The following is a 143,550-nucleotide window of genomic DNA, read 5'->3' as shown; positions in this document are numbered from 1 at the left end:
TATCATTTGGATACAAAAATGTACCAGAAACTCCCCATACCAAAAAGTAAGCAGTATCGTTTTATAGGATACATATCTATGGCAAAATGAGAAACTATCCAAGTCATGTGCCAGTAGTTTTATATTCTTTGGAGAGTGGTAGAGCATAGCACATTGAATACATTCCACTCTATCAACTCCACTACAGAATTGAGGAGCGACTGTCCTGAAGAGGTAGAATAGGTTCTGGAGAAGTGGGGTTAACAGAGGGATCTGGCTGGGAGAGTGAGTAACCTCATCTGCTTGGAAGTCAGTTTCATCTATACTCAAACATATTAAGTGTCTGCTGAATACAGGTACCGTAATAATCTCAAGGCAGCTTCACCTTCACCAAAAAGAGACTTCTAGAAATTGAAATCTTACAATATCTTACAGTGGGAACACATCTAATTTACCCAGTTTAAGGTGCAAACTGTTACACAGAATTGTTCTAGTTGAATCACCAATCTTTTGGCAACTTTTGAATAGCTGATCCTTAATTCAACACTCTTTAGGCTATTCCATGGTGGACTCTGGGGTTAGGACCAGGGGCACAGTGCCGTGCCTATACAAAGTAGACAATAAGTTCTGAATATAGATGAGAGTGTCTTCCAAGAGGATGAGGTGACTTGTCTTCCAATAAGTCCCCTGTATTCATCCACTGCTCCAGAATCTTTACCTCCTCTTTGGGACAGTTTCTCATGACATTTATCCCCTTATCCATCAGAGGCAAGGCTGAAGCATCTATTTTCCTCTTTCTCTGAGGCAGAGGTTCAATTAGCCTCAGTTTGAAAGGTAGAGGTTGACTCTTGGGGGGAGCTACAAAAAATTGTTTAATGGTGAACATAATATATAATGGTATTAGTTTACTTTGCTATGAATTTATATGCTTGATATACTGGAAAAATATAAGTTAAACAGAAAATCCTTCTGTTCATAGTGGTTTTTCCCAGTGTCTACCTCCCTTGCGGCTGCTTTGGTCTCAGTCTGACACTCAGGAAAACTCACTGTGAAATATGGAACACATGAGGAAGGACCCTCTGTTCTCAAAGGTTGGCAAGCAAGCCTGTGAACTTGGAAAGAGAATAAAGCTTTTCCGTATGATAAATAAAGAAAACAGAGCCTTGAAAACTCTGGTTTCCTCTTTTTGCATCAGCACATACCAGAGTGAGACACCACTGAATAATCTTCTCACTGAAAGGCAGATCCTTATTATTAAAGCATTAATGATACGCATTATGAAAGCATTTCTAAAAATATATTTTAATCATCCGTGAAATTTCCACAAATGAAATGAAAAAAAGTGAACTCTTTACATTTAGAATTCCCCACCCCACCCCATCCCACCCCACCCAACCCCTTGTAATTCCACCCTCTTTAATGGTCTCTGAAACCAAGCCAGTTGGCTGATAGCCAGGTAAACTCAAAAAGGAAAAGGGAAAGCAAAGTCTAACCGGCAGGGCGGGCATGGCAACTGGGAGAGGTCATGGTGAAGGAGAAGGAAAGAGCCGCTACTCAAGGGGAAGCAGATAATGCACTGGATTCAAGGACTAAAAGGAAATGGCTGGATTGTAGCACACTCATGCGGCACCTGATGGCAGCTTCCCCAGCCAAGAGCCTGACCTTAGGTTTCTTCAAAAAAAAAATTTAGACACCTTGATTTACTATCTTTAATGATAGGGTGTCATGCCTGCAATGTTTTAACACCACACCCTCCACCAGGGTGCTCCCTCAGCAACCCCACCCTACCCACCCTTGGCTCCCACCATACTAAGCTCAGTTCCACAGGCCAACTCTCAGATTCTATTGACTTTGGGTATTTGTTATTTCCTTACTATGTTTCTTTATATCCCACACATGAGAGATACCATTCTCTCTCATTCTGAATTACTTCACTCAATACTTTCCAGGTCTATCCATGTTACAGCAAATTCCAAGACTTTATCTTTTCTCATATCCAAGTAGTATTCTGTTGTGTATATAGTCCATCACTTCTTTACTCAGCCATCTGTTCTTGGACATTTAGGCTGTGTCAAGATTTTGGCTATTGTGAATTGTATTATAATGAACATAGGGGCACAAATGTCTTTTATGAATAGAGTTTTTGGACCATTGGGAGAATCCAGGAAGTGGAATTGCTGGATCTTACAGAAACTCAATTCTTAGGTTTTTTTGAGAAGCATCCATGTAGTTCGTCCACTGCTGGTGGGAAAGCCGTCTGCTTCAGTCTTTTTTGGGATACAATCTGTACACTTCCTTAGGTCCTTTTGTTTAGCCCTGGCTCCCAAACAAAGCAAACCGTGATACCAACGCTAATATAAGGCTGTGACGCTTCCTTCCTTTGGGAAAAGCCAGTAAAAGCATCTATGTCTTTTTCTAGCAAAAGGGGCCTGCTTTCTCCTGAAATTTCTGTTGGGAGAGAAGACTCACGAGGGTGGTGATGGTAGAATAGTCTGGATTTTTAAAATTTAAGAGTAGATTTAAAAATACAACACAAAATAGTATGGATTTAATAACATATTCTTATTTAGTTCACTCTTTAACAAGAAGGATCTTGTGCTATCCAACTCTGTGGGACTCATTTTTTTTATTTGTAAAATATTGCAGAATTAGAAAAGAAAGGTGATCCTAAATGTCTGGTGACTTTTCTTCCTCTCGCTCCCTCTTTACTGCTTCCTTCCCATTAAAAAAGTTTAAATTCTAAAGTCATAATCCAGTGTTTCTGTTTTCCATATTCCTGAATTTAGTTCACTGAGAAACATGGTAACACCGTCATTAGACACACACACACACACACACACACACACACACACACACACACACACCCTTCAGGGGGAAGGGGCAAGAGCACAGTCAGCACCCTGACTCTGTGTAGCACTGCCAGCACCACCACCCCCTCTACCAGTGGGTGTTTCCTCAGGAGCCAATAATCTTACTCCCCAGACTGTTTATTCTTTGTGCTGAACAATGATGAGTGTATGGACAGGGCCTCACTTGACCTATTAACTGAACAATTGGCTTCTTAGGTTATTTCTCCAAAGTAATATGAACTCCTCTAATTATGCGTCAAGTCTATCAGGCATGTCACTGCATTAAGAAGGAGGAAGATATTGCTCAACTCTGGCCTAAATATCCTGGAGTATCTTATAGTAGCATCGTTTCTAGGGTGCCTGGGACATAACAGTTGCAATCAATCAGCCACCATGAAACCTGTTGGGTACCACCCCTCAGCAGGCACATTCTTAGGCATCTGCTGATGAATCACAATCCGAGTTTGTCAGCAAGTTCACTTGGTTCCAGCTATTAGCACAGAGGAGACTCAGATTCGTGCTTCACGCACAAGGCTGCCAACACGTTTCAAAGCATTTCATACTCACAAGTCACATCTTGTCATTTGGCAGATCCACGGGAGCCCAGGCCCTGTTTCACTTTTTAGATTTTATTGTTCTTATTAGTAAATAAACCAACAGAAACAGGGCAACAAAGGGACATATTCAGAATAACCTCATGAATTAAATCGTATGCACACACACACACACACACACACACACACACACACACATCCTCTTCCTGTGTTATCTCACCACCCCGCCCCTCGCACCACACACACACACATATTCTGTCTGACTGGACAATTACACAAAGGAGTCCACAAAGTCATATGAGCAGAATCCCCAGTGGGGGATGTCCAGACTGATTCTGGGCCTAGATGACCAGTTTCTCCACGCTAAGGGTACTCGTGGTTTCATCCTCTTCATTGGATCCAAAATACCCAGGGAGGTCCAGCATCCTCTGCTCAGACTCGGTCAGTCCAAATGATGTGTTGTCATAGAAGGCGAACTCGGGGTGGGTGGGGAAGCTCTGACGCCTGTCGTTTCGACACTGGGAGGGGCTCAGGGAGCTGATCCCCGGGTAGCTCTCTTTGAGGGTGATGGGGGAAGGCTGCTTCCTTGAGGAACTCCTGTGGCTGAGGGATGGTCCTCTCCGAGCTCGGTGAGTCTCTGTTCTCTCCCCCGCCTCCAAGCCCACCTGGCGGTCCCCCAGATCCTGTTTCCTGCTGGGCTGCCCCGAGGTGTAGGATTTCGGGAGCGGGCTTAGCAGGCCACTGGTGCCACCCATCCCTTGGAGAGCATCTGGTTTCTCAGGAAACGGGATGGCGCCTCGGCTCTGTGGCCTGGCTCTGTCCTCGGCCGGGTCCCAGGTCCATGTTCTGGCACTGTAGGCCGGGGCCTGCTGGGGACTCAGCGTGGACATGCTCCGCTCCCGGTACGGCCGGGCCTGCTTGCTCTCATGGAAGCTGGCCGTCCTCCGGAAATGGGCACTCCGGGAGTGGCTGCGCTCCGACAGGCCCCCTCTGCTGCCCAGCTGTCTGAGCTGGGACTTTCGGATCAGGGTCTGGCTGGGGCTCACGGCACAGCTGGCTGGGGAGACGGCCCCGTCCAGGCGGGAGGGAGGCCTCTCCCCGCCACCCACCCCAGGCGGGTCCAGAAACGGGGACTTGATGCGGAACTTGTTGGCCACAGCTTCTGGGCCTTCCGGCTCTATGGGAGGCGTGTTGGCCGCGTCGATGGCCGTGTCCGTCAGGGGGTTCTGGGACACATGGTACACCTTGGTGGTTTCTGTCAGGCCCTTCTTCTTCATCTCCTTCAACTGCTGTTGGGCCAGGCGGTAGCTGAACAGCGGGGGGATGATCTTCTGGGCACTGGACTGGAAGCTCTCGCTGCCTGACGTGTCGTCCTCAGGAGATGCTGGCCCATTCCGCCGGTAGGTCAGAGGGATGCCCATGTCCTCGGGGCCCCCCGCAGGCCCGTCACCCCCGTCTGAGAAGCTCCCCCGAGGCTCGCTCAGCCCACAGATGTTCTCCTCGTCGGAGTTCTTCCGGAAGCTGGGGGAGTGCAGGGAGTTGTGGCGGGCTGGGGTGCCGCACTTGGGGGCCCGGCCGAACCTCCTCCACAGTGTGATGAGCACGGTGGCCACGATGATGAACAGGCATAGGGAGATGCCGGTAACCGTCACGATGTTGTTGGACTTTCCTGGGACCTCGGGCTGAAGAGGCGTCGGGCTGGAAGGCCGGAACGCTAGACACAGAGAGGGGGACAAGGAAAAACAGATGGGGGTCTCTGGTTCTGTCTACTCTGAGGAAGAGCACAGTACACAGAGGATGGGGACTTCTGGGATTCCTGGGGGCAGCTCAGGCCAGACTAACAAAGAGAGGCTCTGAGTCGGGAGGAATGAGGGCTGTCCTTGTCTGTGACTCTGGGGCCCAGCACATCCACTGAAATGGGTCTCAAATGTGTCTTCACAGTAAGAGCATGAGGAAAATTTCAAGGGAGGAAAAAAAATCAGTTTTTTTTGTACCTCTGAGATATCTGGGCATCTGTTGCCAAATAAACCTTTGAGACACACCGTGGGACATTCTTCATAAGGATCAGTCTTGAGAGGCCATGATATTTTAGAGGGGGTTGTCCTCAATCTGCACATCTCAGGAAGAATTCAAGGGTGAAAGGAGACATCTGAAAATTCTGAATTCCACTCTAGCATCCAGAACACCATCACAACCGTCACTGTCCGCCCAGCTCAACTGTCCAGGCCGCTCCTTGGCCCTGCCTTCCTCCCTCCCTGCCCTCAAGGCTGCTTGCACTTACCTAGCTTCATCCGCCTCCGGAGCCTGTACCGCCTGTACTGCCACAGAAATGCCTAGTCTGAGGTCGCCTAATGCCACTCCAAATCTTACTCCTTTCTTCCCTGAGCCCCCGCACTCAGGCATTTCTGGTCCTGGCCAGCAGTGTGTCACCTCCTTCCCCTTCCCCCTTCCCCTACCCCTCTCCTTTCTTCTCTGCCCTGAGGCTCCTCCACGCAGAGAGCTGCCCCCCCCCCCCCCCCACCAAAACACCTCTTGCACGTCCTGGCTTTATCCAAGGGCCAGGAGGGTGCCATGACACAGCCTTGACCAGCAAATGGGGCCAGCAACAGGATTTTATTTAGCTTCTTCAGTCCTGACAGCCACTTGCCCTTTGTTCTTTGGCCACCATATAAAAACTCTTTTCTTCTCTTGTCCCTGGGCTGGAGCGATGATAGCAAAGTGGGTAGGGCGTTTGCCTTGCACACAGCCAACATGGCCGACCCGAGTTCGATTCCTCTGCCCCTCTTGGAGAGCCCGGCAAGCTACCGAGAGTATCTCGCTCGGGCAGCAAAGCCTGGCAAACTACCCATGATGTATTCGATATGCCAAACACAGTAACAAGTCTCACAATGTTACTGGGCCCGCTCAAGCAAATCGATGAACAACGGGAGGACCGTGACCATGACCCCGTCTTCTCTTGTCCCTGGCACCCACCCAGACTGCCCCTACTCTCCACCCCTACTCTGTGGCAGCCACTGGTCACCAGGGCGCAGGTCCCAGCTTCCCTCACACCGAGTAACCTCCATGTCCACTCACCGTGCCAGCTCCCCTGGTCTGCGCCTGCTCCTGTTCCTGCTGCAGTCACATGCTGTCACCACCTGCAGGCTGCGTCCTCCCCTCGCCCATGTGCTTTAGGCCCTCACTGACCCTCTGGTTACACTGCAGCTTCTCCCAGCCTTGCAGATCCCATGCCCACCGCCACAACCACCTTCCCTCCGGTCATCTGAACTCTCCTGACCTTTTCTTTCTTTCTTTCTCTTTCTTTCTTTCTTCATTTCTTTCTTTCCTTCCTTCCTTCCTTCCTTCCTTCCTTCCTTCCTTCCTTCCTTCCTTTCTTTTTTTGCTTTTTGGGTTATACCTGGTGATGCTAAGGGGTTACTCTTGGCTCTGCACTCCTGCACTCAGGAATCACTCCTGGCGGTGCTCAAGAGACCATACGCGATGCTGGGAATCGAACCCAGGTCGGCTGCATACAAGGCAAACGCCCTACCCACTATGCTATCGCTTTAGCCCTCTCTCCTGACCTTTGATGCTGAGCTTTAACTCTGGCATCACCCAGCAAAATGCCAACCTAGACAGGTGAAGTCTAAGATGCTAGCACCTGGGCCCTGAAAACCAGCAAAGAAAATCACACACCCATGTAGGCCAGCATGGGGATTCCCCAAGCTGCCCCCACACACCCTCCCGGGGGTTTCTCTTTCCCCTAATACTATTTCCCAGTGCCTCTCTTTCCTCACACAGCCAGCTTTCTACACCACAGACACAGCAGCCATGCTCTATTTGCCTCTTCCTCTATGCTGCTAGCAAGAAAAAGTCCTCCTAGGAAAGACTGTCTTGGCCCAGTGCTCTGTTGGCCATCCTTCCCCAAACGACTGTCTACCAACACCAGATTTCTCCATCTTGGAGCGATAGCACAGCGGGTAGGGTGTTTGCCTTGCACACGGCTGACACGGGTTCGATTCCTCCGCCCCTCTTGGAGAGTCTGGCAAGCTGCTGAGAGTATCCTGCCCACAAGGCAAAGCTTTGCAAGCTCCCCATGATGTATTCGATATGCCAAAAACAGTAACAAGTCTCACAATTTGTTGTGAGACATTACTGGTGCCCTCTTGAGCAAATCAATGAACAGTGCTCCTCTACACAGATTCTTAACCTCATCTGGGAAATTTGCTTGAGCTCATCTTGCTTTAAAGAGGCCTTTCTCCACATACCTCAAGAAATTTGTATTCTCTGAAATCATTTATAGCCCCAGGGCTTCATAAATGTTGCAGTTAGATTGAGTGACAAAATATGAATGGATGGATGGATAGATAGATAGACAGATATTATAACTAAGTTAATAGGAAAAATTTGGGGAATTTTTATATGCTCAACCATTTATTATCTGCTCAAATTCAAATACTACGTCTACCATCATTTACAGATTCATTTAAATGAGGACTGGCTTTTTGTTTTTTTCTGATAAAATGTCATTAATATGGATTTCAATTTTGACACATATCTGTAGCAATTTAAGAGGTCTAAACTGAGGGGTTGGAGAGATAATACAGCAAGTAAGGTGCTTGTCTTGCAAGCGACTGACCAAGTTTAATCCCTGGTATCTCATATGGTCCCCTGAACCCTATGAGGAATGATCCCTGAGCACTGCCAAGTGTGAACCCCTCCCCACCCCTACAAACAGCTCTGATCAATCTAAGCCAAAAGAGCTGTCACTTCAGTTTTACTATCTTTCTTCACAAAAAGTAATTTTCTAATCAGCTCGTCTCTATTACTTTTTAATGCTTTGAAAGTTTACTCAAGTCACTAAGTATTTTCAAGTGATCCGCTTTACTGTTTTCCTGACTCTAAATTTCTTAATTCCAAGAATTAAGATTTCCTTGAATGGTGGTTTTGGCAATAAATTATTTTCTTGGGAAAAAAAATAAAATAAAGAGGCCTTTCTAGTACTGGAGAGATAGTACAGTGGGTAGGGTACTTGTGTTGCACATGGCCTCACCTGGTTCAATCCCCAGCCCTGAGCACAGAATCAGGAGTAAGTCCTCAGCACCACAAGGTGTGGCCCCCAAACACAACTGAGACCTTTCTGGAACCTTCTCCCCACTGCCATAGCCTGATCTTTCTCCTGTGTGGATCTCGTGATGGGCACTGGAGCAGGTAAGACCCGACCTTGCAAAGTGGCCCAGAAGCGAAGCCTCGCAAGAGGGAGAACCTGGGCAAAGTTGGCAAGAACAGGGTGTTAGCAGTGGGTGTTCGGCCTTGAGCCTCACTCAACCTCCTACTCACATGCGCCAAAGACACAGAAATTGTCAAGTACACTCAGCAGGTCATCCCACCTGCAACATCTAACCTTGATTGGGATTGGACCAGGGCAAAGCAGAGAAGAAAAGCTGATGGGCCAATAATGCTAAACTTCATGTGATTGGACCTTCTTGTAAGCCAAGACCCTCTATAAAATATGTGTGTATTTGGCAATAAAGTGAACAGCTATCAGCTGCTCCCGGAGGGTGTTTCTCTGCATGCCCGTCATCCTTTGCCCCACGTCTGCCCAGACCCGGTGTGCAATGTGTCCGGGCACGTTGGAGAAAAACTGTTCCCCAACACTTCTAGAACTCCCACCTATGTTACTGAAAGTTCATCCACATAGGCTGACATACTGCATCCACAATGATGACCTGCAGCTTTGGCCACTGAGACCCCATGAAATGGTTCCTGGTGGGTCATTAAGGAGCTAAGAACCCAACTGAAAGGGAGTTTGTCCTTTTCTTCCAATCTGTCGAACTCACTCGGAGAGAACATAAACTCAGGAATGAGCAGATCCAGACCCCACCTGACCCCACCAGCCTCGCTGTTGCCAACCACAACACACTCTCATGTCCACACCCCAACTCCATGCCCAAACTCCTCCTCCTCCTCTCCTGGGACCTCCCACACACACAACCTGAAGGAACAGGCTCTGAATCTGGTTCTATCCCGAGACCTCTCTCCTTCTCTCCCACTTGCCACATCAGGAACCTTTAAATCCATCTCTCTTATGCAGCTGCATGGCTGAACGTCATTATTCACTGGGATGGGTGAAAACCTCTTATCAGGCCCAGCTATATCCATGTCAACCCCTTCTGACCTATGTACTCCCATGTTACGGGAGAGAGGAGGGGAGAGGAGAAGGGAGGAGGGAGGGGAGGATGGGGACGGGAGAGAGGAGAAGGGAGAGGAAAGAGGGGGGGGGCAGGCCTGCCATAGAGTCAGACTCTGTACACTGCTGCAGTCTCTGTGCTCAGTGGGGATCGAAACAGGGTCTGCTACAAGTCAGGCAAGCACCCTACCCTGTACCTCTCCAGCCCAACATGTTGTTGTTGTTTTAATTGGGCCACCATTAAAAGAAAATGTGCTCATCTGTGCTCAGGGACAATCCAAGGCCTTGAACATACCAGGCAAGTGATCGATCACGAGACAATCCCCCTGCTCAGGACCCTTAAAGATACATATTCATATGATTTATTTAGACATTTTGCACCTACTTGGGCCTGATTAAAAAAATACAGTTTTGATTAGACCATTTGCTGGATTTTCTATATTTTCTCATAGATCCAAAGAAGGAGAAGCCACCAAAAAAAAAAAAGTATTCTGGGGAAAAATGATCACCCTTTCCATTTAAAAAAAGAAAAACTAATAAAGGGTTTCCAAAAACAATAATAAAACTAAGAAAATGTTTTCTGTGCCTCAATCTTTCATTTAGATAGATTTCCTGGCATTTCCCTATTTTCCACAATGCTGAATCCCTGTCTTTTCACCTGCAAGCTATCCTGAGCTGCAGAGCCAGACCCTCTGGCCAGGTGTGTGTGTGTGTGTGTGTGTGTGTGTGTGTGTGTGTGTGTGTGTGTGTGTGTGTGTGTGCACGCTGGGGAAGAAGGGGACAGCAGGGAAGGGTGTCAGGGGGCTGGGGGGGTTCCCTACAGGTTTCTTGTTCAGCAACCCCTCTGAAGAGGTGACACCCTGGAAGAGGAAGAACCTACCAGCGCAGTCCTCCAGGGAGCACAGTGATGTCTCGGAGGCCACTCCGGGGCAGCCAGACCTGGACAGGGAGGAGGTGAGACACACGCGGTGGCGCTCCCGTGCTCCGTCTCCGCATGTGGCACTGCACGGGCTCCAGGGCTGCCACAGCCCCCACGTCTCTGCAAGGACACCGGCCAGGCTGTTAGCGCCATCTGAGGATCAGCTGCACCCACAGCTCTGTCAAACCACACTCAAAGCGCAGGCCCAGGAAAGTCAGTAATGAGAAGGGCTGGAAAGATATTGCTGGGGTTAAGGATCTCACCTGGCATGCATCCCAGTTTGACTTGATGCCCGGCACCTTATGGTCCTGTATGCACAACCAGGGGTCACTTCAAGGTATAGAGCCAATAATGGCCCCTGAGCACTGCTCGGTGTGACCCCCAGGTCCCTACCTCACCCAAAACAAAAATACAAAAACCCTGAGACACCCCCAGGTGATAGGTTGGGAGTTTCTGCATGTGGACGCCCTGGGTTCCCCCAATCTTGTTTTCCCTCCCTCCCAGCACCACATGGAGTAGCCTCCCCAGCAACGGTAACAAAAAAAATCCCCCAAGATATAGAAAGCTGGAAGGAAGGAATGTTGCACAACCCTTAAAACAAAGAAAGGCTGCAGAATTTGCAAAGCATGAACCATTCTGAGCACTCCAAGGTCTGGGGTCAGGGCCAGCATGGACCCGGAACATCAAGAAACACAGGCTCCCGGGGTTCTGGGGGCAACTAAAACCTCATGGGAAGGGGGGCGTTCCGGTCTGTCCTTCACGCCCTACCGAGGTCACCAGTTGCCCCCCACGAGGGGCTCTCCGGCACGGCCACAACTCCAGAGCACAGAAACCAATCTCTTAATTATCTGACTTTCAGTAGAAATACTTCCAGGGTTAATAAGTAAAATAGCGGAAATCTAAAACCAACATTTAATTCTTGAACCCAGCTGTAGAAAGCAAATCATTTCACAATGCTTTTTCAGCATATCTGATTTGGTGGGGGGGGGGGGGGGACTCTAAATAATAGTGGTGAATCTTTTATTGAAACAATGAATCTAATCAAAGCAGATAGAGTGTTAACTAGAATTCATCTGCCTCGCAGGCATTGGGAGGGGTGGAGGGTGGGGTTTTATTGGGGTTCTTCGTGGTAAAAAATAAGTACTGGTAAAGGGAAATGTGTTTGATATTTGCATGACTGAGACCTAAACCTGAAAGCTTTGTAACTTTTCCCACAGTGGTTCAATAAATAAATAAATTTAAAAAAAATTAATAAGGTAAAAAGAAAAAAACACAGGCTCCTTTAGGATGTGCGGGATGTAGGCGCCGCTCCCCTGGCACTATGCCAGGCCTCAGGGGGTGAGAATTCTTCTCAGTAGGCGAGGAGCTGCCCAGAGGCCTAGTGAGGGCAACATGAAAATACAGAAGCCCAAGGAGCCACACAGGAGTGAGTGGAGTTTCTCCCTTTGTGCAGGCTCCCCTACGAGGACTCCACTGCAGACTCAGAGGATGGCGGCAGACACAGGCCAGAGGTGGAGGAGGGAAGGAACCACAGTTTCCACGAAGTTCGCCCACTTCGGCTCCTTACCCGCTAGGGACACAAGGGTCTGGGTCACAGGACTCAAGGGAGCAGGCTCTGGTGGGGGGTCACTGCTGCTACGAATGAGGATGGGAAAGCCATTAATGCCTGGGGTGAAGCAGTAAGTTCTACCACTGGACCAGGATATCAAGAAATCCTATCCCTGAGATTCAGGGAATATGACCCTTGATTAAGACTGAAGTTGAACCGGAAGAAAAGCATGTTCTCCCAGCCTGCTCCCATGCACCATGTTGGCAAGAATTAAGTTTCAGGGGCTGGAGTGATAGCACAGCGAATAGGGTGTTTGCCTTGCACACGGCCGACCTGGGTTCAATTCCCAGCATCCCATATGGTCCCCCAAGCACCGCCAGGAGTAATTCCTGAGTGCAAAGCCAGGAGCATCCCCTATGCATCGCTGGTATGACCCCCCCAAAAAAAATCAAGTTTCAAAAGACAGGAGCAGGTGACTGAGAGAGAGGAGAGTGTTGGCTGTGGCAGCAAACCCTCTCCATACGCACGCTCCAGCCTAGAACTCAGGCAGCGTCTGCAGTGGGAGCTAAAGCTTTTGGCAAACTGGCTCCTGCCTGAAGCACAAAGCAACACTGGGAAACTCAAGTCTGCCATTCACTGAGGGCACCATAGCAACAGCAAAATCCCAAACACAGCTCCATTCCTCACCACGCTGACCCAGTCTCATGCTGGTGTTCTAGCCAAAACAGGGTAAATCCATTTCCAGGCATAAGTGGAATCTCCAGTTCTAAGTTCATCACTCAACCAAAATTTATGAGATACACAAAAAGTGAGATAGAAAAAAGATGCTAGCAAGAGAGAAAGTGACCAACGGAACCAGATTCAGATGTGATGACCATGTAACAATAATTACATAATAATAATATAATAATAGTAATAAAATATTAGTGAGGGAATGGAAAGCTCCCATGATTGAGAGGTTAAAGATAGTAGTGGAAAAGATGAACAAACACCTGAAGGGATGGAAAATCTCATCAGAAAGTTGTAAAATAAAAGAAGGCAAATAAGTGCTAGAAGTGAACAAATATAAACAATATCTTTTGAGGCTCAACAGGAAACTCCAAACAATTAAGGAAAGGAAACAGAGACTCTGAAGACCAAAAGAATTGACCCAAACGGGGCTGGGAGAGACAGTACAGTGGGCAGGGCATTTGCCTTGCACAAGGCTAACCCGGATTCAATCCCTGCTACCACATATAGTATCTTGAACCTACCAGGAGTAATTCCTGAGCACAGAGCCAGGAGTAAGACTTGAACATAGCTGAATGTGGTAAAAAAAATTAAGTTTGTTTTTTTTTAAAAAAAAGGACAAGAATTCATCTGAACTAAACTATAAGAGTATGAAATAAAGAGGAAAATAGAACATTCAAGATTGGTATGGCAGCACTGTAAGTATAAAACAATCACTTCAACAAATTTTAAACTATGATAACTCAGCTGAAAAATAAACAGAATAGACAAGAGCTGTGGGACAACATCATACAGTTTCACATATGTAATTTTAATTACGAAAGAGAAAAGGGAAAAAGAACATAGTCCAAGAATGATTCAAAATCAATTAAAGACCTCAAACCACACCTGAGATGCTCAGAAAACACAAAGAAGGGGAACACAAACAAAACAGTTACATTATATTTGAAGTGGTAAAAATAAAATGAGAATGAAAACTGTGAAGTCTGTGGGGAAAGAGAGGGCGAGGTGAAACCCGTCACACCCAGAAGAGAAGGTGAGGATGATGGGAACTTCCATGCAAGCTAGGTCCAAGAATAATGGCTCTGAAGAGATGTTTTTCACCCCTTTTCTGACTGCAGCCCCCTTCCAATCTCTCTCCTTCCTATAGACTCCCTGTCCTACCCTTGGCCCCCAAGTATTATGCCACAGACACCCACTTAAGTGATTTTCACCTGTAGCCCCTTGAAATATCCTGGGAGCCATGTGGACCCCAGTTGTGAAGTGCTGATATAAAGCACTAGAAGAGAAGTGGTCAACCCCCAGAATCTCATTTCCAGAGAGCATATCTATCACAAATAGACGGTTTTAAATAAATGAGACAAAGAGAATGAATCCAAGATGACCTTTGCTGTAAGAAATGTTCAAGGAAAACCCTGTGGGGATGGCAGTAAAGTTCCAGGGTAGCATGATTTGCATATGTGTGACCCTGGGTTTGATCCCTAACATCTGCTCCCCCGTGTCCTTCTATAAGAAGTCATGTACTACCAGACAAAACCTCTATCTATATAGAGACATGACTAGTGCTAACATGGACTAATAAAGGTACAATAAAATTCATTTTTATTTTTAAAATCTCTAAAATATCATGTATTATGTGTTTCTAGCATATATAAAGTCAAACATATACTAAATCACAAAAAATGAATTGGGACCATACTATTAGAAGGTCTTTATACCATACAGGAAGTAATATATTATTATCTGAAGATAGATCAAGAGTAATTAAAGATATTCAAGACAACTGCTAAAATCACTTTAGGATATGAATAAGAAAATAGAATTGTAATTAAAGTAAATCATAAAGATAGTAATTATTCTAAAGGCAGAAAAGAGAAAAAAGGAACAAAGAACAGATGGAAGAAATATAAACTACCAAGATGGTAGGTCCTAATCAACTATATAATGATTACACTAAATATAAGTAAACACACCAATAAAGACTAGTATATTAGATTTCAAAAAGCTTGGCTCAACTAACTTCTGTTTAAAAGAAATGTCCTTTAACTATAAAAACATAATAGATTAAAAATAACATTGGGATCATTAAGCAAAAGAAAACTGGAATGACTGTTAATGTCATACCAAAAAAACTGCAGAATTTGTAATATAATCAGAGATCAAGAAAGACATTATGTCAACCATTTAACTTCTTGGTTATCTATCCCCAAGACACAAAAAATTTTTGTACAAAAGGACACATGCCTACTATTATTCATTGTAACACTTAGCACGATAGCTAAGATAATGAGTCAATCCAGTTATCCAACAACAGATAAATGGATAATGAAGTTGTGGTGCATATACACTATTGGAATACTATACAGCTGCAAGGAATGATGAAATCAGGTGATTCACTGCAACTTGAAAGTGGAGTATATCATTTCAGTAATGTCAGAAGGAAGACAAATACCATCTGATCTCACTTATCACAGAACAAGAGACTGCAAGGAATCAAAGTAGGGGTACCAAGCTTACTCTGGAGCCTTGATTCTGAAAAGGAAAAGGACAGAGAAGGGGAAAAATCAAGGGGGCAAGCAAGAAGAGGTAGATGGGCAACAATTGGTGCAGTGTCTGAGGCCCCGAGCACACCGGTGCCACAGAGGCATATGTATCTGTCTACACCATGGAACCAACAGCACTGCCGGAGGAGACCCAAACTGCAATTACTGAACTTGAAAAATGTGCCTACCAAGGAGGAAAGTGGGAAGTGGGGTGGGGAGGGAACCCGGACACACTGATGGAGGGATGCTGGCTTTGAGAGCTGAATCAGTATGGGAACACTGAATACATGAAACTCTATTACAAATAAGTTTATAAATCATGATGCCTTTATATATGTGTGTGTCCTTTATATATATACATATATATACATGTATATATATACATATATATATACACACACACGTATAAATACACACACACACAAAAGAAGGGAATTACATAATGGGTTATTCTTTATTTGAGGGTCAATTAATCATGGAGAGCCTTAACAGCACTAAATGACAATGAATCTAAAACCAAAGCTTCAAAACAGATGTATGTCACCTCAAAACAGACATCACTGATGGACAAATCTAAGTTTCTCTTCTGACTACATATCTATTGTTAACACCAGAGAAAGTAACTGAATAGGCCCCTCTAAGGGGAGGTCAAATGTTAGGTCCTGATTTTGATTCCTGGGACTGCAAAAACTTTTTTTTTTAATTTGCTTAAAAAAAAAAAAACTGAGAACACTCTTTGACAGCTCTGCTCTCGGTAATCTCAGCTCCACAAGCAACCTCCAGGCCAGTGACTGTGAGCGTCCCAGCAAGGGAGGCAACACCTAGTGAGCACCACAACAGAAAGAAAAGTGTGAGTGTAGCATGATCAGAAAGTATGACCCTCCTGGGCAGGTATGTGAGTGCTGAGGCAACCAGCAGTAAGCACCACAACAGCTAAGGGTGCAACCCGGGCAAATAACACAACTAAAGGAACACAAATCTTGCCAAGTGTCACAGCATCACAGCCTGGTGTGCAATGCCCTGGGTGAGCACCACGACTCCAGGAGCATATCCAGTTGTGTGTCCAAGCAACCCCTCATCATCTCAACAACAACACTGAAGGGGAGGAGGGGGGATTATCTTAAACCTTTTCTTTATCAGCATTCATCAAGCCCCAAACCTATGGGGTCATACTAACGTTAAGCAACAAAGCAGTCACCACATGAAAGTCTGCCTTCAACTTACGTGGGCAAAAACTGCCAGTGCAGTCAACGGTATAGCAAGCATTAGGAAAACAAAAGGAGAACATGCAGTGAGGTACATTCTCAAGGAAGCCAAATGGTGCAATCTTGGGAGTGAGTCATGGAATGAGTTCTCTACAGCAATTAAAACTCTCTGGGATTTTCACAAGGGTGGGATCCTTTACAAACTAGTATCCTGGATCGACATCAACTGAGGTGTGGTAATTATGTTCCATCCAGAGGTCCAACTCAATACAATATTGGTTCTGTGTGCCTGAATCTCACTGCTGGAGTTTCCAGTGGCAGAACAATGAACTGGCTTTGTCCTCAACCTCTGCTGTTCTGATTCTAAGCCCCAATGCTTGCAAAGCTTTGGGAATCTTATAGTAAAGTTTCTGAGCTCAAGTATTGTAATTCCTTTATTGAAACATCTACTGGGAATACCACTTTGAAGAAGTTCAATTTGAAAATCAACATATGACTTATACTTCCTTCTCTTGTGCTCACATTAAAACCACAAGAGATAGAATTATGAAAGGTACGAATCCTTTTGTTATTCTTTCTAAACTCTCATTTTACTTTACATAAATACAATTAACGTAACTACATAAAGTCATCTGTCAAACTAAAAACAGTAATTCCATTAGTAGGGAGTCTCTCAAATTTGGCTTTAATAAAAGCATGATTCTCAATGTTAGAAGTCTCACTTTGAAATGCATTGTTTCAAGAGCAAAATTATGGAATATCAGATAATGAGAAATAGGAAATAAACATTTAGGCTAAGAATAATGTCTTTTTTATTTCTAAACCAAATTAATCAAACAGGAAACACAGGAAATCACTCAAATAAAGCAATGGACAAATTTAGTTTAGGGCAAAATGCTTTTAAATGCCTGCCATCTTATCTGTTCCCTGAAGATTCCTGCTAATAGTTTTGAGGAAAATACTTGGTAAAACAGGACTACAGGAGATTGCTGTAGCTCAAGTACCAGAAATGAAGAGCAAAATGACAACTATTCCAACTTTATGCATAAAAGGCTGTTTTGCTTTGTTCTGTTCGGCCATTCACACATGTGCTCTCAGCACCAAACCTGTTTAGCCAGAATAAAATGCCTGTCCGGCTGATCCAGAGGGTGTTAATTCTGAAAGAGCAGAATTGATCGGAATATGAAGAGCAACATCAAAAGGATTCCAGCCTCTGTCACGTTCCCATCAACAGAGATTTCTGAACCAAATTAATCAAACAGGAAACACAGGAAGTCACTCAAGTAAAGCAATGGACAAATTGCTTTTTGTTGAGGACACCACAGCATCTAAACAAAACACGCTTATAAGCGCATTCCATAAGCAGAAGTGAGTAGCTACAAGCATCTGCTGCAGCAAAGGCAATGGGTGGGCAGTTCAGATTTTCAGTGCACAGAACAAGGCTCTTATTTTGGGCAAAGCATGCTTTTGCCCAGACTTCAACGTGGGTTGCTCATCTTTCAAGAATGGGAGGTAACATGAACCAGTGAGACGAGGAGGAAAGTAATTTTTTTCTCTCTAAAATATTTATGTTGTTTAAGACATGTAAAGGCAACTGACTGCATGGGAGGCAGAAAGGCAGAGTGGGAGAAGCAACTTCGCAAGCCAGTCTAACCACCAGTGGGGTGAAGTCACTCAAGCACCATGCACGTTGGGCAAGTGACTTAACCTTTCTATGACCCTCTCTTTCTTCACAAAACTGCCAACATCGTAAATCTAACAGAAAGGGCTATTCACAAAGCCCTTAAAACAGTGAAGCAGTACTTGGTGCAAAATAATCACTATGAAAACGTTAGTTTATTATGTTAGACGGTCACAAAAAGGACGTCAGATATTCCTAAGGAATCAGGAAGGAAGAGAGGGTGTTCCATTAGACTTTACTGGCTCACCCACTTTCAGAGAATTGTTAAGTCTTCCTGAATAAATACAGCATCTGTGGATCTGCTCCAATACGACTCATTTAATTCTCTTTTCTAGTCTTGGCAAAGCAACGCACAAAGTAGACAGGCCACTTAAAAAAAAGATTGCAGCAAAGAAGTATAGATAACCCTACTGCAAGCAACAAAGAAGAAAATGACAGGGTGCAGGAGCCAGAGCAGAAGTACAGCAGGCAAGGCACTTGCCTTGCATGCAGTCAACCCAGATTCAATCCCTGGCACCTCATATGGTTCCCTGAGCAAGCACCACCTGGAGTGATCCCTGAGCACAGAGTGAGGAGTAAGCCTTGCACACCACCAGATGTGGTCCCAAAACAACAACATCAAAATGACAGAGTAAGAGCCTGGAATGGCTCCTTCCTTGCAAGTCTGTGTTTATGTGTTCAAGCCCCCAGAGTTCCACAAGCACCAAGTGTGATCCTGGCAGCTCTATTCCCTGTGATACCCAGCCCTGCAGGCCATTTCTCCCTGTACCACAGCAACTGTGGTATGCCCCACAGGAAAAGGGTGTGCCCCCACAAATAAAATTGAAAAAAAAAAACAAAAACAAAAACAAAAAGCTTAAAAACAGCACAAACCTTGCTGAGCACCATGGCCAAGTGGGCAAGTACCACACCTTGGTGCAAGACCAACCTTAACAGTATGGCTGTCTTTTGGAAAACAGTATGGACGATTCTCAAAAAATTAGAAATTGAGCTCCCATTTGACCCAGCAATACCACTCCTGGGAATATATCCCAGAGAGGCAAAAATGTATAGTCGAAGTGACATCTGCACTTGTTTGTTCATTGCAGCACTCTTTACAATAGCCAGAATCTGGAAAAAACCTGAGTGCCCAAGAACAGACGACTGATTAAAGAAACTTTGGTACATCTACACAACAGAGTGCTATGTAGCTGTTAGAAAAGATGAAGTCATGAAATTTACATACAAGTGGTACCACACTGAAAGTATCATGCTAAGCAAAATTACTCAGAAAGAGAGGGATAGACATAAAAAGATTGCATTCATCTGGGGGATATAAAGTAACAAAATAGGAGATTAATACCCAAGAATAGCCGAGGTCAGTACCAGGAGGATTACTCCATAGCTTAGAGATCAGTGGGGCATTCTAGGGGAAAGGGCAGCTCAGATAGAGAAGGGAGCACCAAATAAAGGGTGTTTGGAGGATCCTCCCAGGATGGGAGATGTTTGTTGAAAGTAGACTAAGGACCAAACATGATTGCCACTCAATGCCTCTTTTGCAGACCACAACACCCAAAAGGAGAGAGAGAACAAAAGGGAATGCCCTGCCACAGAGGCAGGGTGGGATAGGGGGGACAGGGGGGTGGGAGGGATAGTGGGACCCATGGTGGTGGAGAATGGGCACTGGTGGAGGGATGGGTGTTTGATCATTGTATAATCGAAACCCAAGTCTACAACTGTACCTCATGGTGTTTCACTAATAAAAATTAATTAAAAAAAAAAAAGAGTATGGCTGCCAGAGGTGTACGAGCACCCCAGCCATGTGCATGCAATCTCCAGTTACCCCAACAACACTATTAGCAATGGATTAGCAATGAGGAAGGGAAGGATGGAGGCGGGAGTGAAACAAACATGAAACAACAGGGGTCAGTGCTGCTCAGTTATCCAGGCTTCCCCTTGCAGGAGGGAGGCTGCGCATCTCATCCTGCACTGCCCACAGGAGTCCAGAGCAGTGCCAAGGACAGCTTTGCAATCTGGGTCTTCGAGCACCACTAAAGTGAGTCACCCCTCCCCCTCACAGCAGCTACAGGCGTGAGCAGTGGGGCCAAGTCAGCACTTCCTGGTGAAAGTCCCAGCATGAAAAATGGGCTCAACCCCCAGCAAATAAATGTACAACCACAGCAGCTGGAGTGTGTCACCCCCAGCAAGCATCACAGCCACGTGTGTGCAGCCTTCAGCATTGCAACAGGGAGAGAGTGAGGGGAGTTGGTGCATGTGCTCTGTCTGCACCAGCCCTGATCTGATGGCCAGAACCACACAGCCACACACACCTCCACCCCCTCCACCAGGCGTAGCCCAGAAACCCTGGCCTGACAGGGCCACATTAGTATAACTGACCTGGCTGGTCAAGTAGAACCAAGAGGCGTTCTCAGATCCTCTGAACGTTAATTCTGGGGGGGGCTTTCCCATAAGTGTCACCAAATGAGTTTTCCCCACCTAAGGGAGGATGGTGCTGAGGAGGAAACTGCCCCCCGACCGGGTAACAACATGGAAGAAGGAAGCAGGGGTACGGTGACCATTCCCCTACAGGGGACACTACTGTATGAGGTTGAGGACAGCTGAGTGGAGATTTGGGGGGGAAGTGAATGCTGACTAGTGAAGGTGGGAGAGGCATCCAGGGGATGTGCACATCTGGCCCCGGATTCCCAATGGAGTCCTAGCCTCATGCCAGCCAAGAAGGCTGACAGGCTGGAAGCTTGCAATCACCATGGCTCACCTGAGTTTGGAACAATCTCTCTGGGGGGGCAGAGAGAGGGAAAGCGGATGGTGGATGGGGACAGGTGGAGGAGAAGCAATTCTGTTCTCTCTCTCTCTCTCTCTCTCTCTCTGGTTTTGGGGTACACTCTATGGTTCTCAGGGCTTAATCCTGCTTCTGTGCTCAGGCATCACTCCTGATGGTGCTCAGGGGACCATGTGTGGTACTGGGGACGTGGAACAGGAGTCAAGTGCATGCATAGCAAATGCCTTAACCCTGTAACTATCACTCACTCCAGCCCATAGAGACCTGTTGTCAGAGTCTAGGGAATGAGGGAAGGTTGAACCAAAACGATGCTGTGGAACTGGGGTGATGTGGAGAGATTAGAACGGGTAGGAGACAAAATCCAGAAAACCTGATAACTTGTTATTGGTAGAGGAGGGCATGGAGTGTGAGTGACAGGGAGCCTGTAGGTTTAAGGGGGGAAATGAGACCAAATTCAAACCAAACGTCGCTTTGGAGGTGCTAAGGAGACATGAGAGAAGCCTGAGCCATGCAGCAGCACTGGGGTGTGGGGGGAGAGAAGTGGGGTCTGGGGATGTGTGTCAAGGCTTTGAGGAACAAGGGGAGATGGCAGAGTGTTATGAAGCCACAGTTGGCAGGGGGGAAGGTATACAAGGAGAGCGTGGTGGCTCCGAACCAAGGCCAGAGAAGGCACCGCTGGGGCGAGTTCCTGGATTTGGGGACTTGGAAGTCATTCGTGGGTTGCTCTAAGTGAGAGCATGTCAGGGTGTTGGGAAGTGACTGTGAGGTGAGGAAATCAATCCCTAAATGTAGCTGGCTTAGCAAGAGCCAGACTATAAAAGGAAGGAAAGGAGGAGAGGGTGTTAGCTGAGGAAGAGCCTTGGGGTAGCTCTTATTATTATTTTTTTTTTAAGAAAAGAATGAAGGGCATTCATAGCTGATGGGAACGGATCAGTCAAGAACAGATCAGAGAGTGCAAACAATGGGGAACAGAAGCCAGCAGGGGGACCAGGTGGTGGGGACAGTGACCTTGGACTGAAGGAAAGACACTTCACCCTGACAGCCAAGAAGAAGGTGGGGAACCCTGCCTGCAGGCTGAGGAATTCGGTGGACGTGAGTGAGCTTGGGGACTTCAGTGGCTGTGAGGTTGGAGGCAAGGGAGGAGGAGTCAGCATTACCAGAGCGCAGCATGGGGAGGTCCGAGAGAGGTACTGTCATGGAGGGAGCCAGCCACGATGCACCTCACGGAGGACGGAGGCATCGCCACCCCCACCCCGCTGTAGAATGGCCCCTGGTCCACCTGACCGTGACCTTCTTCTGCAATGCGAGTGCAGGGGGCAGCTGGCTATGCCCCAGGGTCCAGGGTGCCCAGCAGGTACACTGCAAGAACAACTGTCTCAGGGCATGGGAGGGGGAGGGGCTCAAGCAGGGGCCACGGAATCTAGGCTGGACAGAGAGGTCACTGCAGGGAACTGCCCAGTGGGAGGAGAGTGAATGAAAGGGCCTGACAGAGGGGAGGAGGGGGTGAGGCTGGAGCCAGGCCCACCCGGGTTATAAAGGTCAGCAGCGCGGCTGCCACGAGGTCCAGCACTCACGGCGGAAGCAATGAACACAGATGAGAATGGGTTATAAAGTCACCAAGCAAAGCGCTTGCCACGGCCAGATCTGTACCCAGGAAAAGGGAAATCCACGCGGAGAGGAGGAGGAGGGCTCAGTGGTGATGGAGGCCCCAGGTGTTTGGGATTTAAGCAGCGCATAAGCCAAAGACCTTTGGAGTGTGAGGTTTCTGGAAATCTCACTAAAGCAGCTTCATTCCTCCAACGAATGGGGCTATGGAGGAGACCCACTCGGCCGGAGAGAGGCAGAAGTGACCAAGCACAGCTTGGGATTCAGCCACACCTGCCCTGGCCTTAACATACCATGTCAACTGGGACGTCACAGTAGCTAGTGTGTATGGCTGCTCCCTAGTGCTGTCTGCATGGCATGATACTAACACACCTGTTTGCCATGATTCCACTCAACTCTCCCAATTCTGAGGTAGATCGTCTGGTTACCTGCGCTGCACTGGGAAAGAACCAAGACACACAGAGGGTGAGCAAGCAGAAAGGCAGGTTGGATCCCCAGGGCTCCTGCATTTTCAAGGGGCTGGAAAGTCAGGAATGGGAGTGAGGGAGCTCAACTTACAGACGCCAAACCGACTGGATCCCCGAGCACCACTGGACATGACCCAAGCCCACCCCTAATATTTTTTTCAGTTGAGACGATACTATTCAGTGCAATGAATGAATGAATGAATAAATGAACTGGAGAAATGACGGCACTGGATCTGAGAAGTGGCTCCAGAGACAGAACACAGGATGCCTCACTTGGGGTTCCCGAGCTCCCCTTTCACCCGTGTGGCCTCTATAATAATAATAATAATAATAATAAAAGGGTCCAAGCAATAGTACAGTGGGTAGGGTATTTGCCTTGCATGCGGCTGACCCAGGTTCGATCCCTGACATCCCATGTAGTGCCCTGACCACCTCCAGGAAGAATTCCCGATTACAGAATCAGGAGTAACCCTGAGAACCAAGAGGCATGACCTGAACCCCTCCACCGCACCAAAAGATAACGGGAAAAAAAAATGGGTCCAAGCAATAGTAGAGTGGGTAGGGCATTCACCTTGCATACAGCCAACCCAGGTTCAAACCCTGGCATCCCACATGATCCTCTGAGTACCACCAGGAGTAATTCCTAAGCACAGAGCCAGGAGTAACCCCGAGCAATGCTGGATGTGACCCAACCCCCGCCCCCAAATTCCCCTCCCCGCAAAGGCCCAGTGCCAAGAAAATCATGTTCCCCTAAACTTGACACAAGACTCTTGCTTGCACAGAGGAACCCCAAGACCTGGGACCCACCTATATTTCTCTGAATGAGCATGCATTCCTTCTCCTTAGTGGAAAAATGGTTTCCGCCTGAGACGCCAAACTCAAAGCAGTATTTATTCCTCCCCATGTCGAACAGAGTGCAGTTGAAAGCTGTTCTCCTCTCCCCCAGGGCCAGGCTGTTTGTGGCCAGCCGAGGGGTCCTTTCCCCGGGGCGTCCAGGGGCTTCCAGGGACACGCTGACCACTCCCTGGACAAAGGTGCAGGGCGGGGGCAGGACCGTCACCTCCACCTCGGCCTCACACATGAGTTCAGGCACCATCACTAGTTTGTATCCAAACTTCCGCGCCAGGTCGATGGGCCCCACGGCGGTGATGACGGAGTCTCGGCCAAGCAGCTTCAAAATCACAGTGACATAGGCCTCCGGGCCCACGGGCGCACAGCCGAACTCCAGCCACTGCATCGGACACAGCTCTGTGCGCTGGCGGCTCCGGATCTCCAGGGGCGGCCCCCGGCCCACTCTGGCCTCAGGGAGGCTGTTGGTGAAGACCACGTCCACCAGGATCTCGGGCTGGCCGCCGGGGAAGGCGCACAGTGGCTGACTGGTGGCCAGGCCCACCTGGAAGGTGCCTTCGGCGGCCTGTGACGTCCGGTTCAAGTCCACGTGGAAGACAGGCCACTCCACCCTGAGGGCGGCGCCGCTCTCCCACCAGGGCTCGGCTGTGCTGTTGTCCCCACCGTCCGGGGACATCACGAACCAGTAGTCGCCAGCCTCCTGGAAGAGGAAGCATTCAAACTCCAGCCTGCCCTGGGAGGCGTTGGTCTCCAGGTATCTGGTGGCCACCGTCTGGTTGGTGTTGGCCTCCAGTAACAGGACAGACACATTCCGTAAGGTTCCGTTGGCACCGTCCAGGGATTGGAAATCCACAGACACGCTGCTGTTGCTCAGCGCTACATGGTCCGGCTTCACCAAGAAGAGGTAGTCAGCTTCCCCGAGCACTGCAATGCAATGGCAGAGCTGGTTACACGGAGGCCAGGTCTGACCCCCGACTCACACAACACAGCCACAGAAACGGCCTCTCACACACAGCACAGGCTTCTGTCTCCGGTTCTCCAGAGACAAGGGATTCGTCCGGGCTATGTCTTTGCTAAACAGGCTCTGCTCTTCCCTCTTCATCTAACATGGTGACTTTCTTTTTTTTAATTTTTATTAGTGAAACACCAAGAGGTACAGTTGTAGACTTACAAATTTTTGTGCTTGGGTTTCGATTATACAATGATCAAATACCCATCCCTCCACCAGTGCCCATTTCCCACCATCACGGGAAATATCCCTCCCACCTCCCATCCCCCCCATCTCACCCTGCCTCTGTGGTAGGGCATTCCCTTTTGTTCTCTCTCTCCTTTGGGTGCTGTGGTTTGCAAAAGAGGCATTGAGTGGCAATCATGTTTGGTCTATAGTCTACTTTCAGCATGCCTCTCCCATCCTGGGAGGATCCTCCCAACACCCTTTACTTGGTGCTCCCTTCTCTATCTGAGCTCCCTTTTCCCCTAGCATGTGTGGCTGGCCTTCAAGTAACATGGTGATTTTAAATAACGCTTGCACTGATTTCAAATATGGTGACAAATATAACACTCATCAAAAGAATGTAACAGCAAAAGGAATGGACAATTCTTGAGAGACAAACCCAGTTCCCAGTGTCAGTCAGATACTGGAGTTTAGGTATTGAGGGAAAATAAATCTACCCTGATAAATCTGATCTGAGTGATACCATATAAGATACTCTAGAGCCAAGCGTCTTAAGTTGTGGGTGTGGGCCCTAGAAGATCATGGAATTGAGCACGGTGTGGGAAGGCTGGCAATGGTACAAGGTGCCTGAATACACAAGCGCCAAAAAGGAATTCAAACTCAAATACATAATGAATCCCAAGTGTTTCTGCCAGCACTTGCCTGCATTGTATTTCTCAGGTGCAAAGGCGTGGACAGGTGGAAAAAAGTTTAAAAAAACACTTGCTCTAGTCTGGAGAGCTTATAATGGACGATCCTAAATATAATTCAATATGCCTCTTCTCCAATAGCCAAGTCTAGCACTTTTGTTTTGGGGCCACGTGCAGCGGTGCTCAGCGGTTACTCCTAGCTTTGCACTCAGGGATCACTCCTGGCGGTGCTCTGGGGATCATATGGGATGCTGGGGATTGAATCCAGGTTGGTCGCATGCAAGGCAGACACCCTATCCACTGTACTATTGTTCTGCTCTAGCCGCTAAGTCTAGCACTTCTCACCAGTAATGAAACTAGTGCCCTTGGTCAATAGGAGGCAGACATTTTGAGATGAGTCAAGTATGCTGTATTTTATTTTACATGGGTCATCTAAGGTGTGGAGCAAGCCTTTGTGACGTCACAGTGACTGCTTTGGGGACTCAGAAACAGTCCCCCAAGGCCACAGTAATTGACCTAGAGAGGACAGACAGCCACACGTACCATTCCACTAGGATCAATCATCTCTTCTTTTCAAAAAGACCCAGCAGAGCAGCTGAAGACTGGAAAGAACAGACACACAGGAACCCTTGTTCCTATTTTGAACTTTATCCAAATATACTTAAAAGGAGATGGAGCTGGGCAAAGCAACCATCAACAGGCCCATGGCTGGCTCATATAAGAGAATTCTAGATTTAGGGACTGCAGGGCCCTTTGAGTTTTAAAAACAACATGTGTGGTAAGCATAGCTTTACTGATCTCATAGCACGTAGCTCAAAGTATGTGCTCACAGTCTATGCAAAATTTGGGCTGGAAGTTTTTAAATATATCCTAATGTATAATCAATTGATGATTATTAGAACCAGCATAAGAAGATAATGGTGCGTAAAGGTATTGTGTTGGGCCGGAGTGATAGTACAGCAGGGAGAGCATTTGCCTTGCACACAACCAACCTGGATTCAACCCCCAGCATCCCATATGGTCCCCTGAGCACCACCAGGAGTAATTCATGAGCACAGAGCCAGGAGTAACCCCTGAGCATTGCTGGGTGCAACCCAAAAAGCAAAAAACAAACAAACAAACAAACAAAACCCCAGTAATTTGCTTTTAACTGGTTTAGGACTTCTGCCATTCCCCATCTAAATTTAAAAAAATGCAGAGCTGGGGGACCAGGATGGAGCTCCCTGAGAATCTCTAGGAATGATTCCTGGATGCAGAGCCAAGAGTAACCCCTGAGCATTGCCAGGTATGGCCCCCAAACTGAAGAAACAAACAGAAAAAAATACCATCCCCTACAAATTTTACTAGGGGATAGTATTTCCTGGTTACTATAGTTTTCTCCATTAGTAGCTGTGCACTAAACTTCTATGCTGTGTCCTAATTTATGTTCACTTAACTTTTATCCATACATTCCAATAAGGTATTTTGTTTTCAACAATATACAACTTTGTAGGCTTTGTTTAAATGGAATATTCTGATGTCCATATTAACCGTTATGAAACTAAGGACACATACAATTTTTTGGGAATGAATATGTTTTATAATTTCTTGAAAAATATGTTAATCAATATGTTTTTGAGTAGGAATAGATGAATTAAAAAGAAATTAGTCACAGCTTGGATTCTCCCTCAAATTGTGTTTAAATGTTGAATAATGATTTACCAGGAAATAAAAGAGAACTCAAGGTAATGTGCTTGCCTGCAAGTTGTTAAAATCAAAGTCAGCAGTTTTAAAAATATTTTTAAGGACTTAAAATATCTGTAAAGTGAAATCTGAATCAATAATGCAGAATCTGAAGATGGGGCTGGATGGAATAATAGTACAGCAGGTTGGGTGTTTGCCTTGCACGGGTTCAGTCCCCAGCATCTCATAAGGTTCTGTTAATCACTGCCAGGAATAATCCCTGAGCACCAACAGGTATGTCTCCCACCCTCAAGAAAAAAAAAAAAACTGAAGAGAATCCAGTTGTACAGACCATGATTTAAAATGTACTTTGCTAGGCTGAGCATGTGGCTCAGTGGTAGAGTGGTCTCCTGGCCTGTGTCAGGTTCGATTCCCCAGTCTTGAAAACAAAATGCACTGCACTGTGGTATCTTCTCTCCCTCAGACAGGGTGTCAAACCCCCAGAGCTTTATGAAGCCTCACACATGCTTCCTCAATACCAACACAGCACTTAGCACCTTCCCCATACTCACCACAGTCACAGAGAACCATCAACAATAGATTTGAAAAGTCTTTCAACATTTGTTTCATTCTGATCAGCAAAATCCCAGGTCTTTGGTCTCCTCATGTCCTTTCTCACATCCAATTTGTGAAAAGATTTGCCCCAAAGCACCTGAAATAAAAAACCTAAAAAAAAAAACACATACTTCTGTTCAGTAAGATTAATAAAATAGTAAACATGAAATGTCAAAGCAGTCTAAGAATTTACACCTTCCTGGTGGCATTGAAAACAGGACGCTGATGTTCTCTGGGAAATGATCTTCGCTACAAGGCTCCCTTAGAGCTCCCCTGTTAGGACCAATCAAGGGTGCCTGCACCAAGATTCACACCAAGATCATCAAGTCTCATCATCATCTGTAGAACATCAAGTCTCTCGTCTTATGTCTTATGGCACATCGTTTAAAATGTGCCTAATTTCATCAAAGCGAATAGCCAATCTGCATAATATATTTTCACATATCTGCTTGGCATTTCATACTGATTTCTTGGGGGCTTTTTTGTTTTGTTTTTTTTTTTTTTGCTTTTTAGGTCACACCCGGTGTTGCACAGGGGTTACTCCTGGCTCTGCACTCAGGAATTACTCGTGGCGGTGCTCGTGGCGGTGCTCAGGGGACATATGGGATGCTGGGAATCGAACCCGGGTCGACCGCGTGCAAGGCAAATGCCCTACCTGCTGTGCTATCTCCCCTTGTTTGTTTTTTTTTGTTTTTTTTGGGCCCAACTTTCATTCCACATTACTCAAACCTGCCTTGTTCCCACAAGTAGGCTTATTAACACTATCTTTCTTGCATAATTAACATATCTTGTACAGATAACACATTTTTCTCTTTTCTCTCACACAATCTGCCTTATCTAGATGGCTTCATTTTTCTTTTCTTTTCTTCTTCTTCTTTTTTTTTTTTTTTGATGGGGAAGAAGCATACCTGGCCATGCTCAGAGATCACATCCTGCTCTATGGCCAGGGGTCATACTTAGCAAGGCGCTTAGGGGACCATATGTGGTGCTGAGATACAATCACTGTCATGGCCACTGCAGGGCAAGTGCCTTAACCTCTGCTATCTCACAGGCCCAAGCCTCATTTTTAACATTCATGAGCTTAGAAAAATTATCAAACCTTTAAAATTAAAAAAAAAAAAGATAGGCAGAGCATTACAATGAAACAGGAACTCCAGACAGCTCCGATTTCCCTTGCTGAGGGCACTGGGAAGAGAGATAATTAACAATTTGCTCTTGTGTCCATCCTCCTATACTTGTTGCTGCGGGTACTCGTGGAGAGAGAGTGATGATTTCATGCAGCAATCTTCACAGACCAGCTGGGAGGGTGGAAAAATTCAAGCTGGCCCATGGCTTGACAGGATGCATGGGCGAGGGCACAGACTTTGATACAAACACAACTGCCAGGCCAGAGAATAAGATGCAGAGCATTTAAAGTAATCAGGGGGACCACCTGGGGCCCGGGATGGAACCCCCACCCACCCCAGGACCTCACACATGCAGGACAAGTGCATGGCCACCGAGCCACACCAAGATACACATTTTCTTAATATTCTAATTTCCCTTTTTGTCCATATACTTTAGTGACCATGTTCAGTATGACATATATTTTTGGATGAATCAGACATTAACATAATTTAAAAGGATTGATGGAAGTAACGGAAAAAATATTCAGGGGAAAAGAAACTGGTGTTTTCTTTCAATAGGAGTTGGTGGAAGAAATACCACATTTCTCCAGAAGAATCCAAGATTTGAAGTGCAGTTATGCAGATGAACCATGGCTCCCTCCCACTGCCCATAACAAAAAAGGAAAGAAAATTCCACTTGGCTGGGATTTGGCACAGATTGGACCTGTCCTGGAACCTGAGCTGGGAACCTGGCCAAAGACAGCAGGTGACCCTCCTCTTATCTCTGAGGAAGTGAAGGCTGGGAGGCAATGAAATCCCTTCCCTGGGTCACTGACTCTCCTACCCAGTTGAGAAGACAGGCCCAGCTCCCAAAGCTGAGCTGACTTGCCCCCAATTGCTGGCTTCCCTCTTACCTTAAAAAAAACAAAAAAACAAACAATGGGCTGGAGTACAGTGGGGAGGGCGGTTGCCTTGCACATGGCTAACCCGGGTTCGACATCCCACATGGTCCTCTCCCCCACAAAAGAAGCCAAAACCAAAAAAACCCAACAAAACCAAAAAACCCTAAAACAGAAAAAACACTAATCACAATTTTATGATTATCACATAATTTCCTCTTTATGAAAAGGATTCATGAAACACAGAATACGGTGTTAATCTATGCTTAGAGTTAAATGGAAATAGAATTAGAAAATAAACCAGGCTTCTTGAAAAATCATAATAGGATTTTAAAAAATAGCCTCAAGCTTTTGAACATGCTGGATTTTTACCGGCTCAACCACTTATTTGAGGAAGTTAACACAACATCCAGGATGGACTGATGGACAGGAGTGCTGGATTATAAATACTAGCTTTATTTTTTAAAGACAATAGCTTGTTTCTTTAATTTCTTTTAAAAAAAATTTCTTCAAGCCACCTCGTTGCTTGCTTGATTTTCTTCCCAACATATTGTTCCCAGAACTGCAACAGTCTACTTAGAAAAGTCTACTAAAGGCTTGAAATTCATTGAAATAAAAATAGGTATATTTTATGTGGATTTAAAACCACATTTACATGCATAAACATTCACAGACAAATTCTCTATGTGGCAGCTAGCAGTAAAGGTGTGAATGCTTCTCCACGTTCAACACCATCACACCAACCTGAAATCCAGAGAAGTTCGCAGAAGAAAACGGATTATGAAGTCCAGGGGGGAAATGATTATCAAAGAATAAAAGGGGAAGAAAACCCAGGCAATGTGATGCTGTCCTTGGCGGTCCACCTGCTCTTGTTGTGTGTATGCCAACAATAAGGAAACCCCAGTTCCGAGGCTGCTAAGGTTTGGAACCCGGGCTTGCAAACGGCTTCTGATTTCTGTCCTCAACTGGACAGATGTGCCCTGGCCCCGCGCCGCTCACGTCTAGCTGCCCTGGGGACCCCGCACACCGCCCGCGCCCCGCACGCACTCGGCTTCCCAGAGCCGCGACATCAACCCCAATCAAGGTCATTCCTGGAAATCGAGTCGTCCTGCCCTCGCCGGGAGCCCAGCGTCCTCTTAAAACGAGGACCGTTGGGAAATGCCCATTCTCTAGCTCGGAATGAATTTATTTCTTTGGGGAGGGTGGGAAGAAGCAAACGGGCTCTGAAGGCTCAGTAATTCAAGACCCTCTTCCCCCGCCCCCCGGAGCGTTCCCGTTATTGGGATTCAACTCCGCGTCCACCTACACCTGCGGCCGGGGAAAGAAGTCTGCAGGCTGGACACTAGCTGGAGCGCGTACCCCGGGGGCTGCGCACCACGCGGCGCGGGGAGGGCGCGGGGGGCCGCGGAGGGCGCCCCGGGGGGCTGGGCGGGCCCCTCTTACCTCTCGGACCGGCGGCCGGGGCGGGCGAGGCGGCTCGCAAAGCCTCGGGCCGGGAGCAGCGCGCACAGCATCCCGCGGCCCGGGACTGCCCGGCCGGCAGCGCAGCGCCCGGCAGCCCCACCCCAGCCCGCCCCGACGGCGCCCGGAGGGGCGGAGCCCGCCCGCTCCCACCCGCCCCGGCCGCGCGTCCTTCCCCGGCCGAGCCGGGCAGGAAAAGCGGCAGGAAAGGGGCGGCGGGGAGCGGAGCGGGGGGCCCGGCGCGCACGGCGGAGGGGCCGCGGGGAACTTCCCGGCTCAGGGCCCGCCGGCGCCCTCGCCGCTCCCAACGCCTGCCCGCCCTGCTCCCCGGGCGCCTGCATCCCCAGGGCGTCGCCCGAGGCCAGCGGTGGGCTGGGCTTCCCCAAGGCCCTGAAGACTTGCAAGAGTTCGGGCAAAAGTGCAAGTTAGTTTGCTTTCTCGGGGGCCTGATTATTTAACAGAATTAAAAACTTTTTTTTTTAATCGAACCCGCTAGTGCCAACTTTAAAAAAAGAAGAGACCAGAGTGCCACCGGATTGAACAGCCTCGCTCGGCTTTCGACTACTATGTAACGGGCAATCCTTTTTTTTTTTTTTTTTTTTTTTTTTTGGCTTTTTGGGTCACACCCAGCGATGCTCAGGAGTTACTCCTAGCTCTGCACTCAGGAATCACTCCTGGCGGCGCTCAGGGGACCCTATGGGATGCTGGGACTCGAATCCCGGTTGGCCGCGTGCAAGGCAAACGCCCTACCCGCTGTGCTATTGCTCCAGCCCCACGGGCAATCGTTTTTTTTGCCAGTGCTTTTCTCATGCAGAAGATGTCACTGAACAGACAAAAACTAGTGTTTTGTCGAATAGATATCCGAAGAGGAACAAATTATTGGGAAAAGGTGGTAGGGAAACTTTTGGAAAATGTTTGCCCGGTTAAGGGTGAATGATTTCGGGGCCAAAAGGGTGGGGCGTTTGACTTGCACGCGGCAGACCTGGATTGGATCTCGACAACCCCACATGTGTGCGCCACGACCCCCTCCCCGCCTCCAGGCCGGCAGGAGTAATCCCTGAGCCCTGCTAGGTGTAAACCCTGAGCACAAAGCTAGGAGTAAGTCCTGAGCATAGCAAGGTGTGTCTCACCCGCCCCACCCTCCAAGAAAAGGTCGCGTTTGTCAAAACTCATTTAGACTAAGATTGATCTGTGTGTCTCATTGTAGATTCCATCTCAAATTTCAGAACTGAAAAAATAAAACATTGCAGATCCTTGACCCTTTTATTCATTTATTTATTGGGGTTTTTTGGGCCACACCCGTCGGTAATCAAGGTCTTAATTCCTGGCTCTATGCTCAGGCATTACTCCTGGCGGTGCTCAGGGGACCATCTGTGGTGGTAGGGACAGATACTTGCTGTACTGCTGAACCAGCTCCTCTTTTACTCTTTTTAAATGTAGACGTTATGCACTTACTAGAGATACCAAATTTGTTAAATATAACCCCACTTTGCCAAGTATTTCATTGTAACAATACTTAAAAAAAAAAAGGCTTTAAATTCAGGATCCAAGTTCACTACCAGTGAATTATCTAGTCTGATGTCGTCCATCAATTCAAGTTGATATTCCCACTATTATTTTAGTTTTGTTTTGGGGGTCCTACTGGGTGATGTTCTGGGTGTACTACTGCTCTGTGCTCAGGATCACTCCACTACACCGAGTGCAAGCCCAATACCTGAATAATCTTAGTTTTGAAAATCAAAAATCAATGGAAAGGGATTTGAAACATCTTTCTGTGTCAAATCTTGACACGATCTCCCCAGAAATTCACACTTGTTTGGAGAGTGGACCTGAACCAGGCACAGATGGCTGGACTGGCCATGGTTTTTATTTGTTTGGTTGGGGGGTCACACCAGGCCGTGCACAGGCTTACTCATGGCTCTGCACTCAGGAATCATTCTCGAAGGATTCAGGGACTGAATACCGGGTTCTGGGAAAGAGACTCGGGTTGGCCACATGCAAAGCAAGCACCCTCCTAGCTGTACCAGCCTGATGCGTGGTTCTTTTTTGCCTCAGTTACAATTCTTGCCAAACCCTGATCTTGTGTATATTTAATAATATTTCTCTGCAATCTCCAGAGGATCCTTTATTTGGAGTGAGTTCTTATTTCCCTAGGTAATATGCTTTGAAAGGAAAGCTCTGACTCTTGATTATCACGGTACAAAGAATACAAATGACCTAATTTTCATGCTGTAATGTAACAAGTGTGTGTTGACCTGGCATTTCTGGGAAGCTTCCCACATTGGGGATATAGTCCATGTCATGGGATTTGAATCAAAAGAGCAGATCCCAGACAGGCTGAACCCTGACAAGTCTGGCTCAAAAGTCTCTCTGAAAAAGGGTAAGGTACACAGATTGAGATCTGCGAGTGAATTCATGATATTAAAAAAAAAATCACATTGTCAGTTAATATTAAGAATTTTCTTTGTACAATTACAGAATGGGGCCAGAGGAAATTCAAGTTGATATGACATTCTTTTTTTCTTCTTTTTTATTTATTTTTTTGCTTTTTAACTCATACCCAGAGATGCTTAGGGGTTACTCCTGGCTTTGCACTCAGGAATTACTCCTGGCGGTGTCTTGGGGACCATATGGGATTTCGGGGATTGAACCAAGGTCGGCCGCGTGCAAGACAAAAGTCCTACATGCTGTACTGTCGCTCCGGCCCTGTATGATATTCTTAAACTTAAAATAAACCAAAATTTTCTATTCTGACATAAAAACACTAATTATTGAACAGTATAAAATACAGTCATGTGCAGTGACTAACAATAATCCTTAGGAAATTTGTAAATTGTTGAGTACTAGAAACGGAATTTTCTAATGTAAATTAAACTGCACAAAGTATGATTTTTGGTTACTGGGAATGAGACTGAATAAGGAAGGAAGAAGTAATGAAAGGAAGTCTGTGCAGACCAGGGAAACATGCCCTCAAACTGGGAGGAGCATTCCTCAGGCTGCCAGTAGCTCCACCTACTGACGCCTTAGGTCTTTGGTTCGCCTAGTTTCTAACTTCTCTCCTCACAGACAGACCTTCCCATAGCCTCTCTCCTGAACTAAAGGGCCCTTCCGAGGTCTCCCACAAGACGCTGAGCCCCTTCATCATACACTCATTCTTCTTCACTTGAGGTTGCTTGTATGTCTATTTTTCCCCAACTAGGTCATCTTCATCAACGCAAGGATTGTATCTTAATCTTTTTTTTTTTAAATCCGTTCAATGGTCCACAGAGTTTCTCACACAAGGTTGATTTGTATGAAAATCAGGTGTTTTTTTAATTGAATTAAATGGCAGATAAAGCAGGACCAAATGGACCCATATTATACATATACATATCAGAGTTCATTTATTCTGCAAATATTTCTTGAATGCTCACTGTGTGCCAGGTCCTAATCTAGGTTCTGAAGGTACATCCAGATGAAAATGGCAGACTTTGTCACAGAGTTTACAATCCATTAGATCTATCATAAGGAACGGGATTAGCAATAAATTTCTATAAACATAATCATACGCATTGGCAAAGATAAATTTAAATAGTTTATTGGTATAGAAAAGCCTGCTCTTAACATTCAGGTTTTTGTATTATACCTATTATAGTCGTACAAAATTCATGACCATGGATAATTCTTTAGGGATTCTAATCCTAACTAAATAGAGAGCTTCATTGGCAATTAAGAGATGTTTATCATTTTAAATATGCTCATCTGCAGTCCCTAAAACCTAAACACTTTGTAAACAGGGACTCTGCTAAACCAAAAGTGTGAAATTGCCGGGCAACGGGGAACCGTCTAAAGCACGTGAACATGAGAAGCACCTGGTCAGTCTGATGAACAGGGAACAAGAGACGGTACAGACAAGTGAACACAGCTGGTAAATCAACACTGGAACTCACATCTGGAACTAGACACAAACCAAACACAGCAAAAGAACTACAGTACTGAAAGTTTGCAGTCATAAAAATTATAACCAACTCTAGATTATAAAATCTAAAAGAGAAAATGAGTGAATTGTCTTATACTGAGGTTTATCATTTCCACACAGCTTTCAACAGTCTTTTAAAAGAACAACTTGTGTAAAAACATGTTTTAATTTTGTAATAATTTTACCCTATACACATTTATCCCAGAAAACAATCGTCATTTACACAATGTAAATCAATTTTGACGGTATGTGGTTAGAAATATCCCATTATCCCAAAGTTACAGATTTATGCTAAGAACAAAGTTAGGGAAAATAAAAATAATACTAGTGAAAAGCACCAAGAGAGGATGTTTTTGCACGCAGGGCCTGATTGGTTCTATATATTTAAATGTATATAACCTTTATTCAAAGAGAACCAAAACATTATTTGACCAAAAAAAAAAAGGATAAAAATATGCATATGAAGAGGTCTGAAAAAAGCCAAAATGCCCATTAAAAATAAAATTGGTATTATCTATTTTTTTAAATGTGACATTTGCAGAACATAGTCATGTCACTCCCCCCCCCCCCCCCCCCCATTCATTCTAGAGGGGAACCATCCTCCTGACTGATTTTCACTTGCTCCTGTGTCCATGTGGAGTTTACTGATGCTTACTGTCAGACAAAAAAAGGAGCTTCTGCACTGGAAAGAGGATCAGAGGAAACCAAACGGGAATAAACATGCGGGAGATGTGAACATGCGACTCTAATGCTCAGAAAGAAGCCATTCCAGTCCTTTCATGACTTCCAGAATCCTGTTTCTAAAAGACAAGAAGTAAATCTGATGCAAAGAGAAGAGCCAGGAAGAGGGTGTGGGTATGAGTGTGTGTGTGTGTGTGTGTGTGTGTGTGTGCGCGCGCGCATGTGTATGCATGTGTGTGCACGCGCATGCCTGCCTACCTGGAGCATAACAAGACAAGATGCAACCCTGCTAGCTCCCAGGTGAGTGACCCAATGCACTAGGCAGCCAGCAGAGGCAATCTGCCTCCCAAAATAAGAGAACCACCATTCAGGTCTCCCAGAGTCAGTATGTGGTATTTCCCCTCCATAATACACAGCAAGCACAGCTGTAGTCTGAGAGTAAACTTAAGGCCTGTAACAGTGCAATAAAAAAGCAGCTCAGACTCCCACAACACCTAGTGAGGGAAGAGTGGAGCCCTTAAGACTCAACCAACCCTTATCAGCTCAGGGCCAGAGTGACAGTACGGTGGGTAGGGTGCTTGCCTTGCACAGGGCCAATCTGGATTTGATCCCCAGCATCCCGTATGGTCCCCTGAGCACCACCAGGAGTAATTCCTGAGTGCAGAGCCAGGACTAACCACTGAGCATCACTGACTGTGACCCAAAAAGACAAAAACACCAAAAACAAAACAAAAAACAAAAACAAAAACAAACCCAACCCCAAAACAACACAACCTACTTACCAGCTCTTAGACCTCTTGGATAAGGAATTGAAGAGAGGAAAGGTTGAGTATGTTTAATGAACTCAAGAACAATGGTACAGACAGCCAATTATACACAAAATGACAGCAAAAATGAGAAAACTACAAGGAGAAATGACAGAACTCAAGACTTTGGTAGTTGAAATGAAAAAGATACTGGAAGGCCCCAGCAACAGAGTAACAGCAGCTGACAAAATCAGTGAGCTCCAAGACTAGATGCAACAAACCTCAAGACAACAGCTGAAGATGGGAAAAATGCTGAAAAACAAATGAACAGCAGATGAGAGAACTTTAGGATGAATGCAAGAAGAACAACATAAGAAACACCAGGATCCCAGACGATCAGGAGGTGGCTCTGTAGAAGTAAAAGTCAAATCATGGCTGAGAAGTTCTCAGAGCTGAAGAGCACATGCACCCGGATTCAAGAGGCCAGCGGGAAACCAGCTAGAAGAGACTCTTCATTCCATATTCTACCACTGAGAGTGCACTATTTTTTGCTAATCTATTACCACACTACTATGAATGAATGCTAAAGTATGTGGAGGTTTTCTGTAATGATCTCAGCCATGAAATCTAGGTACAGTATTCAAGCAATCTTAGTTGCAACTAGATAAAAATGGAAAAAGAAAAAGTTTATAATTTTTCTCTGTAATTTTTTAAAAACTCAGTCACAAGAGACTGTGTGTATGTGTGTGTGTGTGTGTGTGTGTGCGCGCACGTGCGCGCGCGCACGTGCGCGCAGCACACATTGGCCAGAGCAAACTTAGGAGCAAGTGAGCAGAACCTGGAGAGAATTGTGACACAGGCACGTTTACACAATGGCCTGGAAGACCTGATCAGTCAGAAATGGAACTTGCACCCAAATAAACCTGAGGCTGAACACTGGGGGGACGAGGGGTGTGTTACCATGATACTGAATCAGTGACAGGTTCGAATAGAAAGACTAAAGCAAAATGCTTCATCCACAGCATCCCCATGACCCAGGAGGAGGATCTGCTGACAGTCACTTTCCCCTGAGCTGACAGAGATCAAGGACTGGCTCTTGCTGCATCCCTGGGTCTGTAACAGAGGATACCTGCCACTTGCCCAAAGGGATGTCTGTAGTGTAGCCCTTGCCACCTAGCTCCGTGGGAGTGCCAGAATGATCCACACAGGAGTCTGGGCATCCCCTCTTGCTGGGGCCAACGGTCCTTTCAACACAGATTCTATCTCTTGGATGCTGGGCCCCAAACCATCACTACCGTCTTCTAACTCAACCTCAGGAAAAGAATCTCCCTTCTCTACGAGGTACCCAAGTTTGAGGTAATGGCAACATATTGCACACAGTATCACGGTAATAGATAAAATCAGTCTATCTATCCACTTTCCTGCAAACGATCTAAATTCGTTATCAGCCAGGTTTTGTTACCTCAGCAAAACTTTTCAATAAGACAATTCCTCCACACAGCTTCTTAATATGTGGGGCAAAGGGGAAAAGTATTGCTGAAATACGACATAAAGAATTACTTTTTAAAAAATGTTTAATTTTGATACTCCTTAAGAGGAAGAAAAGGATTTCCACTTTCTACTTTTCCATCTGTGGCTTTAAGATAAAAAGAGCACCAAGAATCTTGTTAAGTCAGCAGGAGATTCTCCTGAACCTTCCACCCACACAACAATCGTTGGGAATTCCTACCTTCCAATCTGCATTCCCATTTCTGGGCATGTCTATACAGCTCTTTAATTAATTCCCCAAATCCAAAGCATTTTTAAAAAACAAAATGACATAGCTGCATTCTTTAAACACCAGCCACAAAACATCACTACAAAGACATGAGACTGTATATATATATATATATACGAGTCAAAAATGTTTCCTTTTTTTAAGACACTTTTTTTAAGGTGCTTTATTTGGTCTGTTGTAGACATGCCGATGACTAACCGCACAGGCCTGCAGGAGGCACCTCCAGGCACAGAGGTTCCATGTTCTGTTTCAATGTTCTTAAACTACTACTCCAGGTACTGCTTGCTTTACGAAAACCCTCTGAAATGGAAACATTACATGCAGAAGACAGTTTTATAATTCAATGAATCTTAGTCACACCAAAATCAGGATTGAATCTGTCAAAGCATGCATTTTTTTCTCCTTACCCCCCTTCTGTACAAAACGGTCAGATTTCGGGGTTAACTTAAAATCCATATTTCAAGCTGACCTCCTAAAGATCTTATTCAACTCTAGTGTGATTTAAAATTCACATAGGCATTCACTTTTCTGTAATTTCCTATATTTGTCCCTAATAAGCTTCCTATTTAGGGGGAAATGAAAAGTTTTATAGTGCAATGGTGCAATGTTCCATTAAATTCTCAGTTCATCAGGGTTTACTCTTAGCTCAATGTCATCTAACTTCTACATGATACAAGTAGATGGGCAAGAAATATTTCAAATACAAAACCATTAACTCTGTGTCATAAATAAATTTGGATAAAACCGCAAGCCTTCCACAGAATCATCTCGGCAAAGATGGCCCATCTTCTCTGCAAGAAGTAACCTGGGGATTGAGAGGGAAAGCCACAATCATATGTCCATCCAGAAACATAAATATAAATGAAACAAAAGAGCAAGGGCCATACTTACCTTTCTTTAGCAAGGAGGACAGACATTCCTACAAGCTTAGCAAACTCTTCTGAGGTTAGTGATCCTTTTTCTGAAACCTAACAAGCATATAGCAGAAGAAAATATAAATATAACTGTAGCACTGCTCTGTCCTCCCGTTGTTCATCAATTTGCTCGACTGGCCCAGTAACGTCTCCATCATGAGACTTGTTGTTACTGTGTTTGGCATATTGAATACATCACAGGTAGCTTGCCAGGCTTTGCTGTGTGGGCGAGATACTCTCGGTAGCTTGCTGGGCTCTCCGAGAGGGGTGGAGGAATCGAACCCGGCTCGGCGGGCCAGCTGCATGCAAGGCAAACACCCTACCGCTGTGCTATTGCTATATAAATATAACACCTATGTATAAATCTAGGGAGAACCCAGATATTCAAGAAATATCTGAATATCTGTCAAACACTTGGAGCCTAAAAATCAAAGACTGGGAGAACACAGTCGTGAATGCCCAGGATCTCCAGCTACGGGAGGAGGTACACATATTATTTCTACTTTCTTTTATGCCAAGGACAAGGGCAAGAGAGATACAGAACATTTCAAACATAAGGACCACAAGGAACCATAGCATTACTTGAAAATGTCTTCTACTACAACACAAAGAATTTTTACTACAGGACTAAATCCTCTTTACTAACGTGTAATTTTACAAAGGCTGATGACTTCAACATAAAAACAATAATTTGGTTCCATTGTTTGTTTTAGGCCACATCTGGCAGTGCGCAGGAATCACTCTTGACGGGACTTGGGCGACCCTAAGAGGTACCAGTGATATCAGCTGTGTGCAAGGTAAGTGCCTGACCCAATGTACCCCAGTCCCAAAATACTAATTTCTTAAATGGAATTAAGAAACTCTATGTTCCATTTGGAACATAGAGTTCCCACGCAGGAACTCTATGTGTGTGTTGTATGTGTATGTATTGTTTAAAATATGTGGGAGAAGCTGGGCACCCGGACCTGAACTCCTCCCAGCATCCTGCGGACGTACATCCTGCCCCCAGCACCACCCCTCCAGAGCCGCACCGCCACCTTCCTCTCCCAGGTGTGTGGACCCCTATCATTTCCCCCTCATTTACTCATCCCGAACACCTTCTAAACCCCTAACCACAAAACCGCACGAATGCTCACCTGTCCGCGCGAAGAACTTATTTTCTCTGCACCCCACATTTGAGGCACTAGTTATCCCAGGCCTCATACATACCTATCAATAAGCCATGGCCACTCACAAAGATAGCCCGATTGTAGGGGCCATAATATACAACAACATTAGATAAAACTCCAAAACACAAAGCTCACTATGGTAAAACAATGCAGATCCTTACCAAGCCTAATGATTGAAGTTGCTAGGCCAGATGAATCAAACAGTAGCAATGAACTCTATAACTTCTCAGATAAGGAATTTCAAATAGAACTTTGAAGGATGTATAAGGAGCTCAAAGAAGCAATGGAACACACTGCTGATAAAATACAAGAGGATATGAAAGTGGAGGTGAGGAAAATGCAAACAAAAATGTAAGCAGAAATGACAGACCTAAAAAAATTGGTATGTGAAATGAAAAACTCAGTGGAAGGCCTCAGCACCAGAGTAACAGCTGCTGAGGATAGAATCAGTGAGCTCCAAGATGAGGTGCAGAGAGTCTCCAAACAACAGCAGAAAATGGACAAGAACCTCAAAATAAATCAACAGATGCCAAGAGAAAATCAGGATGAAGCCAAGAGGAATAACACAAGAATCACTGGAGTCCCGAAGAAACAGGAAGAAAACCCTGATGAAGAAGAAACTGTCAAAGACATCATTGCTAAGACATTCAGAGCTGAAGACCACGTGCGATCAGATCCAGGAGGCCAAAAGGGCTCCAGCTAAAAGAAATCCAAATAAAAATACTCCAAGACACATCCTGATCAGAATGATGAAAACTACAGACAGAAATAAAATTCTGAAAACAGCAAGATCAAAAAAAGAAATTTCTTATAAGGGGCATCCTTAAGATTCACAGCAGACCTACCCAATAAAATGCTAAGGGCCTGAAGACGGTGGTAGGATATAGTGAACAAACTCAGTGAAATAAATGCCTCACGTAGAATACTTTACCTAGCTAGACTTTCATTCATATCAGAAGGAACAACACATAGCTTCACAGACAAACAACAACTCAGGAACTTCATAGCCTCAAAAACCATGGCTATGAGCAACTAAACGGGCTACCTTAAGAGAAGACAAGCCCCTCAAATACTCCAAACTTTGGCAGAAAGATGGGACAAACCCCTATATCAATAATCTCTCTCAATGTCAATGGACTAAATGCACCAATTAAAAGATACAGAGAAGCAGGATGGATCCGAAAACTGAACCCAGCATTCTGCTGCCTGCAAGAAACACATCTGAACAGGTAGAGCAAACACAGACTCAAAATGAAAGGATGGAAAACAATCCTACAAGCAAACAGCTCCCTCAAAAAAAAGTGGGAGTGGCCATACTAATATTAGACCACATAGCCTTCAGATTGAAGACGGTTACAAGAGACAATGAAGGTCATTTCTTAATGACCAAAGGATCTGTACAGTCGGAGAACTCACTCTCCTAAACGTATATGCACCTAATAAGAAACCAACAAAATACTTAAAACGACTCCTCATAGACTTGAAGAAAGACACTGAAAACAACACAATAATAGTTGGAGACATCAACACTGATTTATCACTTCTCAACAGATCAACAAGTCTCAAGCCCAGCAAGGATATACTGTATCTGAAGGAAGAAATGGAAGATAGGGGTCTAGTAGACATATATAGGGCATCTCACCCCCCAAAAGCTGAATACGCATTCTTCTCAAGTGCACATGGGACATTCTCCAAAACAGACCACATACTGGGCCATAAAACATACCTCTGTAAAATTAAGAGGATAGAAATTGTATCAACAATCTTTTCAGATCATGATGCACTGAAAATCGAAGTAAATCACACCCAGAAACAGAAATTCAAACCAAACACCTGGAAATTAAACACCTCCAAATCAATAACAAGTAGCTTAGAAAGGAAATCAAAGAGGAAATCAAAAAATTCTTGGAAATGAATGAGAATGAAGACATTAACTACCAGAACTTATGGGATACAGCAAAAGCAGTGTTAAGAGGAAAGTTCATAGCTCTATAAGTATTCCTCAGGAAGGAAGATTTGGGCCCACATAAATAATCTAAACTCACAGTTTAAGATCTTGAAGAATGACCAATAAAAGGAGCCCAAACCAGAAAGAAATAATAAAACTTAGAGAAGAAATTAATCACACGGAAACTCAAAAAAAAAAAAAATCCAAAAGATCAGTGAAGTCAAGAACTGGTTCTTTGAGAAAATAAACGAGATTGATAAACCACAAGCAAGACTCAGAGGAACAAGAAATAGAGACCCCTAATAAACAGAAACAAATGAAAACGGAGACATCACAACAGAACCCACAGAAATTCAAAGGAGAATCAGTGATTACTTTGAAAAGCTTTATGCTACGCAACTAGACAACTAGACATGGATAAATTCCTGGACTCCTATAATCTCCCAAAGCTGACCCAAGAAGACTTGGAATACCTGAACAGACCTATCTCTATCAAGGAAATTAAACTAGTTACCAAAAGTCTCCCAAAAAACAAAATGCCCTGGCCCAGATGGATTCACTAGGGAATTCTTCCAAACCTTCAAAGAGGACCTACTCCCAATCCTGTTCAAGCTTTTCTAAGAAATTGAAAAAACAGAAACACTTCCAAACAGTTTCTATGAGGCAAATATCAGCCTCATATCAAAAGCAGAAAAAAGAGAATTACGGACCAATATCCCTGATGAATACAGATGCAAAGATCCTCAACAAAATACCAGCACATAGAACCCAATGACTCATCAAAAAAGATCATACACCATGACCAAGCAGGATTCATCCTGGATATGCAAGGATGGTTTAAAATTCGCAAATCAATCAACATAATACACCATATCAATAAAAGGAAAGATAAAAACCATATGATCATATCAATAGATGCAGAGAAGGCATTTGACAAGATCCAGCACCCATTTATGATAAAAACTCTCAGCAAAATGGGAGTCAAAGGAACTTTCCTCAATATAAGTCCACAGCCAGCATTATTCTCAATGGGGAAAAGCTGAGAACCTTCCCTCTAAGATCAGGTACAAGACAAGGTTGCCTAACCTCACCACTTCTATTCAATATGGTGCTGGCAGTACTTGCCGTAGCACTTAGGCAAGAAAAGGATATCAAAGGCATCCATATAGGAAAGGAAGAAGTCAAGCTATCACTATTTGCAGAAGACATGATACTATACTTAGAAAACCCTAAAGGCTCTGCAGAAAAGTTCCTAGAAATAATAGGATTGTTATAGTAGAGTGGCAGGTGACAAAATACCCAAAAATCCATGGCCTTCCTATACACAAATAATGAAAAAGAAGAGATTATTTAAAAAACAATCCTGTTCACAGTAGTGCCCCAGAAAATTAAGTATCTTGGAATCAGTTTAACTAAAGAGGTAAAGGACCTATACAAAGAAAACTACAAAACACTATTTCAAGAAATAAAAGGATTGTACCTGCCTTAGAGGTAGGGAGCAGAGTAGGGTGGGGGTGGTGGGAGGGACAGTGGGAACACTGGTGGTAGAAAATGGGCACTGGTGGAGAGATGGGTGCGCGAGCATTGTTCAAAGGAAACGCAACCATACAAGTTTGTAAGTATCTTACAGTAATCCAATAAAACTTGTTTAAAATAAATAAATTAGGGCTGGAGCGATAGCACAGCGGGTAGGGCATTTGCCTTGCACACAGCCAACCCGGGTTCGATTCCCAGCATCCCATATGGTCCCCTGAGCAGCACCAGGAGTAACTCCTGGGTGCAGAGCCAGGAGTAACCCCTGTGCATCGGCAGGTGTGACCCAAAACGCAAAAAAAAAAAAAAAAAACAAAAAAAGATAGTAAAATAAATTAAAAAATATATGAGAGATATCTCTGGTATTAGAGGTTTTCATATAATTTAAAATAATGAATTTAATTTATGTGAGTTACTCAAATTATATAGGCTTCATCACTAAGGGCACTAATGCTTCAAGTATACTAATGAGTAATATCAGCACTTTGGTCAATAAAATCTGTCTACAACAGTGGTTCAACCACTGAATCATGGATCAGTAGAGTCTGTGTGTTACTGTAATAAAGGCTGAAAATCACTGCTTCAAACTACTGCTGCTTTGCATACTTTTGCTTGTTCATTTGGGGCCACATCTAGCAACGTTCAGGGGCTACTCCTGGCTCTGCACTCAGGAATCACTCTTGATGGTGCCTGGGGGATCATATGGGATACCGAGAATCAAACTTGGGTCAGTCTCATACAAACCAACTACCCTATACGCTGTACATTGTTCCGGCCCTGCTTTATATATTTTCGAAGCAAACTACTGCATAAAACAACTGGTAATGTTTATAATGCTGCCAAAGAGTTTCTGAAAGAAGTTCAATGATGGGCAACCTTCTGATCAACAATGTTAAAAATCTGTTCTTGACATTAGTAGTCACACACATACACACACACAAAATCAAGCACTTTCCTAATTCTATTTCCTCTGATAAATGTTATTATGAGTGGTGTCACTACCTTGCAAAAAGCTTCCAAAGCATAACTATCATTTTTTGCTAATAGCGAATGGTTTTAACTTAGGTCTGAGCATTACTTCTTCTTCGCCAAGTGAAATTCAAAAGGAAATCCTGTTTCTCAAGTTGCTAAGCATTCGGGTCTTCACAGAAAACCCTACTAGTGGGAGGAAGCCAGGCTCACGTACCGTCTCCAAGGCTGAGGCCACCATTTCCTCTTCCTTGTGGGACTGAAGCTCAATTACCATGACGCCACTATCGAAAACCCGCAGCCTAAAAACCAGACGGGAGAACACAGCCATGAACATCCAGGATCTCAGCTGCGGCAGGAGGTGCAGATATTATTTTTACCTTCTTTTATGTCCAAGGACAAGGGCAAGAGAGAGACAGAATAGTTCAAACCGAAGGACCGCAAGGAAACATAGCATTACTTGAAAAATCATTTGATCTCTAGGTGTCCACATGGCGGCTGGACAGGACAACACTAGGCCTGCTGAGCAGAGCCTCTGCCCTGCCCCAACAAACTGACCAGGCAGGGTTGCAGGACCGTACAGTTTATTTTTGTACTTTGTACTCGGCTGTGCCTGGGCCTGCATATGCCAGTCCCAAGGGCGAAGACCCAGCAAGCAGGATCCCACTGGTCACTCAACGGAGCCTAGCCAGTCCTGGACGCCCACCTATACCTGGTCCCCCCCGCCCCCCCCGACACACACACACTTGGCCACTAAGAAGTTTGCACTGAGTGTCATTTGTTTCCAATAAGTTTGTGACTTGCAAAAAAAAAATCATTTGAAGACAGTTCATAAACGAACTCTAGCCCAACATGCCAAGTAACACATGTCTGGCTTTTGTTTTAAACTTTATACTTTAAACCCGGGGAATGTGAGATTCATGGCTGAACATTTGCAGGTGCTGAGTCTCACAAGATGTTTACAGGATGAGGGGCTGGTTATTCTGCCCTCGTGAGGGAGCCTACACTCCCATCTCCTGCCCCAGCTCGACGAGAGCGGTCTACTGGCTCTCAGCAGGAAGCCAGGATGAAAGGAGCAGGGTCCACGCGGTTCTGTTCCTGACAAAGGCTCTCCAAGAGGGCGGTGTTGCACGCGGGCTGGCAGACCTGGCAGGGCTCTCCCAGCTGCTCTTTCCCGACATGCTGACAGTTGGCAAATGCCCAGCAGAGGCTCTTTTACCTGAGGGGCAGCTTCAGTGCGTCCAGCATCTTGCACGCATTCACTAAGTCTTCAGGTGAGAGCAGCTAATGGGGGGAAAAGGGAATTCAGTTACACTGCAAGTTAACAGAGTGATGCCATATTATAAGGCTCACTACAACAGATGAGAACATTTACAGGTTATCAGTCATCAAGGATTTGAAGTAGCTTAATCATTAAGGCAAAAAGGATTAACAGAGAAGCAAAAGCTTTATTCACCGAGCCAGCCTATCCCATAGAGACATATCATAATTCGTCATAGATGCAATCATTTTCTAGTAGCAACATTTTCAAAGCCAACTTTAACATAAACTTTTTATGACTTAATAAATAAAAAATACATAATCAACACCAAAAAGAATCTCCTGCCGTCCACCCCCCTTTTGGTGGTGCTTAGGACTTACTTCAGGCTCTGTGCTGCGGGATCACTCCTGGTGGTGCTCCCTGGACCATATGGGATGCCAGGGACTGAACCCCAGCTGGCTGTGTGCAAGACAAATGTCCTACCCAATACTAGCCCTGTGGTCCCATATAAAAAGAATTCTTACTGATATTGATAACATTCCTTTACTTGGTAAAAGATCTTCTTGGTCTGGGTGTCACTTCTGTTTGCAGACCTCTCAGTATGGCGCAGTGGCACATCAGAGGCACGGGTGTACTGGGGTGGCTGGCGGCGACCCTTAGGCCATGATCCAAAAAGAGCCTTCCTGGTTTAGGAGCGATTTACCGGGCTGTGACTCACACAGCAGAGCTCCAAGCAGGGCGGTTGCGGGTGCTGAGCCCTGTCAAATCCCCCTGCCTGCAGAGTGTCGCCTCGTCATTGCGCTTAATCGCAGCAAGCCTCAGTTTCCTCACCCCCAGGTAACTCTGGGATGGACTAGTGATCCCGAGAGGGGAAAGAGGGTGGCCTGGCTGAGAGCGAGTCCTGGCTCCTGTCAGCAGGATCTGAGTACAAACAGCAGCGCTTCACCCCGAGCCTGCGGGGGTGGGGATGGTTGCCGAGACCACGTGAGTCACCCACACAGAGGAGACTGCTCACACCTTAGAACCGCATCTGACTACTGAGGGCACAGGATCTAGGCGCCCGCAGGCTCAGGGGACAGAGGCCCATGACAGTGGGGTGCAGGGGGCCAGAAGGGCAGGGCAGCGCTTCTCTGGAGCCCGTGGGAGCAAGAGGAGGTCAGCCCAGTCACACGTGGCACCACCTTACCAGCACCATGCACAAAAAGGTACCATCTGCCCCCAGCGACACCTGCTCCCAAGCAGAACCGCTGTTCTGTTGGTCACTGTTTGTTGGTCAAAGAAGGGCTGATGGGGGCCCTGGGCACTGCTAGGGAGGCCCTGAAACAAACTAAAAGGGTTCACTAAGTCCACGCCCACATTTTAAAGTTTTGATAGGCTGGAGCCATAGCACAGCCGTAGGGCGTTTGCCTTGTGCACAGCCAGCCTGGACCGAGCCGGGTTCGATTCCTCTGCCCCTCTCGGAGAGCCTGGCAAGCTACCAAGAGTATCTCGCCTGCCCGTGATGTATTCAATATGCCAAACACAGTAACAACAAGTCTCACGATGGAGACGTTATTGGGCCCGCTTGAGCAAAATCGATGAACAACGGGAGGACAGTGTTTGGACAGTTTGTTTGATTTGATTAAAAAAAATTTTTTTTTTTCTTTTTTATGGGGCTGGACCTCCACCTCTCTCGGAGAGTCCAGCAAGCTACCGAGAGTATCTCGCCCGCACGGCAAAGCCTGGCAAGCTACCCATGATGTATTCGATATGCCAAACACAGTAACAAGTCTCACAATGTTACTGGGCCCGCTCGAGCAAATCGATGAACAATGGGAGGACAGTGACAGTGAAGTGATGGGGCTGGAGCAATAGCACAGTGGGTAGGGCGTTTGCCTTGTATGCGGTTGACCCAGGTTTGATTCCTGGCATCCCATATGGTCCCCTGAGCAACTCCAGGAGTAATTCCTAAGTGCATGAGCCAGAAGTAACCCCTGTGCATTGATGGGTGTGACCCAAAAAGCCCAAAAAGAAAAAAAAAATTTTTTTTTTTTTAAGAACAGGATCAGTGGGGTCATAGCAACAGTGCAGGGGGCTATAGTGATAGCACAGCCGTTTGCCTTGCACACAGCTGGCTGATCTGAGTTCAATCCCTGCCATCCCATATCGTCCCCAGCACACTGCTAGGAATAATTCCTGGGTGCAGAGCCAGGAGTAACCCTGAGCACTGCTGGACTGACCCAAAAAAGAAAAAAAAAAAGGATTAGTCCTAGAGAGGTTGCCATCAGAACACTGCCAGGCCAGTGGCCCTCACTGTCCTCTGCTCTCCCCAGCTCTTCTGGCCCCAACCCCCTTCCCAGGGCAGTCTTGGTTACAGTATAGGAAACTTGACTATATTTTATTTGTTTGGAGGCCTGAGTGTACTCAGGGCTTACTCCTGGCTCTGCACTTAGAAATCACTCCAGGCGGTACTCAGGGGACCATATGGGGTGCTGGGAATCAAACCCAGGTTGGCATTGTGCAGATAAGTACCCGACCCACTGTTGTCTCTCTCCGGCCCACAGAACTTTACTGTATTAAGAGATTACAGTTGCTTAAACTATCACCGAACTACTAAATCTTACTTCCATTCCTCGGGCGCGGTTGACTAAGCAGTACACCTCGGTGAGTGACATTATGCCCCCTCGCTCCTGTTAAAATAGAAAACAAAACCAAGTACTGTTACCATTAGCACCAGTTGGCAATGAAATGAAATCAGCAGCAGAGTGAAATGACAACTCATAAAATCTCTACATATCCTCTTGAAAATGGGATTCTGATACAGATGAGAGAACCTATAAAATCCAGTTTTAGAACTGATTATTTCTCTCTTAACATTCATCTAAATGAAAACAGGGGGTCAATACAGCATTTCAAAATGAGTAACGTAATGTTCAGGTTTCCCATGTTAAAAAAAAAATAGTGACAGCATCAAATAAGGTCATCACCCTTTACAACCTGAAATGAAACAACAATCTAGATGCTGACTGACAACTACTGCTAACACCACACACACACACACACACACACACACACACACACACACAGACAGAGCTGAACAGCTGGCGCTGAGCTCTGGAAGGACATGTAGAGCGCCCTCCATGAAAGGTTCGGTCAGGGACAGGAAGACTTTCCAGATGCAGCTACCAGATTACAGGAAGGCATGTTACCATTCTAGTTCATACAATACGAACTCTGGTGACACTCTAAACTCTAAGTGGGAGAAGGAAAACAGCTAGAAGGGAAACCAATGGAATTTAAAAAAAAAATGCAACAAAACTTCATAGACAAATTCATTGTAATGTCTGTTGACTTGAAGCAACCAACTCTAAGAGAACAATAGGAGGACCAGGGAGACAACCCAAAGGGCTGGAGCACATCCTTTGCATGCTGGAGCCCAGGGTTCAATCCCTGACACCACAGGAGCTGAGCACCAACCCTCCTCCCCTAACCCAGCTGGGAGCACCTCCGACCCAATCCCTTTGAGTGTGACCTCCCCCAAAAGGAGAGAAAATGTGAACATCATTTCATATTTTAAAACTGATTTTAAATGTTTTAGAGTGAAATGGGAATATGAATAAAGGTATCATTATCAAAGTTACTTACTAAAATATTAACATGTAAAGTGACTTCTGAAATTGGTCTTAAAATAATTTTTAGGGGGGCTGGTTTTCAAGTGAAATTGATAGAAAGAAAAGAAACTGAATGACAATTAGGTACTGGTGATATGTTTTGTCATATGTCAACTATTCCTTCACAAAAGTGCTTCAATAATATTTTGATTATCCAAATGTTAAGATACTACAATAAATCGATATTATAAAACTATAGGGAAATTAACATTCGTATCAAAACTAACTGTATGACAATGCATTTAAATACAAAGACCACATACTTTTAAAAACAGGAGTTTAAACCAGACCTGCTCGGGTTTCACGTCTTACCTCCAAAGGCGCCTGCAGGATGCCAACCAGCTGCCTGGCCAGCTGCATGTGGTACTGTGTGCCCGAGCCGTAGGTCTCCCTGGTCACTGGGTTCGCTATGCCCATGCTCAGCAAATAGGATTTGAACCTGATAGTCTACAGTGAAAAGAGAAAAGACATGAGAAGAAACTTTGCAGACTCAGTCATTCCACGCCAACATTTCCAGTCCTTCATTCATAAATTCAATTCTACTCAATTATTCCTCTATCTGCCCACTTCCTCCTCCTGTGTGTCTCTCTACTGTGACCTAGCAGCAGGCTTCCGGGAGCTCCCTGCGGGCGAAGTCTCATTACTACTATTCCTCCTCCTATCTTGATGATCTCATACTCCATTTACCCCACTGGTTTGGTATGAGAAGAGACTTAGATAACTATGATACCATGTCTAATGTCAACAAATGACAGGACAGGAAGCTCAGAAAGGAAAATGACTGTGACCAGGATGTCGATGAGTCTTGTTAGACACATATCAAACTTAGGAGTATGAACAAAACAGCCACTCCATATGCATTTTAATCCATTTCTACACTCTGAGAAACAGTACTGAAGTATTCTTTAGTCCTGCTGGAAATAACAAAGTGTTTACGGTAGACTTTTTTTTTAACCACTTTGATGTATCTTTAAGTCCTAAAAGAAATTAAATAACCACACCAAGAAAGCACAATGATTAACTACCAAAACATCATCACGTTATCTGTAAGTCATGCTATCTGTTTGTAAATACTTAAAAAAAAAACCAACCTACTGGGGCTGGGGATATGGTTCAGTGCTGCAAAATCAACTATTTAATTTAAAAATAAGAAGCAACCTATTTACCTCATCTTCTGTGATGTCACCTTGTTTGTCTTTAATCTTATTAGCAATTGATTTTGATAACTCCACCATTTCCTTAGCCTGTCAAGAAGATAATGAAATATAAAAGAGAATGTCACCAAAGTATCTGCTAACAAATACAGTTTTAAATCTATCACAATTGGTTTGAATTTTATAAGTATGACGTTTACCTTGACCATTAACTTGCTGAGATCTTCAAAGGCCTGAAACAGAAAATGAGTTTTTGGTGAAGTTGATAGAATCAAAAGCTTTAAGGCAACAAAGTACTTTCTTTCTTATGACACAGTTAAAATTTTTTCTTATAAATGTCAAGATAAAATTCAAGGAATAAGTTCATCTACTTCAACAAGTTTTAAGAGCCCAGATTTTTTCCCAAAACAAACTGTCCTTGTAAAACTGTTCTATTTTTTTCAGCAAGTCATATCAATAAAGCAAGAGATAAAGCAAGAAAGAGTTAAGAAAAGATTTACAGTTACAAATTCACAAAATAAGAAAATTTACCATTGCAGTTATCCAAAAACCTTTTATCATATGTCAAATATTCCTTCATAAAAATGCTTTAATAATGTTTTGATTATCCAGATGCTAAGTCAATAAAATAAATCTATAATATAAAACTATATGATAATTAACATTTGTATCAAAACTAGCTATGTGACAAGTTTTACCCAAAACCTTTTCCTGTCAAGACTCAAACACATGCAAAGCTTTCCTGGTTCAATATGGCAAAGGCCACAGTTTTAGGCTGTGCTTCTTTAGGGACAAAATCATGGCTTTAATGTCAGGTGTGATTCTCACTGTTAAACCTCAGCCTGACACTAAACCAGTACACTGATATCTTTGGCTACAGTGGATGCCACAAGAGGAAAACTCTCAAACGCCACTAAACTGCACCTATATAAAACCCATCAGAAGTTTTATATGCAACAGTGAAGGTCTACTTGAAGAATCTCAAACATGGACGTACTTATTAAAAACACACTTCAAAGTTACTAGAAAGATACCTTTTCAGTGCAGATGAACTGATGGCTAACTGATGTGCAAAAATGCTATTTTAAGAAAATATTAATGAAGTGTATCATTAATTGAAAAATCTTTCAGCCAGTGAGTTGTGGTCAGCAGGCTCTGATTCATGCCCATCTTAATTACATGCAGGAAAAGGGCCCCCATCTGCAAAAGGATTTTGTTAGAAGAATAGAGTGTTGTGTCACATTCTATAGCCGACCCACCAAGGCTAATACTGAAAACAAAGGGGAATGTGCACACACCTAACAGGAATTTCCTCAGATAAACAAAAAGCTTAAACCCCGAATTCTTATCAGTAATGGTCAGCAAATGCAGGAAATCTTTTGTGGGAAACTTTGGGCACCAGGCTCTGAAATCAAGTCAAATTTTCTGACATTCAGGGCTTGAAGGGTATATCACACACCAACCTGGTTTTCAAAAATAAAGCACACTCTCCAAATTTAGATCCTCACTCTTGAATATACAAATAGGTTACTTTTGTAGATAGTAAGATAAGCAATTTTATATGGTTAAATCACTTTATTTACTGCGTTAATACTTTCACAGTAAAAAAAATATATAAGTTGATGTGATTCCACACGAGGTCTTGTTGCTTAGAGTCAATGAAAATTTTTAAAATCCCTTAAAAAATTAGTCTATAGGGCTAGGGAGCAAGTATGGCAGGTACGGCAGGTTTAGTCCCCAGCTCCCCATTCCTTCCCCTGAGCCTTGTCAGACCTGATCCCCGAGAGCAAAGCCAGGGCTAAGCCCTGAGCATTGCTGGGTGTGGCCTCAATTTTTAAAAAAGATTGACCTGGGATGGGTACTCGATCACTGAATAACTGAAACCCAAGCACAAAAATTTGTAAGACTACAACTGTACCTCATGGTGTTTCACTAATAAAAATTTAAAAAAAAAAAAAGATTGACCTATAAAATGTTTTAAGTAATTCTAAAACTCAAACACTCAAAAACATCCTCAGTTTTATTTCTACTTTTTTTTATAAAATATGGAAGAAACTAACTGTCTAAAACATAGGGGTAGAAATGATTTATAAATAGGACACCTATAAATAGAAGTGACCTATAAACAAAAATCACAGGAATGTATGACACACAATTCCATTCTGTCCTTTATCTGCCAGTTCATAGGGCCATCTACATCTCTTTGCACAGGCAATATTCTCCACTTCAATTCTGAGGAAAAGAGCATCTGCTTTAAAATGATGGGGTAAAGGTTAGAGCAATATTCCAACGGCAGGGTGCCTCTCTTGCACACGGAGACATGGGGTTAGTACCCAACACCACATATGGTCCCAGCGCCCCGCCTGAGTAATTCCTGAGTGCAGGCAGAGTCAGGTGTGGCCCAAGCCACACCCCACAAAAAAAAAGACATGATGGAGTGTCCTCTTTTCAATATTTTACAAGGTAGTTCAGGATTGGGTTTCAGTCATATAATGTTCCAATGGGCTGGAGCGATAGCACAGCGGTAGGGCGTTTGCCTTGCACTCAGCCAATATGACTGACCCGAGTTCGATTCCTCCGTCCCTCTCGGAGAGCCTGGCAAGCTCCCCGTGACGTATCTCACCCGCACGGCAAAGCCTGGCAAGCTCCCCGTGACATATTCGATATGCCAAACACAGTAACAAGTCTCACAATGTTACTGGGCCCGCTCGAGCAAATCGATGAACAACAGGAGGACCGACCGTGACCGAATGTTCCAACACCCATCCCTTCACCAGTGTACAGTGTCCCTAGTTTCTCTCCAGCTCCCCTCCACCTCTCCTCCTCTCTCTGCTACCTCTCCACGCCTCCCCCCCAACCCCATTAAGCTAATTCATAGCACTATTTCTGATGGATTCTCAGTCATTACTTTGGCTATTAGCTTCAACAGTAACTATCTCTCTCTTCACACACACACACACACACACACACACACACACACACACACACACACACACTTTTTTGGGGGCCATACCTGGCAATGCTAAGGGGCTTGTTCCTGGTTCTGCGCTCAGGGGTCACTTCTGGTGATGTGCTCGGGGGACCATACGGGGTGCTGAAGATTGAACCTAGGTCGGCTGTGTGCAAGACAAGTGCCCTACTTGCTGCATTATGTCTCTAGCCCTTAAGTACCATGTTCCTGAATGCCCGTTGTTCTTGCACATGGCTGCCCCAGTGTCCAGATCCTGTTCCAACATTCTTTGCGTCTCTCTACCTGGAGTCCTGTGAGGCCTGGGTGGGGAGCCCCTGCTCCTCTTTAGGCTTTGGCATCCATCTCTCTGCTAACTAGCCCTCCCCGGCCCCAACAGAGAGCCTATCTTATATACTTCCCTGGTGGCCTTGATGTTCTCCATTAGCCCGTGGCCTGTTTAAGCAGCAGCAGTGTCCACTGATGCACCGATGCTGGACTCTCACAGGGCGGGAAGTGAGGTCTGTGTGCCGAATAACCCCGTGACCTGCACGAGGGAGCAGGGTACGTGTACAACGGCCCACAAATGCAGGAAATCGAGTCAGACACACTCAGGAAAGGAAATGCTAACAATGCCACATCAGCCCCATGCCATCTCCACAGTGTCACACAGAAAGGGTAACAATAAAAGTCACTGAGAGAAGGGCTGGAGGGATACACAGAGGCCAAGGCACTTGTCCTGCAGGTTGGTGGCCTGGGTTTTACATATGGTCACCGGAGTAACTCTCTGAACACAGACACAGGAGTAGCCTCCGAGTACTGTCAGGCATGACCCAAAATACTGCCCCCCCCATGGGGAAAAAAGTCATTGAAAGGCGAGTGACAGCACCCCCAGGCAGCAGAGTGTCGTGGCGCAGCAAATGACACCTAGCCCATGAGTCAGGAGCCCCACGCTCGGTGTCTGCAGATGACCTCTGTGGAGAAAAGCCCTGCTACTGCTCACATGCTGAAAGTGAACAGGAACCGAAGGTGGTTTGTAATCTCCCTCAATCCCAGTGTACACCAGACACAGAGGCCAAGGCACTTGTCCTGCAGGCAACTCGATCTCCAAAGCAAAATCCAAGGTCAGAATGTGGGACAAAGCTAAGTAAAAAGATAACCACAAAGACCCCAAGACTCACCCTGGGCCACAAGACCTGTACGACCTCGGTCTCTAAGCAAGAGAACGGGGAAGCAACAGCTCCGAGAGTCAGAGAACGCCCCCGTGAGCCAGGAGGTGTTCATGCAGAAGCGGACAGACTCACAGACACAGGGCAAGCGCCAGCACAGGGAGGGGCTGCCCAGGCCGAGAATGGGTGAGCAGGAGGAGACCCCAGTGAGGTGCAGGCGGCCTTGAGACGGAGTCACCTGCATGATGGGGGGCAGAGACTACTGAGGAATCAAAATGTGAATAAGGAAGGAGAAAGTAGATGAAACCAGGGGCTAAGAAGGGGTGCAGGATAAAGAAAGCAACACGTGCCCTCCTGACACATGGAAACACCAGGAGGCGGGGCTGTGGGCCAAGTCAACTCTCCTCAAAAAAGGTCAGGAACATGAATTTCCCAGAAAAATTTGCAAATGACTCAAGTGGTATAGAGAGACCCTGGGTTCAACCCCTGGGACCACAAAAACCAGTGACAGTATATATTTTTCAATTAGCTAGAGCAAATTATCAATCAAATCCCACAGCAAATTATAAGAAAACAAAGAGCAGAATAACATAGACACGCAAGAAGCATGTCAGAAATCAACTGGGGGGGGGGGGGCTGGAATATTAGCACACAACTGGTAGGGCATTTGCCTTGCAGGGGGCCAACCGGGGTTCAATTCCCAGCATCCCATAGGGTCCCCTGAGCACTGCCAGGAGTAATTCCTGAGTGCAGAGCCAGGAGTAACCCCTGTGCATAGCTGGGTGTGACCCAAAAAGAAAAAAAAAACTCAGGCTCATCGGTCTTATTTTAAAACGAGCTGGAAAATGTGACTAAAATGATTCAAGTCAACTGGTGAAGGGAAATGTGTTTGATGATTGCATGACCGAGACTTAGACAAAAAATGACCACACACAGTACATCTACAACACACAGCTAATGGGAAATCTCAAAGGAAAAAATATCAGCCATGATTGGAAATGGTAATACAGAAAACTCACCTAATTTTTTAGAAGCTCTTAAAACTAGACACTGAAAGCACATTGTGTATCTGTAAATAAATATACACAAGTAGGTTCTAGTACAATTACTAGACTTTATAGAAAAAGAAAAAAAAGAAAAAACCAACACAAAAAAAATCCTTTGGCCATCTGGGGGAAAAAAAAAAGTAAGTCATTTTTAAAGGGGGAAAACTTAAGGCATCATCACTCGTTGACAGTAGCACTTCGTCCCAAACAAACAAACTCGAAGTTACATATTGAAGTCACCAAGGAAAGAAAAGGTGAACCAAGGAGTTCACTTCTTTTCTTTTTTAAAAGGGACAACTGCCAACGGGGCCCAGGGTGCTTCCCAGTGATACTAGGTCTGGGGTGTGCGAGCGGGGGACCAGTGCTGGCACCAAGCAAAGCAGTCCCGTTGAGGCCGGCAGCTCTGGGTGCCAGCAGAGCCACTCCCAGCTAGAGAACTATCCCTAGTGGCGCTGGAGGCTGGGCACAGCACGGATGGGCCTCAGGGCCTTGGGCATGCCAGCCTACGCTCTACCGGTCGAGCCAGCTCCCTAGTTCTGGACCTGAGATCCGACAAAACTGATTTTCATGTCTAAGAAATCATGTGAATATACCAGAACTCAGGAAATTACTCTCTGAGCACATTTGGGAAAATCTACCGGGAAATAAGCTTCAGAGAACCAAAGTGTACCGAAAAATATTAACATAAGAATTGCCGAAAATGACAAAAACACTTAATAAACCTGAAACCCAAGGAGAACTAGGCGAGTGTAAAGTCCGAGTACTTACATAGTAGAGAAAAAATATGTCCATTACTTAAATGTGGAAGGGACACATAAAAATCATTCTTTTGTAACTTTTCAAAATTATTTGACAGACCGGTCCTGAATTTTATGAGGAGCTATAAGCATGACCTCGGCGAGCACTGAAGAGGCAGCTGAGCGCGTGCTCTGCATGTTCCCGGAGGCCCAGGGTCCAGCTCCAGCACATCATGCTCCCACAAGTGCTACCAGGAGTAAACCCCAAGAATAGAGCACTGAGTCCTTCCGGAACCACACTGGGAATAGCCCCCCAAAGAAACTTTTCCCACAGAAAAGAATATGACTTAACGGTTAAGAGAACAACAGATCAAGAAGCACTAATTCTAATACAACATTTATGCATCAAATAAGGGGTCATGAAGTTCATAAAACTTCTCAGGAACCTAGAGAAACGCACTGAGACACAGTAATAGTGGGAGACTTCAATATCCCACTTTTACCAGATAGATCAACCAGACTGAATACCAGTAACGAGATGAGCACTAAATGAGGAGCTGTAAGGACTAGATTATTAAATATAAATAGGAATCTCCACCTGCTAAAAGCAGAATACATATCCTTCTCCAGTGCACATGAAATGCTCTCCAGGACAGATCAAATACAAAGGCATAACTCAAACAACATAAATTTATATATACAGAAATCATACTATGTAACCTCACAATGCCATGAAAGAAATTAACCACAAAAAGAAGGGGAAATGTACTAATACGTGAAAGCTAAACAAATCACTGTTAAACAACTGTATTAAAGAAAAAAATCAAAGAAGAAATAAAAAGATTCCTTGAAATTAATGATAATGAAGATACAAACTATCAGAAACTATGGAACACAATAACAGCTATATTAAGGAGAATGCAAGTCAACATTAAGAAAGAAGAGAAAGCCCATAATCAACAACTGAAACAGCTCAAAAATCTGGAGAAGGAACAAATGAGCCCAAACAGTGGGATAAAGAAGGAAATGGTAAAAACTAGAGCAGAAATAGGTAACATCGAAACTAAGATAGCATTACAAGGAATCAATTAATCCAGGGACTGGTACTTCAGAAAAATAAATAAGACAAACTTTTAGCTAGACTCATGAGGTAAAAAGAGAAAATGTTCAAATAAATTGGATCAGAGACTAAAGGGGAGAAATTACAACAGATTCCTCAGAAATTCAAAGTATTACGAGAGGTCACTATGAACAACTTTATGCTTTTTTTACTTTTTTACTATGGGGGGGGGTTGGGGAATCATACTTGGCAATGCACAGGGGTTACTCCTGGCTCTTGCACTCAGGAATTACTCCTGGCAGTGCTTCGAGGACTATACAGGATGCTGAGAATCGAACCCGGGTCGTCCATGTACAAGGCAAATACCCCACTCGCTATACTATTGCTCCAGTCCCAACTTTACGCTTTTAAGTTGGAAAACCTATAAGAAATGGACAGATTCTTAGAATCCTATAATCTCCCAAATCTGAACAAGGAGAAAGCAGAAAATCTGAACAGGCCAATCACAAGCAAGGAAATCAAAACAATAATTAAGAATCTCCCCAACAACAAAAGACCCAGTCCTGATGGGTTCACTGATGAGTTCTATCAAACCTTCAAAGAAGATTTACCCTTTGCTCCTTAAGCTCTTCCAAAATATCAAAGACAAAGGAATCTTTCCTAGCACCTTCTAGAAAGCCAACATTACACTAATATTCACAGCTGACACACTTCTAGAAAAGAAAATTTCATATCAATCTTCCTGATGAACTCTGACACAAAAATCCTTAACAAAGTATTAACAAACCGAATCTAACAGTACATCCAAAACATCATGGACAATCAAGAGGAATTCAACCCAGGGATGCGAGGATGGTTCAACATACGCAAATCAATTAATGTAATACACCACATCAGTAAAATTAAATACAAGAATAATATGATCAGTAAAAGTAAAGAATCATATGATCATATAGTCGATGCAGAAAAAGCTTTCAAAAAGATTCATCATCCATTCATATAAAAACTCTCAATGAAACAGGGCGCAAGGAACCTTGCTCAAGATAGTTGTAGCCATCTAAACAAGCCCACAGTCAGTATCAATTTTAATAGTGAAAAACTGAAAGCAGTTCATCTGAGATTACTTATAAGGCAAGGATGTTCAATGTCTCCACTTTTATACAACATAATATTAGGAGACCTAGCTACAGCAACCAGGCAAGAAAAAGAAATCAAAGAGATCCAAATTGTTAAGGAAGAAATCAAATCATAACTACATGAAGATGATATAATACATATATAAAAGACTGTAGAGTCCACTCCAAAAAAAAAAATCTCCTAGAAACAATAAAGCAACAGGGTAAAGTGGCAAGCTACAAAGTCAATATGCAAAAATTGGCTACATTCTTAGATGCAAATAATGAATGCACAGAGAAAGTGATCAAACAGTCTATCCCATTCAAAATAATGTTGATAAGCATCAAGTATCTAGGAATCAACAAAAGAGGTGGGAAATCTGTACCAGGAAAACTTTAAATCACCTAAGAGAGAGAAGAACTTAGGAAAAAAAAATCTATTTCATGCTTACGGACTGGAAGAATCAATATTGTCAAATGACCTTGCTATCTAAACTAGTATATGAATTTAACACAATCCCCATCCAAATTCAGACAATATTCTTCAAGAACTTGTGGTCAATAATAAAGCTTATATCGAATCATAACAAACTTCGAATAGCCAAAAATAAGAAACTGGGAGGCATCGCATTACTTAACTTCAAAATATACTATAAAACTACAGTGATCCAAACCAGCATGGCATTGAAATAAGGATAGATTCTGACTCAGTTCTGAAAATTGAGTATCCAAGGCAAATCCCCATATTTATCAGCTAATTTTCAACCAAGAAGCTAAGAACATGAAATAAAAATAGCTTCTCTTCAACAAATGGTGCTGAAAAAACTGTATAAGCTTGTGTGAAATATTAAAGATGTATACTACATAAAAGTCAATTCAAAGTGGCTCAAATACCTTATTTTAGACCAAAAAACTATAAAGTACACTGAAGAAAATATGGGCAGAACTCTCCAATATGTGGGCCTCAAAGATGTCTGTATTGATACAATGGTCTGTCTGTCCTCCCGTTGTTCATCGATTTGCTTGAGCAGGCCCAGTAACATCTCCATTGTGAGACTTCTTGTTACTGTGTTTGGCATACTGAATACTCTCGGTAGCTTGCCAGGCTGTCCGAGAGGGGCGGAGGAATCGAACCTGGCTCAGCCAGGCTGGCTGCGCGCAAGGCAAACGCCCTACCGCTGTGCTATCTATCACTAACAATAGCAAACAACAAACAAACTGTCCTCCCATGGTTCATTGATTTTTGCTCGAGTGGGCCCAGTAACATCTCCATTTTGAGACTTCTTGTTACTGTGTTTGGCATATTGAATACGTCACGGGGAGCTTGCTAGGCTTTGCCGTGCAGGCAAGATACTCTTGGTAGCAACAGAATTAAAAAAAACCAAATAGGTCATCAAATTAAAGAGTTTCTGCATGACAAGAGAAAGCCAGGCTAAACTAAAAGACAACTAACTGAATGGGAGAAAATATTTGCACTCAGCAAATCAGGTTAAGGGTTGATATGTGAGGTACATAAAGTACTTGCAAAGATCAAGCAACAACAAAAAAATAAAAAAATATTAAAAAAATCAGGGAGAGGAAACAAACTGCCATTTTTCTGAAGAAGACAGACAGATAGCCAATAGGCACATGAAAAAGTGCTCCATCAGGATGACAATGAAATACCATCTCACACCAAAGAGAATAAACTATCAGAAATACTGTAGCAATCTGTGTTGAAGGGGATGTGGTGAAAAGGGAACTCTCATCCACTGCTGGTGAGACTGCTGCTTGACTCAACCCCTAAGGAAAATAGTTTGGAGAGTTCTTGGCAAACTAACACCTGAGCTGCCGTAATGACCCAGCAATTCCACTTCTGGGTATCTACTACCTCCAGAACTCAAAAACATTCATCAAAAGGACAAAGACATTATTATTTATTGCAGCACTCAGTACAATCGCTAAGATTTGGAATCAACCCAGGTATCCAGCAACAGATGAATGGATGAGAGGATGTGGTATAGATACATAACGGAATACTAAGCAGCTACAAGGAAAGACAGAATCATGCAACTTGCTGCAACTTGGCCGGACTGGAGGAGAACATGTTAAGTGAAGTAAGCCCAAAACAGAAGGACAAACACAGGATGATCTCACTTATCTGTGGTAGGTGGAATAGCTGGATAAGGTATGAAAGGAGGGATATAACTCCATCACCCCTAGCTCCCCAGAATGTAGACAGCAGAAGAATAGAGGTAAAGAAATGAAGGCATGGTGGAAAAGAAGCTAGGGACACTGGTGAAGGGAAGCTGACATAAAAATTCAAAAAAAAATGTTTTTTTAAATAACAACAACAAAACCCACCATAAACACATGTTCAGGTGAGGTTGATATAACAAAGTGATGGGCTGGATGGAGACATACCTACTGTCTGTGTCTGGCCCCTAACCATTAAGAAAAATTGTACAACATCTGGCCAGGGTTAATGGCCACAGAATACCATTTTTCTCTGAACAAGTATCCAAAATATCCAAATATCCAAAATAATTATTCAATAGTCTGTCATCAATTCCAGCTAGTCTTTAAGATTCACATACACTGGGTTGAAGAGACAGTACAGCAGTTGAGGTGCTTTCCTTACAGCTGACCCAAGTTCAATCCCCAGCACCCCTTATAGTCCCCTGCACCTACCAGGAGTGATCCCTGAGCACAGAGACAGGAGTAATCCCTAAGTAAAGCCGGGTATGGCCCAATCCCACCCCCAAAAATAAAATTCACACATACAAATCCATAATGCTCCTAATATAAGAAGAAACAAACGTATAGTTCTATTTCATTCTTGTTCAGAAAGAAAAAAAAAACTTTTATACATGTTCTGACTAAATTATGCCTTCTTAGTTACACAGAATCAGGGGCTATGTAGCTTCAGGCAAACTATATACAATCCAACATACAGACAGAAATGCATCTAAAAATATACGGAGAACATAAATTTGGACAAGAATGAATCCCAGAATGAAGAGGAATGACTAAGAAACACAGCTAATGAGAACTATTGTGTAAGAATTACCTCAGAAATGTTTTTGTCGGTTTCTTTCCTCTTTTCTTCCAGTTTCCTTTCAATACCCACAATTCCTACAGCCCTTATTCTTCCTGGCTGAAAGACAAAAGAAGAAAGTAAAACATACAAAAAATGAACAGCATAATCTTTTAAACTACCACATAATGTTCTCAGGGGTGGAAGAAACCCACAAACACCCATAGAAACATCACATACAATTAGATCTGGTTTCTTTTCAAAACATGTTTGCTTTGGGCCGTGACATATTCGATATGCCAAACACAGCAACAAGTCTCACAATGTTACTGGACCCGCTCAAGCAAATCGATGAACAATGGGAGGACAGTGACAGTGAGTCTGCTTTGGGCCAACATAATTATCTTCAAGTCCTCATATAGAAAAACTGAATATACAGTAATTGGCATTTTTTAAATATGAACTAAATTTTTCATTCACTTTTGTTCTTTGAGAGGCTATCCTGCATATGTGAGTTATTTAATAAGGTCTCAAATGTGCAAAATGTTGAGGCTAAAATTATGGTTCTTGACAATTGTTATACAAGCCATTTTTACACATCTGAGTTTCTGTCCATAGCACTGATTAATGCTGTCTGACCGAGAAACAGTACCCAGTGGTGTTTTCTGTTCTCTTAAATGCTACATTGACGAAGTGAATGAAAATGAACTTCTACTGACCCTGGAACTACTCTCGTTAGCAGTCATCTATTTTGTTATTCAAATAAATGTCATTTATTTTCGCTACCATCCGCAAAACACTAAATTGGGTTCCAGAAATTTTTTTATCCTAATATTATTTTGTTTTTTTTTAATAGTCCATAATTAAGTATTTTCTGTAATAAAGATTCAAGTACAGAGCTGAAAATACTGGACTAAGGGACAGTTTAAGGGGCTCAGGGATGGATCAGGAGCTAAAAGCACCTGAATTGCACAACTGAGGTGAAGTGTTAAAAGCTGAGTTCCCAGGGGCTTTGTTGAGGGACACCCCAGGGGCCCCAACAATGCATAATGGGTGCACAGACAAGAATGTCAAAGTCCCGAAACTAAAGTGCGTCACTGCAGTCACAGATCCCACAGGGCCCTGCAGCCAAGCAAGCGCGACCTGCTTAAATCATGGGCTGCAAGAACGGAGGGAAAAAGGGAGTGGGGGGAAAAAAAGAAGCAGTTTTTGAAATACCTGGGAGCCTCCTCTTGTTTGTAGTGACTGGGAAACCGGCATATTCTCCCACCTTCTCTGGGTCATCTCCTCTGATAAACGCCTGTAGAACTGTTAGGCACATATGTGAACTTTAAATGAATTGGTCAGGCTGCAGCATCCTCAGGCAAATCACTGTTTAGCTCTTTAGCAGAAAGATCTGTGTGGTTCATTACAACTGATGTCTAGGATCCAGAGACATCAAAGGAAACCGACGGAAGTTCTTTTCTTAGATCAACTTCAAGCACAAAAGAAGAATACAGAAGGAACTGACCTATGTTAAGTGAACTATTTTCAACAAAAGGTAAGTGACAATGACATAAATAGACTTACTTTAAACAATCCTGTGTGTGTGTGTGTGTGTGTGTGTGTGTGTGTGTGTATTTTGTTTTCAGTCTATGGGGAAATCGACACAGTGCCAAGAAAAATATACAGTTATTACCCATGAAGGAAGTACAGAAAAAACAGGTCTAGCTAAAATTTGAAGGCAGAAATCAAAGGACCAAAACATGGCTGTATTAAAAAAAAAATCAACTATATTTTCAAATTAAAGAGAATATAATTCAATTAGTCGTTTATAAATAGTCGTTTTAAGATCAACTGTGTGAGGAACACTTATGGTGATGTTAAAAAATAATTTATAATACGGATAAGGAGATAATTGCATACTTATTAATGTCTTAAAGAGAGACATACAGGGCTGGACAGACAGCTCAATAGGCTACATGCACGCAGGAGGCCTAAGCTTGGTCCTGGCACCACAAATGGCCTCCTGAGCACTGCCAGAAGTAACTCCAAAATATCACTGGGTGTGGCCCCAACCCTCCCCTTACCAATAATAATAATTTAAAAAAGCACAACAACTTAATTCAAGTGTATAACTATATGCTACTGACTACTGAAGTGATTAGGGTTCCAAGAAATGAATCAAGTTAGACAGATTGAAAGCTGGTGAGTTTTCAGATATGAAGTAGTTGGATAAATTACTGCACTAAGCTTTCTGTCCACTAGGCCGAACTATATATCACTGTCAACTTTACTAGTAGTCTGTTAATATTATTAGTAGGTTAAGTAGATTTCCGGCCTCTGTTCTTTCCTTATAACCACACCATTCTGCTTTCTGTTCTATGGAAATCTAAATTTCATATTCTCTATTAATCAGCCTTAAATTCCATAAAGTTTCGAATGCAAAAATAAGAGTAAAGAGCCAGAGCCATAGTAAAGTGGTAAGGGCGTTAGCCTTGCATGTGTCCTACTGGGGTTTGATCCCCAGCAGCCCATAAGTCCACCAAGCCCAGCAGGAGTAATTCCTGAGTGCGGAGACAGGACTAATCCCTGAGCACCATCAACTGTGGCCCAAAAACCAAAAGCGAAAACAAAATGAACCAAAAAGAGTGAAACCCAAAATGCTGTACAATACTGACTTTACTATATCTATCTATCTTTGTTTTTAGGCCACATCCAGCAGTGCTCAGGGCTTACTCCTGGCTCTGTGCTCAGAGATCACTCCTGGCAGGCTCAGGGGATCTATAGGATGCAAGGGATAGAACCCCGGTCTGCCCCATGCAAGGCAAAATACCTTACCCACTGTACTGTCTCTATGGCCCCAATTATACTAATAAATGGCAATAAACGTACACACATACACTTTTTTTTCCAGTTCAATTTGATTCATGTGGAAATTTACCTCAATCTGGCCATGTTCTTTGAAGGAGAGTTTGACATAGGAGTTCCTGCTACTCTGGAATGGACCAGGTTCTTTGCCAGGAGGAGCTGGATGAAGATGAACCACTATTTTGGCACTAAGGAAAGTGAAAAGGATATATTGAACTGCCTTTTAAAAATAATTAACTATTTGCACACCAGTGTATTTCAAATCACATTTTAAATTGATGTAGAAACAAATACCCCCAAAGGAGTCCTTTAAAGCTTGGCGTAATTCAGGCTTTTCTGGTTTTTTTTTTTTTTTTTTTTTCAGCCTCAACCAGTGGTGCTCAGGGGCCATTTCCACCTCAGTGCTTGGTGGTCACTCTGCAGTACTCCGGGTATCACACAGTGCTGGGGACTGAATCTGGCCTCCTGAATGTGAAGCCTGCTCTCCAGGCCCTTAAGCTATCTTCCTGCTCCTTAATTAGTGAACAGGTGGAAAATTAGACTGGTCCGTGATTTTAATTCATTATTCGGGGTTTCCATCTATAGAGTCAAGTCACAAATTTGCAGGGGGTCAATAACCTGCCAAAGCATACTTCCTTACCCATTTAAAAACAAACTGTGAAAGCTTATCAGTGTAAAACTGGCCAGCTGACATTTTATTAAATCTCCATCCAAAACTAATATCCTAGAGTGTCTTTTTGGAAAATGCCACTCAATCAACAGTATGATCTAGAAAGATAATAGCAAAAACAATTCTCAAAATGTCACTGCTCTGTGAACACAAATTACTGTAATGTTTATGTCTACTGCCCTGCACCATAAAAAAAATAGCACTGTATTTTTTCAGTTATGTTTTACCTCCAAACTGCCTAATAAACAATCTTCTGTAAAGACTGGCAAAACCAAACACTCATACTCTACCTTGTGTATAGCGTTTACATTATGAGCCAGTATAGATTCACCCACTATTCAATTTGACTTTGCTTAGACCTATACGCTGGCCTAATTATCACTGTCCAGCTGAAGCAGGCGTGGGGCCTCTCAGCGAAATGAATGCCCTGGGTTAGTGAATTAACCAGGTGTGTAAGGAGCCTTCCTCGATTCCACTGCTGTTTAACATTCTCCCGTAAGGTGAGCAAATAAACGTTGTACGCAGAATCTCAGTACAATATATGATGAACCATAAAATAAAGCAAGCAAAACAATGACAATATGGACAGGCTGAATGAACAAAAGGATTTACATAAAAGAAAAACACCCTGAGTCCTATTAACAATTCTGTCAAAGTAAACCTAACATGATTAAACAAAAAATAATGGTATGCAATGAAGTTTAAAAATCCTAAAGGAGGGGGCTGGAGCGATAGCACAGCGGGTAGGGCATTTGCCTTGCACATAGCCAACATGGTGGACCCGGGTTCGATTCCCAGCATCCCATATGGTCTCCCAAGCACCGCCAGGAGTAATTCCTGAGTGCATGAGCCAGGAGTAACCCCTGAGCACCGTCGGGTGTGACCCCCCCAAAAAAAATCCTAAAGGGGTCAGAGAGATAATACAGGGTAAGGCACTTGCTTTGCAGCAAACACCCTGGTTTGATCCTTGGCACCCGATACAATCTCCAACACCCTGCATAGGTAATCCCTGGGCAGAGAACCAGGTGCAGGCCCTGAGCTCAATCAAGTGTGGCCCAACCCTGCCCTCCCACCACCACCAAGAAATCTTAAAATATGCATAAAAATCCATGCCTGTTCATTCATGTGTTCACTTTTTTTGGGTTATTCAATTACCATATTTCATCAAGTTCAAAATCCATTCAATCAAAGAAGCATCTCAGTCTTGGAGATGTTCGAAAGTGAAGATGTTAAAAGAGCAAAGTCAGTTATTTCTCTGAGAAGAATCTGAGATTTCAAGTAAAGAGTGGTACAAGTAGACAGGCAAAAGTAAAAGTGCGGAAATACGCACAGGAAGGTGGCCCGCATTCATTTGTTATAATCCGGGGATGTTACCACACACCTAGTCGTGGATTCATGCTTCAAGGCAAGAAGATAACACCTGAAGGAAATCCCTGACAGTGACATTTACACAGTCCTAAGCAGTGATTTCCATGGATGCAATGACGGCACAGTAATTAATCAACTGAGTTATAGTAACCTGACAGAAAAGCTTTTGGTAACAAAAGCTGTTAACAGAGGCCTCACCTTTTCCCAATTCCGGCTGCCTGTTCCTCAATGAATACAATTTGGGAGAGAGGAATGGCCATACAGCACTCCTAGGAGAAAACGAATAGAAGATTCACGGAAAACGGACGAGGAGCCATCAGAAAGCCTTCCACAGCAGGCACTAAGAATGCCATATATCTTTAAGGTACTCAATCAAAGCTATCGTAGTGACTTCATACATCAGTAAGATAAACATCCATCCTACTGTAACCATGTAAACCTAAGCTATAGTTTCAGATTAATAATAATATTCAGAAGAAGAACAATAAAACTAGGAATGCTATTCTCTCATTAAACATAAGGAGAAAAATTGAATAAAAACAATACTGAAGTAGCATTTTGCTGTGTGGAAGATCAGCAGTTTAAAGCAGTTGTGACTATTTTTTGATAGTAACTACATCTAAAAAAAATGGTACTTCTATAAAACACATATGAAAATATAAAAGAGAGAAATAATAATTTTAGGAGCGATAGCACAGCGGGTAGGGTGTTTGTGATGCATTGTGGCCGACCCAGGTTCGATTCCTCTGTCCCTCTTGGATAGTCCCGGCAAGCTACCAAGAGTATCCCACCCACATGGCAGAGTCTGGCAAGCTCCCCGTGGCATATTCGATATGCCAAAAACAGTAACAACAAGTCTCACAATGTAGCTGTTACTGGTACCCTCGAGCAAATCGATGAACAAGAGGACTGGGTTACAGATTATATGGGTGGTTCCTCTCTATAATTTTTCCCCTCTTATCTGGTGATCTGAATTTTTTCGTTGTTTTGTTTTGTGGTCCAAACACCAAGGAAAAATGTTTGTTTGGTCACACCAGGCTGTGCTCAGGGATCGCTCCTGACGGTGTTCAGGGGAATGTGTGTTGCCAGGGATAGAACCTGGGTCAGCCATGGGACCTAAGTGATAGTACAGAGAACAGCACTTTTTTATCCAGCATTTGGCTGGCTCAAGGTTTGTACTGTGATTCTGGCCCCTCTTCTTTTTATTAGTATAATTAAAAAGAAAAAAAAATTAGGGGTCATACCGAGCAGTGCTAAGGAGCATTGTAGCATGAAAAATCAAGTCATGGGGGCTGGAAAGATAATACAGCAGATAAGGCACTGCCTTGCACACAGCCAACCTGGGTTTGATTCCCGGCACCACACAGGGTCCTCTGAGCTGTGCCAGGTGTGACCGCTAAGCACAGACTAAGAACAACTGGGGGTGACACAAAATCTCCCAAAATCTTTAAAATAATTTTTTACAAAAATAACTAGTGTGCAATCAATCTAAGATTTCCAAATTAGCCTCTTTGTATGATAAGCAAAAAGCATATAATAAAATTAATTTATCAACATCTGAAGTATGATTACCTACTTCAGGCCAGGTAGACGGCTCAAAAGGCTGGAGCGCTTACTTTGCATAAAAGAACCCCTGTTGTACCTTCAGTAGAGCCTGGTCACAGAGGCACTGCACAGCACGGATCAGTGGGACTAACTATGCATGCACACGCACGCGCGTGCGCACACACACACACACACATCTCTCAAAAAAAGATTTTTGTGTGTGTACAAACTGTTTTGTTCTTGGATCACAACCAGTGGTGCTCTGGGGTTACTCCTGCCTCAGGAATCACTCTAGGGCAAGGCTCTGGAGACCATATGAGACGCTGGGGATTGAACCTGGGCTGGTCACATGTGAGGCAAGCACCCTCCCCACTGGACTATCTCTTTCCTGACTCTGCACTCAGGAAACATTCCTGATTGTGCTCGGGTGACAACAGGGGGTTCTGGGGATAAAACTCAGGTCAAATGTGTGCAAAGCAAATGCCCTACCCACCGTACTATTGCTCCAGCCCAGGCATGCATTGTTAATATAGGCAATATTACCACAAAGGGCTGGAGCGATAGCACAGCGGGTAGGGCGTTCGCCTTACAAGCGGCCAACATGGCCGACCCGAGTTCGATTCCTCCGCCCCTCTCGGAGAGCCCGGCAAGCTACCGAGAGTATTCGATATGCCAGACACAGTAACAACAAAGTCTCCAATGGAGACGTTACTGGGCCCGCTCGAGCAAATCGACGATCAACGGGAGGGCCTTTACCTTATTACCACAAAATCAGCAAAACACAATTTTTTTTTTACATCTTTACATTTATTTTTACATGGTTAATGACCTTTCAAAGGACTGTAATATAGGGCCTGAGAAATAGTACAGGGTTTGTTGCCGATGTCTAGTACCACAAGATCTTCAAGTATCATGGGAAGGAACACCTAGGAACTGCCCAAGCGTGGCCTCTAAGTCCCCAAAACAACAAACCATCATGTAGGATGAAAATTTCATGGGTGTGGAGAAAAGCAACTAGGAAAATAATCGAGCGCTCATTTGACCCGTAACACCGAACTTCACACACACTCTCCAGTTAAGGCAGTTCGAAACCAAGACAGGAGCATTACACACATCACTTTCTCTCACTAACGCAGCGAGGGATTTCTCCTCCCGCTGTGGGACTGGGGCAGCTCTCAATATCGAGGCCAAAGCACCCACTCCACAGCAAAGCTGTACTCCCCATTCCCAGCCAGTAATCAGAGAGGACGGATTGTCTAGGGACACAGGAGGCTTTTGAAAGGAGTCCTGATGTGGAAGACTGAGTCTGTGGAACATTTAGATATGGGACCTGGATAAAAATGAGCAATGAGCATCACCACACTTCTCTATTTGATCATGACAAACACTGCTGGGTGTGAATGAGGGACAATCCTCTAACTCCTCTCTCTGCACTCTATTAAGAGATCACATGGGACACTCTATTGACTTTCTGTAAAGGAAAAGTTATTAGATCTATTAATAGTTTTGCAAGAAAGGAGGAATAAAGGAAAGTTTCGGTAGTTTAAAAATTAGAGCATCTTACATGATTTTTCTGATCTCTCCAAATTAGCCTGTGTGTACTAAGAAGAAGGGTTCCAGCATCAAATTTGATCTAGAAAGACAAGAACATCATAAATTATCAATCAACACACGACTCAGTATGGTCCACAAATTTTTCCCCTCATGAATTACACCACAGTAAATTAATGATACAAAACAATCATTTTACAATTAGGGTTATTACAAATCCAAGAGAAACAATGTTCCACTCTTCAGGGATTACTCCTGGCAGCGCTAAGGGTTTACACCCTGCTCTGTTCTCAGGAGTGATTCCTGGTGGTGCCCTGGGAATGCATGCAGTGCCAGGGACCGAACACGGGTGGGCCGTGTGCAAGGCAAGCCCCATACCTGCAGAGGGAGCATTCTGACTTGCAGGGTTAAACAGGAAAGGATGGAATACAGTGAGTGGATGCAATACAGTATATTCATCAAGCAGATTAAGTAAAAAAAAAAAAAAAGCAAGTTTCAGGTCTTTGTATGCACAGCATGTTACAATTTTATATTTTTTAAAAGGAAAACAACACAATACATCTGCACAATTCTCCAGAATGTGAGGTGTTTTTTTTTTTCTCACTTACTTAAAGACATGAGGGTCCTACTGAAATTTAAGCATAAGGATGTGAACTTAAACCTCAGCCAGAGCGTGTCCCATCGCTGTCAGTTAACAATGTGCAAATGTAAAATGCTGCTATATAGCTACTCTAAGAAACTGTGTAATGTTTCCCCCCAGGGATCCCACAGGATTATGAGTTAAACCTGACAGACAAGTTCAGGCTGGTATGCTTCACCACTCCATAGGAGAATTTTACTGCTTACAGTGGATTTAACTTAAGGCATTTGCTAAATATTAAACTCTTGCCCTATATTTTAGACGATATTTTGTTATAAAGGCAACATACTGTTGAAAATACACAAAATCTCTGAACACATTTTTTAAAGAAAAATCTTGCAATAAGTCACCCATAATTATGTTCATGCACTTGGACATATATAAACGCATATGCTTTATACGTATAAAAAATTTAGACAAAATGAAACCATGACATTTATAGCTATATAGCTTGCTTTTTCCCGTTGTTGACTATTAGCAATCCTTCAGCTGACTGGGACATGTTTTGATTTAATTAGCCAACTCCTATGGTGGACATTCACATTGATTCCAATTTTTCTTTCTACATTATGTGTGTGTATATATATTATATATATAAAGCTAAGATGAGTATTTTCATTTGTTCTATTTTTATGCAAGTCTTACTTCCCCAGGGCAAATTCCTAAAAGTGTAAGAGCCAGCTGAAAGAAAATAAACATTTTCTAAATGGCCTGGTATAGGCTGCCAACTAGCTACTCTGCACACTCCAAGCCTTCTTGCATGATTTTTTTTAATTAGCTGACTACAGAAGCTTCTGTGGATTGAAACAAATGACCTGTCTGTAGACTCTGCTTATGAAAAAAAAACACTATCTGGTCATAATGGGGCCATGAGAACCAAGTCTGCATAAACAAGCTAACTTTTATCCAGAGAAGATGCTGGCAGGTGGGAGAGAAAAGCCCACAGGTCTGCCAGGCACTGACTGTGACCCCGGTCAGGTAGCACTGCTTTCCCCCACCCATGGAGGGTGCTAGGGTCCCCATCTTTGGGGCGGGGGGTAGGACAGCTCTACCAAACACTGGCAATGTACTGAAGCACCATGAGCAGGCCAAAGTCTTGTTCTGATCCCTCCATAAGTTTAACCCGTGTCCCTCCTGATAGGCAGCATGGTGGCTCATAGCCAAGGTTAATCAGTGAAATACTCACCTCAGAGCAGGATGAAATGAGATTGTGCCCGAAGTTCCTGACACAGAGAAGGTACCAGGAACTACTACAGTTTTGCTTTGTTTTTGTATTTGATTTGGGGGCCACACCTGGCTATGCTCAGGGCTTATTTCTGGTTTTGGGATCCAGGATCACTCCTGCCACGGGGCAGGGTGTGAGGACTGAACAGTGGTCGGCACATGCAAGGCAAGCACCCTACCCACCGTTCTCTCTCTCTCCCCGTCAGGTCTTTGGCTCTTGTAAAAACACGACCTACATACTTACAAGGAGTCAGAAGATACAAACAAGCCTCCTTCTGAGGCCCGGCTGAGGAATGAATGGCCAATGAATGCCACATTCTGGGAATGCCCAAATAACGCTTTAACCAGCCCTGTGCCCACCTGCCTGGGGAATGTGTGTGGAAGCTAACCAGTCTGCCTGGCTTTAGGGCCCCAGAGCACGACTCTGATGGGCGCAGAGTTAGATCTACACCCTGCAGCTGAGGCCGCAGGAGGCCCTGTCATACCAGGGTGGGTGATGTGGTCCATCCAGTGGGGGGCCCAATGCAATGAGCTGACTTCTACTCCAGTTTCTAGAGTCTCTTCACCAGCTTTTAGGTAAAATTCTGGACCAGCACTGAAAGGGTCTCAAGCAAATTTTGCCTATGATCTATTTCTTAAGACTCTGACTTTTAAATTTTATTATTTGGGGGGAGGCCACACCCAGCAGTGCTCAGGGCTTACTCCTGGGAGGGGGTCACATTGGGGTGTCGGGGGTGGAACCCGGGTTGGCTGGCGAGCAGGCAAATGCCCTTTCAGCTGTACCATCGCTCTGGCCCCGCCTCTGACAATTTTGGGGGGATCTGTAAGCTAAAACAAAAAGAAGAAAAACGTTTAAAGGAAAAACTAGACAATGCTTAACCATGGTTTTACAGACATTGGCATGGATGGTTTTGGTACTTTGGCTGCTTCTGAATAGATCAGAGTCATATTCTGAGCCAGCTCCGGTGTTCCTGGTGTGCAGGCTGGAATTAAGCAGGGCCACCGTGCGAAGGTTTCCAGGAGGGAGTGGCTTTGGGGGCGTCTTTAGGACCGGATCTAGGCCTTGGTTCATCAAACCCTTTCAGAGTGGAGGCTGCGCGCTGGCTCTGCACCAACCAGGTGAGATCCCTGGCATTGCATACGGTTCCCTGAGCTCTGCCCGGAAGTGATCCTCAACCGCAGGGCCAAGGGTCAGCCTTGCAACTCCGCTGGGGAGGACACCCGGTGCATGCTCCCTCTCCATCCCAAAGGGAAGACCACGACTCAGCGTGGAGGCAACGGTGTACGCCTGGGGTGGGGGCGAGACTGGGGGTGCAGAGAGCTGGGTAACCCCCCCCCCTTGCCTCCAGTACCTTCGCGGGAGCCTCAGGTTGGCGAAAGTGCCAACCAGGAAATGCTACGAGGCTGGGAAGGGACATTAAAAAAAAGGGGGGGGTGGAGCAATAGCACAGGGGAAAGGGCGTTTGCCTTGCACGGGGCGACCCAGGTTTGATTCCCAGCATCCCATATGGTCCCCCGAGCACCGCCAGGAGTGATTCCTGAGTGCATGAACCAGGAGTCACTCCTGTGCATCGCCGGATGTGACCCCCCAAAAAAGAAAAAAAGTTTAAAAAAAAAAAAGAACACACAAGAAGTTCCGTGCACACACAAAAGAGCGAGGCCGTAGGCACAGAGGAGGAAGTGGGTGAAAAAAAGACGCAGGACTTGAATTCCAGCCCGCACCCTTCATCCAGAACCCGGCGGGCGTCGGTAGCTTCTGAAAGTTTGCAGCGAGCGTCCCCTTCGGAGTTGACACCCATCTCCTTCTGCAAAAGCATCCTCGGGCTCAGCTCCAAGCCGCCGGGCCGGGTCTCCCCGCGTCCCTCCGTCCGGCACACGGACGCCCCCACCCCGCCTCTCTCGGTCCAGAGCACAGACAAACCACAACAACAACAACAACAGCCGGCAGCCGCCGCGAAGACGTCCCCGTTCCAAGCCGACCCTCGCCGGTTCCGGCCCGGACACTCGCGGGTCCCTCGGGCTCCAGGGGTGCCGGCGGCGGAGGTGCCGGAGGTGGGGGGATCTCCGAGACCCCCCGCACCCCACCCGCCGCTCTGCACCGGGGCAGCGAGCCCCGGTGGTGGAGGTTGGGGGGCTCTGCGGGCGCCTCCGCGGGGTGGGTGGGCCCGGGCGGGCCGGGGCGGAACCGGGCGGCCCGGCGGCCGGCCCGGTCGAGCGAGGCTGCGGGGAACCGGGCCGCGCGCACCCGCCCCGGACCCGCGCACCGTCCCGCGAGCCGCCTCCCTACCTTCTCCTCGCCGTCGTAGATGCGCACCCCGCGCTGCTGGATCACCAAGGTCTCGTTGATCTCCAGGAGGCCGCTGGTCCACACGAACCGGTCCATGGCCGCCTCGGTCCGCCAGCGCCGGCGCTGCGACAGCGGAACCGGGCGAGCGCCGGCCTGCGGCGCCCCCTGGCGGCCGGCGGGACGGAGCGCGCTCGCGCCGGCACGACCCGCGCGGCCTCGGGAGCGCGCGCGCAGCCTCCCGAGGTCTCCCGGGGACGCGGAGACATGCTTGGAGCGTCCCCTGGTGGTCGGTCCTCCAATGACCACCCGCACCCCCCACCCCCACCCCCACCTGGTGGCTAGTCCTCCAGTGGCCAGAGTCAGGCCCTCGATTCCATCCTTTGACCTGTTAGAGCCAAATTCAGAGATTCCTGAGCATAGATCAGACCCTACTGTTGTGCTGTACTCTTGCGTTCCTGCGCCGTGTTCGTATCACTGCCCAGTGTATTGGCCTTGTCTATCAAAGGCTGTAAATTACAGCTTTTGTAACACTCCATCCCCCACCCCAATATCTCTGGCCAGAATTGTTTACATTCAGTTATCATCACTTAATCACTTAATCACTTAACTTCCCGCTAGTCGTCGTCGATTTGCTCGAGCGGGCGCCAGTAACGTCTCCATTTGTCCCTGTCGCGTGCTAGTGTAGCCCAATGGCATCTGTTCGCTCCGGGAACATGAAGGGCCTCAAACCGATCGTTCATGATCTTGAGGAAGAAGTCTGACCATCTGGTAGGTGGGCGGCCACGCGGTCTTTTGACATCCCGTGGAATCCAGTCGGTAACAGCTCTAGTCCAGCGGTCGTCTTTAAATCTCATTACGTGACCAGCCCATCTGATTTTGGACACCTCGGCAAATGAGACAGCGTCCCTGATCCTTGATCGTCGACGGATGGCAGAACTCCGGATTCTTTCTCTCACTTGAGTGAAACGTGATATTCCAAGCATAGCTCTTTCTATTCTTCCTTGGGAGACCTGAGTAGCGTTCTCATCTTGTTTGCCTAGGGCCCAGGTCTCTGAGGCATATGTTTATGCAGGAAGAACAGTGGAATCAAAGAGATGTGCCTGGAGCCGGAGGTTCTTCGTCCTCTTAGCTATTTCTTCGACGTTCTTGAAAGCGTTCCAAGCCGCTCTCTTCCTCCTGCGCAGCTCGGGTGCCAGGTCATTTGTCATGTTGACCTCTCGACCTAGGTACACATAGCTGTTGCATTCGGAGATGGTCGTTCCATTGAGAGCGAATGGGGCGTCAGGAACGAGGCTGTTTCTCATAAACATTATCTTCGTAAGATTCAGCTGTAGTCCTACCTTTCCACACTCACGGTCAAAGTGAGGATGTGACGGCGATCTGGCTGCGACATCTGTCACCCCATTGATCACCAGGGTTGATTCGGCTGATCTGGCTGGCTAGGCGGGTGTCCCCTTCCTCCCTCACCGCTCCATGTGCATCCCTCCCGAAGCTGCGCGCTCAGTCGAAGAGGACGGCCTTCCCCGATAGAGACGGACCGGTCTTCGGTCGAGGGTATACGAGTAGCTGCGCTCCCCTGCTAGAACCTCCAAACAAGCTCTCAGTTATCATCAATGCCTAAATATTATCTTGTGCCTCTCTTCTCCAACCCTCACCCCTTTAAGGTCATTTTTGTTTTTTTTTTTTTGCTTTTTGGGTCACACCCGGTGATGCACAGGGGTTACTTCTGACTCTGACTCAGGAGTTACTCCTGTCGGTGCTCAGGGGACCATATGGGATGCTGGAAATCGAACCAGGGTCGGCTTCGTGCAAGGCAAACGACCTACCCGCTGTGCTATCTCTCCAGTCCCTTTAAGGTCATTTTGGGATAGACGCAATTCAGGAAATAAGGCATTTGCTTTGCATGGGCTAATAAAGGGCCCCGACCTCCCGTCAGCTCGGATGCTTGAACACAGATCCAGGAGCAAACCCTGAGCATCGTCGTGTGTGTGTACAAAGAAGGTGCTTGTCCTTGCACGAGGCTTGACTCTGGTCCCGTCCCTGGCACCATATATATTGCCCTGAGCACTGTCATCTGAGCATCACTGGGGGTGGCCAAAATGAATGATCGAATGAATAAAGAAATCTTGAAATCAGCAATAAACTTTGTTCTTCTTGGTGTCTGTTTTGCCTCGCTACATCCTTTGCCTGCCATTTTAAAATCCAGTTATTAATTTCTATAGGGAAACCGTCTAGGATTTTGCCTGAGATGGTACTGAATAGGTCAGCTGGGAGAAAATAAACATCCTAACAAGGTGGGGATTTCCGATCCATGAGTATATATCTTCTTATCTTCTGTTAGGGGTTCTTTAATTTCACTTGGCAATAACCTGTATTTTCCTACAGTACCCTGCCTTTGCCAGAATCTCACAGATTCCTAACCCAGGAATTTCTTTCATTCCCACCCCTGCTAGACCTCTTTTGCAGCCAAACACCGTGGACCATTCCCTTTTCTTGAACTTCTCTCCTGCCTGGACCAAGTGTCCCAACTCTGCCCTAAGAGTTGGTCCACCCTTTCTTGCAGGTGCTTCCCAGTTCTGCATGACTCCAGGGGGGAACAACTGATGACTATCAGTACTCCAGGTGGCTGCAAGTATGTTTCCACGTTGGCTGCACTTAATGCTTTCACCTGTTCAGGAGAGAGGTCTTTTAGAAAAAAGTCTGCCTTCCTTCTGAAGTTTGAGAGTCGATATTTAAAAAAGAAAAAAAAAAGTCTCAAAAGAGAGGCCATTCTCAGCTCAGATAGAGAAGGAACCACCAAGTGAAGGGTGCTTGGAGGGCCTGCTTGGGATGGAAGATGTGTGCTGAAAGTAGACTACAGACCGAACATGATGGCCACTCAATACCTCTACTGCAAACCACAACACCCGAGAGAGAGAGAGAGAGAGAGAGAGAGAGAGAATGTCCTGCCACAGAGCCGGGGTGGGGTGGGGGTGGTGGGAGGGCTACCCTGATCATTGGTGGTGGATAATGGACACTGGTGGAGGCATAGGTACTCAATCATTGTATGACTGAAATGTAAGCACCAAAGTTCATAAATATCACACGGTGATTCATAAAAAAATCATTAAAAATAATAAGTATAAATAAAAATACACTTTAGCATCATATACACAGAGTATCAGATTAGATAGGGAAAATGTGCAAATCCCTCTAATGACAAATCATTTGTAACCTAGGATAAGAGTAATACAAAATTTCAGATAAGGAATATATACTTAGAAATTAACCAAGAGTGTTCTCATATATATATATACACATATATATATATATATATATGAAGTCCACTTAGATGAAGTGATTTATGTGGTAGCTTGTAGTCAAACTCATCACTTTTGGGGGGGGGTCACACCTGGCGATGCACAGGGGTTACTCCTAGCTCTGCACTCAGGAATTACGCCTGGTGGTGTTCAGGGGACCATATGGGACGCTGGGAATGGAATCAGAGTCAGTCCGTGTGAGGCAAACGCCCTACCCGCTGTGCTATCATTCCAGCCCCAAACTCATCACTATTTGTCTCCCTTTCTCTCACTGCTTTGTCTTTGGAAATGAGGAAATAAACCTTTCCTTTGGTTTTCCAGGAAAAAGAGAGAGAGAGAGAGAGAGAGAGAGAGAGAGAGAGAGAGAGAGAGAGAGAGAGAGAGAGAGAGAGAGAGAGACGTCATTCTTTGAATGGGTACGTCTGGCCACGAATGAGAAAATCATTCGTGCAAACCACGCGGGAAATTCCTCCCGCGTTGCAAGTCCTGGACCAGACGGACGTTTAGATTTGAAAACTGAAAAAAAAAATTAATAAATAAAACAAAACAAAACAAAAAAAACCAACAGGGCTTAGAGCCGCTCCAAACAGATCCAGGCAGATCCAGCCCCGCCCCCGGCAACTGCGCGCGGGCCCCGCCCCTCCGCGCCCATTGGCCCATTCAATTCACGCGTGCACCAATGGGCGGCGGCGGCGGCGGCGGCGGCGGCGGCCGCGCCGTTTAAGGCCGAGCCCGGGTGGCGCGTGCAGAGCGCAGCGGAGCCCAGGGGAGACCCGGCGTCGCCTTCGCGCCCCCGGGATGAGCACCCGCGCCGTGCCTCGGGACCTGCAGCTGCCACCCAGCCAGAGGACACAGTCCGCCTTCCGAGGTGAGGCTACGGGCGGGCGGCTCGGGTTCTGCGGCGGACCAGCTTGGGCCCGAGCTGCCCGCCTGGCCCCTCGCGCTCCGGCCTCCTCCCCCGCCCCCCACCCCGCGCCCGGTGCCTGCTCCGGGGCGTTCGTGTGTGCGGGGGGCGCGCGTCCGTTTGAGCTGGTGCGGGGGGGCGGCTTTTAGAGGGTTCGGGGACGCAGGGATTTGGGGGCGGGGGTCTGGGGCCGGGGGGCGGGGCGGGGCGGGGCTGCGGCCGGGCTGGAGCCCAGTGCGCGTGCGCCCGCGCACCCGCCGGGGGGCTGCAGCCAGTTGGCAGGGGTGTGGGCGAGGGAGCGCCGGGGTCTCCCGGAATCACGCTCTTGGACCCGATGTTGGGAGAAACAGCAACGCAACCCAACCCGATTCTGCCCCCTGAGAACTCGGGGGCTCTTGTCCCGAGCTTGTCACTGCCCTGCGGCTGCTTCTGGCTTCCCGCGTTCTGCATGCAGCCCGTTTGTTGAAAATTTTCCCGGCTGGGTTTGAAGCTGGGCGAGCGCACGCTGCCCCCGTGGGAGACCCGGGCTTCAGGGTGATGTGTACAGGCTCGCGCGCACACACGCGTGCACACACACACACACACACACACACACACACAGAGTCTAGGTTTGAAGCTGGGCGGAGCACACGCTGTGCCCGCAGTGGGAGACCCGGGCTTCAGGCCTGATGTGTGCAGGCACACACCCACCCGCACACCTAGGCACAGAAGAGGGTGGGGGAGCAACTGATGTTCTTTTAGTTATTTATTTGTTCATCGAATCACCGTGAGATACAGTTAACGAAGCTTTCATGATTGAGTTGGAGCCATACAGTGATGGGACACCCATCCCTCCACCAGTGCGCATTTTCCACCACCAGTGTTCTCAGTATCCCTCCTGCCAACCGGGCCCCATCCTACCCCCTGCCTCTGGGGCAGGCACTTTCCTTCTGACTCTCTCTATTTTGGGGCATCATGGTTTGCAGTACCAATACTGAGAGACCATCGTGTTTGGTCTTTAGTCTACTTCCAGCACACAGCTCCCATTCCAGAGATCCCTCCAACCATCACTGACTTAGTGGTCCCTTGACCATCCCAGCTGCCTTCTCCCTCAGCACGTGAGGCAGGCTTCCAGCTTGTGGAGAAATCCTCCTGGTCCTTGTCTCTACCGCCCTTGGGTGTTAGCCTCATATTATGTTGTTTGGAGCAATAACACAATGGTAGGGCGTTTGCCTTGCATGCAGCCAGACCGGCCAAGCCAGGTTCGATTCCTCCGCCCTCTTGGAGAGCCCGGCAAGCTACCAAGAGTATCTCGCCTGCACGGCAAAACGTGGCAAGCTACCCGTGACATATTCAACATACCGAACACGGTCACAGGTCTCACAATGGAGACGTTGCTGGGCCCGCTCAAGCAAATCGATGAACAACGGGGAGGACAGTGACAGTGACAGATATTCTACAAGTGAATGCAGTCATTCTATGTCTTCCTCTCTTTGACTCATTTCACTTAGCGTAATACTCTCCATGTCCACCCACTTACAAGCAAATTTCATAAGAACATCATCTTTTCTAACAGCTGCATAGTATTCCATTGTGTAGATGTACCATAATTTCTTTAACCAGTCACCTGTTCTCTGGCACTTGGGTTGTTTCCAGATTCTGACTATTGTGAACAGTGCTGCAATGAACATACAGGTGTCGGTGTCAATTCTACTGTTTGTTTGTTTGTTTGTTTCATCTCTGGTATATATTCCCAGAAGTGGTATTGCTGGGTCATATGGAAGCTCAGTTTCTAGTTTTTTGAGGAATGTCCAAATTGTTTTCCAAAAGGGCTGGACCAGTTAGTGTTCCCACCAACAATGAATGAGAGCCCTCTTTTCCCTACATCTGTGCCAGCACTAGTTGTTCTTGTTCTTTTTGATATGTACCAGTTACTGTGGTGTAAGAATATAGCTTGTTGTTTTGATTTTCATATCCCTGATGATTAGCGATGTAGAGTATTTTTTCATGTGCCTTTGGCCATTTGGTTTTTTTTTTTTTCTTTTTTGGGTCACACCCGGCAACGCACAGGGGTTATTCCTGGCTCATACACTCAGAAATAACTCCTGTCAATTTTTGGGAGACCATATAGGATGCTGAGAATCAAACCCAGGTCAGCCGTGTGCAAGGCAAACACCCTACTCGCTGTGCTATCGCTCCATCCCCTGTATTTTTTTTTTTGAGGAAGTTTCTGTTCCTCATTTTGTCTCCCCATTTCTTGACGGGGTTGGAGGTTTTTTTTCCTTGTAAAGCTCTACCAGTGTCTTGTATGGCCTGGATATTAACCCCTTATCATATGGGTAGCACTGTCCTCCCGTGGTTCATCGATTTGCTGGAGTGGGCCCAGTAACTTCTCCATTGTGAGACTTGTTGTTGCTGTGTTTGGCATGTTGAATACGTCACGGAGAGCTTGCCAGGCTTTGCCCTGCGGCTGAGATGCTGTGGGTAGCTTGCCAGGCTCTCCTAGAGGGGTGGAGGAATAGAACCCCGGTCAGCCACGTGTAAGGCAAATGTCCTACCCGCTGTGCTGTCGCTCCAGCCCATCCTATGGGTATTGGGTAAATAATTTTTCTCGTTCCGTGGGCACTCTATTTTGGTCTTTGTTGCTTTTGAGGTGCAGAAGCTTCTTAGTTTAATGTAGTCCTAGTTGTTTATCTTTGCTTCCACTTGCTTTGTCAATGGTGTTCCATCCTAAGGATGCCTTTAGCTTCCGTATCATGGAGGGTTCTGCCAACATTTTCCTCCATGGACCTTTTGGATTCAGGTCTGATATTGAGGTCTTTAATCCATTTTGATATGCCTTTTGTGCTGGGCATTATACAGGTCTGAGTTCATTTTTTGTATGTAGCTGTCCAGTTTTTCCAGATAACTTATTGAAGAGGCTTTACTTACTCTCTTTCACACTTCTTACTCCATTTTTAAAGATTAAGTGGTCATATACTCGAGAGTCTGTGTCAGAATATTCAATTCTATGCCATTGGTTTGCTGGTCTGTTTCTATTCCAATACCAGTAGTGCTATTTTAAGTACTACTGCTTTTTAGTGCAGTTAGAAGTTGGGGAAGGTGATACCCCCCATCCTTTTTTCCCCCAAGGATTACTTTAGCTATTTGTGGGGGTTTATTGTTCCATATGAATTGCAGGAGTGTTTTGTCTATTTCGTTGAAAATGTCATGGGTAATTCTTATAGGGACCACGTTGAATCTGTATAACACTTTGGGGAGTGTTGCCATTTTGACAATGTTAATTCTCTTAATCCATGAGCAGGGAATGTGTCTCCATTTCCTAGTATCCTCTTTTATTTCTTGAAGCAATGTTTTGTAGTTTCTAAAGAGGTGCAGTTCTTCACCTCTTTAGTTAAGCTGATTCTAAAGAACTTGACTTTCTGAGACACTATTATTGTGAATGGGATTTTTTTTTTTTTGGAGAGGGTCACTCCTGGCGATGCTCAGGGGTTACTCCTGGCTTTGCACTCAGGAATCACTCCTGGCGGTGCTCCGGGGACCATATGGGATGCTGGGAATCGAACCTGGGTCGGCCGCGTGCAAGGCAAACGCCCTACCTGCTGTGCTATTGCTCCAGTCCTGGAATTGTTTTTTTAAATAACTGATATTCTCTTGACTCTTCATTTGTGCACATGTGAGGATGTAATTCTTGATTTGAGACATTTTCTCATTTACAAGATAATGCCATGTAGAACCTGTTTCAAGTATGTTTGGTGCCATTATTTATCTAATGTTGACTTGTGACCCTTTTGTTATTGTTTAGAGCAAAGAAAAGAAAAACTTAAGGAACATCTCTTAAGGAGAAAAACCCTTTTTGCATCCAAACAAGAAAATCAGATATTGTCCAGGTGAGCTGCTGTTTCCTTCGTTTCATATCTGTAAGGTTATATTAAACCTATCCAATAAAACGTATTGAGCCTTGTGTGCAATTTAATATTAGTGGGTGGGGCCGGAGCCATAGCACAGCGGGTAGGCTGTTTGCCTGGCACGCAGCCGACCCGGGTTTGATCCCTGGCATCCCATATGGTCCCCCAAGCACTGGCAGGAGTAACCCCTGAGCGTTGCTGGGTGTGACCCAAAAAAGAAAAAAAAATAAATTGGCTTCTAAAAAAATAATAAAATTAGTGGGTGGAGGGATAATGCAGCAGGGTCAGGCACCAACATTGCCAGGAGTGACCCATCAGCACAGAGCCTGCTGTAAGCCTGATCACTGCCAGGTATGTCCCCCTCCCCAACCCAAAAAACAAATTCCTAGCCACAGTTTTTAAGTTTGTTTTTTTTTTTAAAGATAAAACGAGGTTCAAAAGCAATTTTTTAAAAAAAAAATTAATCCATTCTATCCTGTGTTGTTACACATGTAATTGTTTTTTTATCATTTTTACTCTTTTAGGTACTAAATTTTCAAAGCTTAGCACGAATTTCATACTCTCAGCCCATCTCAATTTGGATTAATCATCACATCAAATACTTCAATAGCCGCATGCAGCTTAGGGACTTCCTAAGCTTCTGCAGCTGAGTCTGGGTGGTGTGCTGGAACCCGGCATGCCCGGGCATGCATCCTTGAGATGATCCTAGCCTACCTTTCTGGGGGGGGATGAACTCCCAGCGTGGGTGTGTCTTTGAGATAGTCTCGCTTTGCCTTTGTAGATGACAGCACTTGGGGATTCCTGTTCTGGACTCTTCCCAGCAGCTACCTGCAGATTGCCTCATCCCCATCAGATATTCCATAAAACAGAATTCTTGCTCTTTGGGTGGGGGGTCCAGTCTTTTCAAGCACTAGCTCAGCTAGGTCCCTCAGCATAAACCTGAGTTTCCCCAACTCTGAGTGTGCTGCTTCATTTTTCTTTGGTTCACAGGAAGAATTCCTGCAACTGTGTCAGCTCCCTGATACCAAGAAAACAATTCCAAGGCAAAAGTGCGTGTATGCCAAAACGCTGACATTTTGCAGGGCTGCAGTGTAATGAAAACATTTTTGCTCTGTGCCATGAAGGACTTGGGAGGGGTCCTTCCCACATGTGTGCAGGTGGTTTGTAAATTGAAATTGATTAGTCTCAGCACCCCATAAAAATACCTGTATTGTTTTTTTTTAATTATAATATAAGATTATGACAAACAAGCCTACCAGAGTGGATAGGCAATCAAGTTTTCTTAGCTCTAAAATGTACATTCTCCCCTCCTCAGCATCCCCCCCCACCCCCCAATCCACACACACACCTACACCTTAACATCACTAAACTTGGGATCTCTTAGAATTCTTCAATCCCCTTTCCTCTCCTCCACGGTATGCAAAATTGTTTTAATTACCAGTTAAGAGAGTCTCTTAGTCTATACTACCCATCTGTTTCTGTAAATTTAGGTTGAATACTTCAGATAATAATTTTCTTCAATTATGTGTTCTAAAGTGCAAAAAAATTATTTCAGCATCTAAAGGTAATCTAAGCTAGAATCTAAAGTCCATAGGCAGTGAATTAAGCTTTATCTATGATAAATTAATATTTCTTTAAGGAGAGCTTTTTTTTTCTTTTTGGGTCACACCCGGCAATGCACAGGGGTTACTCCTGGCTCTGCACTCAGGAATTACCCCTGGCGGTGCTCAGGGGACCATATGGGATGCTGGGAATCGAACCCGGGTCAGCCACGTACAAGGCAAACACCCTACCCATTGTGCTATTGCTCCAACTCAAAGGAGAGCTATTTTTAAAATGTTTCAATACAGGTCTGTAACTCAACACAACAACTAAGTCAAATGTTTTTTGGGAAGGCTTTTGGGGAGTAAGTAGAAAAAGTGGTTTGGAGTGAGATTAAAAAGTGTTTTGGTAGCACCTGGCAATGATAATACTTTTAAAGAAATAGCTTTGGTTCTTCAACTGTTTCTTTAGATTTAACAACATTAGATCACCCTATTGTAAAGAAAAGATCTGCTTAGGAGAAATAAATCTTAGTTATTGCTTCAGTGTGAAATTTTAAATTTTGAATTTGATTAATTGTTAACATGCATTGATTCCTTTTTCTGGAAAGGCAATCACTTTGGTGAAGGGTTTATTTTATTTTATTTTTATTTTTAATAGTCAAGGCCAGAGGATAACATCTAAGAACCTGGTCCAACGAGAAGCAAAAGGTTTGAAACTTAAAGCAGAAATGGTAAGAGTTGTGCATAGTCCACGTGACCTATGCATTTTCTTTTTCTGACTCTTTCTGAAATGAGTTCTGAAATAATTTCTTGTCCGACATAATTCTTCTAGGATAATAAAGAAAATATTGGTAGACCTACGGGGAACAAAAATAATGTATCAGTGGGAAAAAATTGTATCCCTTTAAAGCCTTCAAAGGGATTAATCAGTCCATCTAGAGCAGTTGATGCACAGAATCTGGAGGATAATAATCAAACTTTGCCTTTGCCACTTAAAGATGACACCCAAGGTAACCATATGACATTAAGCCAAGCATTTCACCTTAAAAATCACAGTAAAAAGAAACAGACAATTCTAGAAAAACCAAAGCAAGAGGCTAGTATTCCCAAGAAACCTGTCCTTGGATCTTATCGAGGCCAGATTGTCCAGTCTAAGATTGATTCGTTTAGAAAACCTCTTCAAGTAAAAGATGTGAGTTCTGGAACAGCCACGAAGCTTAGCACTGCTGCCTCTAAGGTTCCGACCACTGCCACAGAACCTCGGCCAGTCGGGACTGACTCTGTCGCAGTGAAGAATGGCAGCACCTCACACGTGAGGACCGCCACGAAGTCTGTGAACGCTGCAGCTCAGCCCAGACCACTTGTGCGACCTCCTATTAGAAGTCACCAGGAGAATCAGGACCCCAGAAAACAAGGCGTCGGCAGAATCTCTTCCAGTGTCGCGGTTCAGAGAGGGCCTCGCGAAAAAGCCTTGCAGTTAAATGCAGTGGTCTCTGGTGTAAAAGCCAGTGATCCGCATATAAAACAGAGCAGAGCACCATCTAAAAGTACCCTGTCTGCAACCGTAGCCAAGCCGGCTTCATCCTTTAATAGCAAACTGATGGAAAAATCTAAACCCACTGACCAGCGCAGACACACTATAGCAAAAGCAACTCTCGATGGCAGATTGACTTTGCCCAAAGAAACTGCAGAAGAGAGAAAGTAAGTGTATCTAATTTTATTGGTGTAATTCTTGTTTAATTTTTCTTTTTTTAAAAGCTGATGTGATGTTTAGGACTATATAGGTTTCGGGTAGATGGCGTTAGTGTTCAATATCTGTATATTGAACATCTCACCAAAAAGTCTAATTTAGCTTAGTTTTTAATGCAGTGACATTTGTGAATTTAGCTTACAGTTATCTCGAACGCGCTCAATTTTCTTTGGCTTTTGTGGATTTCCTCTATCACGCAGAGACAAATTTAAGCAAGTTTATATTGTGGAACAGAGTAGCTAAAGGTATTGTGCATGAGTATATTTCATTAGGTTGTTTTACATAAGCTACATTAAAGTACTTAATGAAACTGGGAGCTTGTTCTTAAGCCCTCTATTTATTTATTTATTTATTTATTTATTATTTATTTTTTAAGCCCTCTATTTAAAACAAATGCATTCTTGGGGTCTTTGTAATTAACTTGGGTATACTTTGATTTTTTTCCTCAGACTTGAACTAGTATGGGGCTTCTTCAAGATCTGAAAATGTGTTTTAATATTTCCTCTGCTTGACAGAATTCTCTCACCAGTGTCACCATAATGCTTTTCTCCTGCCTCTAACCATAGAGCTCGTCTGAATGAATGGAGAACTGGCAAGGGCAGAGTGCTGAAAAGGCCCCCTCACTCCGTGAATAATCAGCCCGAGCAGACTGGACAAAACGAGAATCCAGTCGCGTCCTTTTGGACCACCATGGCAGAAGAAGATGAGCAAAGATTATTTACTGAAAAAGTAAACAGGACATTATCTGAATGTCTGAACCTAATTGAAGAGGTAGAGTCTGTTTTGTGTGATATTTAGTAGTTCAAATGTCACTGTCACTGTCACTGTCTTCCCATTGTTCCTCGATTTGCTCGAGCGGGCCCAGTAACATTGTGAGACTTGTTACTGTGTTTGGCATATCGAGTATCTCATGGGTAGCTTGCCAGGCTTTGCCGTGCGGGCGAGATACTCTTGGTAGCTTGCCGGGCTTTCCGAGAGGGGCAGAGGAATCGAACTCAGGTAGGTCATGTTGGCCGCTTGCAAGGCAAACCCCCTACCCACTATGCTATCGCTCCAGCCTATGTATTTTACTAGCTATATTATCAGCATTTTCAGTCACACTGTGTCCATTGTGTTGTATTGAACTAATGCTAGTTGTGAGATTGTGTGTCTTTAGCTTTTATTGGATTCCATTTTCATTAAATTTCTTTAAATTAGTGGAATTTAAAGATTTTATTTTCATTTGTGTTTAAAAAAAGCACAGTGCTGTGACAAAGGCAGAGTGCTGAAAAGGCCCCCTCACTTACGGTTAAAAAATAATCTGGGGGCTGGAGCGATAGCACGGCGGGTAGGGCGTTTGCCTTGCACACGGCTGACCCGGGTTCGATTCACAGCATTCCATATGGTCCCCTGAGCTCCGCCAGGAGTAACTCCTACGTGCAGAGCCAGGAGGAAACCCAGTGCATCTCTGGGTGTGACCCAAAAAAGCAAAATAAATAAATTTTTAAAAATCTGAATATTTTTTCTAGAAAAATTCTATGTAGTTAAATAGCAGACAGAAAAATTCTGTGCTATCCACAGAAAACCTCAGTTGAGGAGGAATTTTCATCTGTGACCTTCTTGGAATGTCTTCTAACTAGCGCTGTAGTTAAAAGCAGAAAAAAATTATGGCGACACTGGTGAGAGAATTCTGTTTTAAGATAGAGTAAGCTGAGGGTGGATGTTCACTTTTCATCTCTGATACTTTTCATAGTTTTTTCAGTGTATCTACAAATTATGTTTTTATTTACATTGTATGAAAGATTTGTAACATCAAGCGAGCCATTATTATCACAGATTTATGTAAAATAAAATAACTTGGAGCATGGCAGAGCCTGGCAAGCTCCCCGTGGCGTATTCTATATGCCAAAAACAGGAACAATAATGGTTCTCCTTCCCCTGACCCCGAAAGAGCCTCCAATACGGCAGTGTTGGGATTGATGAGTAAGGAGAGGCTGCTAAAATCTCAGCACTGGGACAAATGGAGATGTTACTGGCGCCCATCCAAGTAAATTGATGAACAAGGGGATGACAGTGATACAGTGACAGTGATACAGTGAAAATAATTTGGAAACAAATCCCCATTAAACCAGCATTTTTCCACTAGGAGGCACATGATCCTGGGGAGGGGGAACCCTTCAGGACATTCCAAGAGGGCCACAGATGAAAATTCCTCCTCAACTAAAGTTTCCTGTTAATAGTACAGAATTTTTCTGTCCACTATTTAACTGCATGTAATTTTTCTAGGAAAAATATTCAGGTTATTTTTATTTTAGCACAGCAGTAGGGCATTTGTCTTGTGTGTGGCCAGCCCGGCTGAGCTGGATTCGATTCCTCCACCCCTCTCGGAGAGCCCGGCAAGCTACCGAGAGTATCTCGCCCGCACGGCAAAGCCTGGCAAGCTCCCTGTGATGTATTCAATATGCCAAACACAGTAACAAGAAGTCTCAAAATGGAGATGTTACTGGACCCGCTTGAGCAAATCGATGAACAACAGAGGACAGTGTTTGTTTGTATTTTTGCTTTTGGGGTCACACCCATTGATATTCAGGGGTTACTCCTGGCTCTGCACTCAGGAGGTACTCCTGGCAGTGCTTGGGGGACCATGTGGGATGCTGGGGATAGAACCCAGCTCGGCCGCATGCAAGGCAAACGCCCTACCCGCTGTACTATCACTCCGGCCCCACTCAGTTCATTTTTAACTTTAATTTCAAAATAAGAAGAACCTTTCAAGCTATATCTCCTTCCTAAATATCTGGTGGATGAAAACATTCCTACATAAAGAATCAACAAATGGAATTATTTTACAGTATATTAAAAGATAAACATGAGGACGTGGACGTTTTTTATTCGTATTTCTCACCACTGTTTCCTTTTTTTTTTTTTCTTGCTGCCTTGTACTCTCTGGCTGGCCCCAGGACCCCAGGACCCCGGCACCTGGCACCACTCCACTCCCAGCAGGACTTGGCCCCTGGGGAGCAGGTTCTGTGCTTGGACCCAGACACGCTGGGGTCAGCAGGGCTCTGGGGTCAGGCTCCGGGTCTGAAGTTAAGGCACATTCTCCACTATTTCAAATTCCTGCCCCTGATACGGTTCTCTCTGCCATTCAGGAAAATGGGCCATGACACATCTGCCAGGGACTTTTTCTTTTTTTAAAATGAACAATCTGGGGCTGGAGCAATAGCACAGCAGGTAGGGCGTTTGCCTTGCATGCGGCCAACGCGGGTTCGATTCCCAGCATCCCGTATGGTTCCCTGAGCACTGCCAGGGTGATTCCTGAGTGCAGACCCAGGAGTAACCCCTGTGCATCGCCAGATGTGACCCAAAAAGCAAAAAAAACCAAACAAAAAAAAATGAACAATCTTGGGTCAATGTTTCACTTTCAAACAATGATGTTTTGCTTATTTGTTTAGTCATTGTTTCTTGAATAAAAGAGCCCATTCACTGTTTATCTTCCTATTTTAGGGATGCCCAAGAGAAGAAGTATTGACCACTCTGAATGATCTGATTAAAAATATTCCAGAGGCAAAAAAACTTGTTAGATATTGGATCTGCCTTGCACGTCTTGAACCAGTCACAAGCCCTATTGAAAATGTCATCACAATTTATGAGCAGGCTATTCTAGCAGGAGCTCAGGTAAGACGAAAACTTACCAAACTTCATTATTACAGTGTAATACACTGAATTTATTGAGAACACATCACAATTTAAAAGTTGCGGATATATATATATAGAGAGAGAGAGAGACAGAGAATCTTGCCCGCACGGCAGAGCCTGGTAAGCTACCCGTGATGTAGTCGATATGCCAAACACAGTAACAACAAGTCTCATGACGGAGACGTTACTGGGCCTGCTTGAGCAAATCGATGAACAACGGGAGGACCATGACCGTGATATTTACAATATTTTAAAATTTTCATAAACTTCAGGGGAAAACCATGTAACTTTCAAAAACCTATAATGTGTGCATATATTTATTTTAAATGTTTCATGTATATATAAAACTGTAGGGATTTGGAGGGATTGGGGGTCCTCCACACTTGGCAATGCTCAGGGGTCGCTCCTGGCTTCTGGCTCTGTGCTCAGGAATTATTTCTGGTGGTGCTCGGGGATCATATGGAATGACAGGCATTGAACCTGGGTGGCTGTGTGCAAGGCAAGCCCCTTCACTGCTGTGCAGTCATTCCAGCCCCTATTTTTAAAGGCCACATGAATTGCATGACAGAACATTTCAGCCTTCTAGAACTTGGTCAGGCAGTAGGGATAATCAGACATTAGAACCCGAATCGAAGCTGAAATAGACACCGAATGAAACTTGACTGGGGGTCTGGTGGAGGGTCACAGCCTGCGCCCCCTGTGCTTCCCATCCTCCACCCCTGTCAACAGAGGGAGTGGGGGGCGGGTAACAGCATCTGGGGGGCAAAGCTAAAGCCAAGGCTTCCCATCGAAAGCTGTGGCATAAAGAGAAAGATGAGACACGGTGCAGAAATCACAAAGCAAGATCAGCCTCCCAAATTGAAAGCAGATTTGGTGAACGGTGAGGAGGAGGTGTCGTAAATAAGGCTATGCACCAGAGCTTGCCTTTTGCATAATGCCTTGGATATCAGTCCTGGTTTTAAGGAGCATAGTAAGTACTTATTTTGTCTGGTATATGTAAATGGCCATTTGGGCAGCTTTTGAATCAGTGAATATGTTAGACCGACTTCCAACTCTTCAGTATCTGTGAAACAAAAATAAAATCATGGATTTGAATATAGGAATAAAGGTGTAAACTCTATAAACTTTCAAGTTAAACTGAACATAATCAGTTTATCAATAGATACTAGTACTATTGGTTTGCTGCTCATTTCTTAATTTTGTTTGTATCAGCTGAACAAGTTTTTAACTGGTGAACTTCTATCCATTAAGTTGGTTTTAATTCTACAAATTGGGAAAATTGCCCTTTTATGTTTGAGAATCAGTGTTCTGGAGCTCTATCTAAGAACCATTTCCTTTTTTTTTTTTCTTTTCTTTTTTTTTTTAATTTATTTTTTATTTTTAGTGAAACATCATGAGGTACAGTTGTAGATTTACAATTTTTTGTGCTTGGGTTTCGATTATACAATGATCAAATACCCATCCCTCCACCAGTGCCCATTTTCCACCACCATGGATAATATCCCTCCCACCCCCATTTCCTATTTTTAAGATAAGAAATTTAGGGACTAGAGAGAAAGTACAATAGCTAGGGCATTGCCCTGCAAAGGTGGCTGAACTGGGTTTGAGTCTCAGCACTCCACGTGGTTCCCTCGTCCCCCAGGCCTAGGCCAAAAAATTTGTCACTGGTTTTTATTTTTCAACTTGGACAATCTTAATTTTGTTCAGTCTGAGATTATAAAACTTACGAGTCTGTTTTCTCCACTTAAACAAATGAAGCCTATTGAAGAGATGCGACAGTTAATTGTAGGTATTCTCACAGCCAAGAGTGAAGAAAAGGTCAAATTGGGTGAGTTCATTTTTTTTGTTGTTTTCTTAAAATGAATTGTGATTTTATTATTAAATTTCTTTGAATTGTTTTCCTTTAAAACTTTTAACATTTGTAGGTTGTCTCATACTTCTGTTGACCTACCTCTAGAACTGTTAATTAGGAGGTCAAATCAAAACGTGGATTTGTCGTTGAATATCTGAAAGAAACCTCACCTCTCTAGTTCTTGATTTCAAAAAATAAGGATGTTTGGCTCAGTGATGGCCAAAGACATTTTTCACCTATTAATTTCTGTCTTTTCAGTGCTTTAGAAACTGGATCCATGTATCTGAATGAAAATAAAACATCAGGTTTATGTGCTTATTTATATAATTTTATACCTAGGGTCACATAAAAATTTCTCAGGCCAAAACCGGTTGCAAACAAAAAATTAAAGGAGTTCTCGAGGGGGCTGGAACAATAGCACAGCGGGTAGGGTGTTTGCCTTGCACGCGGCCGACCCGGGTTCAATTCCCAGCATCCCACATGGTCCCCTGAGCACTGCCAGGGATAATTCCTGAGTGTATGAGCCAGGAGGAACACCTGTGCATCGCCGGGTGTGACCCAAAAAGGAAAAAAAAAAAGTAAAAGGAGTCCTAGAGAAGTTCTTTGGGGAATTATCTTTCTTAGGGATAGTAAATACAGATTGATGTGGTGCAGAGCTGGGGAGAGCGGCTTGGCACTCAGGCCTCGGGTAGGCGTGCGTTGCTCCAGCCCTTTGAGCAATCTTTTCAGTCCCATTTTTTTCATTTTAATTAGAGTCAAACCATGTCAACTTTTTGGTGTGTTTGATGTCAGGGGTGGAACTCAGGTGTTGAACCAAGAAGTTGTATCCTTGCTGCTAGTGTGAACTTTTCTGAGGCTCCTGATATATGTTGCTAGAAAAGTAACAAGTACCTTATTTTCGATGACCTGAGTTAGCTGATCACCACCTCCCTCCACCTTGCTCCTTACCTGCAGCCTTCCTTAGCCTCTCTGCCCCTGTGGACCCACACAGGCTCATGGTCTGGCGGCTGGAGACCATGTTCTACCCCCACTGACCCTTTAGTGTTGTCCTAAGAGATCCTTTTTCTTTCCTTAATGCTTCTTTCCAAGAAGCGTTAAAGTACAGTTGGTGGGACACTGACCTTGCAAACGTGGCTGCCCTAGGTTGATCCCAGTGCCTCTTGTGATCCTCTCACCCACCCAAACAGTAGCCCCCAAACAAAAATTGGTCACTGGTTTTGGGTTTTTTTTTTTGGGTTTTTTTTTTGGCGATGCAGAGGGGTTCCTCCTGGCTCATGCACTCCGGAATTACCCCTGGCGGTGCTCAGGGGACCATATGGGATGCTGGGGATCAAATTCCAGTTGGCTGCACTGTGTGCAAGGCAAAAGCCCTACCCGCTGTGCTATTGCTCCAGCCCCCGGTCACTGTTTTTTCTTGTTTGTTTGTTTTTTTAATTTTTATTAGACACCATGAGGTACAGTTGTAGACTTACAAATTTTTGTGCTTGGGTTTCAGTTATACAATGATCAAACACCCATCCCTCCACCAGAGCCCATTTCCCACCACCACAGATCCCAGTATCCCTCCCACCCCCCATCCCCCCCCTCCCACCCTGCCTCTGTGGCAGGACATTCCCCTTTGTTCTCTCTCTCCTTTTGGGTGTTGTGGTTTGTGGTCACTGGTTTTTATCTTTCAACTTGGGCAATCTAATCTTGTTCGTACCTAAGATTATAAAATTTAGAGGTCCTAGGCCTCGTCAAGTACTCTTGTTTGTGGCCTAAGTGTTACTTGTGATGCCTTCCTAGTCATCTTTCTGTCCCACAAGTAAAGTTAGTTCTTTTGTAGGGAGACTGGGACGGACTCCTAAACAGTGCTTAAGGACCCAGGGCCTGCTCTGGAGTGTAGTAAAGTTCGGGTCTGGCAGTGTCGGGGTGACGAGGGCCACATGCATTGGTCCTTGTGTGCCGCCAGAGCGACACCGGGCGGTGTTGGGGATGGGACTCTTGGGTTTCAATTATACAATGATCAAACACCCATCCTCCACCAGAGCCCATTTCCCACCACCATGGATCCCAGTATCCCTCCTACCCCCATCCTGCATGCTGATGTGACCCCCAAGCTCGTCCCCCAGCACAATTGTTCTTTCGAGAGATTCCCATCACCGTTTGGTCGAACCTCAGTTTGCATTTTTCTCATAATTGTTTTAAAGCATATCTCTTGGATTTGAAATGTAAAATTCTTAAAGGGCAGGAGTGATTTCATTATATTTGCATCTATAATCCATGGCACATAGGTAGTAGCAAATTTTTCATAAACAGTTGGCAGTATTTTTGCTTTGATAGAGAGTGAAGGGGTGGCAGTTTGGTTTCTCTAGGTGTGAAAATTCAACCAACTGTGAATTCATTGAATGTCTTTTTATTTTGTTCTTCAAACGTGGTCAAATGTTTAATCTATAAATGCATCTCATTAGGAGAAAGTAACGAGGCTTTTGCCACTAAGGAGGAAATCCAAGAGGTCAGCGTGGAAGATACTAGCGTTGAAGATCCAGATTCAGAAAAACCGGAAATGGAAAATAAGCATCACGGAGACGTGGTTTTTCAAGACTGCAAAAAATCGCAAGATGTGAAAACAAAAGAACCAGACAGTGATAAAAAGACCCCGAATACAGAAACTAGGGCAAGTTGCTTAATCAAATATAATGTGTCTACGACGCCTTACTTGCAGAGGTAAGCTTTAAAATATGCTGTAACTTGTTTTTATTCTTAGAGATAATATGATATTTTTAAAACTTTGAGATAGCTTCAGACGGTAACTGCTGTTTCTTAACAAATCTTTCAAGTCAAGCAGATATTACTGATTCAGTTTACCTTTTTCTTTGGTTATTTGGGGGGTCACACTCCAGGTCCTAGGGGGTTGCTCCCAGTTGTTCTTGGGAGACCGTCAGTGCTGGCAGTCCTAACCCAGGCCTCCCACCTGCAAAGCATTTTTCTAGCCCCTTGAGCCAGCTCCACCATCCATCCCCTTATCAGTTCCTGAATTTGTTTCGCTTTTGAGTGCTATTATTTGAAAATTAGATACACTATTTTATTTTAGTATCTGTGCTTTATTGTAATAGTAAGTTTTCTAATAGAACAGTTAGCCAATTTCACAGATATTTAAATATCTGTACAGGTTTTAACAGGAAATGGAGTGAAGAATAAGTTCAAGGAGTTTATTCTGTGGAGATAAGCAGTCATGTGATTGTAAAAAAATGTACTAGTTACAATGTGGTAAAATAAGTCAAAGTGAAATCTACTTTGTAAACTCTGGAAATATTTTTGTGGGTTTTTTTGTTTTTTTTTTTTAGCGTGAAAAAGATACAGCTTGATGAAACAAATTCTCCATATAAAGAGCTGAAGTTCCTAACACCGGTCCGACGTTCTCGACGCATTCAAGAGAAGACGGCTCAGTTGCCAGATATGTTAAAAGACCATTATCCTTGTGTGTCTTCACTGGAGCAGTTGAGAGAGCTGGGCAAAGAAACAGACGCGTTCGTGTGCCGTCCCAATGCAGCTCTGTGTGGGATGTTTTTGGAGCCAGTAACAGAGAAGTAAAGGGACGAGCTGGAGGGGGCTTCATTCTCGCTGGCTCCTGTGTTTGTGGTCAGGAGGTAGCCAGCTGTGTTGATGGCGGTCAGCCCATGCATTAATATCCACAGTTAATGTGATGTCGCTGATGTTGCTCCTCTGTGTCAGAAAGCTAATCCAACCTGGTTTTTCCCCCTGAGATCAGTAGTGTGCCCCTATAAACATGTTTCACCCTAGTGTTTGCTTGTTCACTTTACTTTGAATAATCCTAAATTACAGGAAAAGGCTAATTTGTTATCATAATGGATTATCAGAAATGAGGTGCTTTAGATAAAACATTTTTGCATGGAAAAAAAAATTTAAATCTGAGCTCTGCCCGGGCTGATGGACAGCGGCAGTGAAGGATGACAGCCAGTCCCAGGTGACCAGAGGTACACTCAGCTGCGTACCAAGAATCTGGTCGGAGGGGGAGAAGATAGATGCATTGCTCTGTTTAAAGGCGATGGACTCCACTCCTCGTAAATTTAGAGGCGGTCTGTGTCTAGATCAGATACCTAAGAACAGCTGCCATGCTTCTACAGTCCTGACTTTAAACAGAGCACAGTTCATTTTTTTAAGTAAAAAATCTTAATTCTGGATCAGTCTGAAAATCAGCAATTAGAATGTATGGAGTCCATCCCCTTTAAACAGCGCATGCATCTTTTTTCTCTCCCTCCCACCAGATTCTTGGTACGTAGTCGGCTGCGCCTCTGGTCGCCTGGGACTGGCTGTCGTCCTTCACTGCCACTGTCCCATCAGCATGGTCAGGGCTCAGGCTCTCTTGGCCTCTTGGTTCCTTTTTCATTGTGATTGAGGTTACCAGAGTCTGTAGTTAACCAACACCACTTGTAGGAAAATATATAATTTGTGATAAAAAAGAAAAGACACCAAGTGTGGCGTGTATTTATTTGTATTTAAATCTGAATTTCTTCTTTTTTTTTTTTAATATAATGTCATTGTTATTCTCTCTCAACTCTACTGATTCAATAAGTCCCTGGTCCTTGTTAAAGATTAGCTCTAAACTGTGTAACGTGAATTTGATTAAAGATCACAAAGTCATGTTCATTTATTCCATATAATAGCACTAATACTTATTCACTTCTCATGTTGTAGAGTGTAGGGTTTTTATTCTTTTTAACTGTGTCTAATGTGTATGCAATAAATTAAATACTTTAAAAAATAAATTAAAATACTTGTGTAACTGTCTCCGTGACATTCATTTAAATATAAAAAAGCAATGAGTGCACAGGTAGTGCTTTTGAAACTTGTCTTTGAGGTGCCTTATAGTGGGACTTGATTTGAGGTCTCAACACTTCAAGTGTGTGCTTAATGGTATATTTCCTTTTGAGAAATTTATCAGTATGCACTGTTTGGTTTCACCCTAGTGCAGTAGTCTGAAATTCCTCCGTGAGAAAGAGAACTTGAGATAAACTCTGTTTGGAAAAGTTCTGTAGAATGGTTTTTCCCTCGTAAATTTAGAGACAGTCTGTGTCTAGATCAGATACCTAAGAACAGCTGCCATCGATCGAACTCGTATTTATTCCAAACAAAATAGTTCCAAGGCTGAGATGAGGCGTCCGACAGATCTGCATTTCAAATCATCATACTTCCTACCTTTTTGAAGGATCAAATGGAAAAATTCTCTGGTTGGTTCTCTTCTCTCTCTCTCTCTTTCTCTCTCTCTCCCTCTTCTTCTTCTTCTCCCTCTCCCTCCCTCCCACCCAAGAATTGATAGACTTCACTGTCACTATTCTCCCATTGTTCGATTTGCTCAAGCGGGCCCAGAAACGTCTCCATCGTGAGACTTGTTGTTACTGTGTTTGGCATATCGAATACATCACGGGGAGCTTGCCAGGCTTTGCCGTGAGGGCGAGATACTCTCGGTAGCTTGCCGGGCTCTCCGAGAGGGACGGAAGAATTGAACCCGGCTCGGCAGGAAATGCCCTACCGTTGGTGCTATCGCTCCAGCCCTTGATAGACTTAAAATACTTAAATACTAGGCATCGGGTTCAAGAACAACTTTTTATTGGGTTATAAAATTCAGCCATTGGGTTACGAAAATCAGAAGAGAATAACATAAAGTAACTCCCAAAGAAGCAGCAACTCCTGGTTGGAGCTTTCTGTGGGTTAGTAGTTGTGATCCCAAGTACATTCTTGTTAAGTTCAAACACAGACAAAGTCCCCTACTCCAGTTGTGTTACCCTCTTCACAATCACAATCACAACCATCCTGTTATTCGTCGATTGCCTCGAGCAGGCCCTAGTAACATCTCCTTCGTCCTAGCCCTGAGATTTTTTTAAAAAGTGCCATATTCAAGGCTCTTTCAGAGTTAGGAGAATGAGACCCTTCATTGTTACTGGTATTTGGCATATTGGGTACGCCATGGGGAGTTTGCCAGACTCTGCCGTGTGGGCAGGTTACATTCAGTAGCCTGCCAGTTTGTCCAAAGTAGGAATGAGATGATAAAATGTCATCCAGCTTCCGGGAGCTGGGTTTTATAGTCTCTGAGTCTTGGCCGTTGATGGGCTTACATGGCGCCAGGGGGCCAGTTGGTGGGTGTGACCCCCGCCTACTGGAATTTGGAGGATCTGGGTGGAGGATGCCCAGCCCCGATCCGAGTAGGCTTGGAGATCTCAGCCCCGGGATCCGCGTGCCTTTTTTCCTCTGCTGGTACCTTCATGTGTGCGGAGAGTGGTCTCAGCATGGTGGTGGCTGGTCCTGGAGGTCTTCGGCTGCTGGAGCCCTGGTCGGGGCAGGGAAGGAAACTCCCCTCCAAGGGGCCCCGGTGAGGACAGCCATGCATGGGGGTAGGAGACTGCGCTGTTCTCTTCCAGGAACTGGGTTTTATAGCGTTACCCTCTTAGATGAATCATACTGGTATGGTAACTTTCCAAATTCTATGTATTTAATTGTGCTTCGCTAGCTATAAACTATACCACACTTTACAACTATATAGGCATCTTTTATCTCTAATTTACTGATTTCAGCATTTGTTTGTTTGGTTTGGGGGCTATACCTGACAGTGCTCAGGGGTTACTTCTGGCTCTGGACTCAGGGATCACTTCTGGCAGTGCTCAGGGTACCATATGGGATTCTGGGGATCAAATGCATGTTGACCACATGCAAAGCAAATGCCCTACTCGCAGTACTATTGCTCTGGCTCAATAAGTTTTTTGTTGTTTTGGGGTCACACTCAATGATGTGCAGGAATTACTCCTGGCTCTGCACTTAGGAATCACTCCTGGCAGTGCTTGAGGGACCATATAGGATGCTGGGGACAGAACCTCAGGTGGCTTTGCCTAATTGACTGTTACAGGGAACTTTTGGGAAGTTAAGTAAAGGACAAATTTATTTCTCAAAAGAGTGTCTATGAGCTATATGTTTTGGGAACAAATTCCCATCATATCTCTTGCAAACATAAGCTGCAGGTAGCATATGAGTTTATCAGGAGAAAATATAAAATTCATTTTTGTTTTTTGAATCATACCAGCAGTGCTCAGGGGGTACTCAAGCCTCTGTGCTCAGAATCACTCCCAGCAGTGCTGGGGGATCATGCAGTGCCGAGGATTGAACTTAGAAATCTCTCTCTGTGCTCAGAGATTACTCCTGTGGTGCTTGGGGGAATGCTGTATACCAGGGATTGAACCATGGTTGGCAATGTGCAAGACAGCACCTTAACTTGTGTTAACTCCTCAGCTCAGCAAAACACTTATCCTGGAATCTTAACATTGCAAGGAATGGTAAAGCACAGACTTGGGTGAGCAGTAAGTAGTAGCAATAGGATTTAGCTCTACTTCTGAGTAGCAAGCACCACGAGGACATTCAAGAAACTGACCAGGGGCTGGAGCAATAGTACAGTGGGTAGGGTGTTTGCCTTGCATGTGGCTGACCCAGGTTCGATTCCCAGCATCCCATATGGTCCCCTGAGTACCACCAGGAGTAATTCCTGAGTACAGAGCAGAGAGTAACCCTGTGCATAGCTGGGTGTGACCCAAAAAGAAAAAAAAAAGAAAAAGAACCTAACCAGTCTCCACACTTACGGTGAAAATTATGTTTTGTATATAAAAGTGGTATGAAGGTATAATTCTATATCCGAATTATTCAAGTTGGAGAAAAAGCAAGATATTTGCAAGCATGCAAATGTCTTATTTACCACTCATGAACTTACCTGAAAACATTCCAGTGAAGTAAATAGTATATCTAAGATTTTAAAGATTGCCAACATACCAAAATAAACAAGTCTTTGTCATAAGTTATAAAATATTAATTAAAATGAAAATGGGGATGGAGCAATAGCACAGCGGGTAGGGCGTTTGCCTTGCATGCAGCCAACATGGCCGACACAGGTTCGATTCCCAGCATCCCATATGGTCCCCCGAGCACCGCCAGGAGCAATTCCTGAGTGCATGAGCCAGGAGTAACCCCTGAGCATCGCCGGGTGTGACCCAAAAAGAAAAAAAAATGAAAATGTTAATTGTTAATTTCAGCAGGAGAGATGTACAGAACAAAGTTTTTTTTTAAGGCTAATATTGTTTCTGTCATAAGGTAGTTATGATGGATGACCCATTCAAGGAAACTAATCCTACCTAGTGAAAACTATATTCTATGGGTACAGATGGAAACACTGGTGGGTGGAACATTTTTTGAGGCTATATTTCTGGATCAGACTTTGTTGGTTTAAGCAGAGTGGCAAGAGCGAGAACCCAGATAGAACTTTCTAGGGTGGTACTGGTGACCTGTCTTATTTTCTCAGAGGTAAAGGGTAAAGTCAGTTCTCTTGTCAACAATTTCAAAATTTAAGATGTAAAGATAAGGTTCATCCAAGAATCCAGCAGAAAATGTCTCATGAAGATGTTTGTAACATTATTCGCATTAACCCCAAACCAAAAACTGCCCATTAACTGGTGAATGAAAAAGCCTATTTCCAAATCAACACATGAATGGATTATGCAGTTGTGTTATATGTACCAATGGAATACTCTGCAGCTGGAAGGAACGATGAAATCATGCAATTTGTTGCAAAAAAAAAAATCTTTGGAATTGGAAGATACCAAGTAAAGCAAGACAGGATGATCTCACTTATCTGTGGTATATAGAATAGTGGATGAGGAAATGTACTGTTGTGAAAGGGGGGTGCCTAAAACACTGTTGACCCCAGTGTTTGGTAAAGAGAAGGAAAGAAATCAGAGTGGGAAGTAATGGTGAACAGGAACCCGGGCTTCATTTATATCCATTATATGAGTCAGTGGTATGGCCATACATCCAAAGCACAGACTCAGCAAAACTAAAAACATGAGATCTAAGCGGCAGCCACTGAAACTTTGCAATGTGCCTGTCAAGTTGACAGGCAGAGATAGATGGGGGCTGGGGTGGGAAGGAATCTGGAAACACTGGTGGGGGAAGTTGACACTGGTGATGGAATGAATTATTTTTAAATTTTTATTAGCAAAATACCATGAAGTACAGTTGTAGACTTAGAAATTTTTGTGCTTGGGTTTCAGTTATACAATGATCCAGTACCCATCCCTCCACCAGTGCCCGTTCTCCATCATTTACATTTTTTTTTAAAATTTTTGTTAGTGAAACACTATGAGGTACAGTTATAGATTTACAAATTTTTGTGCTTGGCTTTCAATTGTACAATGATCAAACACTCATCCCTCCACCAGTGCCCATTTCCCACCACCACGGGTCCCAGTATCCCTCCCACCCCCATCCCCCCCTGCCTCTGTGGCAGGGCATTCTCTTTTGTCCTCTCTCTCCTTTTGGGTGTTGTGGTTTGCCAGTAACCCCTGAGCATTGCTGGGTGTGACCACCCCAAAAAAAAGTACATGAAAGAACTTTCTGGAGTCACAGGAATGTTCTGTGCCTTACTGTGGTGACATGGCTAACACATTTGCTCAAATTCACTGAAGTGTACAACCAAAAGTGGGTGAATTTTATTGCATTTTATTGTCAGTTTTACCCTTAAACCCTTAAAGGGGCCTGGAGCAACAGTGCAGTAGCTTGGCGCACCTGCCTTGCAAACATGGTCATATGGTCATGACTTCAAATCCCAATGCCTTCTGTGACCCCTGGAACCAAAAGCCAACTCCAGCTGCACCACGACTAGGTGTGGATATCCTGAGAAGGGGGGGGGGGGGGGCTGACAGGCACCAAAACTAAAGAGACCTGTGCTCCAAACCTTGCATATAAAGAAGCAGAAGGATGTATGAATCCCATTGCCTGGAAGATGGAGCGAACCTTGAGCATGTGTGTGAACACCAAGACCTCGGAGAGGGCAGGACCACAGTGGGTGTGGGAGGCCGGCAAGCTACGAGGCTAAGAATGGGCAGGCGACTCAATGCCTCTTTTGCAAACCACAACACCCAAAAGGAGAGAGAGAACAAAAGGGAATACCCTGCCACAGAGGCAGGATGGGATGGGGGGCATGGGGGGTGGGAGGGATACTGGGACCCGTGATGGTGGGAAATGGGCACTGGTGGAGGGATGGGTGTTTGATCATTGTACAATTGAAACCCAAGCACAAAAATTTGTAAATCTACAACTGTACCTCATGGTGTTTCACTAACAAAAATTTTTTAAAAATGTAAATGATGGAGAATGGGCACTGGTGGAGCGATGGGTACTGGATCATTGTATAACTGAAACCCAAGCACAAAAATTTCTAAGTCTACAACTGTACCTCATGGTGTTTCACTAATAAAAATTTAAAAAAAAAAAAGAATGGGCAGGCACATGTGCCTCGCAACAAGAGACTCCACAGCTAATGGAGAGAAGGTGAGAGGGGAAGAGAATAAAGACAGAAACAAACGCTTACCAGAATACTGTTTTTTAAAAAGGAAGATGTTGGGGCTAGGGCGATAGTACAGCAGGTAGGGTGTTTGCCTTGCGAGCAGCCAACCCAGGTTCAATTCCCAGCATCCCATTTGGTCCCCCGAGCACTGCCAGGAGTGATTCCTGAGTGCAAAGGCCAGGAGTAATCCCTGTGCATTGCTAGGGTGTGACCCAAAAAGCCAAATATAAAAAATAAAAAGGAAGATGTGAAGCCGGAGTGATAGTAGAGCAGTAGGGGGCTTGCCTCGCATGCTGTCTACCAGAGTTTGACCTCCTGCACCCCATATGTTTCCCTGAGCACCACTGGAAGTGATTCCTGAGTGCAGAACCAGGAGCAAGTCTGGAGCATTGCCAGGTGTGGCCCCCCAAAAGAAAGAAACAATTTTTATTTATTTATTTATTTTTTGTTTTTGGGTCACACCCAGTGATGCATAGAGGTTACTCCTGGCTCATACACTCAGGAATTACTCCTGACGGTAGTCAGAGGACCATATGGGGTGCTGGGAGTCAAACCCGGGTTGGTCGTGTGCAAGGCAAACGCCCTACCCACTGTACTATAGCTCCAGCTCCAAGAAACAAGTTTTAAAAGGGAGATCTGGGTCAGGGACGGTACAGGGGTTAAGTCACTTGCCTTGCATCCTAGCCACCCAGTTCTATCCCTGGTACTATATATGGTCCCCTCAGCACCGCCAGGAAGTCCCAGCACTGCTAAGTATGACTCAACTCCCCTGCCACCCCTCCACCAAAAGAACCACTAAACTCATAAAAGGGCGTGGAGAGAGAACGGTAGGTAAGATGCTTGTCTTGCAAGCAGCCAAGTTGGGTTTGATCTTTTGCACCCCATATGGTTCCCAGGAGCGATTTCCCTGAGCACAGAGACAGGAGGAAGCCCTGAGCACTGACCAGGTGCAGCCACAAAACAAAACATAGAAAGAAAAGAATTCAGATGAACAGTGTACTCAGCCTGCCTGGCAGTTCAAGGGGAGGGTTTTCAACTCGGGAATCTAGCCACATAGCGACAGAGGCGGAAGCAGCCCCAGTTACCGCTGATGCTGCTAAGTTTGAGGGCTTAGGATCAGGTGTGAGGGAGGGGGGACACATCGTGAAGGTGCAGGCCCCCAACCCGCAACATCCCAGCTCACAGGCCAGAGCCTCAGGTCTGAGAGGTAAAAGCCACTCCATCTTGAAATAGACCGTCCCTCCTGACCACCCACAAACAGGCCAGGACCAAGGCCAGACTCAAGGCCACTGACATATGACTTCAGACATTTAGCTAATTCAGGATGTTCTAACCACTCAGTTTTGCTTATGAGCATCTGCTTTGCTCTAGATAAGATGGGAATGTAACTGCCATGTGAAAGGACAAGATGCATTCTGTTTTGTAACCTAAAAAAGAATATATAATGAAAGCACAGCGGTAGGGCATTTGCCTTGCGCGCAGCCAGCCCGGCTGAGCCGGGTTCGATTCCTCCGCCCCTCACGGAGAGCCTGGCAAGCTACCGAGAGTATGCCAATATGCCAAACACAGTAACAAGAAGTCTCACAATGGAGATGTTACTGGGCCCGCTTGAGCAAATTGATGAACAACGGGAGGACAGTATTTGTTTCAGTTTTGTTTACTACACAGACACTTAGGGTTCCAAGTCTCTTAGGCTTGTGAACCCTCAGTGCTGAATCCCTTAAGCCCTTAGCAATGGCCCCCTTGTATGAGGGTGTTTTAGTGTGTGAATAAAACCTTGAAAAATCGGCCCTGTCTCTGTGTGTCACAGTCCTCGGCTTGTGGACACTTAACACTTCTCTTTTTCTGTTAGCGTTTTCTCAGAAGCCTGAGCAGTCTTATACTTGTTTGAAATTGCCCTCAGAGCATTCCTTATTTCTAGATATCTGACTTCAGATGAAATTATACCAGGCTTGACTCCCTTAATACATAAGGAGTAACTTAAGGAATTAAGACAATCCCTTTTGCTCTAACCCACAAGCCTGGAATTTGCAACTACTGTCTCATTAGAAATTCAGGAAATGAGCTTTGAGACTCAAAGGTCATTGCGTGTATCAGTGTAATTCATAGACAGTATTTGTTCTTGCTGCATGTCTCACCAGGACAGAAATCTACCCCTAACCAGTCTCACTCGCTCACTCACTCTACCTCATGTACTGCAAAGCAAGCAGTGATGCCTGCCATCGCCTGTCATGTATTTATCACCTTTCCCCCCCCCCCCCCCCCCCCACTATTCCTCTCCCAGCTTCTTTTGAAGTTCAGCGTATCCAACTAGATCAGTGATTTGAAACCAAGGCCAAGTCCCTCCTCCTTGCCTCATACCCACCCTGATCTTCAGACAATTTTATTGTCTGGGACAGTTTTGATGGCCACATCTGAGTGCAAGGAGTATTGCTGACGCCTCGCATGTGAAGTCAGAAAAGTGCTGAACAATCAGCTGAGTACAAGACACCCCCAGGCCCCTTCTTCCAGCCCTTTACCAAATTGTTCTCCAAGCCAACTCCAAGAGTGCTGAGTTTGAAACATCAGTGCTATTATTCCTGTTGTCCTTCCTCTTTTTTACCATCTAATACTTTCTCAGTCGCTCCCTCCACCTGCAGGCCCATAAAATTTGCTTTTTTTCTTCAGCAACTGATTCCTGGGCAGATTATGGGTTTTGTCATTGCCTAGCACCTCACTTCTGAAAGCTTGTGAGCAACCTCAATCCCATCTACAATCTTAGACCCCTTTTTATTTTAACCTAAATGTGCACAAATTCCCAGGGAATAGAATTTGGATTTTTTTTTTGGTGGGAGTGGTGGTGTTGGGGGTGTTCTACAGCCTCCCACCCCCCCAAATACTATCACGTGCACAATCTTGAGCGAGCAGTCTCAAGTCATTTCCCCTCGATAGTGCAGTGATTTTCAGCAATGTGGATGTTTTGGTGGTGGAACGTTGCAGCCCTGAAACGCTACCAGTAACAGTAAATCACGGTGCTTAAAATGTAGTAATAATTATAATAATAATAAAATAAATGCCCTTAGTGGGCCCGACCACCCCGGAAACAGCACCGCCCGCCAGACTCTGGCCGCTTTCTCTGGCTGTGAACCCGAGAGACGCCCCGCGCCCCGCCCCGCGGAAACGCGCCAGTGTCCCGAGGCCCTAGGTGAGCGGATCGCGGGGGTCCCGGCGCGGCCAGCGGCCACGGGTTGGGGTCAGCGGCACCGGGGCGAGGTGGGAGACCGAGGGAGGCGTGCGCCGGGAGCTCAGGGGGTCCATCCGCGTCCCAGCTCCCCCTGGGCCGGGGCTGCTCGCAGCTCGGGGTGCAGCTGGAGCGCGCGCGCGCGCGCGCGGGGGTCGGGCCCAGGGGAGGGGGCGCGGGGAGCGGGCGAGGCCCATCGCCCACCAGGGTCCCGGCCTCTGTCTCCCCGACATCCCACTGGAGAGCGTTGGCCAGTCACTTTGGTATGTTTTGACTGGTGTAGACCCACCCAGGCCCGCCCATCCGCCTACCCGGTCTTGGAATCAGATTCGATTAATCCGATTCCTGCCGCGGGTAATGCAAAGCCGCAGGAAGCACCAGGTGCGCTTCCTGCCGCTTCTGCATTACCATCGCTTAGGGCAGAGGCACCTTCCGTTCTTCCCCAATTGTTGCCCAGGCCTGCAGCAAAAGGTTTAGATTTGGCCTCCTCGATCATAAATTTAAATAAATCTCCACAGACACCCGGAGACCCAAGTGCTTTGTGTTTCCCCCAGTCATCCTGTGATAAATAGGAAGCAAACTGTTCTTTTTTTATTTTTGCTTTATTAAATGTTGTGGTTTGCTACATGTGCCTTTTTTTTCCCTTTTTGTTTTGGAGCCACACCCAGCAATGTCAGGGGTTACTTCTGCTCTGCACTCAGGAATTTCTCCTGGCAGTGCTTGGGAGACCCTATGGGATGCCGGCAAGGAAACCCGGTCAGCCGCGTGCAAAGCAAGTGCCCTACCTGCTGTACTATCTATCTCTCTGACACCAAGTGATGTGACTTAAAAACAACAACAAACTATATAGATGACACTACAAATATATATATGTATATATATGTGTATATATATACATATATATATATATCACTGTATCACTGTCATCCTGTTCATTGATTTCCTCGAGCAGGCACCAGTAACATCTCCTTTGTCCTAGCCCTGAGAGTTTAGAAAGTGCCACATTTGAGGTTATTTCAGGATCAGGAGAATGAGACCCATCACTGTTACTGGCTTTTGGCATATTGAATACGCCACGGGGAGTTTGCCAGACTCTGCCATGCGGGCAGGATACTTTCGTAGCCTGCCAAGTTCCCCAGAGTAAGAAATAGATAATAAGATGTCATGTGGCCGTATTCGCTTCCAGGAGCTGGGTTTTATAGTCTCTGGGTCTTGGCCGTTGATGGGATTACGCGGCGCCAGGGGCAGTTGGTGGGTGTAACGCCTAGCTACTGGAAGATGGGGGATCTGGGTGGAGGAGGCCCAGTCCCAATCCAGGCAGGCTTGGAGATCTGAGCCCCGGGTCCCGCACACCTGGGTTCCTCTACCGGTTCCTTGGAGCCTCACGCATGAGGCTTGCTGACACTGGGTGATGTTGGTCCTTTCTGTGGATTTTCTTGTATTACAAAGTCCTGCCCGCTTAGATCATCCTGTAGTTGTGAGCAGGAGACTGAAGCCACGGGCTGTTTTGAGCACCCCTTTCAGTCAGGCACCTCCAGCTGAAACTGGCCCAAAAGAATTCCTGCTTTTCTCATTCCTGCCACCTTCTCACAGCCAGAAACATCATACGCACATGCATGTGTGTGCACACACACGTGCACACATGTGCGCACACACACACACACACACACACACACACACACACACACACACATACACTGCCTTCTGCGTAGGACCATTTACTCCAGTTTATCTCAACCTGGAATCCACCTTTAGTTCTCTCCCAGAAACCTATCACCTCCAATCTTGCCAATTCTTTCTACACATTTTCTTCCTTGCCATCTCAACCCATTTTCCACCCCATCATTTTCCAGCCTTTTCTAATTTTTGGAGTCTTTATCTTCGCTCTCCTCTTGCTTCCCATACCTGGTCCATTCTCGCTGTAGTTAGAGGTTTTCTTCATATGTGAGTACAATGATAAATTTCTATGTATGTGATCCACATGTATAGATAATATATAATCTACATATACCTCAGTGTTATTGATTATATATTTATGAGTTTATATATTTATATCAATATATACATTTTTCTCAGTTATAGATAATACATATTTACATATTTAAATGATACAGGTCTCATTCCCCTGACCCTGAAAGAGCCTCCAATATTGCAGCATTGGGAAAGACAAGTAAGGAGAGGCTGCTAAAATCTCAAGGGTGGGACGAATGGAGACATTACTGGTGCCACTTGAGTAAATCAATTAACAACAAACGGGATGACAGTGATACAGTGATACAAATTTAAATTAATATATATATGTTAAATCCTCTCTTACATTCCTTTAAGAGACAGCCCATTACCCTGAGGATAAAATCCAACAACTTCACTGTTCTTAACAATGGCTTTCAGATCAGACCCTGTTTCTTCTGCCAGCCTGTTACAGGCTCTTTTAATCCCCAGGCTGCATGCAAGTCTCTTCTGCTTTTCCTTCTGCTTTCCCTCCGCCTCAGTCTCTCTTCCCTTCCTTTCACTTCTCAGCCTTCAGCCTTCAGCCTTCAGCCTTCAGCCTTGGGTTGGTCTTAAAGCGGCACTTCTAATTCCCTTGGCTATTTATCTCAGTAATATGTTAACAAGACTCCTGTTAAAACCTGCCACCCTATGTAGTTGAGTTAAAACTTGCTGTGGAAGTGTATGTCCCGTCCCCCTTGACGCCTTGGTGATGGCAGAGGCAGTGGGAGGTCTGTGCAGAGCTGGTGTGGGTGCTGTGTGTCTGCTTGATGCACAGACAAAAGTGGGAGCATGACCCTAGTCCTGTTCTGATGGGGGCTCCTTGAATTAGTTCCACCATCTGAGGGACCAGGGCCCCTTGGAGGAGGGCGGGTTGAGTTTCCCTCCCCGCCCCAAGCAGAGCTCCGGCAGCTGAAGACCTCCAGAACCAGCCACAACCATGCTGAGACCACTCTCCACACGCATGAAGGTACTGGCAGAGGAACAAAGGCATGCGGATCCTGGGGCTGAGATCTCCAAGCCTGTTCGGATCGGGGCTGAGCATCCTCCACCCAGATCCTCCATCTTCCAGTAGGCAGGGGTTACACCCATCAACTGGCCCAATGGCGCCGTGTAATCCCATCAATGGCCAAGACCCAGAGACTATAAAACTTAGCTCCCGGAAGCATGCAGCCGCATTTGTGGCCGTGCGACATCTTATTATCTCATTCTTACTTTGGACAACCTGGCAGCTACCGAATATAACCTGCCCACACAGCAGAGTCTGGCAAACTCCCCGTGGTGTACCCAATAGGTCAAATACCAGTAACAATGATGGATCTCATTCTCCTGACCCTGAAAGAGCCTCGAATGTGGCACTTTTTAAAATCTCAGGGCTAGGACAAAGGAGACATTACTGGGGCCTGCTTGAGGCAATCGACGAACAACAGGATGCTCGTGATCGTGATCTGAGACTTAATTTCATTCTGGTGTTTCTGTTTTGTGAGTACAGTCTGGGAGAGTCTGTGCAGCACCACGGTGAAGCAAGGCTGTGGGGACGCCCCAGCATGGATGGTTACACGGTCCTGAGAGTGATCGGCGAGGGCTCCTTCGGCAGAGCCCTCTTGGTTCAGCAGAAGAGCAGTACCCAGATGTTTGCCATGAAGGAAATAAGGCTTCCCAAGGTGACTGGCAAGTGCCAAGATTGTGTGATAGTATGCACAGTGGACAGTTTATGAAGGAGAATTAGTTCTTGAGGTTCAACAAGAACTCATTAGTGCCAAAGATGGGAAGGGTTTTTTTGTTTTTGTTTTTTTTTGTTTGTTTTTGCTTTTTTGGGTCACACCCAGCCATGCTCAGGAATTACTCCTGGTTCTGCACTCAGGAATTACACCTGGCAGCGGTGCTTGGGGGGGTGGGGTGACCATATGGGATACTGGGGATCGAACCCTGGTCGACCACGTGCAAGGCAAGTGCCTACGCGCTGTGTTATTGCTTCAGCCCCAAGATGGGTATGTTTTATATTCTTGCTGCAGCATGCCAAAACCTTGGCGTGTTTTGTATTCTTAGGATGCTGCATTTAAGTAAAAGGGATAAAAATCATCAAAGTTTAGTCGGTGCTTATTTGATCTCAATGAAAATTATTTGTAATGATTTTCAATTTGAGGTACAGGTAAAGGCCCTCCCGTTGATCGTCGATTTGCTCGAGCGGGCCCAGTAACGTCTCCATTGGAGACTTTGTTGTTACTGTGTTTGGCATATCGAATACTCTCGGTAGCTTGCCGGGCTCTCCGAGAGGGGCAGAGGAATCGAACTCGGGTCGACCATGTTGGCCGCTTGTAAGGCGAACGCCCTACCGCTGTGCTATTCAATTTGATGTTGCCTAAAGCTGTAGGAAAGCTTTATTATAAGCAATTTAGGGGCTGGAGCAATAGCACAGCAGGTAGGGCATTTGCCTTGTACCCGGCTGACCTGGGTTTGATTCCCAGCATCCCATATGGTCCCCTGAGCACTGCCAGGTGTAATTCCTGAGTGCAGAGCCAGGAGTAACCCCTGTGTATCACCCGGTGTGACCCAAAAAGCAAATAAATAAATAAATAAATAAAAGCAATTTAACGGTGATATTATTATTATTATTATTATTATTATTACTATTACTATTTGCTTTTTGGGTCACACCCGGCAATGCACAGGAATTACTCCTGGCTCATGCACTCAGAAATTACTCCTGGTGGTGCTTGGGGGACCATATAGGATGCTGGGAATTGAACCCAGGTCTGCCGCATGCAAGGCAAATGCCCTACCTGCTGTGTCATAGCTCCAGCCCCATTGGTGATATGATTTAAAAGGTATAACAGTGCATTGAAGAGAACAGACCTAAAGCGTGTGACATTGAAGTTTGATACAAATAATACTATGGAATATATACCATGTGTAGTGGTTGCTTTTCAAATGAAATAGTTTGCTGATAGTTATTGAACATCTCTTTTCTAGTCTTTCTCAGATACACAGAATTGTAGGAAAGAGGCAGTTCTGTTGGCCAGAATGAAGCACCCTAATGTGGTTGCCTTTAAGGAGTCATTTGAAGGTAAATAGGAATTCAGCATCTCAGTGTCCTCTGAATTTGATTTGTGGCCTCTAGGATACCCCTAAAGAACCTTGCATTTGTTTCAGCTGAAGGACATCTGTATATTGTGATGGAGTATTGTGACGGGGGAGATCTAATGCAGAGGATTAAACATCAGAAAGGAAAGTTGTTTCCTGAAGATGTGGTAAGAGGCCGACTCACGATTTCCCTCAGAATCACTCTTTCCATAAAATTTATACAAGTTAAAGTGAAAGCTGTCCTCTTCCTTTGCTGGGCAGTATGCAAGTCCAATTCATGAACTGTTTAATAAAGCCAGGTAGAGCTCTATTTTTCAAAATTTTATTTTATTTTTATAAATTCGTTCACAATATTCGATTACATTTAATATTCAAACATCAATTCCACCACCATTACACCTTCCGACCACCATTTTTTTTTCTTTTTGGGTCACACTCGGCAATGCACAGGGATTACTCCTGGCTCTGCACTCAGGAGTTACTCCTGGCGGTGCTCAGGGGACCATATGGGATGCCGGGAATCGAACCTGGGTTGACCGTGTGCAAGGCAAATGCCCTACCCGCTGTGCTATCACTCCAGCCCCGCCACCACCATATTTTGGATGTTTCCATCCCGAACCCCAACCCCTGCCCCAAAGCAGAACTGAAATAATTTATTTTATGTCTTTTGTTATGAATAAATCACTGAAAATGATCCGGAAAAGTTTCCTTAGAGGAAAGCATGTGAAGATTGTTGTATTCCACCCAGGGGCCATTAAGCCCTTCCATTAAGAGCTCATTAACATGTTAAAGGCTGAGCCTTGTGTGCATACGTAAAAATATATTTCTAAGATTGGTTACTTTGCCTTTACTTTCTACTTTATTTATTTATTTATTGAATTGCCGTGAGAACAGTTACAAAGCTTTAAGGTTTAAGTCTTGGTCATAGAATGATCAAACACCCATCCCTTCACCAATGCATATTTTCCGCCACCAAGAACCCCAATATACCCCCCATTCCACCCCTCCCCCTGCCCGTGAGGCAGACGATTTCCACTTAACTCTCTCTCTCTACTTTGATTACATTCATTATTTTGACAAAAGATGCACCATTATTATTTGGAATTTCCCCCCAACAATCAGACCTCCTAAAAAGGCATCTTGAAATAATTTGTTTTCTATTGCTGGTTATGATGTTGTTCTTCATAACGCTCTTCAGTGTCGATTTTGGATTTCTGATACTTCACTAATTAAGTCTGGAGAGATTTGTGTCAAAAGCTGCATAGTACCGAGATTGGTTTTTGTGCCTCTGGTTCCATGACTGTGTGGGAGAGCCACTTGTGGGGGCAACTCGTGGTCTCGGTGGGGTGGGAAGGATGTACTGGTTCTGCCCCCCATCCCATGAGGCCATAGTTGCCCTGTCACCACCCACTCATACCTAGCTGTCCAATAGGGTCTGAACTGGCAGCCACTGTGCCAAGGGTGGGAGAAGGCGGAAGAGACAGACACCCTTGCCCTCCCAGGGTGGGGGGGGGGGGCACAGCGCCGTAGCTTAATGCATAGTCCTTTCACATTTCTGCCAAAAGCTGCTGGGTTCTGAATTACGTCCATGTGCCTCTGGGTCCATGGTCATGCCGGAGAGCCTCTCATGGGGGCAACTCATGGTCTCAGCGGGGCAGGAAGCTTACCTTCTACTTTAAACTGCCTGGGCTACTCTTGGAATATTAGTGGTGTGAGTATGAGATATTGTATGGTCATGAGTGTGGCCGCGTGGTCTAAGAATAGGTTTACTCATGGATGAGTCTTGGCCCAAGCATGTGGAGAGCAGCCATGAGCATGGCGGCAGTTGAGTTCTGGAGGTTTTTGGCTGCTGGGGTCGGGTCCTTGGGGCAGCGACGGGTCTCACCTGCTCCCCTCCGGGGTGCCCTGAATGAAACAGCCTGATGTGGGATCCAGTGGCATGGCTATGGCGTGTCATCTATTTTTTTTTTTTAAATTGGAGAGTTAGTACTACGGACAAAGCACTTGTTTTGCATGTGGACAACCAGAGTTTGATCCCAGGCATTGTATATGGTCCACTGAGCCCTGCCAGAAGTGATCCCAGAGCACTACTGAGTGTGGCTCCCAAAATAACAATAATAAAAGACTGTTATTATTTAGTAATAATAAACATTTATAATTTATTATTATTTAATATGATCATTTGAAAAAAGTTTAAAATGTGAATAAAATAAAAGCATTAATATCTAGCATTATCTGGTACATGAGTTGGAAATGACTCATTTTTGGTTTTTTATGCATTTCAATTTTTTTTAATGAATCACCACCAATGCCCCCAGTTTCCCTCCCACCATCCCCCTTCCCCAGCCTGCCTCTCTTGCAGGCACTTTTCTTCTTTCTTTCTCTCTCTTGCTCTCTCTTTCTCTCTCTCTCTCTCTTTCTTTTTGGGGATTATGATTTGCAATACAGGTACTGAAAGGTTATCTTGTATGTCCCTTTACCTCCTTTCAGCACTCAGTTCTTGTCCGAGTGATCATTTCCAACTGTCACTGAAAATGCTTCATTCTTGTACTGGTGCTGTTGCTTAGTATCACCATGTGCCTACATGAGATTATTTTATTCTAAATTAGAGAAACTTAATAAAAAAATATCAATTTGAAATGTCCATGTTTAGGGGAATTTAAAAATTATATTACTTATATTTGGGCTGGAGCAATAGCACAGCGGGTAGGGTGTTTGCCTTGCATGTGGCTGACCCGGGTTCGATTCCTCCACCCCTCTTGGAGAGCCTGGCAAGCTACTGAGAGTATCTCGCCCGCACGGCAAAGCCTGGCAAGCGACCCGTGACGTATTTGATATGCCAAACACAGTAACAACAAGTCTCACAAGGGAGACATTACTGGGCCTGCGCGAGCAAATCAATGAACAATGGGAGGACCGTGACCCAGTGACCCATTAAAATTTTAGAAGACAGATTGCTGTATTTGTATTAATACATCACAAGAAGAATAAAGTATAAATTTCCTTCAAAATTAACTTTTCTTTCAAATTTTTAAAAAAAATTTACTTTAATATGAGGACAAACAGGTATATATAATGTTTAATGTTTAGCAATAGTTACAGTGAAAATAGATGAAACAATTTATCCGCCTTCAAGCCCTACCTATTTTATTTTTTCCTACCTATTTTAAAACTAAATTGTCTACTAAAATAGAAAACAGATTTTATTCACAAACTGTAACTCAAGTTAAATAGCTCAAGTTTTGTAAGGTTTATAGCTATTATAGTACCTAATGTAAAAGTATGTGTTATTTGTGTAATGCGTCAGTTTTTAATGTGTATGAATAAAGAAGGCAATAGGTGTATGTAATAGTAAAGCTTTGCTTAAAAGCCCAAACAAACTTTCCCCTTGTTTATAGCCTAGAAAATAAATGCAAAACTTTGGTATGCAGATAATACAGCTTACTGTTTCAATTTTCCTGAAGTGAGTTCTAAGTAGTCTTCTAAATTGATTAATAATTGATTGGCATAGCCACATAAAAATAATTTGGTTTGATATACTTTATACCTTTAAAATTATTCATTGTTACCTCAGTGTAAAAGAAAAACAATTAGAGAATATTATCCAATTAGAGAATATTCAGTGAGAATTTCTCTGTGAAGACAGTTACTGTATTACTATATTTAATTATGTGAGATAGGTATCTCCATTTTCTTTTTTGTTTTAACTTTTTTTTATTGAATCACTGTGAGATAGACCCTTACAAAGCTGTTCATGCCTCTATGGCAGGTGATTTTCTTCTCTCTCTCTCTCTCTCTTTCTCTCCCTCTCTTTCTCTCTCTCTTTCTCTCTCTTTCTCCTTTTGTGCATTGTGTTTAGGTATCTCCATTTTCCAAGTTTAATAAAATCTATTTAGAAAACTGTAATTCCAGAATCAGGAATTCATGTCCAGCTAGCCTGAATTTAGGGAAATTGAAGGAAGTGTCTTTTTCATGGCTTAGTTAGTATCACAGTTTCCACATTAGTAATTTTTTTTTAGATTATTTCACTATTTAAAATGGTCTAATTTGAAGCCAGAGAGGTAGAAAAAGTAGTACGGTGCCTCTTGCATGTGTCTGACCCCACTTCAATCCCTGACACTGTACTGATCCTTGATGTCTCCAAGTATATTGCTGATGGCTGTCTGGCGTTTCTAAGAACAGAAGTTTGTTATATTTCTTATAGAAAAAATACATGTGTTGGTTGTTCAAAAAAAAAAAAAAAGGTAAGCCCCAAGCACAGCTAGGCGTTGCCCCCAAACCCAGAAAGACTTCAAATATTAATAAAGAGTATTGGTATAGATGTTTTCCGGTTATAAGTTGTGCTGTCAACAATGTGGGAGGTCAAGCTCAGCTTCAAAGGGATGGATCTCAGAAAAAAAATAGCTTTTTTGGTTTGTTTATTTGGCAGGATACACCCGGAAGTGCCCAGGCCTTACTTCTAGCTCTGAGCTCAGTGGTCACTCCTAGTGGGGTTCAGAGGACCATTATGGGTTGCTGGGACCAAACTGGGTTAGCCACGTACAAGGCCAGTCCTCTGGCCTTGTACTCTCTCTCCAGCCTGGAACCAATCAGTTTTAGAGGGTCTAAGCTCCTGGAAATTCTGGATACTATTGACATAGGATTTGAAAGCAGAAAACGCTGACCTCAAAGGATTGTTGGTAATATAATGAGATGTTTTAATGTTAACTCTGGATATTCTGAAAAAGAAGATGAACAATCAATAAAATGGGTATACTATAGTTATAGTATATTTATGTATTGAAGGTGAATTACTTAGATGTATTTAAAAAATACTTTAACTTGGTTGAATACAGGAAAAACATGAAAATGCATTTCTTTTTCATACAGAAGGTGATGAAGTTGGAACTTAGAGCTTTTATGAATCAACAGTGAATCTTTGCTGAACTATATGGCTTTTCAGAGTTCCATATTGACATTATGTAAAACCCAGGTCAACTAAGGCCTAAAGAAGGTCCTTAGAATGTTAAGGTTCCTTTGTGTTGTGAGCCAGTTATGACACTCTTGCGTGTTTGCATGCTTTTCCCCTATAGATACTTAACTGGTTTACACAGATGTGCCTTGGAGTAAACCACATCCACAAGAAACGTGTATTACACAGAGATATCAAGTCCAAGGTAATACCTTCTTAAAAATAATTTCTTTCAGTCTTTTTTCTGTGTTGTTATATTTCTCTTTGGGCAAATTCCTTTTTATTTTATTTTTTTAGAAAGGTTTTTTTTTTTTTTTTTTTGCTTTTTGGGTCACACCTGGCAATGCTCAGGAGTTACTCCTGGCTTTGCACTCAGGAATCACTCCTGGCGGTGCTTGGGGAACCATATGGGATGCTGGGAATCGAACCCAGGTCAGCTGCATGCAAGGCAAACGCCCTACCCGCTGTGCTATTGCTCCAGCCCCGCAAATTCCTTTTAAGATATATTACATATTCTATATATATCTTAAGTATTAGCCCATTTTACTAGCCAAATGAGGTACTTCCTAAAATCAAAAATGCTTTTAAATCTCTTCAGCGGTACTTGCTGCTTGGTTCCGAGCTCTTTCAGTGATGGTTTCCGGGATCCATACATGCTCTCGGATGGATCATGGCCAGGCTCCGAGTCACCAGCTAAGGTTCCTCTGACCCACGTGGATTAATCAGGTTCTGCTGATGCAGCTGACAGCTCGCTCTTTCAGTTTCTAAGCAGTCGTCTTCAATCCCCAAGCAGCCGGATGAATAGCTGTCAAGAGAGTACCTTGTCTTTTAGTGTTCCACTCGAGCTCCAGCTGTCAGCAGTTCTACCATTAATCTCCATCATTATCGGGCTTTGAAAGACAGCTTCTCCAGGGACCTCTGCCTTAGGTTTGAACGATGGAATTGTAATCTGAGCTTTTCTTTTTTTTAATGCAGAATATCTTCCTCACTCAAAGCGGAAAAATAAAACTGGGAGATTTTGGATCAGCCCGTCTTGTCTCCAAGTATGTCTGTCTGTTCTAGTTTAGTGACAGTTATTCAAAGCATCAGTATTCAGTAATGTCCTGTAATCATTTATTTTTAATTTAAAAGGCATTTCTTTAGGCAAACTCTTGATAGGCTGTACCAAGATTCCACATAATTAAATAACGAAGAGCGACAATAACAGTGGCAACACAATTTAGAAAAACTAGAAGGAAATAGAATGTAATATTTATAAAGCCACTAGAAGACAAATGACTTTTAAGGACTATGAAAAATTAAGGGGACTAAATTCTATAAGAGTGGAAATTAGGGCCGGAGCGATAGTACAGCAGGTAGGGCGTTTGCCTTGCATGTGGCCGACCCAAGTTTGATCCCTGGCACCCCATATGGTTCTCCCCAGCACTGCCAGAAGTAATTTCTGAGTGCAGAGCCAGGAGTAACCCTTGAGCATTGTTGGGTGTGACCCAAAAAGCAAAAAATGGGGCTGGAGAGATAGCACAGCGGGTAGGGCATTTGCCTTGCTTGTGGCTGACCCGGGTTCAATTCCCAGCCTCCCATATGGTCCCCTGAGCACCTCAGGCAGTAACTCCTGAGTGCAGAGCCAGGAGTAACCCCTGTGCATCGCCAGGTGTGACCCCAAAAGAAAAAAAAACAAAAAAGAAGTGGAAATTAGGTACATTGCAAGTATGATAAAGCATTAGTTTATCATAAAGAAAGCTATACAATTTGATATATATAGTGGATGTTTACAAAGAACAGTCACAGTAACTTATCCATGAATAAGCAATATTTGAAAAGCAGAGCTGATAAACATGGAAACAGGCAGATCCATCTCAAATAAATGCAAATGGAAAGAAATATCAGCTTCACTTACTAAACTTGTAAGAAGCACTGAAACCAATACTTGACCGAACAGAGATAAATATACTTGTATGTTTTTGGTTGTATTGTAACTTAGTGTAAAGCTTTTGGAAAGCAATTTAACAGGCAGACCTCAATTAAATACATGAAGAACTACCTGATGGTAATTTACCTTCTACTCCTGGTGATCTCCCAAAACCTCAGTACAAGAGAAAAAGAACAAAACCCTCCCAGGATGCTTGTCACAATTTTATTTGTAACAGTGGAAAACTTGAAAGCATCCTAAAAATGGTGGGGCTGGGGACCTCTTCTGAATCACTGGGAAAAATTTTAAAGATTAGGGAAACATTTAGTGTAGTGAAATTTAGTGACAAATTGAAATAAAGATTTTATATATGAAATAAGTTCAGTTAAATGTTTCTGATTAAAGAAGAAAGTTTCTCATCAGTGATAACACAGGGGTTTTTTTTTTGGTATTTGTTTCATAATTTCAGACATTAGCACTGTATTAGCACTGTCCTCCCGTTGTTCATCGATTTGCCCAGCAACGTCTCCATCGTGAGACTTGTCGTTACTGTGTTTGGCATATCGAACACATTTCGGGTAGCTTTGCAGGCTTTGCCGTGCGGGCGAGATACTCTCGGTAGCTTGCCAGGCTCTCCGAGAGGGGCAGAGGAATCGAACCCGGCTCTGCCAGGCTGGCCGCGTGCAAGGCAAACGCCCTACCACTGTGCTCCAGCCCATTAGTGATTAAAATAATTACTGTTACTAAGGGTGACTAAGAAGAAGAAACTACAGAAAATGTAAACAGTAAAAATTCTTCTCATTGTCTCCTCTTTGGCTTCTAAACATTTTCCTGATAGCTGTCAGAGACAGTGTTGCCAGTAAAATTTTATCTATATCCAAAGACAGTTAAGCAGGGCCTCCAGTTTAATCATTTTTTTATGGTTTTAGTCCTATGGCGTTTGCTTGTACATATGTGGGAACACCCTATTATGTACCCCCAGAAATTTGGGAGAACCTGCCTTATAACAATAAAAGGTAAGTAACATTCTTATATCAGGGCGAAAGACTGGGTGGTCTTTCGTGCTTAGTTTTTATATATGAAAGCACTATGGAATCTGAATTGCTAGTCTTCTAGACCAAAATTAGAGCTTCCCAGTTGTTTCAAATTGCGAGAGGTAAGTGGGGTATCTTGTTAAAAAATACTGAGGGACTGAAGAGATTGTACAGGGTTAAGACTCTGGCCTTGCATGCCAGCGATCTCATTTTGACCCCCTGCACTTACTTCCTGGTGCCAAATGCTGCTGGGGGTGATCCCTAAGCATAAAGCTGGAAGTAAATTAATCACCCAGCACCACCAGATGTTGCCCTAAAACATCCAACAAAGTAATAGAAACATTAACGTCCAAAAAATCGATAGCTCACAGAGCGAAGCTTTGCATGCAGGAGGCCCAAGGTTTGATCCCCTGGAGCTCATCCCAGTGAGCACAGAGCCAGTAGTAACCCTCCGCACTGCAGGGTGTGCCCCAAAAATAAATAAATAAAGCTGAAAACAAAGCAGAACCACAGCAACAACAACAACAAAAAAAACCATTTAAAAAATTACAAAAGAAAGAAGTCATTTCTCAGGACAGGATGAATTACATTATTGGCTCTTAAACTTTGTTGCTTCTGCCTTTAACATCCCAAAGCTCCGCTTCCAGCCATACTTGTTAAATCAGAATGTCTGGGGTAGGAAGCAAGTGTCTGGAATTTTCTGAAATCTCCAGTTTTATTCCCACGTGCTGTGAAATTTGGGGGACACTGATTTATGTCTTTGCATAAGCATTTATAGAATTAGATAAGAAGTGCTTGACTGGTGGGTTTCTTGGGTACAAGACAGTCTTTGTATAAAGTATAATGATTTTTTAAATAGTTTTTTAAATAGATTTTTTAAATAGAGAGCCCCAGAGGCCTTTCCCAGGTGTGTATGTGTGTGTGTGTGTGTGTGTGTGTGTGTGTGTGTGTGTGTAGTGGGGGTCAGAGGGTGGCGGGGGATGGTCCAGGGTATAGTGGTGTGGGCCTGAGGAGGCTGCAGAACTCAGGTCCTGTGGTTCTGGGGCGACTGTATCTTCCCAGAGGTCAAATTCAGGATCATCCCTCTAAACCATCTCACCAGCCCTCAAAGTCTTAGGATTTAAAAAGCATCAAATGAAAATTATTTTAACTCCTGCTGAGTCGACGTAAAAGGTGCTGGTCCGTGGCAAGGGATTGGGAGATCCAGTGATGTGCAGGAAGTGGCAGTCAGACCATTCCAGGGGATGGGGAAGGTGCCCCGGGCAGTGTTCCTTGTCAGTCTTCCTGGAGCTCTCAAATGAAGAAAACAGAACACAAACTTGGAAACCATTGATGAAAACTTTTGAGTCAGAATTGAAGGAGTTTCTTTTAATTTTTATTTTTTATTGACTTCCTTTTGGGGGCTTTCCCCTGGGTGTGGACATACTCCTGCCTCTATGCTTAGGGAAGCATATGCCGGGCTGAGAATTGAGCCTGGGTTGGTCCCTGCAAGACAGGTACTTTCCCCCAAGGCTATCGCTCTGGCTGGCCCCAAGGAACATCCTTTAGACAGAGCAGGGGTTGGGGTTGGGAGGTGATAGTCGGTGATGAGAATGACATTAGAAACTGGAGATGCTTGGCCTCAGCTGTGGATTTTTAGAGAACTATTTTGCAAGTGATTCAATCAGTTCTCGTGTTTTGGGGGGGTGGAGCTAGGACGGGGTGGAAAGAGCCCCAGAGACTCGTTTTGGCTTACTGGGAGCAGGGGCCTGGCACAGAGCACTGCACGTCAGCTGTGATCCTGGGGTGCACAGATGGGCGGGCGCTGCAGACTTCTACCATGTCTCTTTGTGCTCTGATCAACCCAAGTCCCTCGTTCTCTCCTCCTGCACCAAACACTACTGAAGTGAGCCAATTCACCCTAGTCTCTAGGGGTAGGGATGGAGGAGAGGAGAATTTGTATTTGTTTGGGGCCTACATCTACATCTACCTATGCTCAGAGTTTACTCCTGGTTCTGAGCTCAGGGATTGCTCCCGGCCGGGCTCAGGGCAGGGGGTAAGATGCAGGGGTGCGGGTAGGGGAGAGAGTGGAGTGCGGGTATGTGCCAGGGATCAAACCCCCATACAAGGTAAGTGCCTTCCCCACTTTACTATTGCTCTGAGAAAATTCTGTTGTGCGCGCCACTCTTTGGATGTGTCAGTTAGCCCAAAATTATCACTTACTTTATTTCAGTAGGTAGGAATTGCTTATGGTGTCTGTTCTTATTAAAGAATGACCTTTCAGGTTTTTCCCCTATAAGAAACAGGCATGTATTTCATATCATCATTCACAGCCCATTTCATCATTTCATTGCTTCTTTATGCTTCCAGCGACATCTGGTCCTTGGGATGCATTCTGTATGAACTGTGTACCCTTAAGCACCCAGTAAGTATGGAGAGCCAGCAGAAAAGGCAGCTTCCAATCAGCGCTGGCCAAATCTCAAGGAACGTCTCGAATGTGCCGTTGGCAGTTTGCTTTCCCAGGATAAATTCTTTACACACGTTTCCATATTTCACTGTTTTATTGCTATGCTCTTTGCCTAAGGCTACTTCTATAGCATATACTAATAGAAAACTTCCACTGTTTGATTTCTCTGATTCTATATTTGGCTTTCTTTCTTCTTCCCTGTTTCCCTTTATTTTATTTCTCTTTTGCTGTTTTTAATTTTAATTTGCTAAAATACACGTGTCCATTAATCAGTAATTTCCCACTGCTGTCTCCTCCCTGGTGCTTTCTAATCTAGTTCTATGAATTTGAATTTTCTAAATATTTGTGTAAGTGAAACTTCGTGCTTTTATGTGTGTGACATTTTATGTAGCAAATTTGCAGAGTATATATGTGTGTTGTAACATGTCAGAATTTCCGTTTTATGACATGATAGTCTTTGATATGTTCTTATGATGCTTTGTTTATTCCTACATCTGTGGGTGGACATTTGAATTGTCCACCTTTGGCTCTTGGAGATACAAGGATCTGTTAGAATTCCCATTTTGAATGTTGGGGAAGTGGTGATGTTAAGTCGCATGGTAATTGTATGCTTTGCTTTTTGAAGAACCACCAACTGTTTTCCAATGTACACCATTTTCAAACTTATTTTTTTGTAGTTAAATTTAACTTACGCCGACTTCTATACCAGAATTCATAAGAAAATACTTTTTCCTAATAGTTGTCCTCTCAAGCAGGTTTTTTTTTCTTTTTTTGGTGGGAAGTAGCAGATGTTAATTTAATTTTATTTTTTTCTTTAATTTTTTAATTTTTACTAGTGAGACACCATGATTTTTGGGGGTCACACTTGGCGATACTTCCTGGACCTGCCAGCTCAGCTTGTTGAACTTCCTCTTTGACCTAGTCTCTTGACCCCCACGTCTTGTCTGTTTTAAAGGCAAAATAGTTCTCAGATGTTCAGGAAATGCAGAACCTTGGTGGGATGGTTAGAAAGTCCAAGGCAGGCCCCTGGAACTGGCCGAATGGGCTGGAGCACCTGTTGCACCTGTGGGTGCAAGAGCCCCTTCTGTCCCCGGCACCAGGTAGTGTCACACCTCAGGCTGTGCCCCTTCCATGGCCTACACAAAGAAACCCGAGGCAGAGCAGTTTCAATGTTCTTTCCTTATTACCTGATCTTTGGAAAACTATGTTGACTCTAACCTTTTCATATCTTCACTCAGGCACGTTATTTACAGGCAATAATTTTGCGGGCATATTACTGTTATCTTTTTTGGGTCACACCTGGGGTGCTCCAGGCTTATTCCTGGGTCTGAGCTCAGGGAGAACTCCTGGTGATGCTCAGAGGACCATCTGGTATGATGGGGATTGAACCTGGGTCGGCTGCATGCAAGGTAAATGCGCTTCTTGCTGTGCTGTCGCTCTGGCCCCACACACATTCTTTTCTAACTCACCCCAGGGTTGATAACTAATGTTCCAGTATATTTATTATACAGGGAGTATCTATTTTTGGTGTTGCTATGCTGTGTCATTTTAAAAAAAAAGTGTGGAGCTAGTCTCGGTGGTACTTATTGATCATCACACAGCCATGGCATTGTGGGGCCCACGCAGCGCTAGGGATCAGACAAGGGTTTTGGAGAGGCAAGGTCTATGCTCTGCCATTTCAGTCACAGTAAGTGACACAGCTCCCAGTAAGTCAGTTGTCCCCCACTCTGTAGCTGGTCAGATTTTAATAGCTATTTTGTGGGGGAAAGGACTCCATGATAGCGATAAAAGTCTATTCCTTTTTGTCCTCCCAGTTGGTGCTCAGGAGGCCTGGGGACCATACCCGGCAGACTAGTACTATGTGAGGATTGAGGATGTGGTGCTGTGTAGGCCCTGCGGACTGGGCAGTAGGGACCACTAGAGACACACCCCAGGGCCCACCAGAGTCCAAGGCTACTCTGTGATGCTCAGGAGTCCATGTGATGCGGGGTTTGGACAGAGTCCTGCTTTCCCTCTGTACTGTCTTTCTGGTCCCAGGCAATAGAAGTTTGAAACTGGAAAAGTCTAAAATGTGATTGACAGGGAACAGGCCAGAGAATGTCAGAATAGGTGAAGCAAAAGAATGTTACAAAGATATAAATATTACAAACCTCTTTAATGTAATTTGACTGTTTATATATGCCTGTGATTTTTAAAATGTACTAAAATACATGTATACTTGGAAAAAACACCAATGATGATTAAAAGTCCCTAAAGCAGGCATCAGTGAATGAGAAATTATTTTACTATTTACGTTCGTTTTCTCCTGAACTATCATTTTAGTGTAGTAGCTGAAGGATACCTCTACAAAGACAAACAACCAGGCTGCAGATACATTTTAAAAATTAAAATAGGGGCTGGAGCAATAGTACAGCGGGTAGGGCATTTGCCTTGCATGTGGCCAACCTGGGTTCAATTTCCAGCATCCCATATGGTCCCCTGAGCACCGCCAGGAGTAATTCCTGAGTGCAAAGCCAGGAGTAATCCCCGTGCATCGCTGGGTGTGACCCAAAAAGGAAAAAAAATTAAATAAATAAAATTAAAATAATTAATGAATTTTGTTCAATTGAGTTTCTCTCCCTCTCTCTCTTTGGGGGGGGGGCATCCCCATGGTGGGCAGGGGTCATTCCTGCCTCTGAGCTCACAGGTCACTCCTGGTGGTGTTCAGGAGCCATATAGGGTGCTGGGGATCGAACTGGGTATGGCTCCATGCAAAGCAACCACCCTACCTGCTGTCCTATCTCTCTTGACTCTTCAGTTGGTATTTTTTAAGTTTCATGTTCTTTCCTTAGATCTAATGTTTTGAAATCCATTGTGATTTGTGTTGGTGCCACCTTCATGGTTCTCAGGGCTTACTCCTGGCTCTGTGGCCAGGGATCATCCCTGGTGAGGCACAAAGCATCTTGTGCCAGACCAGCAATCGAGCCTGGGACTTGCACTTGCAAGGTCAACACCCTACCTGCTGCACTCCTTCCTGAGCCCCTAAATGAAACCATTTTTTAAAAAATGTATTTATTTATTTGTTTATTGAATCACTGTGGGAAAAGTTACAAAGCTTTCAGGTTTAAGTCTCAGTCATGCAAATATCAAACACATTTCCCTTTACCAATACTTATTTTTCACCATGAAGAACCCCAATAAATACCCACCCCTCCAAACCTTCCCAGTGCCTGTGAGGCAGATGAATTCTAGTTAACACTCTATCTACTTTGATTAGATTCATTGTTTTGACAAAAGATGCACCATTATTATTTAGAGTTTACACCCCCAAATCAGACATGCTGAAATGGCATTGTGAAATAATTTGTTTTCTACAGCTGGTCACAAGAATCAAATGATGTTGCGCCACTATTACGGCCACGCGACTTTGGATTTCTGGTATTTTACTTATTAAGCCTGGAAGTATTTCTGCTGAGAGTCAGATAATTATGAGATTGGTTTCTGTGCTCTGGAGCCATGGCCGTGCCAGAGGGCCACTCGTGGGGGGCAACTCCTGACCTCGGTAGGGTGTGAAGGATGAGCCGGGAATGTCCCCCCTTCCCATGAGGTTTCAGTCGCCCCATCACGACCGGCTCATACCTGGCTTTCCATAAAGCTCCAAGGTGGCGGCCACCTTTCTTTCCAAAGGGAAAAAGGCAGAAGGGATCAACACCCTTTCCCCTCCGGGCAGGCATGGTGGCGTGGATTAACACATAGTCCATTCACTTTTCTGCTGCAAGCTGCCGGGCTCTGCATTAAGTCCTTGTGCTTCTGGAGCCATGAAACCATTTTTTTTTTAATTTTAAAATTTTACTTTTATTTCTGTTTGGAGACTGGACCTGGCAGTTCTCAGGGGCTTCTCCCAGCTTGGTGTTCTGGGGCGCACCTGATGGTGGACCTTATGGTACCGAGGATTGAACCCAGACCTCCTGCATTAAAACATGCGCTCAGCCTGTTAGACTCTTTCTCCAATGCCCGGTATCAGCTTTTCATGATCAACTTATCTTTGCAGTTTCAGGCAAATAGTTGGAAAAGTCTTATCCTCAGAATCTGTCAGGGGTCCATCCGTCCGTTGCCGTCCCACTATTCCTCTGAGCTGCAGCAGCTGCTCACACAGATGTTTAAGAAGAACCCCTCACATCGCCCTTCCACCACCACCCTGCTCGCTAGAGGAATGCTGGCTCGGCTCATCCGGAAGTGTCTGCCGCCCGAGGTATGCGGCATGTTGGGTTCATCGCAGGAAGGTGTCTGGTACAATAGTTATCTCTTAAACACATGAGTTGCACGGTATGCATGCTTGCAAAAAATTAAACCAGTGCAGATGTATTATAAGAAGGAATAGATAAGAGTCTTAAAGTATATGAAAATATGTGTAGCAACACACTTTTATGTGTGTGTCAGTTTAGTCTATTTCCATATGGTCACCCTTTGCGTAGACTATTTTACCTAAGCACAGCGGTAGGGCATTTGCCTTACACACAGCCAACATGGCCAACCTGAGTTCGATTCCTTCGCCCCTCTCGGAGAGCCTGGCAAGCTACTGAGAGTATCTCACCCGCACGGCAGAGCCTGGCAAGCTCCCCGTGACATATTCGATATGCCAGACACAGTAACAACAAAGTCTCCAATGGAGACATTACTGGGCCCGCTCGAGCAAATCGATGAACAATGGGAGGGCCTTTACCTTACCTTCTTGCATGAGAGAGCTTTAAGGTCTTAAGGAGTGAATTTATTGAAAGTTACTCCTTATGTCGGAAAGTTATTTCATATTCATAATCCATAAAATATCAAAAAATAAACAAAAAAACCTTCCTTTCTATCCTCTTCTCTCTTGTACAGTTCTGTCTGTCCCCAAATAAATCACAAATGAGGTTGCATATCACTCCAGGGTTTTATATATATGTATATGTGTGTATACATATATGTCTACACAAATATGTATATAAATTGTATATAAATATATCTCTGGTCTAAGTTCTATGTATATTTTTAGTTCTATGTATTTTTAATTGTTATTCTTATCTTTAAACTCTAAGTATTATTATATGGGAGAATGTTGATAAAACATTATGAGAATGTCTAAAGTATGTTCTTGAAATTATCTAATTAAACTTACAGATAATCACAGAATATGGTGAGCAGATATTAGAAGAAACGAAAAAATCCAAGCATAGTACACCAAATAAAAAAGGTAAGAATTTGGGGGAGACTTTTTTTTGCTGATTTTTAAACAATGCAGTATAACAAAAAAGGGAAAAAATATATTTCAAGTTATTATATATAATTTTCAGATATACTGATCACAACATTTTTTAACTTTAGATATAATTCTGTATTGTGCTAATTCAAGCTTTAGTTTGCCAGAGATAAAAAGAAAATTCTAGTTTGACAACTTTGTGGATATAAAACTTGTTCTGTGTCTCATTAGCATCACATTTATTCTGGTAAGTCCTGGATTAGGTCATTTCCCGGGATGCCTAGGAATCTACCATGAAAGCAAAATATTAATCTCACAGGAAACTGTTACCTGTAAGGTTCTCAGAGAATCATCTTGTACACAAGCTTTTACAATCCGCCTTTGGGGCTGGAGAGATTGTACTGGAGTTCAAGCTACTGGCTTTGCATGCAGCCAGCCCCAGTTTGATCCCTGATAACCGCGTCATCCCTCTGGTGTTACTGGGCACAGTGCTAGAGGCCTAGCATCACTGGGTGTGGCCTGGAGACCCTCAAACACTGCTGGATCATCACAGAAGTTCTCAGCATCAGTTTGTCTGAATAGCACCACATCTTCAGCCCTTAACTAACACTGAATGAATTCAGCCCAGTTGACCATAAATCACTGGATGGGGTCCCAGGGATCTGGAACACCACTTGGAGACCCTCAGACCCCCAAAAGGCAAACAGAAAAAAACAAAACAAAACAAAATAGCGTTTCCCAAAGTTGAGAACTGTTCACATAATAGCTGCACAAAATTTCCTTGTGCCTGGGCCTGGTGAGAGAGACCAGTTCACATCCTTTGCATGGTGGGGGCAGGGGGGTGAGGTTCTGTCCTGGGTACCACACATTCCCCTGAGCACCACCGGGGGGGGGGGCCCTAAAACAGAAACAAGCAAACAAACATTTTCTGTGTACCAGTAGTCTCTCCTGAGCACATTTCAAATACAAATAGAGTGTCTTTGGAAGTTGTGACCTCTCAGTTTCTTCCAAAGTGACTTTTGTCTCTTCCTATTTGACATCAAGGTCTTCTACAAGAGATTGAACAAAGATAAGTGGGACGAACAGAATGAGAAGGAAGTGGGGCCAGGGAGATAGCTCAGAGGTTAAGGGACTTGCCTTGTCGGAGCTGACCCCAGTCTGCAAGCAGCCTTTGCCCAGCACTACTGAGTGTGACTCAACAGCCCTACCACCTTCCCCCATTAAAGAAAAGAATAAAAGGAGCAGAAGCAGTAGTACAGTAGACAGGGCACTTGTCTGGCACATGGTCTGCCAAGGTTTCATATGGTCAGGTAGCCCATATGGTCCCGAGAGCACCACCAGGAGTAATTCGTGACACAGAGCCAGGAATAATCCCTGAGCATTGCCAGGTATGACTCAAACACTTAAAACACCAAAACTTTTTTTTTTCCCCTTAATGTAGGAGTACTGCTATTTATTCAGCCACTGATTAGCTGATTGAATTGTGCATGAATTCCACCTTATTTTTTTTTCATTTTTTATAATTTTATTTATTGAATCACCATGAGAGCAGTTACAAAGTTTTTGGGTCTAATTCTTGGTCATACAATGAAACACCCGTACCTTCACCAGTGCCCATTCTCCACCACCAAAAACCCCATTATACCTCCATCCCACACCCTCCCCCTACCTGTGGGGCAGATGATTTCCACATTACTCTCTCTCTACTTTGGGCACATTCAATATTTTGACACCAGACCCACCATTATTATTTGGGATTTTACCCCAACACTCAGATCTGCTGAAAAGGCAACAGTAGACAATTTGTGTTCTATTGCTGGTTATGAATAACATATGATGTTGCGTGGCTGCAGTAGGGCCATGTGATTTTGAAATTCCGAAATTTTAACACTTAAATCTGGAGGGTTTTCTGCCAAAAGCCACTGGGTTTCGAGATTTGCTGCTGAGTCTCTGGGATCATGGCCGTTGAGCAGCTTGGTCAGGAGCCAGAGAGGCCATTCGTGGGCGATGACTTGGGGTCTCGTTGGGGTGGGGAGGACAGGCCTGGCTCCACCCCCAGCCTGTGAAGCCCAACGAGTTTCGTCGCTGCAGGCCCAAGCCTGACTGTCTAATGGCCTCTGGAGGATGACGGCCACTGAGCCGCCAGGGAGAAGCAGGCGGAGGGACAACACCCTTTCCCCCGTGGGGTGACCCGGTGACAGTAACGTACTGTGGGGTCTGGACGCATTTCTGTGCAAAGCTTCTGGGTTTTGAGATTTGTTTCTGAGTCTCTGGGATGATGGCCGTTAAGCAGCTTGATCGGGGGCCAGAGAGGCCGTTTGTGGGCGATGACTTGGGGTCTCACTCGGTGGGGAGGACAGGACCAGCTCCACCCCCATCCCGTGAGGCCCTGCATGTCTCATCACTGGGGACCCAAACCTGACTGTCCAGTGGCCTCTGAAGGATGGTGGTCACTGGGCCGCCAGGGGGAACAGGCCAAGGTACAAAACCTATTCCCACCTGGGTTGGCCCAGCACTGGTGACCTACTGCAGAGACCAGACGCATTTCTGCCAAAAACCGTTGGGTTTCAAGATTTGTTTCTGAGTCTCTGGGATCATGGCCGTTAAGCAGTTCAGTCAGGAACCAGAGAGGCCATGCCTCCAAGTATATAGCTGAGCCGGAGGTGGTTTGTGGGTGTGTTTTCCACATACCTAACTTTTGGCCGTTTACTTTCTTGGTAAACTTTGTCCCAAGTTTTTGGGGGTCTGGCCAAAGGCACAGCAGCAATTTTGGGGTATCTGGAAGTCTGAAGGCACCATGAGGCTGCTGATGCACTCGCCTCACAGGTACAGATAGACCTGCTGGCGGCACCACACCCCCAAAACACCAAAACTTTAAGCCTGCAGATCACTCACTGACCTGTTGCTCACTGCCTCTTGTTTAGTGCTCCTGATCTTCAGCATACTACAAAAGAGACAGTTTGAAAGTTGCAGTGTACTGTTTCCTTTCGGTTATTGTTGGTAGGCTTTCGGGCCACACCCCAGGGTGCTTGGGGGAAGGGGGGTCATTCAGCTTGCTGGTCAGGGATTGCCTGGCAGTGTGCTGGGAACCATGTGGTATAGGGTGTCAAACTCAGGGCTCCCTCATGCACTCAGCCCCTTGGGTCCTCTCCCTAACATTCCACTGTTTTTCTTAAATTACATTTTCATGTTAATTTCGCAAGAACCCTTCTCTTGGTATAAACTGCAGCCTTCAATTCACTGTACTTTAGGTAAGCAGTGTGCATTGTACTTTAATTTTTTTTTTTTTTTTGCTTTTTGGGTCACACCTGGCGATGCACAGGGGTTACTCCTGGCTCTGCACTCAGGAATTATGCCTGGCAGTGCTCAGGGGACCATATGGGATGCTGGGAATTGAACCCAGGTCGGCCGCGTGCAACGCCCTACCCGCTGTGCTATCGCTCCAGCCCCTTTAAATTTTGTTTTAACCTTCGATGACATGCTAGGTGACTGGGAAATTAATCACTTAATCCCTTAACTTCCCATTAGTCGTCGATTTGCTTGAGCGGGCGCCAGTAACGTCTCCATTTGTCCCTGTCGCGTGCTAGTGTAGCCCAATGGCATCTGTTCGCTCCGGGAACATGAAGGGCCTCAAACCGATTGTTCATGATCTTGACAAAGAGGTCTGACCATCTGGTAGGTGGGCGGCCACGCGGTCTTTTGACATCCCGTGGAATCCAATCAGTAACAGCTCTAGTCCAACGGTCGTCTTTAAATCTCATTACGTGACCAGCCCATCTGATTTTCGACACCTTGGCAAATGAGACAGCGTCCCTGATCCTTGATCGTCCACGGATGTCAGAACTCCGAATTCTTTCTCTCATTTGAGTGAAACGTGATATTCCAGGCATAGCTCTTTCTATTCTTCTTTGGGAGACCTGAATAGCGTTCTCATCTTGTTTGCGTAGGGCCCAGGTCTCTGAGGCATATGTTAATGCAGGAAGAACAGTGGAATCAAAGAGATGTGCCCGGAGCCGGAGGTTCTTCGTCCTCTTAGCTATTTCTTCGACGTTCTTGAAGGCATTACAAGCCGCTCTCTTCCTCCTGCACAGCTTGGGTGCCAGGTCATTTGTCATGTTGACCTCTCGACCTAGGTACACATAGCTGTTGCATTCAGAGATGGTCGTTCCATTGAGAGCGAATGGGGTGTCAGGAACAAGGCTGTTTCTCATAAACATTGTCTTCGTAAGATTCAGCTGTAGTCCTACCTTTCCACACTCACGGTCAAAGTCGGCCAGCATTTGTGCCGCTTGGCTGATGTTTGGTGTTATTAAAACAATGTCATCAGCAAAGGGAGGTGGTGTAGTTGCCGACCATCTATCTTCACTCCCATTCCTTCCCATTCCAGTCGTCGCATGATGTTCTTGAGGGTGGCACTGAAGAGTTTCGGTGAAATGGTATCACCCTGCCGCACCCCTCTCTTGACATCAATGATCACTTCTTTGTAGAATGGTGAGATCCTGGTAGTGAATCCGCAATACAGCTCACGGAGGATCCTGATGTATTGGGCTTGAATGCCCTGATTGGCTAGGGCTTCAATGACCGCTGGGAAATTAGCTTTAAAAATATGGGCAACAACACTCTTGCCCCCAGTGTTCAGAGAGGACCACAGAGAAGGAAAGGAGCCAACATGGGGAGAAGAGAATGGGAAGTAAGGGCTGGACAGGTCTCAGGGCTTCCTTCAGTTGTCCTGGTGATGGGGCAGCGATTTCCGAGGAGAGGAGGAGAGTTGTGTGGCGTGTCGGGGCCCAATGTGTGGGGCGTCCCCAGACCCCAACCGGCTGTGACAGTGAAAGCACAGATCAGCCCTTGAAGGCAGGGACTGTCTGGTTTGTGCCCCCACCCCATGTGTCCACATGCTTTCAGAGATTGTGACACTTTCTTCCTTTTTGGTTTTTGTTTTTTTGGGACCCTCCCAGCAGTGCTCTCGAGCTGCTCCTGTGTGGTGCTGGGGTGAAGTGGGGGGAAGAGGGTGTGCCTGGCAGTGTTTAGGGAACTGTGGGTGCTAGGGATCAAACTTGGGGCTCCCACATGGGAAGCATGTGCTCAGATTTTTAAGCCTTGTCCCCCGATCCAAGAACAGGGCTTTAACGACTTAGTTAACTTATTTATTTTATTTATGTATAGGGGCACTCAGCGGTGCTCAGGGCTCGGTGCTCAGGGATAACTCCTGGCGGTATATGAGAATGCACCTGGTGCTGGGGACCAAATGAAGCTGATCACGTGCAAGACAGGGTCCTTGACTGCTGAGCTATCTCTGGTTTGCCATGAGCAGGTGTTTGTTGTTTGTTCATTTGGTTGGTTTGGGGCCACGTCTGGCACTGCCCGGGGATTACACCTGACTCGGTGCTCAGGAATTAGAGGACCATCTGTAACGGTGGGGATCGAACCTGGAACGGCCACATGCAAGGCAAAGGCCCTACCCGCTGTGCAATCTCTCTGGCCCTCAAAAGTGCATTAAAATTTTTTTTTAATTAAAGAGCTGTGAATTACAAAGCTACAAAGGTATTTATGATCGAGTTTCAGATGTGTGTTGTTCCAACACCAGTCCCTTCCCCAGTGCTCATACCGTCCCGTCCACCAAGGCCCCCAATTTCCCTTCCCCGCACCAGCCCGTGAGGCAGGCACATTTACCCTCCTCTGTCTATCATCTTAGTGTTCTCTTCCCCAGCTCATCCCCCTCACCCTTGCCCCAGTGCCAGGCTTTCTACTGGAGACCAGTTGTCCTGCTCTTCGTTTCTATTGCCACTGGGCATTTGGTATGCCCCTCATATCCCACATGAGAGAGATCACTTGGTGTCTGTTCCTCCCCCTCTGGCTGATTTCACGCAACATGATATTCTCCACATTAGCATGGGTGTGGGACACCCATGGCAGGGCTTTGCTGGAGGTGAATCATGCAGAAGTCCCCCACCCAGTCGCAGGGTCTCCAGTTACCCCCAACTGCTCACTTCCCCTCCCGCTAGGGAGATAAGGGATGCTTGTTTCCCGCTGCCATGAATGTTGGATGGTGGAAGCGCCCTAGGTGGGCTTGTGCTGGAGGGGGGGCAATCACCCTTGAGGCAGCCCCTGGAGTGGCCTCACTCAGAGAGCTGCAAAACAGCAGGAACGGGACAGCAGACAGGGCCCCTGGGGGCCAGCCCCCCACCTCCACTCTACCTTTGGCTCTTTGACCTCAGGCTCCTTCTCTCCGGTGTTTTGCTCAGGGGTGACTCCTGGCGCTGCACAGGGGGCCTATGGGATCGAACCTGGGTCGGCCAGGTGCAAGGCAAATGCCCTACCCGCTGTACTATCACTCAGGCCCCGTCTCCCAGTGTTTTGGAGATGGTTTCATGATGCCTGCCCTGTGTGATGTGTCTTCTTCCTTTCCTTTTCCCTTGAAGCAGGCCCTAACCGACTCAGGCGACCCATGGAAGAAGAGGAGGTGAACCTGCCGGTAAGTACTTCCAGTTGCATAAATGAAGTCCGAGACCTGGCTGGCCCCTTGGGGCATTTGGAGTCTGCTCTTCGGCATGTGCTGTGATTGGCAGCCATCATTTTGCACTGCCACTTTAAGGCACTGTTTGTGTTGTTGGCATTTTCATTTTTAAGTCTTGATGACGGGTGGTGTTAATGGAGATGTGACAGAACTTTGCCCTGTTGTCAGTCATGAGGGTATTGTTTTTTTTTTTAAATTATTTTTTATTTTTATTAGTGAGACACCATGAGGTACAGTTGTAGACTTACAAATTTTGTGCTTGGGTTTCAGTTATACAATGATCAAATACCCATCCCTCCACCAGTGCCCATTTTCCACCACCACGGATCCCAGTATCCCTCCCACCCCCCACCCCCCCCATTCCACCCTGCCTCTGTGGCAGGGCATTCCCTTTTGTTCTCTCTCTTCTTTTGGATGCTGTGGTTTGCAAAAGAGGCAATGGGTGACAATCATGTTTGGTCTAGAGTCTACTTTCAGCATGCTTCTCCCATCCTGGGAGGATCCTCCCAACACCCTTTATTTGGTGCTCCCTTCTCTATCTGAGCTCATGAGGGTATTGTTTTAGCCTGGCTTCCGGTTGGTTTGTTTTTAGTAAGGTAAATAGATAGCGATCATGGATGTATCCACAGAACAGCAGGTAGGATGTTTGCCTCACATATAGCTGATCCAGGTTCAATCCCTGGCATCTCATATGGTCCCCTGAGCTCTGCCAGGAGTGATCCCTGAGCACGGAGCCAGGAGTAAGCCCTGAGCACAGCTGGGTGTGGTCCTAAACAAAAACGAAATAGATATCTTCAACTTCACCATTTAGGAGATTGTAAGTGTAAAATTGTTTAAAATCTCAGTTACATTCACAATGTTGTGTAACGTCACTGCTCAGTTTTATTACCCCAAACAGAAATTCAGCCTAATTTCCTAAAATAGACTGTTGAATTCATGAACAGTAACTGCCCAGCCCTCCCCTCTCCCAGCTCCGCCCCCCCTCCCCGCCAGCCCCAGGGGAGACCCCCAGAGATTCCGTGTGCTCTCTCTGGACTGCCTATTCTCTGTGCAGCATATCAGGGGAACTGTCCTATAGTCCTTTCGTCTGTGACTCCTTTTGCTTAGCGTAGTGTTTTCATTCTATGTCTATGCTACAGTCTGTGTCAGAATCTTCTCCTTTTCATGGATAAACTAATATTTGGGATTAGGAGGGTGAACCACCACCCAGCAGTGCTCAGGGTTTACACCTGACTTGGTGCTCAAGGATCACTCCTTGGCATGACTTCAGGGACCCTGTGCAGAGCTGAGGGTCAAACCTGGGTTGGCCACCTGCAAGGCAAGCGCCCTACCTGGTGAACTATCCCTCTACTCCCTTATATATGGCTTTTAATCTGCACATTCGTATACACGTGTGTATGTGGTCATTGTTATTTTTGATTTACTAATCTTTATTTGGGCTGGAGCGATAGCACAGAGGTAGGGCATTTGCCTTGCATGCGGCCAGCCCAGCCGACTGGGTTCGATTCCTCTGCCCCTCTCAGAGAGCCCGGCAAGCTACTCTCGGTAGAGTAGCTTAACAAGATACTTCTGTTAGTATCGGCAAAGCCTGGCAGGCTCCCCATGACGTATTCGATATGCCAAACACAGTAACAACAAGTCTCACGATGGAGACGTTACTGGGCCCACTCGAGCAAATAGATGAACAACGGGAGGCCAGTGCTACAGTGAACTGCTAATCTTTACCTAAAATACAATAACTGACTTTCCTTGCTTTCTTCCCTTTTCTTATGGCAATGCCAACATCACTTAACCTATACTTATATTATTTGCTTTTTAAGCAGGGAGAAGAAGAGAGAAAGTCTAGCCACACTGATCTAGAAAACATCAATAAAAATTTGGTTGAAAGAGCATTGCAGAGAAGAAACAGGGAAGAGAAAGGTGAGTTATTCAAATACTCATAATTGTGTAACAGGGAAGTCGGGGATATAGAAGAAATGCTTACTTTCACTTTAGTGGATTTTTTCCCTGTGTCCTCTAGGTCAGGTCTTTTGTTTGATTGGTTGTTTTGGGGTCATACCCAAAGTTCATCAGAGCTTTGGGAATGATTCAGTGCCAGGGACTGAACCCTGGGATACTGAATGCCAAACATGTGCTTTGGTCCCCTGAACTCTCTTCCTGTCCTGCAAGTTACTAGGTCTTAAGTGCCCTAAGGGAGTGGACATGCAGATTTTTAATAGTTTATTTCGTATTACAGAAATGTCTAACTTACCCATAAAAACAGAGAGAATAGGACCAGACAGTTAGTACAGGAATGCTTGCCTAGCATTTGGTCAACCATGGTTAAATCCTGGGCATGCATACTGCCAGGAGTAACAACCCCTGAGCTTAGAGCCAGGAGCAAGCCCCGAGCACCTCCAGGTGTGGCCTAGGTCCCCCCAAAGTAGAGAAAAAATACTATTTATTAATAAAAACCTTTAGGCAAGGTAGTATTTGTTATGTTCTACACTGTAATAACAAGGCATGCACTCTGCATATAAATCTTCTTGATGTTTCCGTCTTGTGCCTTGTGTGTTAATTATATGCATTATATTTAGTAACTCTCCTTTTTCAGTGATTTTTATTTTCATTTGGATGTTAGAAAATTTCCTTGACTACGTGGACTCGAAAGAACATAGGTGTGAGATCTCATTTAGAAAGAGAACAGAAGTATCTTGTTAAAGGGTATGTGTGGCCATAGATGAAGAAATACAGGAATAAGCTTAACCATTCTTTTCTACATTGCAAAATCAGGTAAGAATTCAGTCCCTCCAGTGGAAACCAGCTCCCCAAATCCTCTCAGGAGACAGTGGGGGAAAGACGCCTCCAACAGCACTCTGACGGCTTTGGAGAACGCGTCGGTACTCACCTCCAGCGTGAAGACAGGCGATGAGGGAGGTCAGTGCTCAAGCCCTGTAATTTATAGGGGACCATTTTAGTTGTAAAATGGGCTACAGGCATTGATTTTTGGTGTTTGGTTTGGTTTTGGTTTTTGGGTCATTCCTTGCAATGCCCAGGCTTTACTCCTGGCGGCATGCAATGCTGGCACACACATATCCTACAAAGAAAGATGTGAATGTCTTTGCTTAACTCAGATATTTTTTCGGGGGGTTGTGGGGAGGGCGCGACACCTGACAGTGCTCAGGGCTTATTCCTGGCTTTGTGCTCAGGGATCATTCCTGGTGGAACTCAGGGGACCAGGTGTGGTGCCGGGGCTTGAACGTGGGTTGGTCATGTACAAGGCCAGCACCCTACCTGCTGTACTATCTCTCTATCCCCTGTGGCGCTCTGAGTTTTTTCTTTTCACAACTAGGTGGCTCTGTGATAAAGTACAGTGAAAATAACACCCGTAAGCAGTGGCTCAAAGAGACTCCTGAAAGCGTGTTAAATATCCTTAAGAATGCTGATCTCAGCTTGGCGTTTCAGACGTACACAATCTACAGACCAGGTGATTTATTTCTCTTACCCAACTTTGGAAACCCTTTTATTTATTTGGGGGAAAAAAAGTGATACAATGTGCATAACATCAAAGTTAACCTTTCAGCTTGAATTAAAAAAAATTTTTTTTTCTTTCTGTGTTTGGCTTTGGTGCAGGGAATCAAGCTCAGGTCAGCTTGGCTGAAGGCAAGCTCACAGTCCACTGGGCTATCCCCTGGCCCCTCAGAACTTTGAACACATAATTTAAAGCCAGTGAAGACACTCGTTAGTGGTGTAGCCTCATCTCTTGTCCACCTCCAGGGATTTTTCCCCTTATCCAAAATGGAACCTCTGTTCCTTGATTTTAAAATTATAGAATGATTTTTACAGTATTGCATTTTTAGGTTTTCTTGAATCTTTTTTAGCCAGCCTCAATGATAATTAAATGTCCCTTAGAGGTACATTTCTTCCATTGGCTTATGATCACATGACTAGTTTCTTGGCAGGGAAGCATTCCACTGTCCAGTGACTTTACAGAGTTAACCAGGATGGATGTGAAGATTCCTTTCTCTGTATGCTTGAAGTCATATATATATATATATATATATATATATATATAATATATATATGTACATATACACACACCCAGTGATGCTCAGGGGTTATTCCTGGCTCTGCACTCAGGAATTACTCTTGGCAGTGCTTGGGGGACCATATGGGATGCCAGGGGTTGAACCCGGGTCTACCGCATGCAAGGCAAATGCCCTACCTGCTGTACTATTGCTCCAGCCCCATATAAGTCTTTTATATTGACTGGAGCGATAGCACAGTGGGTAGGGCGTCTGCCTTGCACGCAGCCAACATGGCCGACCCGAGTTCGATTCCTCCGCCCCTCTCGGAGAGCCCAGCAAGCTACCGAGAGTATTCGATATGCCAGACACAGTAACAACAAAGTCTCCAATGGAGACGTTACTGGGCCCGCTCGAGCAAATCGACGATCAACGGGAGGGCCTTTACTTTACTTTACTTACTTAAAACAGATGAACAATTAGTATTGGATTTCTTATTTTACAGACATCATTGCTAAAATTGTAGAAAATAACCTTTTTTGTGATTTATTTTTTTAATATGTCTTATATCAATACTTTTTGGGTCACACCCGGCAATGCACAGGGGTTACTCCTGGGTCACGCACTCAGGAATTACTCCTGGTGGTGCTTGGGGTACCATATGGGGTGCTGGGAATCGAATCTGGGTCAGCTGTGTGCAAGGCAAATGCCCTACCTGCTGTACTATCATTCCAGCTCCCCCCACCTTTTTTTTTAAATTTTGGGACCAAGTCAGGATTGTATTTATTGTAAAAGGTATAGTGGTTTTTTTTTTGGTATTTACTGAATGCTTACATAGGCTAGTTTAAGAATCTTTTTAAAAAGAGAGAATGAAACCTGTTTTATTCCCTCCAGGAATTCATTGTCTGGGTGACCAACCCTCAGTAGAGAGTTTGAGAACTGTGTTCAGCCTGTTCTGCCAGCCAGTGCCGAGAGGCTTGGCAGGGAGGTGGCTGTTGGAGGAAGGCCTGAGGGAATCACTGACTCTGAATTTTTGATTTCTAATCTAATGACAGTTTTCTTTGGTTGTTATTTCAGGAGTCACTATTTTTCTTTTTAAGAAAGTCAGTATTTTCAAGCAAGACATAGAGGCTAGAGAAATGATAGAGTGGATAAAGCACTTGCCTTGCACACAACCAACCTGAGTTTGATCCCCAGCATCACGTACGGTTTTCCAAGCACTGCCAGGAGTAATCCCTGAGTGCTGCTGGAAGGGGTGGCCAAAAAAATAAATAAATAAAGAATCTATGACATTAACTCTGTTTTTAGAAAAATGTCTACGTAAAATTTAGTCCACATTTTTGTCAGGTAACAAACATTTGAATGTAATGATCATCTAGGAAATATGTTTTAAGGGAATCTTGATTTTTTTTTCTTTCTTTGATTCCCTGGTTTTACTACCCTCCATTGGGATAACTTGAGGGTGAGAATGAACTCAAAGGAAAAATAAAGTCAGCTGGGGCTGGAGATATTTCAGTGTATTTCATTTAATAGTACAGCAGATAGGGCATTTGCTTTGTACATGGCCGACCCAGAGTTCCATCCCAGGCATCCTGTATGGTCTCCTGAGACCGCCAGGAGTGATTCCTGAGTACCAAGCCAGTAATAACCCTTCAGCATCACTAGCCTTAACGACCCCCCCCCCCCAAAAAAAAACCTAAAGGAAAGTTATAATCCAATTTTTCAAAGAGAACTGTTAATAAATCATTTTTCATTCTATGGAGGAGTCTTAATGGTAATTTTCTGATTTTTTTTTTAAGAAATCACTACATTTAATACACCTACTTTTACTTTCTGGACCTGTTTCACAGAAATCCTGCTAGCTTTCACATGGAGGGGTAAAAAGAAGAAATGTAGACTAGGGCATTGTCCTTAGTTAGCCAGCAGGCACTTGGAGAATTTTCATTTAATATGCGTGAGATGAGTAAATACTGTCAAGTTGGCATGACCTCTGTTCATCCCCCTGTGAAGGTCCAGAAGGGTTCTTGAAGGGGCCCCTGTGTGAAGAGACGGAAGCATCGGACAGTGTTGATGGAGATCAAGATTCTGTCGCCTTGGATCCAGAGAGGCTTGAACCTAGACTGGATGATGAGGACACGTATGTTGTGATTCTACCTAGGAAACTTGTGCTGATGTGTGTCGGTGATTGAAATAATCCAGCAGAGTTGCTGGTTAAATTGCTCTCCATCATAAATGAGTGTTTATTTATTCTTGATCTTTTGTCTAGGATGGGTAAACAGTTATAATGTGTTATAGAATTTTTGACCAGGCCATATGTTCTTTTTTTTATTTTTTTTTAATTATTATTATTTTTTATTAGTGAATCACCAAGCGGTACAGTTACAGACTTACAAACATTTGTGCTTGCATTTCAGTCATACAATGGTCGAGTATCCATCCCTCCACCAGGGCCCATTTTCCACCACCAATGGACCCAGCATCCCTTCCACCACGCCCACCCCATCCCCCACCACCCTGATCCGCCTCTGTGGCAGGGCATTCCTTTTTGCTTGCTCTCTCCTTTTGGGTGTTGTGGTTTGCAATAGAGTTATTGAGCGGCCATCATGTTCAGTCTATAGTCTACTTTCAGCACACATCTTTCAACCTGAACGGGTCCTCCCATCATCCTTTACTTGGTGTTCCCTTCTCTATCTGAGCTGCCTTTCCCCCCAGCATATGCTTTCCATGTTGATCCACTTATATGCAAATTTCATGACTTCATCTTTTCTAACAGCTGCATAGTATTCCATTGTTTAGATGTACCAAAGTTTCTTTAACCAGTCATCTATTCTTGGGCACTTGGGTTTTTTCCAGATTTTGGCTATTGTAAACAGTGCAGCAATGAACATACAAATGCAGATGTCATTTCTACTATACTTTTTTGCCTCTCCAGGATATATTCCCAGGAGTGGTATTGCCGGGTCAAATGGGAGCTCAATTTCTAATTTTTTGAGAAGCATCCATACTGTTTTCCAAAAGGGCTGAACCAGTTGGCATTCCCACCATCAGTGAAGGAGAGTCCCTTTCTCCCCACATCCACGCCAACACTAGTTGCTTTTGTTCTTTTGGGTGTGGTGATTTTTTTTTTAATTTTTATTAGTCAAACACTGTGAGGTACAGTTGTAGACTTACAATTTTTTGTGCTTGGGTTTCAATTATACAATGATCGAGTACCCATCCCTCCACCAGTACCCATTTCCCACCACCACGGATCCCAGTATCCCTCCCACCCCTATACCCCCCATCCCATCCTGCCTCTGTGGTAGGGCATTCCCTTTTGTTCTCTCTCTTCTTTTGGATGCTGTGGTTTGCAAAAGAGGCATTGAGTGGCAATCATGTTCGGTCTATAGTCTACTTTCAGCATGTATCTCTCATCCTGGGAGGATCCTCCCAACACCCTTTACTTGGTGCTCCCCTTCTCTGTCTGAGCTCCCTTTTCCCCTAGAATGTGTGGCTGGCCTCCAAGCCATGGAGCAAAACTCCTGGTACTAATCTCGGCCACTCTTGGGTGTTAGTCTCCTATTTTGTTACTTTATGTTCCCCAGATGAATGCAATCTTTCTATGTCTATCCCTTTCTTTCTGACTCATTTCGCTTAGCATGATAGTTTCCATGTAGTACCACTTGTATGTAAATTTCATAGCTGCATAGTACTCCATTGTGTATGTACCAAAGTTTCTTTAACCAGTCATGGCCATGTGTTTTTAAAATTGCAGTTTGGAATTTATAAGTAAATATTGTTATGAAGGTAATCTATTAGTATTAGTGATTGAAATAATCCAATAGAGTTGCTGGTTAAATTGCTCTCCATCATAAATGAGTATTTATTTATTCTTGATCCAAGCCGTGGAGCAGACCTCCTGGTACTTATTTCTACTACTCTTGGGTTTTAGTCTCCCATTCTGCACACCATCTGTTCTTGGGCACTCGGGTTTTTTGCAGATTTATTAATGGGCTAAATACTAATATTAATCTATTAGTATTTAGCCCGTTAATAAATACTGTGGCCCTGAGATGTATTAAGTGTGGAATCTTACTGTCCAAAATTGTTTCTTCACAGGGATTTTGAGGAAGACGATGACGACAGCTCTGACTGGGTGTCAGAACTTAAGCAGCGAGCTAACTGGCAAGACATGTCTGATGGATAACGTGGAGGAAATGTTCCCTAGTTGTGCTGAATACGTGTTTCAAAGGAAGAAATAATGATTGGGTATACTAGCTAATAGGATGGATGTTTCCCTTTGAAAACCGAATGAAAGGAGGGAATGCAAAATATTCAAAATTGTTCTTGATTAGTATCGTGATGTTAAAAAAAGTCTAGAATTCCTGTGAGTTTAACCGAAAAGGAAAAATCAGAAAAATGAGTCTGTTTCCCACCAGCAAGAACAAAAACTGGGTGATTGTGGCAACTTTTAACATCTTTGAGCTGAATTTCCTCACCAAGAAAATGAGAGCAGTCATGCTGACCTCACAGAGAAGCAGATCAGAAGCCATCTCTGCAGTCCAAGAGCCTTAGGATTTGTGTTTATTACTAAGTATCTTCTTAGACATTTCCTAAACGTGTGCTGATCGAAATCTGTTCAATTACGAGTGCGATTTTTCAGTAAGACCCTCTTTGCGGTGATCAGTGATTTTTATCACTTGCCCCTTACTGCTAGCCCTTCACATGCAACCCACACAAAAGAGTTGGGTCAGGGTCAGAGGGATGGGGAGGGGACTCCGGAGCATTTCTGAAGCCACTGGTCATGTATCATGATGGGCAAGGCACCAGTATAGAAGGCAATGAAAGGAAGAGGGTGTTGCAGAGCTGGTGAGGTTCGGGGAGGGTGCCTGACATTCTGAGTCACCATCCACACATGTGTGGGATCCTATCATTTCATACTCCGACACTTGAGTGAGGTGAGACTAGTTCATTGAAAGGCCTGGAAAAATAGCACACGGGCAGGGAACTTGCCTTGCACATGGCCGACCCAAGTTCCATCCACACTGTCCCCTGAGCCCCACCAGAGGTGATCTCTGAGGAAAAAGTCAGGAGTAAGCCCTAAGCACTTCTGGGTGTGACCCAACGACAAAAGATTTATTTACACAACTGTGTTTTAGGACACAATTTCCTGCCTCTTCAAAGTATTTGTAACCACACCACAACAACCACCTTAGTTCCAGGATTTCTCACCACACACCCACTTCCTCTTGGGTTCCCTCTCTTGACACCCACCCCTTTCCCCCCAACCTTAGTTCTGTGGTCTGAATCTAGTGGTTAGCTTTAGTTTGATTTTGTCTGGAGAAACCATTTTTAGCGAGAGATGATATGGTACAGTTTTTGACATAAAACCCGGCAAGAATTGAAGGGCTCTTTTAATTTTTTTGGTTGGGGGAGGGGTCACTCCTGGAGGTGCTTGGGGGACGATGTGATGCCAGGGGTCAAACCCAGAGCTCCTGCATGCAAAGGATGCACTCTGGAGCCAGCTGTCCAGCTCCTTTAACAGAATGTCACTTGTATTTACATATGTGAGTAAAGTTAGTGTGTGTGCATACGCACGCGTGCGCACACACACACACACAATGAGACAGACAGACACAGAGAGATAGAGACAGAGAGAGGCCAGAAGAATAGTACAAGGGTAACGGTCCTTACCAATCTGGATTCCATCACTGGCATCCCGTATGGTCCCTTCTAGCCCTCTAGGCGTGATCCCTGAGTGTAAAGCCAGGAGTGAGCCCCTATCACTGTGGTATGTGGCCCCTCCTAGCAAAAAAAAAAAAAAAGTAGCTCTGTTTAGATTTCACTGGTTATGCGCTTTTTTTTTTTTTTTGCTTTTTGGGTCACACCTGGCAATGCACAGGGGTTACTACTGGCTCTGCACTCAGAAATGCTGGGAATCGAACCCTAGCCGGTCGCGTGCAAGGCAAACGCCCTACCCGCTGTGCTATTGCTCCAGCCCCTCAGTGGTTATGCTTTATTGTCTATTTGTAATCGCTGGAAATTACCTAGTTTTCAACTGCTCATACATGTAATGAGATTTGTAGGGGGAGGGGTGCCACCTATCAGTTTGCCATTGACACCTGTCAATGCTTGCTCCTGGCTGTACACTCAAATTACTCTTGCGGATGCTCGGGACCATATATATGGATGCAGGACATCGAATCAGGGTGGGCCTTATGCAAGGTGAACTAACAAAACGTTTTAGACAGTAACTGGACCGGGAGTGCAGCGGGACGCGGGCGAGGAGCGCGCTTACAGGCCACCGGGCAGCAGTCAGGTGCGCGGACCGACCCCACGGGAAGCCTCCCTCTGTGTCCCAGAGACTGGGACCCCGTCCCATCCCCCACTCACCCACGATGCCCGCGACCGGGGCACTTCCTGCTGGGTCGAGCTCACTGGTGGGAGGGAGAGTCGACTTCTCCGCAGCTCCTTGCAAGCGAGTGGAGAGAATAAACGGGTGCCGAGGGCCGGGTGAGCCCGTAGGAAAGCCGGACTCTGTGCCCGGCACGGTGGGCTCTGGAGTCCCGACCCCCGAGGCCCGAGGTGACGTCGAGGCGGCACTTGCGGTCCCCCAGGGCAGGGTGGACGGTACCCACAGGTGCTCCCGCCTCCCCGCCCCGCCCCGCCCCGCCCAGAGGTGCGGGGCCCCGGGCAGGACGCGGGGCCCCTCGGAGCAGGTAGGCTGCAGCCCTCGGGTCTCGGGGGCGCGGGCGCGGAGGCCGGGGGGGGGGGGGGCCCGGGGAGGCCACGAGCCCGCGCGGGAGGAACGGCGGACGGAGCGCGGAGCGCGTCCAGGGCCGCGTCGGTGTCCAGGGCCGCGTCCGTCTCCAAGGCCACGCGCGCCGTCCCCCCACCCACGGCCTGCCGCGTCCGCCCTGGCCGGGCTCGACGCCCGCACATTCTCCCTCGGTCGGGGGCCCTGGAATTCCGATCCCCAGTTCTGCCTCCAAACCGCCCTGGGGGCTTGCTTTCCCGGCCCTAGGGCCCGAGCCTTGGCGGGTCTCCCCACGCCCCCCGCCAGTCACCAGGCACTGGGATGCGCGACCCGCCGGCTCGCTGCACGCCTGGCTCCGTGCCCTCGGCGTTGGAAAGGGGGACGGGCACGCCGCGCCCGGGAGCCCAGACTTTGTGCTTGCACCCGGGACTCGGGAGAGCGGCTGAGCCCGAGCGGGCCGTGCGGAACCCTGGAGCACCGGGCGTGACTGCCCCCAAACTGCAAACTCCCGGTGCAATCGAGACGCGGCTGAGCCTTGTGAATTCTCGTCCTTGAAAATTCGCTGGTAATTAAAATAGCAAGAAACAGGGGCCGGAGCCGTAGTGCAGGCGGTAAGGTTATTCAGTTTGAACGCGGGCGCCCCGGGTTCGATCCCTGGCATCCCATACACGACTCTCTACTCAGG

At 45.0% G+C, this 143,550-nt stretch overlaps 4 protein-coding genes across 6 annotated transcripts; 2 read left to right on the top strand and 2 right to left on the bottom strand.

Annotated features, from left to right (window-relative positions):
* Nucleotides 1-3,723: 3,723 nt before the first annotated feature.
* On the bottom strand, nt 3,724-31,481 carry THSD1 (thrombospondin type 1 domain containing 1). Its single transcript, XM_056126087.1, has 5 exons — nt 31,466-31,481; nt 27,975-28,128; nt 23,836-24,801; nt 10,432-10,590; nt 3,724-5,096 (listed from the first exon to the last, which is right to left on the bottom strand). Exons 2-5 carry the CDS (start codon nt 28,030-28,032, stop codon nt 3,724-3,726), a joined length of 2,556 nt encoding a protein of 851 aa, XP_055982062.1. The 5' UTR covers nt 28,033-28,128; nt 31,466-31,481.
* A 7,289-nt stretch (nt 31,482-38,770) lies between these two features.
* VPS36 (vacuolar protein sorting 36 homolog) lies at nt 38,771-74,579 on the bottom strand. Its single transcript, XM_056126104.1, has 14 exons — nt 74,469-74,579; nt 70,331-70,399; nt 67,420-67,490; nt 65,257-65,371; nt 63,552-63,641; nt 62,367-62,453; nt 51,444-51,476; nt 51,256-51,333; nt 50,402-50,536; nt 49,043-49,108; nt 46,398-46,462; nt 45,396-45,480; nt 39,537-39,613; nt 38,771-39,450 (listed from the first exon to the last, which is right to left on the bottom strand). The coding sequence occupies exons 1-14, from the start codon at nt 74,562-74,564 to the stop codon at nt 39,357-39,359; spliced, it is 1,161 nt and encodes a 386-aa protein (XP_055982079.1). The 5' UTR covers nt 74,565-74,579; the 3' UTR covers nt 38,771-39,356.
* Nucleotides 74,580-78,565: 3,986 nt separating this feature from the next.
* On the top strand, nt 78,566-95,274 carry CKAP2 (cytoskeleton associated protein 2). Of its 2 annotated transcripts, none has more exons than XM_056126245.1 (9): nt 78,566-78,635; nt 82,456-82,540; nt 84,761-84,833; nt 84,935-85,803; nt 86,419-86,623; nt 89,336-89,506; nt 91,286-91,355; nt 93,830-94,085; nt 94,706-95,274. In XM_056126245.1, exons 1-9 carry the CDS (start codon nt 78,566-78,568, stop codon nt 94,950-94,952), a joined length of 2,046 nt encoding a protein of 681 aa, XP_055982220.1. In that variant the 3' UTR covers nt 94,953-95,274. The 2 variants fall into 2 exon arrangements, with proteins under 2 accessions (XP_055982220.1, XP_055982221.1); XM_056126246.1 differs by having other exon boundaries at nt 91,286-91,372; nt 93,844-94,085.
* A 13,242-nt stretch (nt 95,275-108,516) lies between these two features.
* Nucleotides 108,517-140,663, top strand: NEK3 (NIMA related kinase 3). Of its 2 annotated transcripts, none has more exons than XM_056126247.1 (15): nt 108,517-108,633; nt 109,943-110,036; nt 110,123-110,220; nt 115,126-115,209; nt 115,980-116,047; nt 117,843-117,929; nt 120,297-120,351; nt 124,424-124,624; nt 125,530-125,602; nt 132,031-132,083; nt 133,946-134,045; nt 134,898-135,041; nt 135,457-135,591; nt 138,140-138,266; nt 140,228-140,663. In XM_056126247.1, the coding sequence occupies exons 1-15, from the start codon at nt 108,517-108,519 to the stop codon at nt 140,313-140,315; spliced, it is 1,524 nt and encodes a 507-aa protein (XP_055982222.1). In that variant the 3' UTR covers nt 140,316-140,663. The 2 variants fall into 2 exon arrangements, with proteins under 2 accessions (XP_055982222.1, XP_055982223.1); XM_056126248.1 differs by lacking the exon at nt 132,031-132,083 and adding an exon at nt 130,367-130,375 and having other exon boundaries at nt 133,953-134,045.
* The last annotated feature ends 2,887 nt before the right edge of the window (nt 140,664-143,550 follow it).

The sequence above is a fragment of the Sorex fumeus genome, unplaced genomic scaffold (assembly GCF_029834395.1).
Source record: "Sorex fumeus unplaced genomic scaffold, SorFum_2.1 ptg000061l, whole genome shotgun sequence".
NCBI classification, from domain to species: Eukaryota; Metazoa; Chordata; class Mammalia; order Eulipotyphla; family Soricidae; genus Sorex; species Sorex fumeus.
Note: the sequence above shows the minus strand (reverse complement) of the source record. Positions and strands in the feature narration are given on the sequence as shown.

What these genes read in the sequence shown, in the direction of transcription:
- THSD1 (XM_056126087.1), bottom strand. Translation starts at nt 28,032, where the DNA reads ATGAAACAAATGTTGAAAGACTTTTCAAATCTATTGTTGATGGTTCTC. An exon ending in GATGGTTCTCTGTGACTGTG is followed by an intron (nt 24,802 to 27,974) that starts GTGAGTATGGGG and finishes ATTGCATTGCAG; the next exon opens with TGCTCGGGGAAGCTGACTAC. An exon ending in GCTCATTCAGAGAAATATAG is followed by an intron (nt 10,591 to 23,835) that starts GTGGGTCCCAGG and finishes GTGTCCTTGCAG; the next exon opens with AGACGTGGGGGCTGTGGCAG.
- CKAP2 (XM_056126246.1), top strand. Translation starts at nt 78,566, where the DNA reads ATGAGCACCCGCGCCGTGCCTCGGGACCTGCAGCTGCCACCCAGCCAG. An exon ending in GTCTGAACCTAATTGAAGAG is followed by an intron (nt 86,624 to 89,335) that starts GTAGAGTCTGTT and finishes TTCCTATTTTAG; the next exon opens with GGATGCCCAAGAGAAGAAGT. An exon ending in TGGGTGAGTTCATTTTTTTT is followed by an intron (nt 91,373 to 93,843) that starts GTTGTTTTCTTA and finishes GAAAGTAACGAG; the next exon opens with GCTTTTGCCACTAAGGAGGA.
- VPS36 (XM_056126104.1), bottom strand. Translation starts at nt 74,564, where the DNA reads ATGGACCGGTTCGTGTGGACCAGCGGCCTCCTGGAGATCAACGAGACC. An exon ending in AAGAACATGGCCAGATTGAG is followed by an intron (nt 63,642 to 65,256) that starts GTAAATTTCCAC and finishes TGTGCCTAACAG; the next exon opens with TTCTACAGGCGTTTATCAGA. An exon ending in GCACTGAAGCTGCCCCTCAG is followed by an intron (nt 45,481 to 46,397) that starts GTAAAAGAGCCT and finishes TCTGGTTTTTAG; the next exon opens with GCTGCGGGTTTTCGATAGTG.
- NEK3 (XM_056126247.1), top strand. Translation starts at nt 108,517, where the DNA reads ATGGATGGTTACACGGTCCTGAGAGTGATCGGCGAGGGCTCCTTCGGC. An exon ending in AGGAAATAAGGCTTCCCAAG is followed by an intron (nt 108,634 to 109,942) that starts GTGACTGGCAAG and finishes TCTCTTTTCTAG; the next exon opens with TCTTTCTCAGATACACAGAA. An exon ending in TAGTACACCAAATAAAAAAG is followed by an intron (nt 125,603 to 132,030) that starts GTAAGAATTTGG and finishes TTTCCCTTGAAG; the next exon opens with CAGGCCCTAACCGACTCAGG.